The following is a 144,179-nucleotide window of genomic DNA, read 5'->3' as shown; positions in this document are numbered from 1 at the left end:
AGCAAGGCTTGATGGGATCTGCAGTCTGTTTGGACTCCCTTTGTTTGATTTTGGCGCCATTTTTGTGTTATCAGGCTTTGAGTGTTCCTACAGGCCTCAGTCAGGCTTTATGACTGTGTGTAGGCCTGCCTTTGTCTGGTGGTGCAGTGGACTAAAGCACTGAACTGGTAAGCAGAAGGTTGTTGGTTCAATCCCCACAGCCATACCACTGTGTCCTTGAGCAAGACACTTAACTCCAGGTTGCTCCAGAGGGATTGTCCCTGTAATAAGGGCACTATAAGTCGCTTTGGATAAAAGCACCTGCCAAATGCATAAAAGTAAAATGTAAATCTATCTGAGCACATGAGGCCCAACACAGGTGATGTCAAGGTAAACTCAAATTGGGAGATTAATCTGCCAGAAGTGCAGTGCCAGAACATGACTGATACAATGTATTCTTCTGCAAATTGCTTGCAATTTTAAGTTTCAACCACAGATGTCGCTAGAGAGCACAAAGTTACATAGTGCAGCTTTAAAGAAATAAAAGTTTGATTAGATTTACAGTGCTAAATTAAGGTGGAAATGCATCAACACTGTCTGTTAAAAGAGTCTCACAGCTACAGGTCACTAAACATAACTAGATAGACCTAGCATTGAATTTCCCTGGTGTGGTCCTATACACCAGAACTTACAAATTATATTTTTAAGGAAGAAGCAGAATTGTGGAGTTATGGGAAAACACAGTGTCTTGGCATTGGGCACACACATGAAGAAGACTGAAAGATCCAGCTGTTAGAGTTAAAGGATCATGAGAAAAGATTGTTCTTTCTACTTTTCATGTTAATGTCATTTTACAGATTCCAAATGTAAAGCCCCCATAAATTATGAATTTATAGCATCAGTTTCTGTTTCTTCAGTACAACTGGGACACATTTTAGTGATGGATTTATACAGTTTAAAGTCTCCTCATCTTTCAAAACAAATATTTATCTACCAAACTTGGGGTCACTTTACTTTGAGATGGTAACTATATAACATTCGCATCTCAACCGTGTTATGCAGCTCAAATAAACTAGTTGACTCTTGATAGAACACAATTACCATCCAAAGCAGATTTCTACTTCTCCTGAAGTTAGTAAACTTCACAATTTCCCTACTGTTCCACAGCATGAAAATAACTCCCTAACAGCCATATGTTTTCATTCTGCCTGCAGAGTACTCGAAAATGAGACTTTATGTTTCATACGCAGCGCATTTCAGTGGCTTCAATAATCCCACAAATGAAATCGATTCTCTCTCTCCCTCTCACCAATTCACATCCCAGCTGGGTTTCCCATATGTGGCCGTAATGAGGAACGGCAAAGTCAATCCCTTATATCGGCATACTTGCCAAAGCTCGGCCTCAGCACAACATCCAATCCTTCTGTAATTACTCATAATGCAAACAGACACCCTGTGTCAGCTTGATATTTTTTGAATAGCGATGAGTATTGTGTCTGTATTTCCATAAATATTGATGCATGGATTTAATGCAGTTCATTATATGGTTTTCAGATGTTTGCTGCAATAGGAAAATAAAAAATTTACTGAACACAAACAGTGTAGAAAGTGAAAAAAATAAACAGGTTTGTTGCTCATATGCTTAAATTGATTGTTTCATCTCAACTTTTTGAGTGTAAATCTCAAGATAAAGCTAATAATGATTTCTCAGACAGCCATCAACATTGCAAATTGTTAGTGGTGCATTGTTACTCTCTGAATTGGAGAAAGTGATTTTCTTCACAATTATCTGAGTTCTGGTGTGACGTAGATAAATATGAAAATGTCGTCTTCATGTTGTAGTGTAGACAGGGAAAACTGAGATATCTGAAAACTATGACATATTTGTTGTACATGTGATGCAGTCATGTGATCCATTCAACCCAAAGCAATCAAGATGGTGGCCCACATTGTAGGGCGTTATTGTGCCTGATATTCACTTTGATTGCATTGTTAAAGATAAATGTTACTTTGTACAACCTCCCCCCCACCCCCAATCATGCATCTGTCCTTGTTTATATATCTTTATCAACGCTGAAAATAATTTAGTATGAGATACCTTGCAATTGCATGGCTGTGAGTCTGTCATATTCAGACAAAAAACCGAAGTACCCCCTCTGTTGTACGAGTTGGTATTGCCCAACTAGACGGCGGTGTCATGTGGTACCTGTTACTTTTCTCAGAACTGACCAGAAGGCATGAACTCACAGTTGTTCATTCACAGGTATGAATCCTTGCAATTATCAGTTTTTATTAAAAATAACTATCCAGTGTAAAATGTCTCCAAATGGATATAAAGCATTCTTAGATTTAAATGTGGATACATGGTGGATTCGATGTTCAGAGCGTCAAGCTCCCCCTGCAGGAATAAAACTCACAAGACAGTCACTGGCTGACAACATGCAATTTCGGTCTGTAGGTCTGTTACCCACACAAAACTTTCCTATTAATTTAGAAAACATGAAATATATCACATGAGACAAATGTGAAGTCAGTGAAGATGTTAATGGTGTCCATAGAAATGATCTTTTTTTTTCCATGGTGAGGAAAGCAGACAGGCATTTCAGATGAACAGGTAAAAACTGTAATTTTCTAATGCTTTTTCTTGTTGAAAATGTTTAAGAGTATGCATTGAATATACTTTTTTATTTATCTTAAACTTAAAATAAACTAAATCCAGACCCACATTTGGTCCCCCTCAATGTTCAAACTAAATCTATGCCACTGCAACCTTTACATTGCATTCCATCAAAGGCGATGGGAAGTTTACTCGGAATTGCTGTCCAGCTGTGGAACACAAGGACAATAGCATTTCAGACCGTACTTGGAACGGTGATTTTTCGCATGCACAGTAAGGGGTTTTAACCATTTTCATACGTTCAGTGTAGGGATGTCCCGATACCGATACTGGTATCGGAATCTGGTCCAATACCACACTCATGTACTCGTGCTTGTAAAAATACTCCAATACCAAAAACGATACCATCTGACGAACGAATGTCATTACGTAAACAATCAGCGCACAAATTCTAATCACGTTATATCCTTGTGAGATTATTTAACCGCAAAAGCTGCAATTTAATGAGATAAATATATAGATTACTTTGCATGTGCAGCACGCTTAAAATGTGAGCAGAGCACTTGTGAATGTGTGGAGACAGTGTTGTGCCGACGCCGGCTCGGCTGCACGTACCTTTTAAAGCTCTTCCTTGGCTCATACTGGGAAAACACCATCATGAGCATCGAGCGCACTCTTTGTAGCAGATGACAGCGAACAGAGCACAAATTCCCTTTGTAGCGCGAGGCACATACAGAGTACATACTTATTGAATTAAATAGCAGGCTTTTGCAGTTTAATAATCACTTTGAGTCACGCAGCGCCCGGCTTTTCAGACTAAAAAGCTCCCGTTGTCACACAGAAACACTTCAAAATAAAAGCTCCCTCAAAATAAAAGCTCAATTTAGATTATAAAAAAGTATGACAGAAATATATCACTATTGTAAAGTTTTTTATAATGTATTTTTTTAAATGTATTACCACTACTACTACCACTAATAATAATAAATCAATGGTAATTGTAAGCAATATTTCACATATGTGATGCTCTTTTATGCAGCACTTTATCTGACAAAATAAAACTTCAGTGTTGTATTTTGGATTGTGCTGTGAGGTTCTGTATATAAGCACTTCATTTGATAAAAAAGAATACAATATTATGTTGAAAATTAATTGTTATATTTTCATTTGATTAAAGTTGTAATTAAATTATTTAAACACCATTTTGATGATAAAATTAAAATAATCTTTTGATATGAGTTAAAACAGCTATCAGACTCAGTATCGGCGAGTATTATTATTATTATTATTATTATTATTATTATTATTATTACTTTTTGGTACTGTCTCTGGATGGTTACACCTTATAGACATTTTTAAATTTTAAGCCCCAGAACAAAATATCAAAATGACTTTCATCTCAAAGTAGAGGTATAATCAAGTAATTGTTTTGTGTGAATTGCATTTTTTAATGCATTTTTGAATAATTGTATAGATCTGGACAAAAAATGCAATGCCACTGACCCAACACATTTCTCAATAGCATAAAATAAAATATACAAATACTGATTGACATAACAGAGTGGCATTGTAAAGATTCTGTACAAGCTTTTGCCAAATGACATACTGATTGAGACATTGACAAATTCCTGTTCATCTAGACAGAAAGATATTCATAAATAAAATATTTCAGCACAGAAAAGAGATAAATTATTAAAGAGAGGGCTAAATTGCCCCAAATTACATCACTGTCTTTCTCCATTAGTGATAATATTTCACCTCCCATGCAAAGGCTCATGTATGAAATCATTATATGTGGGTGGGGCCCCTAAGATGAATCCCCCCCTTCTTTCACAGGGTGAACGTCCCCTGTCCACTGAACCCCGCATCCTCCCAGCCAGCTGACAGTGAGGACGTGACAGCCCTAATGGAGGCTGATTACCGGGAGGCATCTATTAATTTGCTCCTAATCACAGCAAAAAGAGAGGCAGCACTTAACAGCTGTGAAATGGCAGGCGCTGTTCGGAAATGAAGCCTGGGGAAAGGCAGTGAACAGGGGGTTATTATTACCTGCTGCTATTGTGCTGATCATCAGGCGGGCTTAGCTGCTGGCAACTCAATAGGCCACATCAGCCATCCACTTTAGCTGCGAGCTTTCAGTAAGTGGGAATCAGTGCTGGTGAACGGTGGGAAAAACAATTACATAAAGGGGATTGGTTTGCACGCCGAGTGGTTGGAGAGATTGTGATCCAGGTGAGAAGCTGACAGTAACAGGTTTAAGCTCAGTTGCTTTATTTGTTGAGGAGGAGGGATTGTCGCTCTGACCCGATTGTGAGCGTTTGGCTTCCTATCAGTTGTGTTGAGAACAAAGCGTCCAGATGACCTTTGCTTGGAGACTGAAAAGAGGAAAAATACTGTTAAAAAGAACATGCCAAACTAAGCCTCCTCTTAACATGCTCCTTCTAGGAGTTTCAGAGAAGGACAAGACTATATGGAGACGGAGTTGTTTCATATTAACATACAAATGGAAAGAGATTCACAAATAGAAGGTTCACAAATAAATTGAATGAGATCCACAAATAAATGTAAGGAGTTTCACAAATAAAAATAATGAGATTTATAAATATATGTTAGAAGTTTCACAAAAATAAAGTGAATTCACAAATAAACAAAATGAGATTCAATTAAAAAAAATATTTACAAATATATTTTTTAACTCTGTCCTGCATTCATTTGTGAATTGCACTCATTTATGTGTGGATCACTTCCTGTGCATTTGCGGATCGCTACACGCATTTTTCGATTTTGAAACAAATCTAGCATCAAGACGTGCACACAAATCTACAAATAGGTGGACTCCACCCATCGTCTACTCAAGCCAATCAGGTAACGGCTACATTACTCGGACCAATCGAAGCACATTCTATCTTCAACCAATCATGCTTCGTTTTACTATCAGGGCGGGACCAGAGTCACACAGCTCTCATGAGCATGGAATCAAGCACATACAGATAAGCTCCAAGGCCACAAACTCTAAGAAACGGACGCCATCAGAGGAATACTGTGATTTAAGGTTTGTATCCTTTTCTCTCAGTTATAAACATGTGTAGTGTCTTGATAAATGTCGACAGCTGAAAATTACCCATTTGTAGAGTGTATGAGTTTGCTAGTTTAATTTTAGTCAAGTTCCTTGACTGAAATGTGTCGTCAAAACCTTTACTCTTAATGTTACATGACAGATCCAAACAGACACAATACCAGACACTACAAAAGATCAATAGTACAGATAGTGTCTTTATAAAACATGAATCATATTAGATGATTTTAGGAGCACAAACCATATATTAAAACCCTATATGACACAGTGTACAAGATCTGCTATGCCAATAATTTGGTTTCACATTATGTTAATGTATTTAATAAAAGCAGTTGTAAGGTAATATTTATTAGAATTTTGCATTTGAGCAATTTGTGTGAATGTTTTAGGAGATACTATTACGGGGTCCCTTTCTAAAATACAGCATCATGTTCTGACAGTGATAATTGACTCACTGGTTATTGCCATGTTTTTCAGATGTTCCCCTGTGTACTGCCCATCAACTTTGAGCACTTGACTCACTTGCTCCAAAACTCAGTGGTTCCAGCTCCAATACAGGACACCTTTTAAAATGTGTAATATGAGATTGTTTATTTTTCTGTTATGTCAGATTTCTTTTAAGTTACAATGTCATAGCTTGAAATGAAAGCGCATTACAAAATTTAAATAAACCGTAACATTGTCATAAGGTTGACTTACTTAAAAATGAAAATTCTGTAATTTACTCACCCTCATGTTTTTTTTAAACCTGTACTATTTTGTTTCTTTTGTGGAATATGAGAATACATTGTAAAATGTAGATGCTACTAATGAGGCTGAAATGAAAGCGAGGCTGTCAGTCCCTATCATTATTCCTGACATCTCCTTTTGAGTTCCTTCCACAGAAGAAAGTCAGTCGTTTGGGTTTGGAACAACATGAACATGAGTACAAATGACGACTCATCTCATTTGACAAAATATTTTTTGTCATTTAGTTGACAAATCTTTTATTTAGTTCAATCAAGTAATTTTAAGGTTAGTAGGTTTTTAAGAGTGTCTGTTTTTAACACTTTAAAGCATGTCTGCTGGCTAAAAGGTATGATTTGTTGGTTACAAATTACAGGTTGTCATGCATGTAACTACAAAAGACAATACATTTGTGTACATGTATTTACACACACAAACACTGGAAATGAACATTACAATTGGAGTGCTTGTATTTTGCTTGAGTTTGTTGTACATGAACATCCTCATTGACACGTGGTGTTGTATCAGTTGTCGGGGACGGATACTCCTAGTTAAGGTAAGAGCATTCTGCACAAATGATCGGAAAAAAATACCAGTTACACATTATAAACAAGTCCATTACTGTATGGAAAGAACATGTTACACAAACAAGATTGGGCCATGGAGCTTTGTGATTACCACCAGAAGGACAAAAGTCCCACAACTGTTTCCATCTTTTTATGATGTGGAGCAGAGAGCACCAGTTCTCCAGTATCCTCTTAACTCTTTTATTATTATTATTATTATTATTATTATTATTATTGTTGTTGTTGTTGTTGTCCTCCTGTATCTCACAGCACATATACTTCCTGAGTAAATAAGTGAAACACGCATTGTTTTACAGGGTTAACATAATTATTTCTTGTGAGTAACATTGGACTGGTCTGCCATAACACTAAGTGCTAAAAATATAAATCCTCTGAAATATTACTTCATTTAATTTTTTAAATACATTATCATAATGTGAAACCAAATTATTGGCATAGCAGATCTTGTACACTGTGTAATATAGGGTTTTAATTTATGGTTTGCTCTCCTAAGATCATCTAATATGATTCATGTTTTATAGACACTATCTGTACTATCTTTTGTAGTGTCTACAAAAGTCACAGTATTCCTCTGATGGCGTCCGTTTCTTAGAGTTTGCGGCCTTGGAGCTTATCTGTATGTGCTTGATTCCATGCTCATGAGAGCTGTGTGACTCTGCTCCCGCCCTGATAGTAAATCAAAGCATGACTGGTTGAAGATAGAATGTGCTACGATTGGTCCGAGTAATGTGGTCGTTATCTGATTGGCTTGAGTAGATGATGGGTGGAGTCCACCTATTTGTAGATTTGTGTGCACGTCTTGATGCTAGATTTGTTTCAAAATCGACAAATGCGTGTAGCGATCCGCAAATGCACAGGAAGCGATTCACAAATGAATGCTGGACAGAGTTGTGTTTGTGAGTTAAAAAATATTTATATTTGAATCTCATTTGATTTATTTGTGAATTCACTTTATTTTTGTGAAACTCCTAACATATGTTTATAAATCTCATTCTTTTTATTTGTGAATTAATTTCATATATTTGTGGATATCATTCAGTTTATTTGTGAACCAACTTTCTGTTTGTGAATCTCTTTCCATTTGTATGTCAATCTCCACAGGACTAGGTTGCAGTTCCACAACCTTGCCAAAAAAAAAAAAAAAAAAAACAGCTTTAAAGGAATAGTTCACCATAATTTTTTTATTCTGTCATAATTTACTCACCCTCATGGCACAAAGAGAAATTCTGAAGTATGTTCACGCTGCTCTTTTCACACAGTGAAAGACTACGGTCTGTCAAGCTTCAAAAAGGACAACAAAGCAAAATAAAAGTATCATCAATGAATAAGGATGGTGAATCTAATGAAAGGAATTTAATGATTATGGGTCCGATTCAGATTCCTCTAAACAATTCCGGTTTCATATTTGAAATAAGAAATGCAGTTCTTATTGGATTTACTGCCCTCATTTACTGCTCAAATTATGATTTCATATTTTCACGGAACAGATTTGAAAGATTTTTATTAATTCATTAAATGTTATAAAATACCACTCTTTATTTGTTGTCAGACATGACAAAATGAATGACTTGCTGGTTTTATTTCATTCACTAAAAAAGATCCGGCTGACAAGAGTCATTCATTCAGGAGGTAGTTTTATATTTTTACAGTGGAGATTCTAAAGAACCAACCCATAAGAGTAATTTATTTGAGGATCGGGCAACACTGGTCACGCTTTTTGTTTTGTGCTGTAGATTCAAAAGGACTGACTCATACGAATAATTCAGATCAGACTGGTGACGCTATATGTTTTTGATTCACTAAAAAGAACTGTCTCATAAGAGTCATTAGCTCTGGAATCGGACTACACTGGCCATGTTTATGTTTTACGCTGTAGATTCTAAAGAACTGACTCATAAAGAGTCATTCATTTGGGAACTGAACTACACTGGTAATGCTGTATGTTTTATGCTGTAGATTCTAAAGAACCAACTCATTAAAGATTCATTCGTTTGGGAATCGAATTACACTGGTAAAGTTGTATGTTTTTGATTCACTATAAAGAACCGGCTCATAAGAGTCATTTGTTTGGGAATCAGACTACACTGGTCGTGCTTTAGATTCTAAACAACCGACTCATAATAATCATTTGTTTGGTAATCGGACTACACTAGTCACACTGTATGTTTTATGCTGTAGATTCTAAAGAACTGACTCATAAGAGTCATTGGTTTGGTAATTGAACTACACTAGTTATGCTGTATGTTTTTGATTCACTAATAAAGAACTGGCTCATAAGAGTCATTTGTTTGGGAATCTAACTACTCTTGTAACACTGTACGTTTTTGATTCACTAAAAAGGGCCAGTGCATTAGAATCATTCATTTAGATTCTAAGGAGCCGACTCATAAGTGTCATTTGTTCGGGAATCGGACTACACTAGTCACGCTGTAATGCACCACATTTGTTTCTGACACAAAGCCATTCAATGGCTTATATGACATTTTGTTGCTTATTCTGGAGCTTAACGAACATGGAATGAACTGTAATTGTATGGAAAAGCTCATGAGCGAAGATTCTTCAGAAACTCTTTATGTGTGGCCTATGGAAAAATAACAACACACTGGTATAAAATGAAGTGAGCTTAAGTAATTATGACATAATTCTAATTTTTGATGAATTATTCCTTCAGATTCCAAGATGGACTGTTTTTAAATGGGAAATGCTGTTTTTTTACAGCCACAAACTGGTTAGTCTGGTTATTGTTGCATGCAATATCAGTGTAATCAGGATGGGGTTTGATTCAACTGTTGATCTACTATAGTAAGCTGGTCACCAGCCTAACCAGCTTAGCTGATCTAGACTGGTTTTCTCTGCAGGGAAGTCAATGGAATTACCAGCTTATTTATTGTTGAAGAACATCAAGCCAAGTTGGTTTACTGTTTGTTGTGCCAATGTCATGGCGTACTCCAGTCCCTCCCTAAAGGACATTCACACAAATAAAGATCGCAGGACATCTCTGTCCCTGTATCTGTAGTGTTCAGTAGAGTAGACACCGTTAAGTGCCTGACTAGAGATGCTAATGGGTTTTATGGGGCCTTTGGGAGTCCCCTTGTGTCGCTATTGTGGATGTCATGAAGTCTATGACCTTACAATTAAAAAAAAACACTAAACCAGCACAAGGCGGATTTCCCATTCTCCTAATTATCTTCCTATTGTGTGCCGCTTGGCCAAAGAGGAGCCCTGATACCATAAGATGGAAAAAAGAGCCAGCGAGGCTAGGAGAAGATTTGGCTTCTTGGCTCCAGCTTCGAGCCATAGCAGTTACCTTTTATTACAGTCAGGGGCATAGTTTCCAGGGGGGGGGGGGTTGGAATTACCCCAATAATCAAAACAAGCAAGTACAAACCCCCCCAATATTTATACCATGATCAATGGAAACATGTAGATGCTTCATGCTGCAACCCCCCCAATATTCAAGCCAAATCTACGCCCTTGATTACAGTCATAATTACAAACTCACGGTGCCAGCGTCGTGAAAAGAGGCTTTTGAAGTCATGTGCTCGCAGAGTGTCGGGTGGAACCAACCGGAGGCCCAGAAAGTGTTCAATAAATGGAGGGAGGCCGAGCTCTTAGCTGGGATAATATGACAAACAAGCCAGAACATTCCATTTGGCGTCATATGAATTAATCAGTCAAACAGTGGTGGACATGTTTGGCTTACAGACATTTGAATCATTCCTGGGGACTGATGAGGCCCCGTAATTTAATTAGGGAGCTCTTAGAAGCCATAACCAGGAGTTTTGAGATAGTTCAATACAGACTGACAGGCAAATACAAACCGGAGGGGCTCAGAACCCACTCAACATTGCTAATTACCTAATTACTGGTGAAAAATACAGCTGCATCTATTTGACCACACAGTGGTACACATAGAGGTGTTACACATGTGCTACAATGTGCAGTGTGCTCTTTTGGCATTTATTACGATTTGGGAATGACTTCATGCATTTAGGTAATACTCTTGGTTTGTTTAGTTAGGTGGTTCTCAAAGTGTGGCACAGACGACTGTCCATTCTCAAATCTCATTCCCTTTACACATTCATGTGGGGGCATGAACATTTTTCCTTGTTTCAAAGGGGGACATGAAAAAAATTGAGAACCACTGCTTTAGTTGAAGCTTCACAACAACAGAATTTACTAGGGCTGTTTCTGATCATATGGAGCCCTAAGCGAAATCCTGCTTGGACCAAATAGAAACCTGATTAAGGTTGTGTGACCGAAACGTCACTAATACATTTTTTGATTGTGTTTTGCAAGCTAAGGAAGTGTGCAGGACTTTTTCTTTTGTCTTACACTCTTAGCTCTTGTCTTACACACCTACCTTTGACATTTTAAGGTGTGTGAGGTTTATTGAGTATATTTAAAGATTAAATATATATATATATATATATATATATATATATATATATATATATATATATATATATAAAATACAAAAACAACCTTGCTTTGTGATGCCCCCTGGTGGCTCGGGGGCCCTAAGTGGCCTCTCATACCAATTATAGCTAGAAATGGCCCTGGATGTTACCCTTGCAAAAATTTACAAAGGTTATCTTAGTTTCTGCCAAAACACTATAATAGAGTGCAGCAGTGCCCACACAATTTTTCAGCCATCTTGGTTACGGAATTGTTTTTCCATTCATTTTATCCATAGGGATTTCATGAAATCCTTCATTTAAGAGTTCAAAGCCATTAACCAAACCAGCCAGCTCCGAGGTGAATCACAACATTACAAACTCTGATTTAAAGCAAAAAAGTATTTGAAAATCGTACAAAAAGACAAAGTACAAGACTGTGTACTTAACGTCTTTAATGAGGGAATGAACTACAATCACTTGAAGCATTGCGAATGATGCAATCGAATTAAAAATTATGGAAATATATAAAACAATTGATTTTACGTTGTTGGGTATAAGTAAAGAAACGTTATATTTTAATTTTATTGCAAAATATTCAAATACATACAAATAAATAAGTAGTTTGAGAGTGTAGGAAAACCGACTCGATTTTGTCATTCACAGTGCATCATGCGAGTGGGTGGTCGCTGCAGAGCTGTTTTGCTGTGCTTTGTTTTCCGCGACTCTCCTTCTTCCGCTATTAACCCTATAATGCCGTGTGTATCATATTTGATACATGATCCTCTGCAGCCTGTTGTATGCAATGTACTAGAAGTCTACTGCCTACTGGTGAAAGTGTCCGTCCACCTTCGTGTTGCGATGCTCAAGTCTTTTTGCTGTGAAATCTTTGCTGATTTTAATAAAGTAAAAGTAACAATAATGTTTGTATTGTTACTGATATTTCAAAATGAGTATTTGCTGAAATGAAGCAACTTGTGTTTATTTGATAGAAAAATCACGTTGAAATGAATGTATCAAATATGATACAATCTCTCGATCATCATTACATTCAGTTGCCTACCACAATAAAAAACACAGAACTTTGTAAATACTGACATATAATTTTTATTTAAATATACTTAAAAAGGGAATTGATATTTCTATGTATTTTTATATATGCAGCCTGCTTTGTCATTTTAAAGATCTCATTGTATACATTACAAGCTATTATTATGTCATCTTACTATAACCTCCCAAGACCCAGCTTTTTTAAAATGTAAATATACTGTAGTGTTTGGTGCATAAAAACATAATGTAATATTTGTTTATATATATTTTATTCATATTGTATTTGATGTGCTGAATTGTAATGCCATACATTTCCATAGACCAAGGAAAGGAAGTTGTCATGGCCAAACTCCTAAACAAGATTTAATACTGTGGCATGTATGGGCGTGTTTTTTTTAAAATTATTATTATTGGTTAAAAAAACAGCTCTATTAATTTTGTTTTTGTTTTTGTTTTGTTTTTTGGAATTTTCTGACTATTATAGTTTTAAAGTTAAAGTTTAAAATTAAAGTTTAAATAACATGGACTGAAGAATATACCATTGATTAATGACCTCGGAGCTCACTGTAAGTCTCTGTATTTAGTTATTGTTAATAATACACTGATGAGCCAAAACATTATGACCACCTGCCTAATATGCTGTTGGTCCTCCACGTGCCACCAAAACAGCACTGACCCGCCGAGGCATGGACTCTACAAGACCCCTGAAGATGTCCTGTGGTATCTGGCACCAAGACATTAGCAGCAGATCCTTCAAGTCCTGTAAGTTGCGAGGTGGAGCCACCATGGATCGGACTTGTTGGTCCAGCACATCTCACAGATGCTCAATCGGACTGAGATCTGGGGAATTTGGAGACCAGGGCAATACCTTGAACTCTTCATCATGTTCTTCAAACCATTCCTGAACAATGTGTGCAGTGTGGCAGGGCGCATTATCCTGCTGAAAGAGGCCACTGCCATCAGGGAATACCATTGCCATGAAGGGGTGTACCTGGTCTGCAAGAATGTTTAAGTAGGTGGCACATGTCAAATTGACGTCCACATGAATAGCTGGACCCAGGGTTTTCCAGCAGAACATTGCCCAGAGCATCACACTCCCTCCACTGGCTTGTCGTCTTCCTACAGTGCATCCTGGTGCCAACACTTCCCCAGGTAAATGACGCACACGTACATGGCCATCCACGTGATGTAAAAGAAAACGGGAATCATCGGACAAGGCGAACTTCCACTGCTCCAAGGTCCAGTTCCGACGCTCGCGTGCCCATTGTAGGTGCTTTTGACGGTGGAGGGGACATCATGGGCACTCTGACCGATCTGCGGCTACACAGCCCCATACGCAGCAGGGTGCGATGCACTGTGTGTTGTGACACATTCCTCCCGTAACCATCATTAAAATTTTCTGTGACTTGTGCCATAGTAGACTTTCTGTCAGTTCGGACCAAACAGGATAGCCTTCGTTGCCATTGCGCATCGATGAGCCTTGGGAACCCAACACTCTGTCTCCGGTTTATGGTTTGTCCCTCCTCGGACCACTGTTGGTAGGTACTCGCCACTGTTGACGGGGAGCACCCCACAAGTCTTGCCGTTTCAGAGATGCTCTGACCCAGTCATCTGGCCATAACAATTTGGCCCTTGTCAAAGTCACTCAGGTCTTTACTCCTGCCCATTTCTCCTGCATTCAACACGCTGACCACGAGAACTGATTTTTCGCTTACAATCTAATCACCTAGACCTTGACATGTAGCCTTGTTAGGAGATGATCAATGTTATTCAATTCACCTGTGAGTGGTCATAATGTTTTGGCTCATCTGTGTATATTCCCCCATGGAAAAAATGAATGGGACTTTTACTTCCAGGAAAAGACTTAAAATTGCTTTGAGTTGCTCACTATTAGTGGTCATTGCTACGTCAAGCGTCACTATTACTCTTGCTTATACTTAGGGTTGGGGGTTTATTCAAAACTCAGAACACCTTAGCAACCACAGAGAAATGCTCTGGAAACCACCCACAACACCCTAGTGGTGCCATATTTTCTTCAAAAAATATAAAAATTTAGTTACTGCAGTTAATGTTACTACAGTAAAACTGGCAAATTGGTATTAGCCACCACTGTCATCAAATATAATTAATATAGGCTATTATGGTTTTACAGTTTTAGCAATACTGAACTCTAGTAAATATGGTATTTTGGGGGAAACTATGGATACCATGACACATTTTTGTTAGAGTAGCCAATTTGTGCCTCTCGTACTTGACAAATAGCATAATTCTAATAAAAATATTCAGTCTCAGAGCAGGCACGGTTGTTTTTTGACCTTATCTGTGGAAATCCCTTGGGGATTTCTCACACTGAAAATCACTGACCCCGATGTAAGTGCAAGTAATATGTTTCATTACCCAACATAAATAAATGAGGAAAAGTGGTCTTGGTTTAAATATTAGCTCCTCTAGGTCCAAAAGCCAAGTTCATTATTCAGTTCATTTGCATTAATTATGTCTGTTTCATTCACCATTGGACTCAATTAGGATTCTAAACACCACTGATGTCATTTTGGAATAATCTTACATGACCGTTTCAATTTTTCTAACATCAAGGATCAATACTAACTAATTCTAAAAAATAAAAATTACAGTCCTTGAGAATACCTTAAGAATAAAAGTTAATTCTAAATTACTGTATATAATTAATGTATAAAAATCCCTTATATTGTGTTAAGATGATGGATGAGGCAAATCCAAAACTGTGAAAATAGATCAGACTGATTGAAGACTCAAGCACAGGGAAAATACTGGATAAACCATGAAGCAGGATGGTTATTTGAGGGCATCCGTCAGGAGTGTAGAAATCAGGACAGAATCCACAGCAATGCCACAAAGAGCAACGGGGAAGGTGAAGGATGAGATCAGAGATCGGGTGGTCTGGAGAGTGGAGATGGAAGGCTGTGGTTGAGGGCTGAGGGGAAACAGCTGACTGGGAACTGAGAACTGGTGACTGGGTCTGGGGAGAAATGCCAGCACACAAGAGGGAGTTATATAGAGGGAGAAATTAACTTCCATCAAGGAACAGGTGATGCTAATCAAGCCATGTGCTGGCACAAGACACATCCTCTGTGGGAAAACCCTGTGTTGTGACCAGCACATGGCAAACAAAACAGTGAACAAAAGGGAATGCTGGGAACACACAGAGATAGAACAGTCTCACCAAACAGATCATCCAGCAACCCTGACAGTATCCCTCACCAGGAGCGCCACCTGGCACTCCCAGGTGGTTAGACTCGACAATGATGGAAATCATCTATGAGAGACTGATCAAGAATGTCCCAGGTCGGGACCCAACATCTCTCCTCTGGTCCATAACCCTTCAAGTCAACCAGGTACTGGAAGCCGCGGCCACTCCTCCTGGCGTCCAGCAGCCTCCGCACCATGAAGGCGGAGAGCCCATCAACAAGCTGGGGAGGGGGTGGGGAGACAGGGTTAGAGGGGTTAAGAGGAGAGTATAAGACAGGTTTGATGTGGGAGACATGAAAGACAGGGTGAACCCTGCTGAGAGGAGGGGTAACTTGAGTTTAACGGATATGGTACTAACAACCTTAACAATGGGATAGAGACCAACAAAGCAGGGAGCCAGTTTGTGGGCAGAAAACTTAAGGGGAAGGTCCCTGGTAGAAAGCCAGACTTTCTGGCCCACCACATAATTAGGAGGGTGGACCGATGACTATTAGCCTGGATCTTAGTGTACTCTCCAGCTCAAACAAGGTACCCCCTAGCCCACCTCCAGGTTCATCAACAGCGTCTAATGAATGCCTGGACGGAGGGTACCGAGGCATCCAGCTCCTGTGAAGGAAAAAGAGGCGGTTGATAACCCAAACAACACTGGAAGAGGGACAGCCCTGTGGACGACACCGGGAGATAATTATAAGCATACTCAGCCCAGGATTGCTGCTGGCTCCAGGAGGCAGGATTCTGAGAAGCCAGACACCGGAGCATCTTACCCAAGTCCTGGTTTACCCGTTCGGTCTAACCATTAGTCTGGGGATGGAACCCAGAAGACAGGCTAACGGACGCACCCAGCTGCCGGCAAAACTTCTTCCAGAAATGGGAACTGTGGACCCCTGTCAGAGACCACATCAACCAGTAGGCCATGAATCCAGAAAACGTGGTCCATGACAGAGACTGCCATTTCCTGAGTAGAGGGCAATTTGGGGAGGGGAATATAGTGTGCTGCCTTAGAAAAATGATCTACTACAGTCAGAACAACTGTATTCCCTCTGGAGGGAGGGAGACCACAAACAAAATCAAGGCCAATATGGGACCAAGGGCGGAAGGGGATAGGCAGGGGTTGAAGGAGGCCAGCAGGAGGGTGAAGGGACGACTTGTTAATAGCATAGACCGAACAAGTCCCCACAAACTGGCGGACTTCCTTCACCAGGCCTGGGCACCAGAATCGCTGGCAAACAAGCGCTGCTGTCCTTCTGACTCCTGGATGACAGGCCACTATTGAGGCATGCCCCCATTGGAGGATAGCAGTCTGGACCAACTCGGGAACAAACAATAGACCCCCTGGACACCCCCCAGACACCCCCTTGGGACGGTAACCAACCTCTGCTCCCTCACGACCCGAGCCTTGATCGGCCATGCCACCATGGCCACCACCCTGTCCTGTGTCATAATAGTGTCTGGGGCGACTAGACACTGGCTGGCATTCAGGATCCAGAAACATACGTGAGAGTGTGTCAGGCTTACCATTTTTGGAGCCTGGTCGGTATGAGATGGTAAAATTGAACCATCCAAAGAAGAGTGCCAAGCGGGCATGCTGAGAGTTCAGCCTCTTGGCAGACCGAATGTATTCAAGGTTTTTATGGTCTGTCCAGACCACAAAGGCTCCTTGGCACCTTCCAACCAGTGGCACCACTCCTCCAGGGCCATCTTTACTGCCAGCAGCTCCATTCCTGATGTCTTTGTTCCGTTCTGCCTGTGACAAATGATGGTAATAATAGGTACTAGGGTGAGTCTTTCCATCCTTAGGGGAACGCTGTGAAAGAACCGCCCCCACCCCTACCTCTGATGCATCAACCTCCAGCACAAAAGGCAATACCAGATCTGGGATAGTCAGAATCGGTGCCGTGGCAAACAGGGACTTCAATTTTTCAAAGGCTGCTTGAGCTAGCGGCAACCAAATAAACAGAACCTTGGTGGAAGTAAGTTGGCAAACCCCAGAACTCTTTGCATGGCCTTGCGAGAGTCTGGGGTTGGCCAACCTGAAATGGCCCTTACCTTGGATGGATCCACACAGATTCCCCCAGAGGAAATGGTAAACCCAAGGAATGGAACAGATTGTGCATTGAATTTACACTTCTCCGCCTTGAAAAATAGCTGGTTCTCCAGCAGCCTCTGCAGGACTTGGTGGATGTTCTGGATGTGCACCTGGAGAGACTGGGAGAAGATCAGTATATCATCCAGATACACAAACCGATTGACCATATCGTGCAGCATTTCATTGACCACAGTCTAGAAGACAGCAGGGGCATTAGTGAGCCCAAAGAGCATTACCCTATACTCCAAATGCCCTGTGGGTGTGTTGAAAGCCGTCTTCCACTCATCCCCCTCTCTAATACGAACCAAATGGTAAGAGTTGCGGAGGTCAAAATTTGTAAAGATGGTCACCCCCTGCAACAACTCAAAAGCAGACGACATCAAAGGTAACGAGTACCTGTTTTTAACAGTGATGTTGTTCAGCCCTCCAATAATCGATGCAACCTTCTTCTTCACAAAGAATCCCTCACCCTCCAGAGAAGAGGGGCGATTGAGGCTGGCTGCCAGTGATTAAGTAAGGTACTTCTCCATGGCCTCATGCTCGGGAGCAGACAGGGAAAACAGTTGGCCCCCGTGGTGGAGAAGCACCAGGTAGGAGGTCAATCACAAAGTCATAAGGGCATTGCGGAGGCAAAGATGCAGCCCGAGACCTACTGAACACCCTCTTCAGGTCATGGTAAACCTCAGGGAGGATGATCAATCGGCTCATCCTAAAAAACAGAAACAGAGACAGAGGCAGGGGACAGAGCCAATCACAGACATTTCTTGTGGCAAAAATATTTCCAAGATAGTATGGATCCATTAACCCAGTTAATGTGTGGATTGTGCTTTACTAACCAGGGGTGCCCAGCACTAGGGGTGCTCCGGGGGACCTTATTAAATAAAGCACAATCTCCTCCTCATGATTGCCCTAAATCAACAGACTCACTGAGACTGTGTTTTTGGACACTTTCTCCAGGGGCTTGCCGCTGATATCCTTGGCAGCGAGAGGAACCTCCAGATCGGTGATTAGAACTCCCCATTGGATGGCCAAGGATGAGTCAATTAAGTTCCCCTCAGACTCCAAATCCACAAAAACTGAACAGAGCTGGGATGAGTTTCCCCACCGCAGCAAGGGCAGAAGGAGAATATGCAGTGCAGGATGCCAGTATGCCCCTTACTGGTGAGCTGCAGATTTTAACGGACAGGAATGGGTGCGATGTCCAGCCTTGACGCAGTTGAGGCATAACAACCGCACCAAACAACGATGTCTCTCCTCTGGAGTAAGACAAGTCCGACCAACCTGCATGAGCTCTGCCTCAGGAACAGGGTCCAGGGAGGTATTATCAACAGGGGAACATGGAAAGTTGCCCCCCACCCCACGGTGGCCAACTCAATAAGTTCATCCAACCGGGGAGGCAAATCCAGTACATAGATTTCATCTTGAATACGATCTGAGAGCCCATGCAGGAACCGGTTCCAGAGTGCCCCCTCATTCCAATCATAAGTGGCTGCAACAGTCTGGAATTCAATGACATAATCAGAAATTGACATTTCTCCTTGGCGGAGATCTGAAAACTGTTGGCCTGCCTCTTTGCCATGAAAGGAATGGTTGAAGACCCTCTTCATTTCAGCAGAGATTTCACCAAACGAAGCGCAGGATGCTTGTTATCCCACACAGATGTTCCTCACTTCTGGGCCCATCCTGGGAGAAGCGTAATGACATAGGCAATTCTGGCATCCTCAGATGGGAAAGCAGAGGGCTGAAGAGCAAACACAAGGGAACATTGTGAGAGAAACAACCAACATGATTTGGGCACACCATCATTGGGCGCAGGAGGGTTCAGACGAGGCTCAGAGACTGGATGGGTAACGGAATCAGGACAGAATCCACAGCAATACCACAAAGAGTAATGGGAAACGTGAAGGATGAGATCAGAGATTGGGTGGTATGGAGAGTGGACTGTGGTTGAGGGCTGAGGGGAAACAACTGGACCCACGTCGGGGAAAAGGACCTAGAAGTCTCTAAGAGGACAGTCTGGCAGGCTGATATTCGAAGATGACGGCAACCACTAACTCACCGGTGGACAGTGACAGAAGTTTCCAAGCTGATGGAAAAGGGTAAGTATAACACGGAGCGGAACATGGTGAGAATTGGTGACTGGGTCTGGGTAGGAATGCCTGGGATGGCAGAAAACAGACAACACCAACAAGAAAGCAAACAAACAATTGAACCGAGTGACAGGAATAGGCACAACTGCTTTTGCTGAAGGCACAAGACAATCTGGCACAAGACAGCACACAAGAGCGAATTATATAGAAGGAGAAATTAACTTCCAACAAGGAAAAGGTGATGCTAATCAAGCCATCTCTGTGTCGTGACCAGCACATGGCAAACAAAACAATGAACAAAAGGGAATGCTAGGAACATGCAGAGACAGAACAGACTCACCAAACAGATCATCCAGCAACCCTGACATATTGTCATAAGAAAGTGACTAAATCTAATATATGGTACTTAACATCAAGGATCAATACTAACAAAAAATTTTGAAAGTAATGCAAAATGTAATTATAGTTCTTGATAATACCTTAGATAGATAGATAGATAGATAGATAGACAGATAGACATATAGATAGATAGATAGATAGACAGACAGACAGACAGACAGACAGACAGACAGACAGACAGACAATTAGAGTAGATAGTGTATAACAGTTCCAGTATAACATCATAATTGGTGAATTAAACTTTTGTCATCGTAAACCTTGTTTAAACAATCTGTATACAATGCCATTTTCTGATACTCTTGCAGATCTTATTGTTGTTTCTTAGACACACACACATTTGCCATCTAGAATTGAACTCTGGCACATTTAAATAATAATTATGTGATGTTTTTGCAAGTTGAAAGCCTTTTGCAGCCTGTTCGCTGGCATCGACTCAACACACACACAAACACACACACACACACACACACACACACAGATGGTGATTTACCTTTGCATGATGCTCTGAGCTCACTTGAGCGACCAATAAGCCACTTAAGCTTGGTTTCCATGGCAACCTCACACAGGCTTTTAACAGGCTGTTGCTTCACCAGCCGTGTCTACTGTATTAATGAGATAATTACATGAGCATACATCCCAACTGCTGTTTAGAACACTGGATAACGATTCCTATTTACATAAGTTAATTATGACAAAAGGAGAAGTCAATGCCTCAGTTTGTTTGTGCTTTTGTAAACTGCTTGACTTGAGTGAAGCCGAGTATGTTGAATATCGAACAGTTCCTGTGTTTAATACAGCTGTGATGAATAAGTATTAAGCATCTCAATGACACATTTACCCTTTTAAATGGTCTTTTAAATGTAGTTTTATTCAGAATTATTAAACGGATAACTTCTCCTGATATTAATAGTACCAACCCCCTCACAACCACCCAGAACACCCCAGCAACCGCATAACAATGCAATAAAAACCACTCAAAACCCCATAGCAATGCACCCTAGCATTGTGGCAGCATGTTTGTTTTTTTACTATGGTTAAGAGGGCTTTTGGCACTGCTTTGTGTTAAAGTACCCATAACCGTAGTAAAATCACTATTAAAAAATAAAATTTACATTTTTTTAAAATAAAATGGCCAACTTCTAATTGGCTAATTTGGCTAAGATGGCTAATTTCATATCTAACATGTTATGTATCGTAAATACAATTAAACTCAATTACATAATTTTTTTTCACACTTTACACATAATTTTGCAAAATTACATCTTGATTAACACCCACTAAATATATTCTGCTCACAAGTGCCATTTCACTTGATTTTTCTTTCTTTTCTTCTAACATCACTTTCATCTCATATTTCATCTCAAGCATGCTCTTCACTGACACTTTTGTCCACTTGGATAACAAGTACACTAACTTTTTGAAAAAAAAAATATATATATATATATATATATATATATATATATATATACACTATATTGCCAAAAGTATTCGCTCACCCATCCAAATAATTGAATTCAGGTGTTCCAATCACTTCCATGGCCACAGGTGTATAAAATGAAGCACGTAGGCATGCAGACCTGCTTCTACAAACATTTGTGAAAGAATGGGCCGCTCTCAGGAGCTCAGTGAATTCCAGCGTGGTACTGTGATAGGATGCCACCTGTGCAACAAGTCCAGTCGTGAAATTTCCTCGCACTAAATATTCCACAGTCAACTGTCAGTGGTATTATAACAAAGTGGAAGCGATTGGGAATGACAGCAACTCAGCCACGAAGTGGTAGGCCACATAAAATGACAGAGCGGGGTCAGCGGATGCTGAGGCGCATAGTGCGCAGAGGTCGCCAACTTTCTGCAGAGTCAGTCGCTACAGACCTCCAAAGTTCATGTGGCCTTCAGATTAGCTCAAGAACAGTGCATAGAGAGCTTCATGGAATGGGTTTCCATGGCCGAGCAGCTGCATCCAAGCCATACATCACCAAGTGCAATGCAAAGCGTCGGATGCAGTGGTGTAAAGCACGCCGCCACTGGACTCTAGAGCAGTGGAGACGCGTTCTCTGGAGTGACGAATCACGCTTCTCCATCTGGCAATCTGATGGACGAGTCTGGATTTGGCGGTTGCCAGGAGAACGGTACTTGTTTGACTGCATTGTGCCAACTGTGAAGTTTGGTGGAGGGGGGATTATGGTGTGGGGTTGTTTTTCAGGAGCTGGGCTTGGCCCCTTAGTTCCAGTGAAAGGAACTCTGAATGCTTCAGCATACCAAGAGATTTTGGACAATTCCATGCTCCCAACTTTGTGGGAACAGTTTGGGGATGGCCCCTTTCTGTTCCAACATGACTGCGCACCAGTGCACAAAGCAAGGTCCATAAAGACATGGATGAGCGAGTTTGGTGTGGAAGAACTTGACTGGCCTGCACAGAGTCCTGACCTCAACCCGATAGAGCACCTTTGGAATGAATTAGAGCGAAGACTGCGAGCCAGGCCTTCTCGTCCAACATCAGTGTCTGACCTCACAAATACGCTTCTGGAAGAATGGTCAAAAATTCCCATAAACACACTCCTAAACCTTGTGGAAAGCCTTCCCAGAAGAGTTGAAGCTGTTATAGCTGCAAAGGGTGGGCCGACGTCATATTAAACCCTATGGATTAAGAATGGGATGTCACTTAAGTTCATATGCGTCTAAAGGCAGATGAGCGAATACTTTTGGCAATATAGTGTATATAAATAAGCGGCAAAATTATTCGGTGTGGTGAAAATGATGCCACATTTCTTTTTTTTTTTTTAATTGATAGAAATAATTTTCACACATTAAACTTTTAAGCTCAGATGGGCCCACCAAGAAATCAAAATATTAATAACTACAGTCTTGATCAATAAAAAATAGTTATCTTTTGAATGCTTAGAAGCTGTACTTTACAATGCATGCAGGCATTATGACCAAAACTGAACAAGTGCTTTGACATTTTCAGACAAATCAGAAGTGTTCTGTTTTGATAACTGATAAAAAAAATGCACTGTACATATAATCTGTAAAAACATCAAACTGAGCAAATAGCCATGTGTCATATGTTGTAGGCTCTCAAAGAGAAGAATACAACCCACCGATTTGTTTTACTCACAGACAAAAATATAGCGAGTAATAGCTAAGTATATGTCTTTGACAATTATATTGGTGTTGCTTATATGCCACTTTTTTGCTAATAACTTCACAAAAAAATAAACAGAACATAACATCACATACCATTACTTAGAGGAGGTGATTATCTTTCAAACGAGCCCATACACAAGGTAATCAGATGCATAGATCATTAGATTATCCTCACGAAGCACGATGTTACATATGGCCACCAGGAGATGGCGCCAAGTAAATGACACAAACTCGATGCAGACTCATTGAGTCAAATTAAACTCATTCTGTGAAATCTCATTGCTAAAATCATGTCTGCATGCTATGCATACATTTAGTCATTGTTGTGTTTGCATCTGTGATTAGTTCTTATGTACAATTGTTATATTTTATTTGTTTGGAGAGGCTTTTGGACACGTGGAGACGTTTTTGGACACTATGATAAATTATTTTTGTAATGCTATAACTTTTGATTGCTTTGTAGTATCAACATAAAATTTTACTCATTTACAGTTGACATGATTGGGAACAAAACAAAAGCAGTTTTTTGGAGCCACCTTATTTGCATCTAGAGATATATAATGACAAATAAAATTAAATAAAAAGTAAATTTTTTGGCTCAATGTTTTGTGTGAATTTTCAGCAGTTTCTTAGGCTGAGATTCTCAGAAATTATCATAATCTATATCAATTTGAAAAGTTTTCTTTACAATGAAACCAAACACTTGACCCTCCTTGTTTTTTCTTTGTCGAGTTATAAGCCTTTAATTTTGGGTATGCCACTGAAATAGGAAATCTTTTAAAACACCTTCAGAGCTTAAAGGGTTAAATATTTAAATTATGTATGTTTATTTCACTCTGTGTTTAGATTATCATAGTTTTAAACATGTAATACTTTGTATTTTTCAAATGGATTTTCATAGTTTAATATTGAAAGTCTGGGTCTGGGACAATGCTAAAACAGTAAAATCTATACATAAAAGTCATTTGAAAAGTACCAAAAATAAACGATGAAGGCCTCGTAAAAAGTTTCCAATTGAGTTTTATTGAGACCTTCATTTAACAAACAAACAAATAAATAAATAAATACATTTGAAAACTTTTTTATATATATTTATAAATCACCCCTGAGACACGAAAGTGTCTCAAGCTGAAGAAACACCCACTTCTGAACTATTATTAGTTGGTGAAAGAACTGTTAATTCCGATTAATATTGTTTTGTTTTTTTCATCTTATTGAAGCTGCCTCTGTTAAGAGGGTTTTAGACACTCTGCATTACCTAAATTGCCAAAATTACTGTAACACATTATCTCTAATGGTTTAATGCTTTATTTTAATTTCCTACAAACATGAATTTCCCTCCGATGTGTGTTAATCTTTGTGTGTTTGTGTGTGGGGACCAGCCAATGGACAATGGCTTAACAAACATACTAAGTAATGTCTTAATGAAAATCTAAATGTTGGTTTGGTTTGTGTGAGGGGTTAGGTTTAGGGGTTAGGGTTAGGTGATACAAAATATAATTAGCTCAGTAAAAAAACAAACAAAAAAACAATAGAATTCAATGGAAAGTCCCCACCATGACAGAAAAACAAATGTGTATATATGGTATGTGTGTATTTGTTGGACAAGAATGGCACCTATACAGTAGATACACATGAGAAACACACACCCCATTGTCAGGGGTTGGCCAGGGATTGGAGGAACCATTCTGTGAGCCCTCATGCTGGGCACCATAGCATCACATCTACGGCAGTGAGAGAAACGCTTGCGCTGCTCCCCTGCTATGTTTGCAAAGACCAATTTTCAGCTAATATGGAGGTCGTGACAGCGGGCATAAAGGGCCTGTTAGGACATTTTAGCAGTAGAATTGTAAATATTGGTTAGAGACAGACACAAATGGAGGGGCAGGCGGTGGGAAATTTCCATACAGCGCTCTGTGGCACCACTGGTGGCCCACCGCAGCGGAATAGATTGTCCATTCAAGTGTGTCACATTAGATTTTCGGAGGTGCTGGCTGGCAGGTACATATCATTAGTAACACTTTAGCGTGGTAATGAACCCTATTTATTTACCCTCCACTCTGCTCATGAATACATAAGGAGTCTCTTGGTCGCTGCAACCCCCCCCTTCAGATAGAGGAAAAGGGAGAGAGAAAACTTATGGCCTTTTGAATGGCTTTTTATGGTGACCGGGAAACAGGGGCCACTAGATACTAGAGAAAGACTATTGGGAACAACAGAAAATACACAATTTTCATACTATATACTAGAGACAATACTATAAACACAGGTGCATAAATGCATGGGCTTGCAAGGGCTGAAGCCCAGTGGCCCCACAACTCTCAAGGCGGAGCGCATGGAAACACATTCAGTGGGAGATGGTGAAATAAAGACAGAGATGTTGTGCAACAGCAGAAGCCGCCACTGTAGCACATGTTCAAAGAATAACAACCCCCCCCCCCCAACTTCTTTTTTAATGCGCCCCCGGTCCTAATGTCCAAGTGTATAAACAGGATATTAGATTTAAAGTTTTATTCTTTATCTCTCCTGTATGGAAGTCAGATCCCGCCACAACCGTGACTATACAGTATCTCTCCCAATTGCAAGATATAAACTCGCAATTACAACTTTTTATCTCGATATTTCAACTTAATTTCTCGAAATTTTGACTTTATATTTTATAATTGTGACTTAGGAGGCTGTCACACTGGCAGTTTAGTTCGAAACAGAGCATGGTTCGCATTAAAAATAGGTAATATGAAAGCTGTTTTGTGGACCGGGGAGCGGCCCATGGTACCAAACTATCTGTAGGAGGTAGTCTGAGCTTGGTTGCAATGGAACTATGGCATGGTTTGCATGAGTGAGAAAGCAACCTTACTCGGGTCCACACTTGTTCAGGAAGTAAAATAACTTCAGATGCTTTTTTGCCAATTTGTGCATCATCCGTTGCACAAAAACACACACATGTGCATCATGAGTTGTAGGGGAACATAAGCAGTGCTGAAAACACATTGCTTGCAACCAGCTGTCTCCTCAAAAAAGACTGTTTGCGAGGATCAGTGTGGAGATGGGGGCATGGTTGAGTGACGTTCTGTGTAGAGCGAGGCCGGGAGAGGAAGATCGGTAAGGACTGACACCTGTGGGAAATTATCTCTAACAGCTGTTTTGTCTTGCAGTGAGAGCAGGAGAGAGATATAAGGGCAATCCAGACTGCCGAAAGTGGAAGATACCGACCTGAGAGTGTGTGCCCTGCTGAAAAACCAACCTCATGTGTTAAACAAGTGAATAAAACCTTACATGGATTGTTTATCCGGCTTCCGCTTCCTCCTTCCTACCTGAACAAGTGACTTGTCACAATCAGATATTGTCACCTTCTCCCAAACATGCACATCTGCTGAATTATGGTATGTGAAACACAAAGGCACAAGTGTAGTTCACTCTGGTGTGCATAATGACACCAAATTATTACAAAACACACAAATATAGCGAACGTTTGTGATGATGCAAGTTGATGACAGAAAAGCATTGGGGTTCGACAGAATCTGAAAAAGAGTCTGAAACCAGACCAACGCTGCGGCGGCACTGGGAACAACCGCACTTGGATTCAGACTGCAGAAAATTTGCTCAGAATGAAATCCTCCTTAAATATATATAAATGTGCAATTGTGTGAATTAAACTCACAATTGATTGACAAATCAAATTGTGACAATATCTCACAATTTCGACTTTATTTCTCACAATTGCAGCTTTCTCACAATTTCAACTTTTTTTGCAATTGTGAGTTTATATCTTGCAATTTTTACTTAATTTCTCACAATTGCAATTTTTTTATCTTGCAATTTTGACTATATATTACAATTTCGACTTTATTTCTAGCAACTGTGACTTTCTTGCAATTTCTACTTTACATCTCACAATTTCGACTTTTTTTCTTACTATTGCAAGTTTATATCTTGCAAGTTTCATGCAATTGTGTCTTTACTGTTTATCTCACAATTTCGACTTTATTTCTCACAGTTGCTAGTTTTTATCTTGCAATTTCAACTATATCTCACAGTTTTGGATTTATTTCTTGCAATTGCAACTATTTCTCACAATTTCGAGTTTATATCTTGCAATTTTGACTATTTCTTGCAATTTCTTTCAACTTAAATAAAGCTGTAATTGCAAGATAGGCAGGCCCAATTAAAAAATTTAATCTCACAATTGCGACTTTATTTCTTGCCATTGCGAGTTTTATATCATGCAATTGTAACTTTATATCTTGGAATTGTGAAGTACAATGTCACAATTTCGAAAAATAAAGTTGGAATTGTGAGATAAAAAGTTAGAATTGCCTTTTTTATTTTAAATTCCCTAGCAGGATCAAGGCACCATACTCCAGAACCAAACAGCCCAAAGGAAAATTATATAGCGATAGTATTTATTATTTAAAAAGCATAATTCTAAAAAAAAAAAAAAAAAAAAAAAAACAGAAAATAAAATTCAGCTTGTAGATATGTAGTTTACTTGCTAATAAGTGCCTCAAACAAAACTTTGAATATCTTTAAAAATGTGATCCAAAGTTCCCTATCTGTCACTCACTCGACATTGTGTCGATGTAGTGACACTAGGGGTCACTCTTGGGAGCCCGAGACACCTCTGGTCTTTGATAAAAGGCCAATGAAAATTGGCGAGTGGTATTTGCATGCCACTCCCCCCGGACATACGGGTATAAAAGGAGCTGGTATGCAACCACTCATTCAGATTTTCTCTTCGGAGCTGAGCGGTCATGCTCATTGAGCTGAATTCCCCCCCGATGTGGCAGTCTCCACGGGTTACGAGGACAGGCCTCTTCCTCCCCCATCCCAGGCTGTTCCGGGGGTGGTCACAAGGAGCCAGGTAAGTGCTTTGATGTCCCTAGACTCAGCACGCCCACGACGTGGTGTGGCACCTCGAGCTCTGCCCCGCCGCGAGGCCCCACCTGCCGGTATGTCCAACGACGTTGTCCCTTTGGTCCCCCTTGCGCGGAACTTGGACGCGTGGCTTGCGCTTTCCAATCCGTCGCGATGGCTGATCCTGACCGTCCGACTCGGCTACGTGACTCAGTTCGCCAGGCGCCTGCCCAGGTTCAGTGGTATTCACTTCACCTTGGTCAAGAGCGAAAACGCTGCTACCTTGCACGCGGAGATCGCTACCCTCCTACGGAAGGACGCGATAGAACCTGTCCCTCCAGCCGAGATGAAGAAGGGGTTTTACAGCCCCTACTTCATCGTACCGAATAAAGGCGGTGGGTTGCGGCCAATCTTGGACCTGCGAGTACTGAACCGGGCCTTACACAGACTCCCGTTCAAGATGCTGACGCAAAAACGCATTCTGGCGAGCGTCCGACATCAAGATTGGTTCGCGGCGGTAGACCTGAAGGATGCGTACTTCCACGTATCGATCCTTCCTCGACACAGACCCTTCCTGCGGTTTGCATTCGAGGGTCAGGTGTATCAGTACAAAGTCCTCCCTTTCGGCCTGTCCCTGTCTCCTCGCGTCTTCATGAAGGTCTCAGAGGCTGCCCTTGCCCCGTTAAGGGAGGTGGGCATTCGCATTCTCAACTATCTTGACGACTGGCTAATCCTAGCTTACTCTCGAGACATGTTGTGCGCACACAGGGACCTGGTGGTCTCACACCTCAGCCAACTAGGGCTTCGGGTCAACCGGGAAAAGAGCAAGCTCCACCCAGTTCAGAGCATCTCTTTTCTCGGTTTGGAGTTGGACTGAAGGCGTTCAAACAGAAAACAGCAGTTCCTGGGGCATATGGCATCCTCGGCGGTGGCCACCCTGCTCGGGTTGATGCATATGTGGCCGCTTCAGCACTGGCTCCAGACTCGAGTCCCGAGATGGGCATGGCGCCATGGGACACATTGCGTGGTCATCACGCCGGTCTGTCACCGTCTTTTCAGCCCTTGGACCGACCTCTCGTTTCTACGGGCAGGTGTTCCTCTAGAACTGGTCTCCAGGCATGTCGTGGTCATGACAGATGCCTCCAAAATGGGCTGGGGTGCTGATTGCAATGGGCACGCAGTCACTGGCCTATGAACGGGTCCGCAACTGCATTGGCACATCAACTGCCTCGAGTTGTTGGCAATTCTGCTCGCCCTGCGGAGGTTCCGGCCATTGATCCAGGGCAAGCACGTGTTAGTTCGGACAGACAATACGGCAATGGTAGCATATGTCAACCGCCAAATCGGTCTGCACTCTCGTTGTATGTTACAACTCGCCTGCCGTCTCCTCCTCTGGAGTCAGCAGCACTTCAAGTCGCTGCGAGTCACTCACATCCCGGGCAACCTCAACACTACAGCGGATGCACTGTCATGGCAGGTTACCCTCAGGGGAGAGTGGAGACTCCACCCTCAGGTGGTCCAGCTGATTTGGAGTTGATTCGGATGGGCACAGGTGGACCTGTTCGCCTCCCAAGAATCCTCCCACTGCCCGCTCTGGTACGCCCTCAACGAGGCTCCCCTCAGTATAGATGTGCTGGCACACAGCTGGCCCCCTGGCCTATGCAAATATGTGTTTCCCCCAGTGAGCCTACTTGCACAGACCCAGTGCAAGGTCAGGGAGGACGAGGAGCAGGTCATCCTGGTAGCACCCTACTGGCCCACCCAGATGTGGTTCTCGGACCTCACGCTCCTCGCGACAGCTCCCCCCTGGCGAATTCCCCTGAGGAAGGACCTTCTTTCTCAGGGATGGGGCACACTCTGGCACCCGTGACCAGACCTCTGGAATCTCCATGTCTGGCTCCTGCGGTGGTAGACACAATCACTCAGGCTAGGGCCCCCTCTACGAGGTGCCTATATGCCTTTAAGTGGCATCTGTTCGCTAAGTGGTGTTCTTCCCGACGGGAAGACCCCCAGTGATGCGCAGTCGAATCAGTGCTTTCCTTCCTGCAGGAGAGGTTGGAAGGGAGGCTGTCCCCTTCCACCTTGAAGGTGTACGTTGCCGCCATAGCAGCACACCACGACGCAGTTGACGGTAAGTCCTTAGGGAAGCACGACCTGATCATCAGGTTCCTAAGAGGTGCCAGGAGGCTGAATCCCTCCAGACCGCACCTCGTTCCCTCATGGAACCTCTCTGTAGTTCTTCAGGGTCTACAGAGAGCCCCCTTTGAGCCTTTTCTGTCAGCCGAGCTTAAGGCACTCTCCTTGAAGACTGCCCTCCTGACTGCACTCACTTCCATCAAGAGGGTAGGAGACCTGCAAGCGTTCTCTGTCAGCGAAACGTGCCTGGAGTTCGGTCCGGGCTATTCTTACGTGATCCTGAGACTCCAGCCGAGCTATGTGTCCAAGGTTCCCACCACCCCTTTTAGGGACCAGGTGGTGAACCTGCAAGCACTGCCTCAGGAGGAGGCAGACCCAGCCCTGTCATTGCTGTGTCCAGTGCGCGCTTTACGCATCTATTTGGATTGCACGCAGAGCTTTAGAATCTCTGAGCAGCTCTTTGTCTGCTTTGGTGCACAGCGGAAAGGAAGCGCTGTCTCCAAGCAGCGGATCACCCACTGACTCATTGACGCCATAACTATGGCATATCACCGCCCAGGACATGCTGCTTCCGGTAGGGCTACGAGCCCATTCTGCCAGGGGTGTAGCGCCTTCCTGGGCCCTGGCCAGGGGTGCCTCTCTAACAGACATTTGCAGAGCAGCGGGCTGGGCAACACCCAACACCTTTGCAAGGTTCTACAACCGCCAGGTGAATCGGTTTCATCCCAGGTAATGGCACGCAACACAAGCGGATAAGCCCGGGTTAGACGGCCGGGTTTATCGCTTGCACATAGTGCCTTCCACCTCCTTTTGAGCTGAAGACGTGCGCCATTAATTCCCAGTAGTGTTCACAAGTTGTTCCCTGGTTGACTTCCTCCGAGACCTGTGGCAGTCGAGTTTTCGGAGAGATTCACTGCCGGCCCAGTACACGTGCTAACTAAGAGTATTGTTCTAGGGTAGGTGCTCCGCATGTGGCGGTTTCCTGTAAGGCTAACCCCATGCAATATATATCTTCCCCTAATTCATTTCCCTGTTGGCAAACTGCATCTTCCTTGGGCAGAGCCCCTCTGCCCCAGTCTCCATGTTTGTAGTAACTCCTCCCCCATTGGGCAGGATCTACCTTGAAGACTCCACATGGTTGGAAAGACCATGTGACGTATCCTTCCACTTAAATATCCCCCCCTCTCTTTGGGTGAGGTGTGGTCTCCGCTGTGTCTTTCCCTAGGGAGGGACACCCCCCGACTAGACCTGGCGGCCCAGTCGGATAATCCCCCTTCTTTTTTAGGGAGTGGAAAAAAGAGAAGGGGAAAAGAGGCCACGACTGGGTTAAGCCTGTCTCTATCTCTTGGGTAGTCGACTTGTCCCCAAAAAGGGCCTTTCGACACTCATAACTATGTTGGGGGGAGGTTATGTGTCGACCTGGTGTGCTGGCTATGAGGCACACAGTAGTCTGCCCACCACACACTGCCAGTTCACTTAACACAGTTCAGCCAATTGTGGCTTTTCGTATAGTGATCCCTAGTGTCATTACATCGACACAATGTCGAATGAGTGACAGATAGGGAACGTCATGGTTACTTGTGTAACCTCCATTCCCTGATGGAGGGAACGAGATGTTGTGTCCCTCCTGCCACAATGCTGAACTACCCGCTGAAATGGCCAGACCTTATATCAGCTCCTCAGCATAAAATCTGAATGTGTGGTTGCATACCAGCTCCTTTTATACCCGTATGTCCGGAGTAGTGGCATGCAAATACCACTCGCCAATTTTCATTGGCCTTTTATCAAAGACCAGAGGTGACTCGGGCTCCCAAGAGTGACCCCTAGTGTCACTACATCGACACAACGTCTCATTCCCTCCATCAGGGAATGGAGGTTACACGTCATTAACCATGACGCTTTAACCACAAAGATACCAAAACACACACACAAAAAATCTATTTAAACAGGCATTCTGCTTTGGATATAAACCTCCTTCAAATTTTCATAGTGGAACAACATTTTGTTTACAAACAAACCTGATATGTCACTAGTCAACTGGGGAAAACATGTTTTAAAGGGATAATACACTCAAATAAAAAAATTCTGTCATCATTTACTCACACTCATATCATTCCAAACCTGTTTAACTAGGGTTGAGTACAAAGAACCAGTACTTGTTAAAAACAATACCAGAACTGTATGACTTTCATGACTTTCGGTTCCATTAACGGTCCTTGTATGTGCAGTTTTCTGCTGAGGCAGACCGATCACTGTAATAAAACACTCTATGTTTCCTGCAGTGCAATTCAGCGGCAGTGCTGCCCTCTACTGAATCTATAGCATGAAACACACAGCGCTGCCAGTGTTTTTTGATTCCCTAAGGAATGACTCTTATGAGCCAGTCTTTTGTCTATACAGCGCAAAACATAAATTATTTAGAAATAAGAGATACAATTCTTATTGCAGTTACTGCCCTCTGTTGCCAAATGATGAGAATATTTTTAGTTCACTGTAAAAAATGTCTGTAATTTTAACAGTAAAAGTGCGTAAAAAAGAGTAAAAAAACATAAATTGGGAGTAGTTACCATAAAATATACGATAAAAAAGTTGAATATATTTAAAAAGACAATACCTGTAGTTTTACGGTAAAATGTTGTAAAAATTACATATTTTAGATGTAAAAAGAATGATTTTCCAGTATAATTAACGGTTAAAATTTATTGATGTACATGTACTTTTTACGGTAAATTATTGTTAAAATGATGGTAAAAAACAATAATCGGGCGTTCCCAGAATTCCCTGTGTGACCAATTACATTTCATTATATTTTGTGGGAATAGTTATGTTTCTTCTTATTTTTAATATCAGTTATGTACTTTGGGATGGTCTGTGTTATATTTGATGTAGTTGAGTTCATGTTTATTGCATTATTTTAATTTCACATGTGTTACCCTGATGGTGTTTAGTGTTTGTGTGAGTGACACTGAGCACTGTCTGTACAAGTTTATTGATTATTGCTCCTGGAAGGGCCACTAGTGATGAACGTCATGTCATCATGTGCCTTTCTGTAATTACTACGGTGAGTAACAATACATTATAAAGTGAAAAGCAGATTTTTACAGTTTCAGAAGGTTAATATATTAAATTCATCATTCAATAATATAAGCCATGGTACTGTACCGTAAATATACAGTAAAAACAACAGTTTTAAACTGTAAAATGTACAGGTTGTTCTGTAAAGTTGTTTAAATTTTTACTGTATTTTGTACATAATTATTCTGGCAACCACAGCTGCCAGTTTCTTTTTTTTTTTTTTTGTAAAAACAATGGAATTTATTTATTTATTTATTTGTTTTTTTTACAGTGTTTCTACAGCGCACATATATTAAGTAAGAAACACATTTGAAATAATTATTGTAAAAGGTGTGTTTGCAGACTTTTTAGAGGCATAAAACTATAATTTAAATAAAACAAATTACACAAATAAGAAATGTGATAACACAAAGGGGGTCATCAGCCCTCCTGAATGCTGTCAGGAAACATTTAGCCAGTCATTTGTCCACAACAATGACTTCAGTTGATAGCTTGTGGCCAGGTTGTTTGGGGTATTTTTGACTTTGCAGTGGCCTGGAAATACCAGTTTGTGAAATTGATGCTATGGTTGTTCATGAAGCTACTGCCGCATCCCACAAATACGGTACACTTTAGTGTCCCTTTATGTTTTTTTTTAGAAGCATATATCCCATATTTGCTGTTATAAGAATGATTGGATGAGCTCAGAAATATGTAGAAAACGTATTAATGATCAAATCTGCAATATGCATAGCAGGATGTAAATATAGAGCTAAGTTAGGCATTGCTCATTGAGTGAAATAGCATTAGCTTACATGAGGGTGTCAACTTGAAGTTATTTTGGAAGTTAACATTTTGACATTTCGATTTTCATACTGTAAGTTTATCTAACATAATTGAATGTTTTAGAATGACACAAAGCAACTAATACAACAAAACATCACAGAATTGGTCAAATCCATTGCTAACACTTTCTGGTGATTATGCAGTTGTTTTCCCCTTTAAAATGATGCAGTCACTTCCTGGAGGATGATGTCATCAAGGAACTGGCATTTGTTGAAGGGATATTACAAAATACTAACATGATGGTAAGTGAATTTGAGGACAAAGAAAATACCTATAAATTGATCAACAATTAAAACAATATTACTACTATTACTAATATTAAAAACATGTTTTATTTGAAACATTTTGATTAGACAAAGAAAAATGAAGAAACACCTGGAGTCTTTTTTTTAAATTACAGTTTTTTATTTTATGAAAGTCAATGCATAGCTCTCAGGGAGATTACAAAAATGGCACCATGCGTTCAAACCGTATTACGAGACTGTGGTAAAGTTTTTTGTAAAATTATATGACACCACTTTCTGGTTGTTAATATATCCAATTCAGCAGTACGTGTTTTTCTCAATGTTTTGGTGCTTGTTATCCTGCTTTCAATGATGGCCGAACCTCTGTCCTGTCCATGTTAGCATCATGGACAACCCTCCCACCCCATCCCAGCTCTGAGTGCACTGGAGCAAGTCGGGCTGCACTCCTTTGCTCGGTCAGGGCCTCTTGGTCACCCCCATGTCCTGCCTGTTCATTTCCCTTTAATCTTCAGTGTGAAATTGTTGCCGGTGCGGTGCTGACCCCAGGCATTAAAAGGTCAGCTATTGAAATCTGATGTGTACCTCTGAATGGCAGAATCTCCTTCAGGAGGAGAAGAGAAGAGAGGAGGGAGAAGATCAGGGTTTAATGGGCCCTGTGTCCACATCACTGTCAGAGCTTTGGTCCATTCTGTCCAGCCATGTGATAAGGAGGAGGGAGAGATGTGATTCGATCCACCATCTCAACAATGGATAAGAATGCAATCTGTTTTAACTGTTTATTACAACTTGAGTTTTTTTTTGTTTCTTTTTTGCAGAATTGTATCCACCTTATTTTTCAGCAATACTAGGGCACCGCCATTATCAACCTTGAATGTGGACCACTTCCGGTATAAGCCATTTCCAGCTATTTTAGCAATACAAACATGCTACATTATGCTGCTTCATATTACAGGCTGGTAATATATGTCGACATATTATTATCATTAATTACGATTTTCATAAACTCATTGGTTTTGAGCGCATATAGTTTTACAGTTTATCGCATTTTGCCATCGTTTTTTTACACTGTGGTCAATGCCAGCAGGATTTTGTCACATTCACCAGAAATGCAGCCACTGCTTACAAGCGTTGCAAAATAAGGTGGATAGTAACGATGTAAAATTCTTACTGTTACTGTAATTAAGTTATTATTTTAAGTAAGGATGTCGATTTAACACGTTAATTCAATGCGATTAATTATATAAAAATTAATGCATTTAAAAAATTTACTAAATTAATCATGTCCCCGGACTCTAATAAGGAATATTCCTGAGCAATTCAAGCTTGAAGTACCATCTGTTTTCTCCAGAAGACAGTAACGGAACTTCAGCTGTATAGGAAATGCGCAGCTTATACAGAGAACAAACCAACCCTTCAGCAGACAGCACAACACGAGAATGAGTTCTTGCATTCAAAACAGGTTTATGGAGCGCTAATTTTAATATTTGTAATTTCCTCAAGTGTTAATATTTCTTCTGATGACTTTCACTTTTACTTCACTACATTTTGAAAAGAAAATTAATACATTTACTTCTATACATTTCTCCAGACCCTTTCATTACTTTTGCGAAAAAAGCACAAAAATAAACAGCTGTAAATGCAAACTGCATACAGCTTGGTTATAGTGATGTCCGTTTCACGAACTAAAAGTCTGAGTTGAATCTTTTGACCTAGTCGATTCTTTGAATGGGTAAAAACAGTTCAAAAAGTGGTCTGAACGATTCATTTCACGAATCAGTTTGCAAATCTTAATCAAAGTCACTTGGAATCCCAGACAGGGTGTGTTGCGTCTCCACTCGGGATCTAAAGAGAAGAGACCCCGCACAAATGATGGCCAAGACTTGACCGATGATTTTAAGAGTATTTATTGATGCCAAAAGATCCTTTAAATGTCCTTTTATGTTTGTAAAACCACTTCAAACTCCTTCAAATCACCCTTTAACCTCAGCAAATCACCATAAGAGATGAATGAGAAAACAAAAATACACAACTATATGTTAAACTTTTTTCCATTAAACTCTATGGCTGTGTTGCATTTCAATGTTATTATCATCAACATTGTAAAGAAAAACCACACATTTTCCATGTTAATTGCATGAAACATCACAAAATCTGATATTTTTAATGTAATTATGAATTATTTAGGCTAGTTTTTAATCTTAAAGCTGCATTATGTAAGATTTGTTTGGTTACAATAAACAAAAAGTATTATTGAGTGATTACATAAAAAAAAAAAAAAAAAAAAATCCAAGTTCAAAACCATGTCCTTATCTTACCTCGATTCACTTCAGTAAGCCTACAATAATAATTTTTATTTTGAGAAAATTTGAGCTGTCATGTCAGATTTGGCGCTAAATAGCAGGCATATGTCATTCGTCCTTGCATGTTTACATCATATCCATAAGCTGAGAAAGAAGCTCCGGCTGTGTCGCAAAAAGCGGAAAGCGAGTTCGACAGCTGTTCAGTCGCTGTTTCAGGAGTCAAGACAGCAGCGGAGTGAAAACACTCTTCTATATCTCTTTTATATTTGTCTTATTGTTTGCAGTGCATATACCTACTATTGTAGTATGTTGGTTCACTTGCATTGGACACTGAGGCTGTAGATTCTTATATAAAAATAGTGTCTTCAATTGGACTCATATCAGCCATTTCACAAGTTTCACATCTTAATATGATATGTACTATTTTACAGTACAAACATTGTGTATTGTGCAATGGATAAAACACTTTAATAATCATATTATTAATAATCAATTTAATAATCATATTAAAGAATTAAGAGTGTTGTTTATCTTCCTCAAAGTAAGTAATATATCAGTTATACATTTTTAAATGAATAACATAATATCAACATGAAAATAGCTTGTCATGACTCCGCTCTGCAGGTAATCTCCCATTCCTCAAACCATGAGATTAATTCCCCAGAAGAGTAGTGACTAATCACAACTGACATAAAGTGTTCCTCCAAGTAATTTGCAGTTTTATGCTTCAACAGGTAGAGGGCCAAAAGTTACATAGTGTAGCGTTTACTGAGACAAGTGAATCTTGTTCATCATATGAAATTCACTGTAAACATCAAGTGCAACATTATATAAAATAAAACCTACTGATTTTAACTAACAGTTGTTTTAAATGTACCAACCTTATGCCTTTTCGGTTGGTGCTTATAAAACTCTTAAACTCTTTTAAGCTTTGTGGTGCATATGCTCTTCGTTTCACTAATGAATTCACCAACATAGCTCCTCACATAATGTCGGGGATTCGCTTAAAAATAAAAGTCCCGCTTTAGCAGTTGAAATACTGCAGGGAAAAAAGGACCATAAACACTCAAAAATATATAAAGAAATTTGGGAATTAATTACAACCATTGGGTCTTCTACACTGTTCATGTAGGTTTTAATCTGTGTTTTTGTCTACAAATTACTTGTACTGATACATTTTTGTGCTTAAACATTAAGAACATTTTAAAATATTGATAAAGTTTAACATTTGTTCAAGTCTCCTGCCTTTTTTGGAGAACTGTTCATATGTGTAATATTTAGCAGTTACATTTACATTTAACCAAGATACCATGTGTATGAATATGAATGGAGTGGTGGTGGCGTAGTGGGCTAAAGCCCATACCTGGTAATCAGAAGATTGCTGGTTCAATCCCCACAGCCATCACTATTGTGTCCTTGAGCAAGGCACTTAACTCCAGGTTGCTCCAGGGGGATTGTCCCTGTAATAAGTGCACTGTAAGTCGCTTTGGATAAAAGTGTCTGCTAAATGCAAGTCAACAATGACCTTCATGTTATTATTTAAGCCACTTGCTTGTACTATTGATAGTTAAAGGTGCTGTAAGCAGTCTTAGATGTTCTAGAATTTCAAGCTGAGGGTTGGATTAGCCACGTCCCCTCTTTCCAAAACTCCATCATAGAGATAATTTGGGGGGCCTAAGCCCACCCCAGCACCCCCATAGATCTGGCCCAGCTTTACATTTACTTAAGTATGAGGTATGAATTGGGTACAACACTTTTTTTATTGTAAAATAAATTCAATATAACTAAAAACACTAAACTCACAAATAAGATAGAACTGAAAGGAATAGATCTGCCATTATTGCACACCTGTATTCTGTCCTTTTTTTCCCCAGTGGAATACAAAACTTAAGATAAGTTAAGTCAAGCTTTATTATAAGCCCAAGGAGCAATTTTTGGTGCAGCATTAAACATTCATTACAAAAAATTACACTAACATCAAAACAACATTCAAATACCTTTTAAGTTTAAAAGCCTTACAGCAATGGGGATAAATTAATTCCTATACAGATTACTTTAAAGTCTAGGCATACTGTAACAAATACCAGAAGGAAGCACCATGAATTCATGAAACAGTGGGTGGTTAGGATCGCCAAGAATGGATCTGGCTTTCTGTAAAACAACCGTTCAAACATATTTGATAATCCAGTCTGCTTAATGCCTATGATCTTACCACATTGATTGACAATACCATTCAGTGTGTTCCGATGTTTAAAATTTAAATTACCATACCAACAGCACACAGAAAAACAAAGTACAGATTTGATGTTAGATTTATAATACATGCTCATAAGAGTCCTACTGATATTAAAGAAGAGAGCCTCCATGGGGGCCTGGGTAGCTCAGTGAGTATTGATGCTAACTACCACCCCTGGAGTCATGGGTTCGAATCCAGGATGTGCTGAGTGACTCCAGCCAGGTGTCCTAAGCAACCAAATTGGCCTGGTCCCTAGGGAGGGTAGAGTCACATGGGGTAACCTCCTTGTGGTTGCGATTAGTGGTTCTTGCTTTCAATGGGGCACGTGGTAAGTTGTGTGTGGATCGTGGATAATAGCATGAGCCTGCACATGCTGTGAGTCTCTGCAGTGTCATGCACAGTGAGCCATGAGATAAGATGCATGGATTGACTGTCTCAGAAGTGGAGGAAACTGAGACTTGTCCTCTGCCACCCAGATTGAGGTGAGTAACTGCACCGCCATGAGGACCTAGTAAGTAGTGGGAATTGGGCATGCCATATTGGGGAGAAAAGGGGACAAAAAAAATAAATAAAAGAAGAGAGCCTCCATAGACAATGTAGCTGCTGCTGGCCTTTCTTGCATAGTGCCTCAGAATGTGCATCAAAACACAACTTGTTGTTGATGATAGCTCCAAGGTACTTGTAACTACTAGCCCATTCCATCATTTGACCTTTTATGTATTGTATGTTGGTTGTGGGACAATAGGGCTAGATCTAAAATCAATTACCATGTCTTTAGTTTTTTGTACATTTACTTGCAAAAAGGCATTGTCACACCATCTCATAAAATCATTCACCGCTGGACCATGACATGTCTCATCCTTATTTAACAAACTAACTGCAACAGTGTCATCTGCAAATTTTTAAATAAACCTATCTTAATATTTGCTCACACAGTCATTAGTATACAATGTAGAGCAAGTGTGAAAGAACACATCCTTGAGGTGAACCCGTGGACGTTGTAAGAATGTCTGAAAAAGTGTTGTTTACCCTGACTCTCTGCGTTCTATAAGTTAAAAAGTCTAATAGCCATTCCACTATCTTAAACTGCAGTTTAAAATTTGAAATCAGTTTCTTTGCTAAAACATGTGGCTGAATAGTATTATAAGCAGAAGAAAAATCTACAGTAAACTATCTACCATGGGTTTTGCTTCCCTCTAGATGTTTCACAATCATATTTAACAAGGTAGTCGAGGCATCCTCAACTACCAAACTGCAAGGGATCTAAAAGACTTTGTGTTTCCAGCAGAAGTTCATCCCTGATCAATTTCTCAAAACATTTAATCACCAAGGATGTAAGAGCGACAGGTCTGAAATAATTTAAAACTTTAGGATAGCTTGTCTTTCCTACAGGCACAACGATGGCCTCTTTCCACAATTGAGGTAGTTTCTGAAGATTAAGCGACTTCTGGAAGATATTATAGAAAACAGGACACAGCTCAGCACATGTCTTAAGTGGACGTCCCCCAATCATATCTGGGCCATAAGATTTTGTCACTTTGCTCTTTTTAAAAACTCATATAACATCCAGCTGATTAAAAAAGTTACACTCCTTATTACACATTGCCACATTCCTTAGTGCATTCACTTCGTTGCTAAAATCCTCCACATCAAATCTAGTATAAAATATATTCAATTCCTGTGCCAATTGTTTGTCGGATTGATAACCAACCAGTTTTACTGGGGCATTACTCTAACTCTTAGATCCAGTTATAATATGCATACTCTCCCAGGTGGAGCCAAGTCTATTCTTCGAAGATCCCCCTCCACTTTCTCCTTATAACTATTTTTGGCCCTCCTAATTTCATACTTTATTTCACTTTGAAAATCACGCTTCCTATTTAAGTCACCTACATGAAATGCCCTATTTCTCTCAATCATAAGAAACTTTATAGATTTGGTTATCCACTGCTTTGTATTAGCAAATGTTCGTATAGTTCTTTAAGGGATAAGCATATCCTCACAAAAATTAATATAGCAACTTATGCCATCTGTAAGTTCATCATTGTCAGAACATGAATTTTCAAAAACCTCCCAGTTCGTACAATCAAAACATCCTTGCAGAGCTAAAGATGAGTCTGCAGACCATTTCCTGATGGATTTGTTTTCAGCCTTATACTTTTATAACAGATTTATACACAGAAATTCTAAACACAGTATTATGGTCAGACATTCCCAAAGATGGAATACTAATGGACTTATATGCACCTCTGATGGATCCGTAACATAAGTCCAGAGTCTTGATGTGCCGTGTTGCACAAGTAACATACGGTTGAAAATATCGCAAAGTTTGTTTAAAAAGAACAATGGTTAAAATCCCCCATAATAAAATTAGGTGCATCAGGATAAACACTTTGCAACTTATAAACAATACATTCAACAGTCTCCTTCGCCTTTGCCTCATTTGCTTTTGGGTGAATATACACCACCATGACAAAAATTTGAGGGAATTCATGAGGCAAGTAGGATGGCCGTAATGATACGGAAAGCAGTTCAATATCTGGGGTGCACAAAGTTTCCCTTACAATAACTGCTGAGTTGCACCACGTTTTATTAATATAGAGACAGATACCACCACCTTGGCATTTACCTGTAATCACTGAATCTCAATCGGCTCGCAGGGGAGCCCCAAAGCCATCAATGTTTAACGCAGAGTCATTATCCCAATCTTTCAGCCATGTCTCTGTGAAGGCCAAAATGCAGGCGCCTCTGAATGCATGGTGGAAGTGTAGAGTGACTTGCAGTTCATCAATCTTATTCCGCAAAGATTGAACATTCACCATTACAATTACAGGTCTTCTGAACCCATACAATAGCTATACATATACAGTGCACATGTCATATGGACTATTTTTATGATATTATAATAGTGCTTTTTGGAGCTCAATCAACATGATCACATGTTAAGCGCGATTCAAAGTTTGCCTTTTTGATCTAAAATAACATTTTTAGTTCACTGACGGTTAGGTTTAGGGTTTGGATCAGGGAGTAGAGTTAATCACATATGCATTCCTGTTAAATGTATTACATCATTTACAACTAAAAATAGAACTTGCATTTGGCGCTACTCTGTGGACATTTCACCTGGAAACTGGAGTACACATGTGCCCATATATTCAACAACACTTCCAGCTTCAGCCACTGTGAGCAGTGATTCCAATTTCGGTAACAACAGACAGATTTAAGCAGCAGAACTTTCGACCTACTGTCGCCGAATTCACAGTGAGATCAGTCTGGTCCCGCACAGTTTACAGTACTTTTTGATAAAATTATTAACTTAAGAGATGATAAGACATACTGTAATAAAGAATTAACACAAAGCACACACAAATAAATAAAAGATGAAGGAAAAAGAAAGGCAGAAAAAAAGATGTTGGGTTTTGGCCTGCAGTACTCTACAGATCTGCATCCAGCATGCGTTCCCAACTAAAGACACTTATCGTCTGGAATCTAAAAGAACCCCTAAAGTTGAAAATCCAGGGAAACTCTCCAGCACAATTATTTATTTTCCAAAGGCTGTCCCTAATCACAAATAAATAAGTGCTCAGACGGATACATTGAGGGAGGAGGAGGTGTCTATCATATAAGCAGATAACTGTTAGATATGATTGCCTTGATAAGAAAGCATAATTTGGCTTTTAGAGATAGCCACAGGGGTTGCACAGCCCGGCTACACCATTTCTCTCTTTCACACATTTTATCTTCCCGTTGAAGAGCTTTTTATCTCTGATGATTTTCTCTCCTTTATGTTTTTCCCCTCCGCCAGAAGGTAAGATCACATACCCACAGAAGCCAAGAGTGGCATGTTTTAAAGCGATGGACAACATACAAATATTTGAAAATGTATTTCATGGCAATTATGTCAAGTTTCATGGCTCTGTCTCTGCATTGAGCCACAGACTGGATGCCTTAATTTGTATAGAAATTGTAATCAGTTGTTCATTTCAAGGTGAAAATTGCATTTTTTAATTTAAATCGTATCCTGTGTGATAGGCTATTATCTAGAAAAATTGTATCTGTGTATTGCACTCTGTGCCCAGGCGTTACATCTGTTAACGGCCCTCTTACGTTCACAAGAGTCTTATGTAAGTCTCGTGAACAAAACGGTGGTTTGTTCTTGCGTTAGAGCCTCCTCTGTCTGAGATCATTTGCATATTAGTTATTAATATTAATCAGTCTGCGAGCTGAAAGCAGATTTTTATATGTAAATCAAAACCTGGCTTCACAGTGCCATTATCTCAGCAAACCATCTCTTAGATTCTCAACTTCAGTGGTCCTTTTTTCTTTCTAACCGCTTATCTACTGAAGCGAGAGAAGAGATGGGTGTGTTTGTGTGAAGTGAGGGGATGGAATTCATATAAAGAACAGAATGGAAAAAATAAACAATTCCGAAGCATAAACACTGGAACCAAAAAAGTATGTGGACACTTAAGTTACACTTAAAATTAAGGAATTTAATTGCATTAGATACCAAAATATCAAATCAGGTGGCCTCTGCACTCAAATGCTGCATCTTTGAGTTCAAATGCTGTACAGTCGCATTCCTAAAAATGAGAGCTTTCATTTGATATACGATTTGTCTATTTAAGTACTATTTGAAAAACTTTTATATTCATATTAGCATTTCTACCACATGACCTCTAGGTGGCACTGACGCGAATGTTTTCAGGCCTTATTTTATTTTATGTAACATAAAGGCAGAAGTGATAGTTATCTATGGAAAGTTCTGATTCTAAGCTTTCAAACGATACCACATATGCATGACTTATGCATTCAGAGACTTGAACATTTTAAGCGTAATTGTTTTCACGACATAGTGCCCCCTTTTGGACCCACTGGCGGGTACACAGAGTTGAGGAGGCTTTAAGAGCTCCAGGAAAGAAAAAAAGGTCATTCAGTTTTGAAACAACATGAGAGTGAGTAAATTACAAAAACAAATAAATAAATAATAATAATTTTTGCATGAACTATCCCTGTGTCATAATACTTTTTGGGATGTCTGTGCATGTGAAACTTTCCGCATTGAACTTTATGTAAAATGTGCTCTCAAGAAGATGTATTTTGCATTCAGTTCTCAAGAAAAATACTTAAATGACGCGACAAAATAAGACAGCACCTCGTCTCCAAAGACTCATCCGAATCCAGCCCCAGATGACAATGACACATTCAAAACGAATTGACTTTAAATATCTTAATTCGACCTGCTTTAGCAAATGTAAGGCCTTATGTATAAAAAGACGATATTGGAATATGTTCTTTATGAGATCTTCCGCTGCCAAAGATGAGACTGAAATCCCAGCTTACAGAGGCCTCTGTCTGCGCAAAGCCGGAGTCAAAGTAGGACGTCAGACAGGCTGCAGCGCAGGTACATTATGTATCGTGGAATAATTACGGGATTTAGGGAATTACGGGCCTCTGTAAGTGCTTTGACTGTGACAGCCATGAGAGTTGGAAACAGCGCGGGTCTCTTAAGACACATAAGCCTTAGAGAAGAACACCTCAAGTGTAATCTGCCGGGATCAGGCCTTCTCTGTCTCTTTAAACCATCATTTTCTTACATACTGTATACATGTGGATATAAGACTAGACACATGGGCAAGACTGCATTCAAATGAAAGCATTCTGATTTGTGTTTTTGTTTGTGCCCTTTAGGAAATACATTTCACAAAGGAGATCTCTTTAATATCTCAATTGCTTCTTCTAGACAGCAGTTGGATGAAATTGAGAGCAAATGGAAACTTTTGCTTAGGAAAAAAGCCCCCAGTAATCTCCTTTTCAGTTTCAGAAGAAAATCTTTACATTGTCTTGAACTGTGTCAAATTTGCCAGGATAGCAAATTCTGCTATCAAAAGATTTAAATATGCACTCAAACATTTCTCATGAAATTTTTCCAAAACCAATTTATCTTTTATATATAAATTATGCAAATTAGTTATCCACATTCACTTTATGGCTCTATAGTCTCACTGTATGTCCAACCTGGTCTCATAGAATTGCGTTAGTATACCTACAATTTTGCAAAATTATTTTTACGTGGCTCGTTGTACGTTTCGCAGCAGTTTATTGATGCAATGAACACTAGAGGTACTACAACAACAATTACTTTTATTTTCTTTCATACAGATCTCCAGTAAAACGGCAGATTATCCATTCATAAACAGTTAATTTTCACCCTGTTCCTTACACAATGCTATCTTATGACATCAGAACACTTTTGCTATAACGCATGACTTGTTAGGCGATACTTTTTAACGTTTGATTTACATAACCAACTACATTTACAAGCTTTTTCCAAGTGTAAATAAATTGCATGGTAGCTCATCTGATAGAGCGTTACGATGCAAAGGACTCGGGTACGAGTTCTGAAGAGCGCGGGATTCAACAGGTGAGCCGAAAGTGTCATAGAAGCACCACAAAATGACGTTCTTACATTTGCTTTTTCTAACACTATCGGTTAGGTTTAGGTTAAAGGTTTTGGGTAGGGAGGTAGGTTTTGTTGATTTAAAACTCAATAGAGCATTAACTTTAAAGTGGTCATGTCACGAGGAATCAAATTTTCCTTTTCCTTGATATTTTGACATATAAGAGGTCTTTCTACTATATAAACATACTGTAAATTTCAGAACTCAAAACTTAATCCTCAATGCAATAAAAGCATTTATTGAAACCAAGCTGCAAAAATGCCTGGTTCTCTACTTCTGCAACTACCCTAAGTCACTAGGGGTACAACAATTAATGACTGCTTCTACGCGGTGTCAAGTTACAACTTTGAAGAGGAGAAGCAATTTGGTTTCGTTCAGCTGCCTCTTGTTGTTTTGAGCACAAACACGTCATTGACGCATTCTTTTGCCTATCTGCGTTATTTTTAATTGTTGGTATGTGAAAACATGCACTAGATGGACGTCTTTGACTGTTTTGATATATTTCCGGCGATGTGATACTCTATGTGTGTGTGTCTAGTTCACACCATGCTTTGGACTATGTGAGTGCGTCATGTGGATGTGTCTCCATCGTATTTTAGCGTGGATTGTATGTTTTTCCAGCTCATATCAGTGTGGATTGCTTGTTAACCAGGCATAATATGATTCAAGCTTTGCAAAGCAACTATTATTGAAGTTAAAAACAATTGGACCCAATGCAAAACAGTAAGTAAACAGTTCCATTCATAAATATTTCAAATGTCATGACTGTTTGATAGTTTATGGTGCTGAGTATTAACAGTTGTGCTTGAGATGAACAGTTTAATATATTTGTATGCAATGTGTTGGACGTGCATTATATGTAAACCCTGAAATTTAGTTTTATAATATTGTGGGGTTGTTCATTCTCTTCTGATTAAGTTTCAATATGGCTGATTTCGAGGGGCTGCACGCTGTTAGCCAGTCATAACAGTGGGTGTTTACGTTGAGGTTTTAAGGCGCTTAGACCAAAACCGAGCATTTCAGACAGAGGGCAGGAGACAGGGTGGAAAATGTTTTGGTGCAAAAAAAAACTGAATAACATTAGCAAGTGACCTCAGGAAAGATAATAAAACTATATATAAAAAAGAGCATTTCATGACCTCTTTAAAAACCTCATCTGTTTAGGAGAAAACTGAACTCGCTTTTGGCACCACACAGTGGACATCTCATCTCAGAACTGCCACGATGCGTGTAATGAACCACGTAATTAAAAAATTGTTTTGCCACAGTCACATAATTTTCATGAGGTCAGGCTGGTATGTCAGTAATTGTCTCATTTGTGTACATTTTTATTTATTCAGAGTAGTTGGCGAAACAGACAGAGAAAGTTGACACTTAATTAAACATATTTAAGAACCCAAGAAAGTCACCCAACTATAAAAAGAGCTGTCAGAATTAATGTGTTAACACATGCGATTAATTAAAAAAGTTTAACGCATTAATTTTTCTTAATCACAGTAACGCATTTACCATTAATACGGCAGCATAAACACTGGTTTGAAGGGCAGAACCTTTGTAAAGTGTACACCCGGAGTCATTACAGTGATGCACACTTCACAACATACACACACACATACACACACCCTTCTACCAAGGGGAGCCTACAAAATTAGCATTAAAAAAGCGTATATCATTGATATATCATGATGGCGCCGCGGATGGCCGCCTCGGTGTGGAGCGCTCCTATTGTTTTGTTGTTTTTTTTTTTTTTTGTCCTCTGTTTAGTAATCTTTTTCCGGTCAGTTCAATCATTATTCCTGTCCCAAAGAAACCAAAAATCACAGGACTTAATGATTACAGACCTGTTGCCCTGACGTCTGTGGTCATGAAATCGTTTGAGAGACTGGTGTTGGCCCACCTGAAGAACATCACTGGACCCTTTCTAGATCTCCTTCAATTTGATTATCGAGCAAACAGGTCTGTGGATGATGCAGTCAACATGGGATTGCATCATATCCTGCAACATCTGGATAGACCAGGGTCATATGCAAGGATCCATTTTGTGGATTTCAGTTTCAGGCTTTCAACACCATCATCCCAGCTATACTCCAGAATAAATTACACCAACTCTCTGTTCCCATGTCTATCTGTCAGTGGATTACCAGCTTTCTGACGGACAGGCAGCAGCTTGTGAGACAGAGGAAACTCACTTCCAGCACCTGTACAATCAGCACTGGTGCCCCCCAGGGATGTGTGCTCTCCCCACTCCTCTTCTCCCTCTACACCAATGACTGCATTGCCAAGGACCCCTCTGTCAAGCTCCTGAAGTTTGCAGACGACACCACTCTCATCGGCCTCATCCGAGATGACGATGAGTCTGCATACAGAAGGGACGTTGAACAGCTGGCTGTCTGGTGCAGTCAAAACAACCTTGAGCTGAACACGCTCAAAACAGTGGAGATGATTGTGGACTTTAGGAGAAACACCTCAACACTGTCCCCCTTCACCATTCTAAACAGCACTGTGGCAGCAGTGGAGTCATTCAGGTTCCTGGGCACTACCATCTCACATGACCTGAAGTGGGAGACACACATTGACTCCATTGTGAAAAAGGCCCAGCAGAGGTTGTACTTCCTTCACCAGCTGAGGAAGTTCAACCTGCCACAGGCGCTGCTGATACAGTTCTACTCAGCGGTCACTGAGTCTGTCCTCTGCACTTCAATAACTGTCTGGTTTGGTTCAGCTACAAAATCAGACATCAGAAGACTACAAAGGACAATTCGGACTGCTGAGAGGATTATTGGTTGCCCCCTGCCCCCCCCCCCCTTCAAGAACTATACACTTCCAGAGTGAGGAAAAAGGCTGGAAAAATCACCCTGGACCCCACTCACCCTGCCCACTACCTTTTTGAACTGTTGCCTTCTGGCCGACGCTTCAGAGCTCTGAGCACCAGAACCGTCAGGCACAGGAACAGTTTTTTCCCTCAGGCTATCCATCTCATGAACAGTTAAATTGCCCCATTGAGCAATAACTATGTGCAATACACAGTTTAGTCTTTTTTATATTTATCCAACACATCATTCATTCCTCTGGAAAAAAAACATTTGCACTGTACATAACAGATTGTATTAGATCTGCACTACCTATGTGTATGTGTGTAATGTATGTATGTGTATAATAATTTTTTTATTTTTTATTTTTTATTATTATCTGTCTTGCTGCTGTTTTTGTATTGTTGTACACTGGAAGCTCCTGTCACCAAGACAAATTCTTTGTATGTGTAAGCATACTTGGCAATAAAGCTCATTCTGATTCTGATAAAGCTACGGTCCCATTGACATTCTATGGTAACACACTAGTTGACCATTACACTCTCTCCTATGATAGGGTCGTGATGGTTGTTGTCTCAGTCAATAAAAGAATCTCTGCACACACACACAATAGCATTTCCATGATAAACTAATGAAGAAATATGCGTGTAATGCTATTTGATGTACAAAACAAGCCCAGATGAGACTTGCGATAGAAATCAAGCATTTTTTAATTACCACAGAAGCACATAAAATCTTAACTATCACCAAAACTTAGAATGAGACGTTTTTGTTTGCAAAACAAAACGCCGCTGGTGTTGCCGCCCAGACACAAATCATAAACGCAGCTTCATGATTGCTGTAACAAAGCAGATAGTCACAGTATACGGGCAGATTAATGTTGTGTGGAGGATGAGAGTTTAAGAGATTTAATTCCCATAGCAATGAATATCCAACCTATGTGGGGACTAGTTTTTTAAATTAGTCAATCTCCCAGTTAGACTTTGGGAAACATTTAATGTTACTTGAATTAGTGCTATTTTAGTGCAATTCTATCTTTGTACTGTGGAAGGCTTTGTTTGGAAATGTTAAATAAGCATTATATTGTTACATATTTTTTTGTTTTCTTTCTCAAGATGAATAAATGCATTTTGACAGGAAAAGAAGTATATAGAGTCAAATTTCAGCACTTTCAAAATCTGTGATTAATCATGATTAACTACAAAAAATATGCAATTAATCGACTGACAGCACTAATAAAAAGCAATCTTTGAACCATGACAGATTGATAAGTCAGAGATCTCAATATGAACTCAAACATTCTTATCAAATTCTTCAAAGACCAAATTATCTGAGCTATGCTATCCTCATTCATTTCATACAGTAGGTATTTACTCATTTTGTATGTAATCAAGTGTCTCATTTGAGGTTTTAGGAGAAACATTTAAGACAAACCTGATACAGTACTTAAATTAATAATTAAAAATCCCATAAAGTCTTCAAAGCTAGAAAAGAGCAGTATGCAATCAAATGTCAAATATTTCAATATGAACTCAAATATTTGTCATCAAATTTCGTCCAAGACCAAATAATCTGAGCTATGTTATCCAAATAAAAGGAATATTCCAGGTTCAATACAAGTTATGCTCAACTGACAGCATTTGTGGCATTATCTTGATTAGCTCAAAAAATAATTTCGACGACTCCATCCTTTTCTTAAAAAAAAAAAAAAAAAAAAGAGGAACTTACAATGAAAGAGAATGGAGCAAATATTTGGAGAGTTTAAAAGGCAGAAATGGGAAGCTTCTTATTTTATGAAAGCACTAACATTCTTCTGTTAAAACTTGTGTATTTTTTGAGCTGTAAAGTTGTTTTAATTTTAGGGTTTAAAATGTTAAGTGATCAAGGCAAAAAAGTTGAAAAATATGATCTCAATATACACAAAAAAGGTTAGTATGCGATTTTATCACCCTAAAATCATGTTAAGAAAACATCTTGTGCCTATCCTTCTGAAACAGTGAGTATTTTAACGTTAACGGATTGGCCCCATTCACACTTTTTTTTAAAGAAAAGGGGGAATAAGTCAAAATACATTTTCAAAGTAATCAAGATAATGCCACAAATGCTGTCGATTGAGCTTAACTTGTATTGAACCCGGAATGTTCATATACCATTATAGCTCTATACTCTTACTGCTTGTCAACAATTGTCTCATTTGTGCTATTTAATTCTTCCCTAGGATTTTTAGGAGAAACATCCGAGTCAAAGTTGATACTTAAATGAGAAATCCTGGCCTTTGAAAGACCAACCACCAAAAAAAATTTCTCCTGGGTTTTGCTGTTGTTGGTTATATTTCGAGTGGTCTACAATGCTGATCTTTTCTCTTTTGAGTGGCTGTGTTGGACCTCTGAAAGTGGGGCAATAATGGCTTCATTAAACTGTCCTTCACTCTGTTTCGTGGCTCTTAGCTCATCCAGGTACATCAGCCACCTTATTCTCCATGCCTGTCAATTCCTGCTACCTCACGACTAGCTTTCCTAAACCCTCTCTCTCTCTCTCTCTTAAATGAGATCCACATCTCTCACCCCTCCTCTCCCTTTCCCAGCTCAAGTCTATGCAGATGCCTCTCGTCTGCCTCCTGGGAGATACGGGTCCATCGGCATCCTCCTCCTCCGAGGCTCAAGACTTCCATTTCCATTCCTCTGATCTAAACAAGCCCATTATGGGCAGGACACAAGCGTCAGCCCCAGGAGAAAGCTTGGGGCTAAGCCACCGTAACTCATAGCCACCTTCAATGGCCATCCATCTAGTGTAGGGAGCACATACTGTATATGGCGGTGCACTTTATCAGAACCTCGCCAGAGAAGCAAGGGGAATTGGCTCTTGTGGGTGCCGTTGATTCCTCTTCCTGTAGTCAATCAATTACGGGATCAAAAAGGGAGAGAGGAGATGGTAACAAAGAAGAGGACACACGGTTGACTGGTTGACTGCCTCGTTGAGGGAAAGAGTTGAAGAAAGGTGAGAGACGAAGGTCTGGACAGCCAGCACATGTGCTTGGCCTTAATCCAGACAAACCAGAACACACGGTTGAAGATACTGTGAAGCATCTAAATGTACAGTATACGTACATGCAGAGGTCTACGCACATATATCCCTGCACAGATGCGCACAAATGCTTGCGTGCATGCACTTAAAGCGACAACAAAAACTCATTGGAAGAGATAAACTTGTCTTTGAACCACATCTAAGACCTCTGAACATTTTATGTGGCTGTCAAGAGGATAAAAATCCAAATCACCCTATAAATTTATGGTCTATCCAAAAAATTTTTAAGAAAGGAAACATCTGTGAACAAATTTGGCTACTCATTCCATATTTACTTATGCAACAGACATAACTGATGTGTCAAAAACCTTTATTATGCTTCCCTAGTCTCGTTACAAACCTCGATGTTTTCTTTCTTCCTTGCTACACAACAGTGATTTTCCTATTAAAATCATAGATTAGGTTTAGGGTTTGTGCAAGGGGTTAGACTTTATGGTTAGGTTAGGTTTAGGTTTGGGTTAGAGGTTAAACTTAGGAAAAATCCTAATAACATAATTTGTTGGTTTGTTTATTTTTCTCGATGGGAGTAAAAGTTGTTCGTTTTTGTACGAGCCATCTCGTACCATTTCTTATGATTTCGCCATCTCTTACTATTATGACAACTTGTCATATGACTGGGTTGGGTATTCCAAACAGTAGACAGTAAAATCATGCTGCTTTCTAAGAGACTTCGTTTTGACCAAATTCTATCAAGTTTAGTTTTCTTACCTAATTGGCAAATTATTATTTATTTTTTTAAGCACAAACTTCACTTAATTTGGTTTGATTTCTCTGAAAACAAGGTTTAAACAAGATCTTACCTCTCAAATAAATGTATCTTGTTTTAAGTATGTTTAGACAAGAGGCATAGCCAGAAATGAGGCACTGGGTGTGCCAAGGGAAAACGGTGACAATAAAGTGACATGTACCGTTGAACCATTGCGTAAATGTTTTTTTTTTTTTTAACTCTAGGTTAATTTTTAGCCATACTTAACAAATTAATGCCACTTTTACCAATGGGTAGGCCTGTTAATGTATCCAAATATTAGGCTTCAAATATAGTGATCAAATCTGAAATTTGGTCGTGATTCGATTTGATTATTTTAGAACGAATCATGATTATTAAAACATAATTGAAATATGTCATGAATACAGGCAGATAAATTTCATCTTTAAATCAAGCAGGGTCACAACTTAATGGCGCATGCTTGTAACATGTAAAGAACAAATAATAATCACGAGCAAAGGCGTGCAGTACCTTTACAAGTGTGTTCTCCAAATATTCCAAAAATATGCATACTTTAGTGGTGCAGAAAAGAACAGCGAATCACTTATATTGCTAAAATGTACACACACAGTTATATCAAATGGCACAGGAAGCTGAACTAAGTAGCAAAAACTTTTTTAATTTGAAGCGCACACTTTCTTCTGACTCACGTGCCAGAGTGCACATGTAGTTTGAGACAGCCTCTGCATACACTGAGTATTATTGCAGATATTATAATTGATTATAAAATGTAGTAATTTATGTGTGGAATTTTCCTCTTCACATTAATGCACCTCTGCTAATAGCGTCAATTAAAGAAAAAAAAAATTGGGGACAAAAATACTGATTAAGAAAATTACCTTTTGCAGTGCAATACTATACATTTAACACATTCATTAAGAGTCTTGTCTCAGACTCTGCCTCTTCTGGTCTTGGTCTTGACTCGGACTTGATCCTCGCTGGTCTCAGTCTTGATTCAGACTTGGATGAGCTGGTCTTGACTCCAACACTGCTTTTGGGTCCTTTTTAAAGCTTTAAAGTGAGCCTCTATTAACTGCCATTGTATTGAAACTGAAGTTTTCTTTTAAAAAGAACCAAGGGTTGCATCGATTTATTATGACATAATCAACTGAAATCACCTACCACATGTGAAGACTGTCTAGCTTTGGGCTTCTACAGTTTGGAAGTTTGATTCGTGCCATTAGCTTACAAGTAGAGTTCCTATGTGACCGTGGTCTGTCTCCAGCAGTCATTATTCGGAACCCAACACAAGGTCAAACCAGACAGACTGTACACTGGAGAGGAATTTCAGACTATATAGCAGAATGTATGACTTCCCACGGCGGTGCAAATTGTTACACTAAGAGTCGATATTTACTGAGAATCTTTAATTAAATTTCCTTATTGAAAGTTCAAATGAACAGCATATAAGGTTATTTCGTTAGCTTTGGGCCATTTTATGTCCCAGGGGTTGATTTTTATAAAAACAAACAGATTTCATTTTTTTTTTTCTATTTGTTGTATGAGGGTCTTTTTAAAACCGACTTTATCAGACCTTCATGTTTAGTTTTGTTTTCTTGACAAAAACTTAATTCTCCTGTGATTCATATACATTCACTGTTGGACATTGTTATCAGATAAATCAATAAAATAGTAAGTGTGAGGTTTTTTCTTTTTTCTTTATTTTTTTACTTTACTTTCTAGAAATCCACAGCACTAAAAGTGCTCATAGTTAAAGAAACACCCATATACTCTCTGAACCTATCTGAAATGCGTTGATTTCTGTTGGATTTGAAAGTTGTTTATTTTTGATAGATTTTGTTAGACTCATTTGATTAAGGTTGTGTCTACATGACAATTGCTAAACTAATATTATGCTTAGTAATCATTTATAGGTCTCAAATATTTTATAAACCTTTGTAAGCACCAGAAAAACTCTCAGCCTGTCAGTCATGTTGCACATTTAGGTTGGCTGACATCCGAGACTAGCCCGAGACAGAGCACTTGTATTAAAATGAATGGGAGAAACTGGCACACCCAATTTGGCGGATGTATAAAAGGAAATCCCTCCTTAGAGGTAAAAGAGCCAATCCCCTTTTAGATACAGACATCGCCTGTCAGTCAACTCGAGAACATGCATGCGCATTAGCTGGACAAGCCTGAAAAATAGTGCTTTTTAGCGATAGAACTAAAGAAGCAAAATGTATGACACCATTGTTGTCCGAATTTAGTACATATTTTTAAATATGTTCTTTAAATGTAATCTTGACCAACCGTTTTCATTTTGGAGATTTCTGTCTTTCCCCATTCAAGCAGATGAGAGCTGTACTTTTTTCCTGCTTGTATATCCATTGAAAATAGCTGCCCGGAAGCATTCCCAAGATGGCCAGCGAGTGGACTGACTTGCTTTGAAAGAGACTTTGCTAACATCTTTTTGGAGGATGGGATTTTGAAGAGAGGACACTTGGATGAAGCTAGCATTGGCTGAAATTAAAGGTACACTACGGAATTCTGGGCTCGCTCAACAACATTTTTTTAATTAAAGTTACTTGCTCAGAAATATTGTTTTGTTCTTCGGCATTGCCCTTTTGCGTAAATAGATCTGATATTTTGAGGTATTCTCATGATTACCTTTGATCACTATTTCAGAGCGAATATGAGGAGTTTCACTTATAGCAAGAATAAAGTCATAAAAGACATTTGTAAGAGTTATCATAGTCATAGTCTAATTCTTCTAAAAACATAATCTTGGCATTATACGGTTTCAACGGCCAATATTTAGCACATCTTCCATAATCCTAACTTTTCACATATTTGAATTATTCTAAATTCCAAATACAAAAAATACTTTTGACACATGTAGTGAAAATACACAGAAAAAAGCCATATGTCAGTTTTAGATCTTTAATTGATAACATTTACGCCAGTGATACAGTAAAGACACCAACAGGCTGAAGGTAGTAAATACCAAATACAAGGTTCCCACTAAAGCTACAACTTCATACAGCAGAATAAATTATACCATGGCAACATACACACATGCTGAAAGGAAATGGAGTAAAGCATAAACACAAATGCTAACGAAATCAGGTGCCCATTTTGATGTCCCAGAAAGGCATGATGGGTAACATACTTTTGATTTCCAAATGTTGATTAACAAAGGTGTTAGCCATGGGTGTTCTATACTAGAAGCAGTTTAAATTTCATTCCTCATTTGTGGTGGTTTTATAAGATTATAGACAGTTGAAAGGGAAGGAGGCGGGGTTTGGGTCACGTGGTTCCTTTAAGAGTTCTCTTCGTCATACACACATCCAAGAACACACCAATAAGACGTCCATTTCAAGATGCATTCTGAGGAATTCTTTGAGTTAGAAGCAGTCATTTAGCACCAAAAACTGCGGTGTATTCACACAGTCTGTTATATTATCCATCTGTCACATACATTGCAAAGTCTCTGTTTCTTAAAGGTTCGAATGTCAATATTAAGTGTTATTGACAATTATCTTAATTGTGGATCCACATATGTGCTCTTCCTTAAGCACATATCCCAAATTATCACCTGACATCAGCAAATTTGAAGTTAGTGGGAATCATAAACAATATGATTCACCTTCCATACAATTTTACATATGTAATTTGTATCGAGAGGTTTTTACATACACTTTGAATCCTAAGAAAAATTATACATAATAACTATTAAAAAGTTAAGAAATGAAAGCAGTATATATAAACACAAAATTACAATATTAGACTTACACATATCCCCTGTGTCATCTACCACACAACACCTTTTTTGTTTTAGTATAAAACATATTCTTTATAAACAAACAATAAACTATCTGCTTTATCTACTGTACAATTCCATGTTTGTGTCAAAATGTCACCCGTGAGTGCTACACAAATGTCGAAAATTCACTACTTATTTTGCACATTCCTTTGAATGCATGAATTCTTAAATTACTGGAGCCCTGATAATCTACACTATATGGCCAAAAGTTTGTGGACACCATATGTGCTTGATGAACATTTGATTTCAAAACCTTAGTCATCAATTTCCCCCTTTGCTGTAATAACAGCTTCCACTCTTTTGGGAAGGCTTTCCACTATACTGTATGTAATAACATGACTGCAGGGATTTGCTCTCATTCAGACACAAGGCTATCAGTGAGGTCAGGAACAGATGTTGGTCAATGGGGCCTGACTTACAGTTGTTGTTCCAGTTCACCCCAAAAGTGATCAGTGGGGTTCAGGTCTGGGCTTTGTGCAGGCCAGTCAATTTCTTCCATGCCAGACACAGTAAACCATTTCTTTATGGACATCACTTTGTTCACAGGGGCATTGTCATGCTGGAACAGAAAAGGGCTCTCCCCAAACAGTTGCCACAAATTTGGAAGCCCACAAAGCCCAAGCCATTACATAAAGAAACATTAAGATTTTTCTTTACTGGATTTAATGGAGTAACCAAATTCATTAATTAGAAGGGGGTGTCCACAAACATTTGGCCATATAGTGTATGTTTTTGTATTCTTTTGTTACAAAAACGGAGAGAGAAATTGAAAAACAGAGAAAGAGAATGCATGAATGAGTTTGAGGTGCCCTTTACTTCCTGAAATGATTATTTGATTGCTCAGTGTGCATATGAATATACAGCTTGTAATCCATTCATGAGCTGAACTGTAAGGAATGTTGAAATGTATACTTGGTCTAAAAAACACTTATTTAATCAAAGATGTATAGTCTATGAGGAATGTTTAACATCAGCCAAAAATAATTTTCCAACTCAGTATTTTTGTCTTCCAAGACAACATACATAAAACAAGATTTAATTTACTTACAAAATGGCATAAGACAAAATGCATTGTTTTAAAAGAAATCTAACGAAATTTGGTGAAATGTATGCTTTAAACAAGAAAAACATATTTGCCAATTGGGTAAGGAAAAAAAAAACTTTTTTTAAAGGGGAAACCCCATTGGAAAATAGTTTTTCTTGCCTTAAGCATAACCTTCAAAATATTTTTTTAGATTTCTCTGAAAACAAGACTTAGTATCCTAAGCCATCTAGCTTCTAAGGATGTTGAGATATGTTTACTGGAAAACAAGACAAAATACTGATAAAGTATTGTGGCTTCATTTTTTTTTTTTTTTTTTTTTTTTCCATCTAGATTGGGCACAATGTCTTGCTCCTCCCTTAAAATAAAAATAAAATAACATTAACAGCTTTTGTCCAAATCCTGTTTTCCAAACAATGGCGATTTCTTCCCCCAAGAAGATCACTAAGGATAGAGCGTAATTTGAGGAAAAAGGGGAAAACAAAATTTCCTCCAAAAAGCACTACTAATTCCCAACAGAATACCCAAAGCTAGACTTCCCACAGAGTGGCAATGTTCGTATGGAATGTCAAGTGAAATATGATGACAGTGAAGGTCAAATCGCTCAGGAACATTATGGCTCTAGAGGTATAGAAAGTGGAAAACCAGCAGTCACACTTTCAACACACACACACACACAAACCCCATCTTCGCCCATGGCGAGCATTTCAGAAAGACTTAGGATTCAAATGAGAAAAAATGCTACGTGTGGATTCCAAAACAATGAAACGAAACAATAGTTACAATAATAATAATTACAACAACTGTGAGGGCAATCGTAATAACAATATCAACAGAAAACCAGCGAGATTTTCCATTTTAATGACACTGAGGTTCAAACACAACTATGCACAGTAAGGTGAAAGTGCATTTCGGAAATGGCTCGGAATGCATCATTAGTGTACGCAGTGTCCGTTGACATGCCGTTGGTCCTTTTATGCAAATTTGAATCCGAAGCAAAACCAGCCCAAAATTACGTAAAGACAGTCGGTCACATCCACTGGAATGGCAAGAGTTTTTTTTTCTCGAAAATCTTAGAGTAATGGCTCTCTGGACTACACACACGTTGAAACGCAGTTGAGTACGTTGCGTTAAAAATCTCCTTCAGGTTCAAGGAGGTGGTTAGATGGGACATCAGGTGTCCAAGCATTCGGGCGGATTTAGTAAGCTTGTCCTGTCTCCACTTGAAGAAGTCCCAGCACCGCAGAATGATCGCCCAACTTCATCCTTCGCTGAGTCGACAGACTCACGTTCTTGGCCAGATAGTCAACAGCAGCTGAAGAGAAAAAACACAAACACAGACAATCTCATGAGCATAGTTAAATATAAAACTAACCACAAAACCAGCCAGTTTACACACTACAGTTGGGAAATCCAATTTCAATGAGTCAAATCGATTCATTTTGAGTCATCACTCAAAATAGTTCCAAAAAGTCCATAAACATACTTTTTTCTGGTCCTGGATGCTGACTGGTCAATACAACTTTCCAGCTGTGCTAAAATACACAATGCAGTCAAATTTTGCCCAACTTAGAGTTCTGCTCCCAAAATTCTCCTTAAAGGCAAACACTTTGTGAATCAGTTCAAACGAATCCTTTTAAAGTAGTGGCTCATATGAACAATTCATTTAGGCACTGGACATCACTATACACCATTGACACAATTCACAAAACAGGTAAAAACGCATTACACATTTAATACAGTCAACAGGCACTTTGTTGAACTTTTGAAGTGTGTTCAATAAAAAATAAATGAATCTAGATTAATGAAATATAATGTGAGTGAAATGGTGGTTTAGTTAAGAGAGAGACAGACAGGGAGAGTCGTGTGTCATTCATTCAGGTCTGTGCGTGTGTGTATGTGCCAGTCTTTATTATACTGAGCGTTTGAGATTTCATGCTTCATATTCAGCTCAATCTCCCTCCAATTTGAGCAGCTCTCTTCTCTCTCTCATTAAACACATCACTCCTCTCATCTGACACATAATTAACCTGACATTCGCTCGTCAGATCTCTTCAATCAACACTTCCTCACCTTTTGATAGACCTGACAATACTTTACACACACATACATACAAAACTCACATTCACACAAGTAAATGCATTTAACACCACACATACAGTATACTAAGTCTGTGCCAGTACAATCATGTATCAATATATTGTGATCTAGTGCAAACATTTTCAAAGTGTTGTATTGTCTCAAAAGGAATACCAAAGCTTGCTTTACTATATGTAAGCTTTCTGCGTATTTCAGTTGACTGAAGTGACGTTCAGTCACATGCAATGTGTTGACGCTAGCTTTAGCACGATATCCAAATTCAGTCCAACACCTATGTCTCAAATAAAGTACATATTCACAACAGATGTCATAAAATATCGATATATAGATCACGTGATTTTATATATTTTTATTTTGAGGCATTGATATATTAAAATTAGCCGACATTTAAATAAGAAGTCTAATTTGAGTGCTTTCTAATTTACTCAGTTGGCCTCTATTTAAAAATCTGCCGTAATAGCGTTGGGAGACCACAAGAGGGTGATATAACATTTACTGAAGCCGGTCGAGGTATCACACACACACAGGGCAAGCAGATGAAGAGCAGTAGATGGCAGTCCAAGTTATGAAGGTTTTTTTACTTCTTCAAGAATGAACAAAGTGACGTTGATGAGTTTGCAGGTTAGTGTATGAAACTGGTATAACTGTGCAAACTGAATGATTAGAAATGGCGATGTTTATTATGCAATATCTCTGTTTGTAGCAATTACTCAAATTACTCTTCTTTTTTTTTTTTTTTTTTGTATTTCCAGTAAGAAATACTCTCACACTACTTACTGTACGCTATGAAATGGCATAGATTAAGTGCTGAAGTATGTGATTTGGAACGGTACTATAGTAACCATTGTTTACCCCAAAATACCATAGTTGCTTCAGTTGTTACTACAATAATTTGTACTTACAATTGGTCAATTTGAAGACTCATTCCTAAAACAAACATTTGCACCAACGAATCATTCACAACATAACCAGGAACGATTTATTGTTGACTTCAACACACATGCACATTTATGGTAGTAGATAGAAGCCAGTTGCTTCTGTGACAACATCCGCCTCTGATTATGCTAATTTAATCAATCAATTATTTCCTGTGTGTGAATGTGTGTTTGTAAGAGGTAACTAAAAGGGCACAAGGACCCTAGGGGTGTCAAAGTGGGCTTTGAAGTGCCCGTTTCCCAGTCGAGAGACAAAAACTGTGACGAACAGAGGAGCCCAGGGCCAAAGCTGAGGTCTTTATCAGGAGCATATGTCTACCCTGCTCTGATGGGTCAGGGAGTCTTGAGTTGGTCAGAATTGGGCACGATCACCCTCAGCAGCAAATAGGAAATGAATTGTAACCAATTATGGCCTAATTCCAATGACAGTTGGGTAAACTATCCCTTTAAAACTTACGACGAAGACATATACAGAGTATATAATGGAGGTATGGTACATACTCTGGCCATATTGGCTGTACTGGTAGCCAGCAGCGACGGGGTCCATGCTGTAGCTGGTGGCACTGTACGTTGGGGGGCAGTAAGACTGGGAGGAGGCTAGACTGTCCACACTCTTGATGGGGTCTGAACGCTGACTGCAGCTTGCAGAGATGGGGTTAGATGCCTCCAGGCTGCCGTGGAGAGGAGAGATGGAGAAATCATGCTGAGGCTGGGAGGGGACCGCACTGGGATTACTCAAAATACTCATCACCTGGAGAGAGACAGAGAGAGATAGGTGTATAAAAATTGGTTAGTAGCCAAACTTTGTCTGTCAGTATAAAGTCAAGTCTACATGGCAGGTTATTCCGAATAAGAACCGCCCACTCAAGGCTAGGGTATAAGGCTAGTTTTTCCACATGCCATTCTGTGTCACGCACGGTCAGGTGCTTAGATTTTCAAAGTTTACTCTTTTGACTGCAAGCCCATACGGACACGTTCAACGCTGTCTGTGTGTCTAGAAAAACTAGGCTGCACGTGTACAGCCCATGCGGACTGTGCTGATGACGAAATTTGCATCACGTGCACTGTGTGCGATGTAGCTTTTTTTTGTGTAGATTTGCTTTTTATTAATGGATGTTTAAGGGACGAAATCAAGTATAACTCTGAGAACAAAGCAGAATTTAAAGGCCGAAACATACTCTATGTAAGTTCATGAATACAGATGCAAGCACTTGGTCACCGCATTGCCAACACGCAGTCCGATTCAACGTGCTTAAAGTGCGTTCTTGCATTACCATGGCGGGAACAAATGTCAGTAATCAAGGGGTGATAGAGTTACCTTAAACATCTGTGCCATTAAACTGGATGTGTTATTATTCAGGTAAGTTGTTGCAAATATATTGACTTTAACTTACTTGCTCAGCAATATTCTCTTCCAACTGTTGCTCTGCCATGACAGTATTTGAGTTGAAATAGAAAACTCACCGTAGAAGTGGACAGTTCACACTAATTTTGCTATAGCACCTCTTGCAGCAACGTTGAGAATGCAATGCGTAGTTGGGTTAAGTTATTAATTGCGGTCTGACACATTTTAGAATGTAACGACACATGAAATCGAGCTTGCGTTGCAAGATGCGTCTGTGTTCACGTACTTTTGTAGAGTATGTTTCGGCCCTAAAATATGGGACAATAGGCATCCGTGATGGGACATGGAAAACGGTGATGTTAGGAAACTGAAAATAGAGTTTTCAAACGAAAACGATAATACTTGGCCTCGGTGTCTTCTCCATCTCAAAGAGAGAAAACTCAACATTTTTGAATAGATTTAAAAGATTCGATGCCATGAACGAATTTTAACATTGAAAAATGACACGCATCAGATTTAACAACTTTAAATTATGAGTAGCTTCTAACTTGGGAAGCAACAGTTTCAAAGTATCTTCCTTAACACTGAAGGCAGGCCATTTTCAGTTTTTCAAAGTCTTCTCAATCTCAAAGAGAGAGAGAGTGAAAGCATGCCAAACATAGAGCTCAGCCAGAGTCCCAGAGTGATTAACAGTGTCCAGGCAGTGCCAGTGAACAGACAGAGTGATACAGCAAAAGAAAGAGATGGGGGAGCGAGGCCAGACCCATCAGACCCCAGTGGCAGTGCCAGATAGACCCCTGTCCTGAGGCCTCCAACACAACAAGCACAGAGGGAGCTGATAATCCCACCCCCAGGCCTCAGAAACACCCCCACGCTCATGAATAATAATGAGCTGAGGCCTGAACAGAGACAGGGACATGATCCTCCTTCCCGAAAAAACAGGCCTAGCCTTTTAAGCTACTATTAATGTGTGTACATGCTGTTTATTTATCTGTTTGTGTACTGAGAAACAATATCTGGTTTAAAGGCTGTTGTTGTCTACTTACTGCTTGTATTTACATAAAATTGTTAATTAGCTGTTTGAAATAGCATTCTACCATACTACACATACAGTTGCAGAATTACGTATTTATAGTATGCACAATCTGCAAATATTCTGTATGCATGCAATACCTTAATTGTTCCTAGTACATTTGCCAAAAGCTAGACTAAAAGTGTGTTTATAGTTGCATTAACTCCTATACATCAGTTAATAAACACTCAATATGCTTGTCCTCATGTAAATTTGCAGATTAATCTGATTGGTCCATTGTTTTAACTGACATTGACCTGCTGCATGTCAAAAGTTGAAATGTAAAGACATACAGATAGAAAGAAAGAGAGAAAGTGGGGAAATATGATCTTCTGGGCTGAAGAAAAGGAAACCAGGAAGCCTCACACATGGTCTCCCCTCTCAGGCGACAGAAAGCATCCTTCCCGCATCAGGTTCACGTTGTGTCTCGACACGCTACGCTGCCCTTTGACTCTGTTTGGCTGCTAAACCAATTATACCATCATGGAGTTGGTTAAACACACACCCAGACCTTAAACACACTCCCACACTGAGTTTAAACACAGTTCACCACAGCGACACAGGATCAGCAACCAAATAAGTCTCGAGAGTTGACTTCCAAGTCGCCTTTGTGCTTGTTGCACGAATGCAGAGAGTGAAATTAAATCACATTATAATTGATATTCCCAAAATGTCTCGCAGGAAATATGGAACACTTGAGACACATCAGACACATATCGCTGGTTAGAGGTTTCCTCGTGCTAATTCTATCAGTATGGAGCGCCGTTCCGCGCACATGTGACACGGATCACATAAGTGGGAGATTTATGACCGTGTCTTTATAAGAGACATATGTGATGTGGCCATGTGGCTGGGAGATTCATACATTTCCTGATTATAGCAGATTAGTGGATGGAAAGCACAAGTAGCCCTTGTTGGTGGCCACATGAGGGCCCTTACAAAAAATCTAAACTAGCCACAAACTTGCTGCAAATTTGCTGCTTGTTATTTTCACATGCAAATGAGCTCGTGATCCACCACAAATGTTTGCCAGAAGTTTGCAGCTCTTCATCGGTAGTGGTGAACCTCCGGCAAACCTTTGGTAACAATGGACAAAAAATCTAAATTGAATGTGAAAATTGTCTATGGCGAATTTGTGGCAAGTTTGTGGCACTTGCAGTTTAAGGGGGTCGGCAATCGGTTAATTGATGCTTGATTACACTGCTTCCGTTTTTATATGCACATTAAATTAAAGTGTCAGACAATCAGGACTGACTCTTCTATCAGCGCTTCTAATTATAAAGCACAAGATTCCACCAGCGGCTACTCAACAGAGCCTGATTGAGAGTTAATACAGAGAAATCGTTGGACATTTGTTGGAAATACAGAGCTGTCATTTTCATAGACAGATTTGCTAATGTTTCACTACTGGTTCCATTTCTAGAGGACAAAACATCGCCACTTCCACTTAGCTGAACAACAACATAAATAACTACATTGCTACATAACCTTACCACAAACAAACATAGCACATTGCGGTCTTTGTTTAAGAGTCAAGCTCCTAGTTTTGAGAATAGAATTTAACATTCAGAGATATTTTATTGAGCTTCTTTATTATATCAAGAGCTGGTTTGCTGTAAAGCTCAGAAGTTATTTGAATATTAAAAAAATAATAATAATGATCATTTCAGTGCAAATAACCGTAAACTGATCCTGACTAATGACATATTTGCTGTGTTGATCCTGACCGATATAGAATGCAACAGTGCCCGTCCACTTTTTCAGCTGCCTTGGTTCAGGAAATTGAAGCGTAAGCGGTAGTTCTATCAGGAAGAATCTGGATCTTTATGTCATTCATTCGATTCAGGCATCTCATCCAATCATAACCAGCCTCTGCTTTATGAGCCCCGCAAAGCTGTCTGTCAGTGCTCATTATACCTCCCTTTGTTTTCACCCCCTCCACCCCATCACCACCAGTTTAGGTCCCGTCCAACCATTGAGATATGTTCCTCTCCCCTGCCATCTTCGCCTTCCGGCAGGATCTGCCGGTTCGAGAAAGTATCTGAGCGCTGTACAATAGGATGGGGTTTACGCTAAAGGAAACAAATTTTTCACTGTATTCTGGATTAATTCTCATTTATTCTGAGTCTTTCTGGTAGGAGTATTTTTCTCACTCATTTCTTCCATAGGGATTTAATAAAATCCTTCATAAATGAATTCAAAGTCATGAAACAAACCAACCAGCTCCGAGGTGAATCACAACATTACAAACTTTGATTTGAAGCAAAAAAGTATTTGAAAGGTACTTAATGTCTTTAATGAAGGAATGAACTACTTTCCCATGAAGCATTGCAAATGACATAATCGAATGAAAAACAATGGAAAAATGTATTTACTATTGATTTAAAATCGTTGATTAAAAGCTTATAAATAATATATTTTATTTAAAAAAATATTCCAATATATACAAATATCTTGATTACGTCATTGACAGTGCATCATGGGAGCTCTTTTGCCGCACATTGTTTGCTGCGATTTTCTGATTGGTGGAGCGTTTCTCGTTAGGATCATGGGTAGTGTAGTTCTTCACCAGAAATTCCACTATTAAACAAATGTTTTTTTAAATAAGTTGAAATAACATGGACTGGTGGCTTCAACAGAAGCATATACCGTTGATTAACAACCTCAGAGCTCTCTGGATGTCTGTCTTTAGGTCTTTAAAATTGTATACATGATCATTAATAATCAATTCCCCTGCGGAAAAAACGAATGGGATTTTAACGTACTACCGGAACCAGACTGTTGCGCTCTATTCTGCACAAATAAACAGAAACTGATCCTGACAATGACATTTTGGCTGTGTTGATTGATACCAATAACATGATGGTTGTGTTCATCCTGACCAAAGACATTTCAGCTATGTTCCTCTGTGTTCTGTGTTTTACTTTCTATTCTAGTTAAACATTGTTTTTGGGAATTTTGACCTTGATGCACCTTGACCAAAAGAGGCGTAACCGCTGAACTTCACTGCAGGGGAAAGATTAAGCTCGGCTGAGATTGTATTACAAATCTACCCACCCAGAACATTAACGCAGCTAAATAAACAAAAATCAATATCATTCAGACTATTCATCTGATACGGCCACAGAGTGCAGTGTGTGACATATCTGCACTTAGATTCGATGGCAAAACAAGCACCTCAGGCCATCACTGGCAATAATAGCTGATAATACAGTTCAGTGTAGTTCACCGACTAAATAAACCCTAATTTCAACAGCCATTCCACATAGTTAAATTCTTTTTTTCCCCTCAAGTAGGCTATACAGTTTTTCTTTGTCTTTCTTTTTCTCTATCTCTATCCAACTCTATCTTCATCAGTGATTTTCTCGTTTGTTGTGCGTTGTGGGTGCTGTAGATAATGGAAGTCAGGACTCCAATGTTTAAAGGACACAGCCCAGAGGCATCGCCTTTCTCTCTCCAAACAGATTACTCCATAAATAATAATAAAAAACGAATTAATTCTCCAACTTCTGAGACCCTCCAGCCTGAGGCGGTGCAAACCCAGAATTGTAAACTGATACAATGTGCATCCTTTCAGATAAACAAATAGTGCATTTGCGACACACTAAAAGGGAATCTTTCATACCACTCTAATTTTCTTATAGTCAAATTATATTATTTTTTTGTCTGCTTAAATGTACGACGAGTTCTTTCGTGTTTAGTCAAGCTCGGATAAAACAGCTTGACAACTGCACAGCTAAAACTAATCTGTAAGGTGCAGATGACAATGTTTAAAGAGGCAATTTTGCCAAAAGCCAAACACTATGTTCGCGCTACAATTTCACATGCAGACAATTTTATATGTTCATCAAAAGAAGAAAATAAATGGTAAAACGAAATGGTATTGGAAACGAAATGGTATTGGAAAATCAGAATGGCAAACAACTCTTAATTCCAGAGCATATATTCAGTATTAAAAAATAATCTTAAAGCTATTTTTAAAAATCTTTTATTTATTTATTTTACCTCTAATTGTTGCGATTCTGTAACAAATAGTGAAAAATCTCAATGATAACCGGTGAATTTCCATGACTTTTCCAGTCATTCGTAATTACTGGATAAGGATTTATACAGGGAATTCACTCACAAAGAGTGATTTTAGCCAATGAAATAGTTTAGATTTGACCATATATATATATATAGAGAGAGAGAGAGAGACTTTCCATGACTTTTCCACAGCTTTATAAAATTGTATTAATTTCCATGACTTTCCAGACCTGGAAAACACAATTTTAAAAATCTCCGCCACAGCCTTGGCTTTGACTCTTTTGACGCATATTTAGAACTTGACAAGGACAATGTCATATTAAAAAAATAAATAAATCTGAAATTTGCTTACTTTCCAATACATTTAAGCTTTCCTAACAATTGTCTTTATGACTTACATTAAAGAGCACCTATTATGGTTTTTAAACATGTCTAATTTTGTTTCAAAGGTCTCATACAATAGATTTACATGCATCCAAGGACAAAAAACACTTTAATTTGCTCATAATTTAAATTGCAGCATTACCTTTTTTCCCCAGTGTCAAAAACGACTCGTTTAATGATCCGTTCAAAAGGATTCATTCTAAACTCCTCCTTTCAGAGCGCATACTCTGCTCTGATTGGTCAGATGTCGCAGTCTGTTGTGATTGGTCTACCGCTTAGTGTAGTGTTTGAGGGCGGGTCAAAGCTGTTCACGAGCAGCCAATGAAGACCAGAGGCGGGTTTTTTGTTACCAAATTATGTAGGTTAGTGCAGGAAGTAAGTCTGGAATTACTAACGACTCGTTTCAAGTGTTCAGAATCGGTTCTTTCTTTTGGGAGTCAATAACTCCATTTGTCGTGCACTTTGATTTTTGAAACTTTGCAGACTTTTTTACATTCACAAACAGCTATATAACACACTACATGAAAGGTCATATTTGAAAAACCATAATAGGTGCTCTTTAATTCTGACTCTTGTACATAAAATTGAAACCACAATTATACTCAAAAGAGACCACAATTATACCTGTAGTCCAAATGATTCACAAAATGGAACCATTTTATTTTTGATATGTCAATTTCTGGTGCAAACCAACATAAATGTGGTGTCTACTCTCACAAAAGTAAATAATGAGCGCGAATACAGCACAAAAAAATAAAAATAAATAAAAAGGCAAGATATCCTAAAGATAAATAAAGTGGTACAGTATATCCAAATAGAGAGGGAGATGCATGGACGACAGACAGATCAAGAGGATTTGAGAAGGGGGTTTAGTTGCCGAAAAAGAGGCAGGGGGCTTTTAAAAGTGCAAAGACTCCAGTAGGACTGAGTTTGCCTAAGGGCCAGCCTGCCACTAGAGCAGATAGCACAGGCCTTTGCACCCTCACCAGGCTCTCGGCCACACACACACACACACACACACACACACACACACACACACACACACACTACTCTTAATCTAGCCCAGAGTGGATTAGAGAGTTCCTCTCACCACTAACTCCTCCCTATCTGACCCTACCCCATGCCCTCCAGAGGTACCTTCAAGTTTAGTGCAGGTCATGAGGGCAAACGGAGGGGAATGAGTCCTCTCAGTGTGTGTAAATTATCTGAGACAAACAGAATATCATCTCTTCTCTTCACAGATCTGTGGAGCAGATAGTCGCCTGCACTGGAAATTGCGAGCGGTTCTTTGCACTCATGCTGTCAGTTGTTTGTCTGAGTTTCAAAAGACAGTCCTAGGGCGATGATTATGGCAAATAACCATTTCTGTTATTTATCAACCCCTTCGACTTACACCCATTTGGGATTATTGCAGAGTAAGGTACAATAAGGAATGTTCCAATTACAATAAAGTTAAGGGAATTCAATGATTTACTGTAGTAATGTTAGGAAAAATATTTCAAACAATGTAAATATTATTTTAGTAATATTCTAGGGATGCACCAATGCATCGGCTGTCGATATTGATCAGCAAATTATTGACTAAATTAAAACCATCGGCATATCGGTTGTAAGGATGAAAACGTTGATATGAACGTTTATTTAGAATTGATTAGTAACACATTTTGTAAATCTGTGAATTCAAATATACAATCCAGAAATAATAATAGCCACAATATGTAGAAGGATTGGCACTCTTGGAACATGTAATATTTAATTTTATTCTTTCTAGTTCTCATGTTAATGTGGACAAAACGGCATAAACGGATTTGACAGTTGTGAAAGCGGCACTTACCTATAGGCCACGTGATGAGGAAAACCATCCAAAACCGTTTGAAACCAGCAGACTTTGACTTCTGAGATATCGAAAATTATATAAATTGGAAATTAAACATATTGGACATTATTTATTGTTAGAATAGTAAAAAAGTTTTTATATTTCTATAAATGTTTTATGCATTCCTAAGTAAAACAGGGATCATATGAAAAAATTGTTGGCAAAATATCGGTATTGATATCAAAAATGTTCATATTGGTGCATCCCTATAATATTCAATTAGCAATATTAATTAAGCATTCCAGTTGTTTTATACATATTGTGATAGCTCAGTACATAACATATATAAGACAGAATGATATATCGATAGGCCAATTAACTGACCGATATTTGGCCATTTCGATATATCGGAAATTTTAGTAGACATACATTTATGGGGAAAAAACATGTTCATTTCATTTCAGATATTATGAATATATCTCATTTGCTAAAGTTAAATTGGATTATACCATAATACCGATAAAAAGACATTTTATAAAGACCGATAGCTGTTTATAAATGTAAAAATGGCCAATGCAATATATCTGCATATAATATCAGCATATGCTGATATATTGTATCGGCCATTTTTCAATATGTACATATATACAGTATAAGCTATCGATCACCTTGTGTTCTAGATACTGCATTGGCCACAAAATCCATATCAGTTAACCTCTAATCATGATTCATTTAAAGCTATATGTCCGCTAAAAACTTTCTAGTAATCCACACTGATTCGCTGGTAATCAGATGTTTAAGACAAGTCTGTGGCTTCCCACATCTCCCACACTTCCCATAGTGGTGCTCATCAGAGGCAAAATGACTATTTAAAATAACAGTGGTTGCATGAATTCAATTAGTGGCTTTTGGTCACGGTGGAAGGGGAGCGTGGGGGCAATTAACCAGCCTGGGAGCCCACAGCCTGCCTGACTGGTGACAGAGAACAGATGATGGGGGCCGCTCGCTGTGTCGCAGCCGTAATTGGCCAAAGCACATTAATCAAAAGTGAAAAGAGGCTTCCGAAAGGGAGAGAGATGAGGAAAAGAAGAGGGTGACAAAAATGGGGGGAGGGGAATTCTGAGAGAGACAGAAAGATAGACAGAGAGAAGATGTTGAGAAAATGAAGGAGTGGAATACAGAAAGACCTCTTGTGTTTACACTGCAAGTGAGTGACACGACAAAACTAGAATGCTTACGTTAAAAAATGTCGTTATATATACTGCTTATTATAGGCAGCATTCTATTTTTCTCACTTCACAATGTGCGCTTACACAGTAGCTCAAAAACCAAGTGCTGTCTTTGGCCTAAATAGTTAGCTGTCTTCTAAGGTGACAGATTTGGAATGCTCTACATAGACACTCACAGCTGATTGAATAAAATAGATTTTGATGTTGGCATGTTGCTACGCTAAATTACGGACACTCTCATAGGCATTAAAATACAAAAATTGGCTAAATTAGCCCATCTTACAAGCCTAACTTTTGGAACAGCCTTGCGTGGCTAGTGTGCCTTTGATGCATTAAAATGCTGTCTAGGTAGGCAGCTGACTAGGTTTTGGAACAGTGCTAGTTTCAGTTTTAGGTGCTCTGAAGAAAAAGTGTGGGTGTGATAATCAAGCTCAATTAGTCTGTGATTGGCACTGACAGAATTTGGGCACTGACATACTGAACACAGGCGAAAGCCATTATCAGACACTGAAACAAGCTGTCACTCCTCAGAGGATGTTTACTGTACTAAATAGAGTGCAAATGGCCTCTGCCTCTTTCTTCTGGTCAGTCACACCTCTTGTCAGCAAATTCACTGACAGCAAAGACCAAAATTTCGATATCAGTGTGACCCTGATCTAAAGTGTGTTAAGTCAGTGTTTTTTATATAAATGTGTGGTTTTGATCAGAACATTAATAGAAAGAATGTCGGAATGGGGCAATTATATATTCCAAAGTTCTCTTTGTGGGTTGGTGATCCTTCTTTATTCCCACAGATCTTGGCTGCAGTCTGCCAGCTAAGCAGAAGTTAATATGCCTTCTATTTGCTTGCAATTGAAGAACGTGTGCAGGCACAATCGTCTATTCTTTCCCAGTGATATGCTTGAGTGAGTATGGGACAGATTCAGCCACCAGGAACACACATACACACACTTGAACAGCTCCTCTCACTTTGTCCTGCTGCCTCGACTAAATTAAATGGCAGATTTTATGATTCCACTAGAGTGGTTTTAGTGAGACTGAGGAAGTGAGAGAGAGAGAGAGAGAGAGAGAGAGAGAGAGAGAGAGAGAGAGAGAGAGCAGGTCGGTTTGTTTGCTAAAATCAGCAGGGGATCCACGTAGTGAAAAATGTCAGGTCAAATTGTTCTTGACAGAGTTAATATCTGCACCTCATAGCAATAATTACATGTAAATAAATAGTGAAATAGCGCTCAGCTGGAGACTAAGAGGAAAGAACTGCTTCAGTGAGACAGCCAGCTGGGACCGGCTCGTTTTAGAGAAAGTGAAGAAAAGCAGGGAACTAAAATTTGCAGAATAATTCAAAACCTCGATTCTGAAGAAGATTACAAGGGCCACATTTCACTTTTCAACATACATTAAGTTGGCATTTTAAGCAGACATGTTCATATCAAAACTAATGTACGGTATACTAATTACAGGGATAATTCCCTAGGAGTAACCTAAGGTCAAGTCTCTTGTTCAAAGGTCATCCCTTGTTTGAACCTACAACCTTTTGGTTACCATATGAGAGCTTTTGCTTAAATATACACATAATGAGCTCTTTATTAGGAACACCTGTACATCTGCTTATTCATAAAATCTTGCAGATATGGGTTAGGAGATTCAGTTAATGTTCACATCATCCATCAGAATGGGGGAAAAATGTGATCTCAGTGATTTGGACTGTGGCATAATTGTTGGTGCCAGATGGGCTGGTTTGAGTATTTCTGTAACTGCTGATCTCCTGGGATTTTCACAGTCTCTAGAATTTACTCAGAATGGTGCTAAAAACACAAAATGCCTTGTTGATGACAGAGGTCAGTGGAGATGGCCAGACTGGTTCGAGCTGACAGAAAGGCTATGGTAACTCAGATAACCACTCTGTAAATTGTAGTGAGCAGAATAGCATCTCAGAATGCACAACATGTAGAACCTTGAGGCGGATGGGCTACAACAGCAAAAGACCACATCGGGCACTTCATTAGGACCATAGTGTTCCTAATAAAGTTCTCAGTGAGTGTAGTGGCTTGAGTCAATGAAAATAAACTTTTTTTTTGCTCGTTTTATCATCATCCAGCCAAACAACATCAGTCTAAGATCGCCTCAATAAAGTAATAGTACACTTCTCCTCAACAAGCCATATGATGTTTGGTAGCACAGACAATGCAGAATGAATAACACACCAAAGTTTAATACATAAGCTTAATTAATAAAGTGGAAGAAGCCAAAATTTTGTCCACTGAACAAACTTAAATCACACCTAGAGTACAATTATTTTTAACAAATCTTCAACAATCTTTGACTAGTAGAGTTCTAGGTCAGGTATTTCAGGAATGTGTGTCAACAGGAGAAATACCACCAAATGAACACCTTAGCAACAACAAAAATATTTTTAAATCCCTAACCGTAAAGTATGAGCAATAGTACTGATGCTTGCCTTACAAGGTCTCTCGTGGCTTCTTGTGTAATTAAACTATTGTACCTCTGCACTGAATACGACATAGGACCTACACAGCCTTGGTTAAAAATTCTTATTCTGAGACTGGAATATTTGTCCGAGTAGCATCGCTCAGTGTAGTGACATGAAACAGAGAAGACAGCTGGACAGTGATGATGTTGTTATATCGTTCAGCCCAGCGAGGGTCGGTCCAGAGGTAACCCAAGACATCAGACTGTAGTTTGCCAATGTTTGGCTTTGGTGTAGATGTGTGTGGTGGGGTGGATAGGGGTTTGGTTTTGGTAAAGCTAGAGCAGTACAGCTCATTGGAGTATTAATCACTTCTGTGCACCTGTCAGAGTGGCATGTGGAACTAACAGGAAGCACATTTTATGAAGACGACACCCAGAGTGTTATCGATGTCTGTTCAACCTTATGGTTACCCTGCAAACCCTGAACCTGTTGAACTCATGATGTTGAGGGCACATCATGGACAAAGGTTACCTAAAATGCTGCCTTCACCTGCTAATAAGTGTTAAAAATCCACTTATACGACAGTGGCCAATAAATTGCAGCGGCAATAACTAATGAAACCGAACTTGCCTCTGAACATGATGCAGCAAATCATGATATTTTGAAAACACTGCTTTACCTGCATTATAGATACAATGGCCCTAAAATTTATTTGGACACTTGAGCCATATTTTCTGAAAAATGTCTGAATGTCTTTGCATTAGATATAAAAAAAAATAATAAATAAATAAAATTTATATATATATATATATATATATATATATATATATATATATATATATATATATATATATATATATATATAATTATCTTAAGTGTCCGAATCCTTTTTCTTTTCATTATGAACATTATATCTATTGTTTCAAATGTAATTTTGTGAAATATTTCTCTTGAAACATGTGCTTGAGCTAACTTTCTTTAGAATAAATGCAATTTGGTTTGATATTTTAATATCTAATGCAATGACATTCATACATCTGTAAGTATGGCTTAAGTCTTCAAATATTTTTTGGAGCCACTGCATGAAAAAAAGCCAAGAGGTCAATTATATTAGACAAGTCCAACTCCTGTATATAAAACCCAATACAATTACCCTACAGAAAAACAATACATCTGACTTCTCCCGCATATTCTGGTCTCTATATAATTGGTATATGAGATTAGATCAATGAGCATATTTGTGTGCGCGTGCATAAATATGGCTATATACTCTCCATTCTACATACTATATGCATTTCCAGTTGCGTGGGACACACAGCATAGGAATTGGTCTTAGTGGTTTCCTCCTTTAAATCCCTATCTTCTAGGATTTGCCGAAATTTATATTGGCTGCCTCTGCAAGATAAATGTAAATCGCATTCCCTTATATTTGCTATTTATCAGGATGCAGCAGCTCACTTTCGGTAGGGGGAAAATATCTCCGCATACAAACAGCCTTGCATTTAAATAGCATTTTTATTGTCCGCTGTTGCCTTTCATCTGAACGACTTGGAAAAAAGCATCTCTTCCTCTCCAGGGGAAGGAAAGAGAGAGAGAGAGAGAGAGAGAGAGAAAAGAGGGTGAGTCTTGAGCAGTCTTAAAGGAAGAGGTTGGAGTAGGTAAAGAATGGCTAAAAAAAAAAAAAAAACACCGGAACTCACCCTGTGCCAAAGATGGAGGTTAAAGATTGACCAACTCTGTATTACTTTTATTATTATAAATATTATTATGTTAAACCTATATTTAGTCATTTAGCAGACTAAATATAGGTTCAACATAATAATAAATAATAATAATAATTAATAATTAATTGTAAAGTAATTGTTCTATTTTCATTTAATTAGACAACATTCTGATGATGAAACTGAATTAAACTTTAAAATATGGAATTCAGAAAAAAATAAAACATGGAATTTGGAAAAAAATAAATAAAACAGAATTAAAAAAATATATACAACTATTTCATAGGGTCCAACTTAAAAAACTTGAAGCAATGTTTGCTTAATTGAATAACACTCGAAGGAAACATGCTATTGTTTTAATTTATTATTTTTATTGAAATTTAAAAATGTATTAGGCTAACGGAGTGTCTTCAATAGCATATTACTTATTTTTTCTGTGGTATCAAAATTGGTATCGAGAATCGTGAAATTTGACTGGTATTGGTACCGACAACTGAAATGTTGGTATTGTGACATTACTAGTTCTAGATCCTTCATATAGTGCTCTAGGTGGTTTCTAGAGTGTTCTAGGTGGTTGCTTGAGTTTTCTAGGTGGTTGCTAGAGTGTTCTAAGTGGTTGCTAGAGTGTTCTAGGTGGTTGCTTGAGTTTTCTAGGTGGTTGCTAGAGTGTTCTAAGTTGTTTCTAGAGTGTTCTAAGTGGTTGCTAGAGTGTTCTAGGTGGTTTCTTGAGTTTTCTATGTGGTTGCTAGAGTGTTCTGGGTGGTTGCTAGAGTATTCTAAGTGGTTGCTAGAGTGTTCTAGATGGTTTCTAGAGTGTTGTAGGTGGTTGCTAGAGTGTTCTAGATGGTTGCTAGAGTGTTCTAAATGGTTGTTAGGGTGTTCTAGGTGGTTGTTAGGGTGTTCTAGGTGGTTGCTAGAGTTTTCTGGGTGGTTGCAAGAGTGTACTGGGTGGTTGCTAAAGTGTTCTAGGTGGTTGCTAGAGTATTCTAATTGGTTGCTAGAGTGTTCTAGATGGTTGCTAGAGTTTTCTGGGTGGTTGCAAGAGTGTACTGGGTGGTTGCTAAAGTGTTCTAGGTGGTTGTTAGAGTATTCTAATTGGTTGCTAGAGTATTCTAAGTGGTTGCTAGAGTGTTCTAGAGTGTTCTAGGTGGTTGCAAGAGGTTATGCATTATTTTGAGCACAATACAAGCTCATGTCAGGTCTTGTGACCTGGTGTCTGTAAATTGTAGCAGTTCATCACTTTCCATTGTCATTGTGCCTAAGACTGCACTTACATCCAGACTAAACCAAGCACCAATGTCTTCAGAGACACCCAAACCATAAGCCTAACACCAAAACTACAGTTTCTTTGCCTGTGGCGATGATTTCGGCGTCTGATGTTCTTGACATCTGCCAAACAGGTCTTGTTTTTGGAAAGCCTCTTATAGGTCTTTTTCATTACTGCCAAATATAAACAGTATCTGTTTTAATATGGCTTCTAATTATTAAATATCAATTCCCCCCTCTCGCGGCGGGAGTGCACAGGGTACAGATGAATGCAGTGCGCTCATCCTCTTTGATTCGTTTGTCGTGAGAGCATGCCAGCTGACACCGTGCCCAGTCTGTGGCTTAATGCACAAGTTTTTTAATAATGTGTGGGACTACATGCGTCTCCGCAGCTCATTGATATTCACGTGCCTAATGTCTTGTCAAAACTGTGAGGCGAGGGAAGCGAGCACTTTACATTTTGTGAGCTAGGTTTCTTCCTTTTTAGTTGACGCCAGCACAGGGCTCTTAAACGTAATTCATCCCCTTTTTTCAAGAGGGGCTAATGGAAGAGGAAGAGGTTTGGAGCTTCTCTGCGCTTATCTCTTTTTGTCAGTTGCAAGCAACGGTTGGCGAGGGTTGGTGTGAGTGTGCGATGCTGTGTGGTACGGTGCAGGCGAGCAGGCCCGGGGACAGAGATCAAAGGGAGTCGCGGGTGAACGGCAGTTTTCTCTCTGATCCCTCCGGTAGCGAGACCCAACCCCACTCACTTGTGTGCTGCTGCACACACTCATCCCTCCATCCATCCCTCCATCAATCCCTGAAAGGAGCTTCATTCCACAGCACAAATACGCTCCAAGTCTTATGTTTTTCGGTAACACTTTACAATAAGGTTCCATTAGTTAACATTAGTTAACAACATTAATTAACATGAACTAACAATGAACAATACTTTTACAGCATTTATTAATTTTGGTTAATATTTATTTATTTAAACACATAGTATACAATTTTCAGAATCAAAAGTTGTATTTGTTAACATTAGTTAATGCATGAACTAACAATGATCAATTGTATTTTTATTTACTAACAAAGATTTATAATTGCTGTAAAAAATATATTGTTCATTGTAAGCTCATGATACCTAATGCATTAAAGGAATAGTTCACCCAAAAATGAAAATTCTCTCATCACTTACTCATGCCATCCCAGATGTCTATAACTTTCTTTCTTCTGCTAAACATAGATTTATAAAATATTTGAGCTCTGTAGGCCCATACAATGCAAGTGAATGGTGGCCAGAGATTTGAAGGTCCAAAAAGCATATAAAGGCAGCATAAAAGTAATCCATATGCCCCCAGTGGTTAAATCTATATCGTCAAATCTGATATGATTGGTGTGGGTGAGAAACAGATCAATATTCCGTTACCGTGGAGACATAGCGCGTGTGGAGGCTTCACACTATTCTCCGCGGCATCCACGCACAACTCACCACGTGTCCCACCGAGAGCGAGAACCACATTATAGCGACCACGAGGAGGTTACCCCACGTGACTCTACCCTCCCTAGCAACCGGGCCAATTTGATTGCTTAGGAGACCTGGCTGGAGTCACTCAGCACACCCTGGATTCAAACTCGCAACTCCAGGGGTGGTAGTCAGCGTCAATACTCGCTGAGCTACCCAGGCCCACATTTAAGTCCTTTTTTACTATAAATCTCCATTTTTACTGCCACATTCTACTTCTTATGTTTTTAGCAATTCGCATTCATTGTGCATATCGCCACCTACTGGGCAGGGAAGAGAATTTGTAGTCAAATTATCTGTTTCTCTCCCACACCTATCATATCGCTTCTGAACATATGGATTTAACTACTGGAGCCTTATGGATTACTTTTTTGCTGCCTTTATATGCTTCAAAGTGTTCAAAGTGTTAGTCACCATTCACTTGCGTTGTATGGGCCTACAGAGTTGAGATATTCTTCTAAAAATCTTCGTATGTGTTCAGCAGAAGAAAGAAAGTCATACACATCTGGGATGGCATGAGGTTGAGTAAATAATGGGAGAATTTTCATTTTTGGGTGAACTATACCTTTAACTAATGTAAAAAATTGATAACTCTTACTGTAAATTTTACAGTTTTTTTCTTACAAATTAAATTATCAGAATAACAACCAAATGATCCATGTTATCCCAGCATGATTTGAAAATGTTCCAAAGAGCATCTTGTGTGCTTCATTGGGAGCAAAAGAATCTGACCTTTCAAAGAGCTCATGACTTTACCCGTTGTCGACTTATTAAGCATAATTAGGGGAAGATTATGCACGTAAACGCGCACAAAGTCATCAAACAATATATTAAACAAAATTACAAAAATATTCTAAAAAATTCAGTTGGGAAACAGAACTAATAAATGTAATTAAGATTTTACAGTGGTAAAAATAAATGTTGCAGCTATGGTACAGTATTTTGGTGGAAAATATGCTTTGCATGGTAATTGTTTCTTTTCTTAGGCCAACAATGAAACTAAAACAGACAAACAAATACAATTATTAACAACTCTTAAATACACATTTTCTAAAATGTGTTCTGCATTCCTCTGCAGTGCTGTTTCACTGAGCTGTTGTTTTCCTCTCTCTCCCAGCAGGTGTCCCTGTCAGGCAAAGCAGCCTACTCCACCTCAAACACCTTTGCCAAAGAACACAATTCCCAGGACCGCTTTTAAAAACCCATTTCGAGTCATAATGACAATCATAAGCTTTACATTCCCTGACAGCACGTACAGTCTGGTAAAACAGCGCAAGGTTGCTCTGTTTATTCCCATCTGCACAGAAACCGGAAACTTGTGCCTATTTTCTCTAGATAACATCAATTATAGATTTTCTGCTTGGTTACAGGACATCTCGGCATACTATCTTTATCAGTATGGATATTTAGAGGGTCATCAGGATAAAAATATATAATTATATTACTTGTTTGGAAAATAAACACTACTGGAGATGTTTGTCTATTGGAAAAAAGAAACTTGCTCATCTGGTGGCCTCAAAAAACATATTTAGACAATTAAATCACACTTACAAATGTCTGAATGTCACTGCATTAGAAACATCAACCCAAGTGGTATCTGCAAACAAATTCTGTCTGAGCTTTTCTCAGAAATAACTTCACTTTTCTGAGCCATTTTTGCTCAATGACTTTTAACTAGCTGGTTTCAAGGTGATTTTTAGTGGATGTATGACGTCAGTTCCCCTCAACTTCACACAGGTGTCTTAGCAGAGTAACCGCAGGTGGAGTTCAGCACATTAAATACGGACATGTTCCACTAACAGTTGACAACTACAAAGTGTCCAAATAGTTTTGTCTTAACTTTGAAAATTGTTTTATAATTTAAATCCTAACAAACTTGTGATATATTTCTTTAAAATAAATGTCCATATTTAACATTGTTAAATAATGGAAAGACATTCCGACATTATTAAGTGTACAGTTTCATAAGTGTCTAAATCCTTTTTGGGGCAACTTTATTTCCCCCCAATGAAAAAGCATTCTATCCTCAGGAAGGAAGCTAGGGGAGAAGAAGTTTTCCTTGTCATCTCTCAGAATTCGTGTCCTTATCCAGCACCTGCTGTGCAACAAAATGAAAAAGGTTGATTCGGCTCACCTCTCCCCGAAAAAATAACCCATACCTGCAGCCCGGCCAAGCAATGCTTAATAGATCTGACATTGCATCACTCCCAGACCAGCCCTAACTTATAATCAAGGACTACAACAACAACAACCGGTGGATGGCTTTTCTACTGGTCTGTAATGCGAAAATGTGTGCTGTCTGGATGGGTTACACTAACACCTGTGCTGAGATCAGCAGGGGTCCATTACCGCCTGTCACTCGGCCACCACAATCCATTTACAGCCAATCACAAAATTTTGGTCAGTCTTTACCAGCAAATGGTAGCCCATCAAAAGCAGACGTTGGGAGAAATAGGTCTTTCGTCCAGCTGTTTTCTGCAAAGTTCTAAAATAAGGGAGTTATCTTTCATTGGAAAGAAGGAAAAACATCTTTTTGAATTGAGTTTTTTTTTTTTTTTTTTTTTTGCTGGTGTCACAGACAGCAAGGTGACATCTGATGGTTTGGGAAAGGTAAAGTTAGCCGGCAGTATTACAGTTGTCAAGCAAAGTTGCAGCTTAGCGCATTAATATGGAATGTGCAATCACATGTGTGTTTATCAGCGTTTTACAATGGCTTCGAGTATCTCTAATCCAATCAGAATTTAGAATTGGAAGTTTTTGTTTTATATTGTGGTAACACTTTGCAATAAGGTTGTATTCATTAGCATTGGTTTACATGAACTAACAATGAACAATACTTTTACAGTACTTGGTTAAAGGAATATTCCAGATTCAATACAAATTAAACTTAATTGACAGCATGTGTGGCATAATATTGATTATCACAAAAAATATTTTTACTTGCCCCTCCTTTTCTTTAAAAAAAGCACAAATCTGGTTAACACTGAGTCACTTACAATGGAAGTGAATGGGGCCAATCTGTAAACATTAAAATACTCACTGTTTCTAAAGTATAGACACAAGACATAAACAATATGTGTGTTAACAAGATTTTAGTGTGATAAAATCACACTAATACAATACAACTTTGTTGCCATGACGATGTAATGTCAACAAACCCTAAAACCCTAAAATGACTGTAAAAATGACAATTTACAGAAGAATTAATGTAAGTGCTTTTATAAAATTAAAAGCTTCACATTTCTGCCTTTAAACCATCCAGAAATTGGCCCCATTCACTTCCATTGTAAGTGCCTCAATGTAACATGCTTTTTGCTTTTTTTAAAGAAAAGGACGGATGAGTCTAAATTATTGTTTGTGGTAATCAACATATGCAACAATGCTGTCAACTGAGGTTAACATGTTTTGAACATGGAATATTCCTTTAATGTTAATTTCAACATAAACATACATTTTAAAACTAAAAGTTGTATATGTTAACATTAGTTCATGCAATATGAACTAACGTGAGCTAACAGTAAACAGTTTTTTTTTTCATAAATTAAGATTAATCAATGCTGTAAAATATATTGTTCATTGTCAGTTCAAGATAGATAATGCATGAACTAATTTGAACAAACAAAACCTTACTAAAGTGTTACCTATAATGCTTCTTTTAAAGTTGATTTGCTTAATTTTCTAATGTTAAAATACTTTCTCCTATCCTAGTTGATTCGTAGGTTGATTCCCCCGAAACGTAAAAACACTATTGCTTTGTGGTGCTATCATTACTTTGCTCTGTTTGTTTAAGAATCCTGACCAGCCTGACACAGCAACATTGGCTCGACCAGTGGTGTGAGTTTGGGGCGGTGCTGTCTGTTTTTTGACCAATGAAAGACAGGGGGAATGTGCTGGGAAATCTTGAAAAGACCTTTTGTGTCATTCTTTTTGCAATTTCGTTTGGTGACACTAGTGGTGCAGAAATGACACATTTTACCTTTAACACGTAGCGTTACTGTTATTCATTGATGAAGAATATGATGTGTAAGTGTACAGTAAAGTACATTGTCAGCATGAACTTTTATTGAAACTTTCATCAAAGTTAGGTCAGGTTAGGTGATGTTTCACATGAGCACAGCAGATGCTCTTCGTCGTGTGTGGTATGGAGAAATGTGGAGTTTTCGTGTGAAGGTTTTGCTACGACTGCAAAGACTATTTGAAATGCGACTGAACTCTGGCTCTCCTGTCAGAAACTGCATTTATCTCCTCGCAATGATAGTGATGATTCTTCCATGTGGAAGAGAGAAATGGAGGACTTTAATCATCAAAAATAAGCAATTTATAGTGATTGACTCAGGCTTCCCATCTTCTCAATTCTGTTTGTATTCCCTAATAAACTAATAAAAATTAATACAAATTAATAAGCATGTACAAACTATTGACATCCTCAAAATATTTTAATATTTTAATATACACCACCAGTCAAACGTTTGGACACACAAATGCAAATAAAATATGAAATAAACACAAATGGAAGTATAGGAACTATGTAGTGACCAAAAAAATAAAATTAATCAAAACAATTCTTTAAAGTACCCAACTTCATGAGATGCATCCTGAGATGCTTTTTAAATAGTATTGAAGGAGTTTCTCTATATAGGAATTTCTTGTCCTTCATAATACGGTCCAGTTCATCAATTAAAAATAAATGGTAACACTACAGTAAGGTTCCATTTGTTAACATAAGTTAACAACATTAGTTATCGTTAACTAACAGTAAACAACACTTTTACAGCATTTATTAATCTTGGTTAATGCTAATTTCAACATATAGTAATGCATTTTTTAAATCAAAAGTTGAATATGTTAACATTAGTTAATGCACAATGTACTAACAAGAACTAATAATGAACAATTTTATTTTATCAACTAACAAAAATGTACTAATGCTGTAAAAACAATATATATATATTGTTCATTGTTAGTTCATGAGAACTAATGCATTAACTAATGTTAACAAATGGAACCTTATTGAAAAGTGTTACCAAATAATTAAATAAATAATAATTATTATTTTTATTATTATTACTAAAACTTCCCCTTAAGTGTAAATGTGACATAAAATAACCAACTACAGTGTGTAAGCATCATTAGCCAATTTTCCTCAGTCCATCTGAAATTGATTGTTTCATTTCCTTTTGATGTTGACCAATAATGTTTTTCAGAAAGAAAAAAAAAAAAAAAACATGACCACTGTTGAAAAGTTAATTAGCTTTCATAGAAAACATAAAAATGCTTAAAAGAAAACCCAAAATAGAATACTGCAATCAATGATCCCCTTTAAAGCCTGTAAAACTGATCCACAGCATTTTCCAGGAAACATTTACTATTTATTAAGTAAAAGTATTTAAGCATGGCTGAAAAGGAAGCGAGACAGAGCATCCCTGTAACCAGTATTAAATACTCCCATTAATAGAAAAAAAAGACCTCCATGTCTGCTGGTATTTACGGAGGTTTGGAGCAAAGGCATTAACGCTCAAAGCCCCTGTGCCACGATTAACAATCTCGCTCACTGTAAGACGCCCATGTTATCCTTCCGACGTTCTAGTTACGAGGGGAAAAGCTCTTTTTTGTCACCAAATCCTTAATTCTTTCTTCTCCCAGAAAAAAAAAGCGGGTAATATGGAGAATGTTTCCCAATCTGCTTTGAGAGAGCAAGGGAGAGAAAAGGAAAGCCCCAATAAAACGTGTGTGAACGAAAGGGTAATTGTGGACAAATGCAGCATTGAAATTCATTTTCAACTCTTTACACACCATTTCAATCTTATTTTATGCTTGTTAGCCACATCTCGTTGGTGATGGTCGGCAAGACTGCCCAGTTTTGATGGATAATTGTGTATAATTCACTCCTTACATGCGATTTGCATCAATATGTATTATTTTTCATTGCTGGGCCCAAAGAAAGTCATCCTAAATACTCATTATTGTGGACCAAAGTGGGAAACTGGGAAAATTAGCATATTTTTGCAAATACACAACCACAACTACACAACATCCTACACAACAAAGGATCCAACACAACACACAGGAAGGAGAAGAAACTACCAATAAAATAGCACCCATTGGCTCATACAACAATTGTTTTACCCTGCACAGGAAGAACAGCAAAGTAAAGTTTACTCTGACACCCTTCTAATTTACATTTAAATATATACACAGTCAATCTGGATTTTGGTCTGGCCGTTTTCAAATAATTTCCAAAAGTTTTTCATCCACAATAAAATGTCTGAAAATGCTTAAATCTCCATACTTCGCATGCGTGGCCCTGCGTCATTTCCATATACAGTCTGAAACGCAATTGTCCTCGTGTTCCACCACCGGACAGCACATCCAAGTAAACTTCTAGTCACCTTAACGGTCAACATTTATCTTTAACAACGCTATCAAAGTAGCAGGCACAACAACGCTGCTACAACATGGGCCGCCATCTTGATTGTTTTGGGTTGAATGGATCCCATGACTGTGTCACATGACAACAATACATCCTTGTTTTCGAAAATCTCTGTTTTCCCTGTCCACACTACAGCGCGAAGATGCCGTTTTCAAATGTATCCACTTGGGAAAGCATTTTTGCTGAACAAAAATGGTGTCTCAGTTTGGACAAAAGGCCAAAATGTAGCTAAATTAATGCGTTTTCAAACTAAAACATATTAGTGTGGATGAGTCAACATAAAACCCCATTCGCAACCCACTTTACTTGTGTGATGTATTTTAGAGTGAAACAGGATATTCAATAAGAAAAAAAGGGTGTGATTTCATTTTATCTACAGTCTCATTAATGCATTGGATGGTGAAAAGTGGTCTTTATAAAACAGGTGGTTGGAAGGGAGTGGCTGAAAAATAAGAGGTTGGTGATGTCAGCCAAAACAGAAAGTCGTTTCAGAGACAGAGAAAGTTATTACATTTTGATGAAAGATCATGGAGACCAACATTTTTAGTTTAGTTTTGTTTGGAATAACGTATACAGATGTATATTTTACTATAAGAACGGGAATGTGTATAGGGTTCATTTTGATTTCATGTTGACTTTTAAGACCTAGAAATTATATATGAATATACATTTAATAAATAAAGATTTGGAAAGGGTTCTTGCCTCAACTTAAGTTCTCTTTTTAAAAACTGAGCATGTTTTCATGTTAACACAGTTACATTTAAGGTTAAAGAGACTTTGGAAAGCTAGCTAAAGTTAACTAGATCTGTGCTTAGAGTAAAATATTTTCTTCTCTCTATGTCAGTGCAAAAATTTATTCAACCAAGAAGCTAATGCTGGCTTAAAATTCTAGCATGTTCTTGATCTCTGAACCATGTCGACGTTCATTCGACGTTTCTTTCATGTTATTCTCTCCACTAACCTGTGGCGAGAGGCCGTTGCTTACGGGGTTCATGTGGTTGCCTGAAGCTGACGGGCTCATGAAAGTTTCTGAATAGCTGGAGAAGGTGTGGCGATTGGACGAGAGGCCGTAGGCAGAGCTACTGTCGGCCGAGAGCCCACCCTGATGCATGGAGGAAGGTGGGAGAGGTTGCGGCCGGTGTAACGTACCACTGCCATCTGAAAGACAAACACAGAGGCAATGAGAATGAGACTAATACTTATTTACAATCTACCTTAACAAAAATATTAATAGCAGTACCATGTTATTTTGGATATGTACCATACCATGCTAGTATCATGTTATTTTGGACATGTACCATAGTAATACCATGTTTTTGGATATGTACCATGGTACTACCATGTTTTTTGGTCATGTAACACAGCAATACCATGTTTTTAGGACATGTACCATGGTACTGTCATGTTTTTTGGACATTTACCATAGTAATACCATGTTTTTTGGACATGTAACATTGCTATACTATGTTTTTTGGACATGCACCTTGGTACTTGCATGTTTTTTGAACATGTGCAATATCAATACCATGTTTTTGGACATGTAGCCCAGTACTACCATGTTTATGGACATATACCATAGCAATACCGTGTTTTTTGGACATGTACCATGGTACTACCATGTTTTTTTGGACATGCAACATTGCAATACCATGTTTTTGGACATATACCATGGTACTACCATGTTTTTTGGACATGTAACATTGCAATGCCGTGTTGTTTGGGCATGAACCATAGTAATACCATGATTTGTAGGACATGTACCATGGTATTACCATGTTTTTGGACATGTACATGGTACTACAATGTTTGTTGGACATGTACCATGATACTACCATGTTTTTTAGACATGTAATATAGCAATACCATGTTATTTTGGAGATTTACTATAGTAATACCATGTTTCTGGAAATGTACATGGTACTACCATGTTTTTGGATATGTACCATAGTATTACCATGCTTATTGGATATATACCATAGTATTACCATGTTTATTGGATATGTACCATTGTATTACCATGTTTTAGGACATGTAGCATGGTACTACCAAGTTTTTGGACATGTACCATGGTACTACCATGTTTTTTGGATATATACAATAGCAGTACCATGATTTTAGGACATGTACCATGGTACTACCATGTTTTTGGACATGTACCATTGCAGTACCATGTTTTTTGGGTATGTAACATGGTACTATCATGTTTTTTTTTTAACATGTACCATGGCAGTCCCATGTTTTTTGACATGTTCCATGCTACAACCATGCTTTTGGACAAGTACCATAGCAATACCATGTTATTTTGTATATATGTACCATGGCACTACCATGGTATTGTTTGAAGTATTTTTGATACCATGTTATTACCATGGTAACATCATGTTTTTGAACATGTACCATTGTACTATTATTTTATTTTACATGTACCATGGTACAACCATGATATTCTTTAAAATAGTTTGAAGTGCCATGTAAATACCATACTACATGAATATAGTAAACATTCATTTCCATGCTATTACCATCTGATACCATGGTTTAGTACTTTTTGTAAATATATTGTTATTTAAGCATGTGTATGTCAACAGAGGGTTATGGATTTTAGTATATTAACCTTGTGAGAGAGTAGTGCTGGGATACGTCGATTCTGGAAGCTGATAAGTGGATAAGGTTGGCATTCCAGTTGGCGGGAATCCTCCAGGCAACAAGTGGTTGAATGCTGCGAGCTGATTGGCTCCTGCTTGTTTGCGCCACCTGGCTCTTCGGTTGCTAAACCACACCTGGCAAAAGAAGAGGGAAATTAACATGAAGCAGAGTTCACAACACATTTAACTTTGGTAAAGTGATGTATTTTCAATGAAAACAAGATATTTAACAAGAAAAACAAAAAGGGCGAGGCTTTATTGTATTGAGAACGGATTGGATAGATAAAAGTGGTCTTTGTTACAAGTGGTTGGAGGGAGGGGTAAAAAAATAAGAGGCGGAAGCAAGTTCATTTAGATGATTATGGAACAAAATGTGACAATTAATCATTCACAATATGACAGCACAGTATTAAGAAAATAAATAGGGTAGATTTTGATTTCAGTTTGACTTTTAAAAGGAGATAGATAGTTAACATTCAGTTGAATGGAATCACCAGTATTATAGGCACAGGTTCATGGGTATGTGTGTGGCAGAGAGCGCGTCTCTATGGGAAACTGCCTCTTAGCACATGGCAAGGTCCCTGTTGTTCTAGTTAAGTGGCTAAAGCTGTGATCTGTATAAACAGGCCTCTCTGAACTGCCATCAGAGACGAGAGGTCGCAAGCAGATCAGAGGTAGCCCACACATCACCTCCACAGACATCTTGAGTATGTTTATCTACCTGACGGACACTTTAAAGACAGTCTAGATCACTTTTACTACAGTGGTGTTGTTGGAAGCACAATCTGGAAACGTACACACACTTCATTTACATGTTATATACTGCTTAATATCAATATTTATTACATATATGGTTGAAATGTGTACCTTTACTGATAACAAAACACAATTAATTAATTCTAGTAAATAATAAATATGGGTTTGGAACAACATAAGGGTGAATAAATGATGACGTGTTTTCACTTTTATGTGAATTATCCCTTTAAGTCACAACACCAACCAAAATAAGTTTCCATTTAAAACAGACTGACTTCAGACAGTTGTCTTTAAAAAAAGGATAATTTGCACATTTTCAGCTTCTCCACCAAAACATGAATATAATTAGCCTCACTCAAAGGCTGTGCAGACAGCAGCCTGCTCTAATTCACAGGAAAAAGACTAGAGCCATGCATAAGCGAAAGGTTGAAGGACATTGATCTGTGCAATTCATCCACGTTTAATACACTGTCAGTGCAGTTCATCTATCGTTGTTTTTAAAACGGGCTGGTCCATTGTGCATCCAGATGAAAGGTGGGGACAAAGGCCTCTCAATACACCGGGCTGAAAAGTGTCCACAAAGAGTGGGCGTCCCTTTTTAAACACGCCTTTAAGAGCTCCACTTTCATGGTATGCACACAAGGACACACTCTATTCTGATGCAACGACTCCATAGACACACTCTACAAAACACACACTCGCTGGCCATTTCGTACAAAGCGTTGCTTACATTGTCCATGTGCAAAACTGTCAGCCCCGCTTACAGCTAGCATCTCATTCAAATGACTTCAATAGATCGCCAGCGTTTGATGCGACTAAAGATGACTCTTACCCATCTGTCATGTGTTGGATTCAAATCTTTCTTTCTTGCACTCAAAAAGTAAAACCCCCACTCTGGCTATCATCCTCTCAAAGGGTTTAGGAGAAAGCGTTAACCTCCTCAGTCTATCTCAAACTTAAACCTGGTGTTCCAGACAGATAAAGGACCTAGAACAGTAGTTTTACAACAAATCTTTCTTAAGGACCCAGATTTTACATTGTACATCAAGTGGTGACACAACACTGAACCAAAAGTTTATCGTACAAAATTCACTGTGCAAAAAAAAAAAAAAAAAAAAAAAATGGTTTCTTGTTAAAAGTGAATTAATTCACCTGTGTTTACTGTATTCTGGATCATATTTTCTTTCTCCTTAATAAATTAAAATACATATTCGCAAAATATCTTGGAGTTTGATTGGAAACAGCCTTTGATGACAACAGCAAAAGACATGGGAAGCGGTTTTCTTCTCCATTTTAAAAGATAGGCATATTTATTTTGTTATCCGAACTATGCATGATTATGTTTAGTTGCATTATATTATTTTCATTTAGCATTATTTTTCTAAAGAAAAATCTCACCAGCAATGAGGGTGTATTTGGTGTGTATAAAGGATTTTTTGGTGTGTATAAAATCACAATTTTGTGATATAAACTTGCAATTGAGAAATAAAGTTGCAGTTGTGAGATTTAAACTCGCAATTACAAGAAATTGTCACAGCTGCAAGAACTGAGATATAAAGCTGAAATTTTGAGAAATAACATCGCAGTTGCGAGAACTAAAGTTGCAATTGCAAGATTTAAACTCACAATTCTGAGATATAAACTCAATTACGAGAAATACATTACAAGAAATAGTTGCAGTTGCAATAGTCACAAATATGATATAAAGCTGAAATTGCTAGAAACAACATCGCAGTTGCGAGAACTAAAGTTGCAATTGGGAGATATAAACTCGCAATTACATGAAATAGTTGCATTTGCAATAGTCACCATTGTGATATGAAGCTGACATTGCGAGAAATAACATTGCAGTTATGAGAAATAAAGTTGCAGTTGCAAGCTATAAACGTAACATTTTAAGATATAAACTTGCAATTACAAGAAATTGTTGCAGTTGCAATAGTCACCATTGTGATATGAAGCTGACATTGCAAGAAAATCATTGCAGTTGTGAGAATTAAAGTCACAATTTTGAGATAAAAACTCGCAATTATGAGAAATAAAGTCACAATTTTGAGATATAAACTTGCAATTACGAGAAATAGTTGCAGTTGCAGATATAAAGCAGAAATTGCTAGAAATAACGCTGCAGTTGCGAGAAATATAGTTGAAATAGCTAGAAATAACGTCACAATTGCGAGAAATTTAGTTGCAATTGCAAGATATAAACGTACAATTTTGAGGTATAAACTCGCAATTACAAGAAATAGTTGCAGTCGCAATAGTCGCAATTTTGATATAAAGCTGCAATTGTGAGAAAAAACGTTGCAGTTACAAGAAATAAAGTTGCAATTGGGAGATATAAACTCACAATTACAAGAAATAGTTGCATTTGTAATATTCACAATTGTGATATGAAGTTGACATTGAGAGAAATAAAGTTGCGATTGGAGATATAAACTGGCAGTTTTGGGAAATAGTCACAATTGCGAGCTATAAACTCACAATTTTTAGATATAAACTCGCAATTACGAGAAATAAAGTCGCAATTATGAAATTTATACTCGCAATTACAAGAAAAAGTCACAGATGCAATAGCCACAACAGATATAAAGCCGAAATTGTGAGAAATAACATTGCAGTTGTGTGAATTGTAGAGAAATTAAGTTGCAATTGTGAGATATAAATTCACAAATTTGAGGAATAAACTCTCAATTACGAGAAATAAAGTCACAATTTGGAGATGTGAAAAATAGTTAAAGGTGGACTCAGTAACTTTTGTCTTTGTCATCTTGGACTTCCACTGACATTTAGCGGCATTTATTCAGCGTCATTCAAACGCAGTACTTTTCAGTTACTGATGTCATTGTAGAAATTCTCTATTCACAGCCAGCCAGGATTAATTAAATCCCTGAGTGAAAGTGTCCAATAACAGGACAGTTACTAAGATTAAGCGAGTAGTATTCAGCTGGTCATGTGATTCTAACATGGCAGCCCCCATGAGGAGACCCTCTCCATATGGAATAAAACAGCTTTTATAAAGTTTCTGATATGACTGGAGTCTTCATCTCATGTGAGTGCTCATGATTTTAGATTAATTTCTTAGATAAAAAGTAAAACTTTTAAAATGAGGAAAATACTGATTGCACCTTTAAAAATAAAGTCACAATTGCAAGATATAAACTTGCAATTTACAATATATAGTCACAATTGTGAAATAAAAAGTCAGAATGACCTTTTATTCTTTATTTTCCCATGGCAGGATCCAGCTTCCATATTTATCCCTATGAGAACAGATCATTTTTGGGTTGAAACCAGTTTAGTAAAAACCCTAGAGTCTTGTGTCCTATAGAAGCTCTGTAAATGTATGCGGTTGGATTTGGACTAATATCCTACTGGGATTGGACAAACAGTTTGCCTGAGCCTGGAGTTGGGAAATGGTAGAATGTTTTATCCTTCCCCCACAACCCCAAAAGTGTCGCGCTCTGCTGTGCCTCTTGACCCCTGACCCCTGCACCCCATTCTCCACCCTTCTACCCTTTCATCTTGATGATCTCTACCTTCTTTCTTCTGCTGTATAGAGCAGATATTGTCCTGCGTGACATCACCAAGGAAAATTTTATCGTTCAGAGGTAGCTCTTTCACAGTTTAGAAGACTCAAGGTAATGTTTTCATTTGGGGGGGGGGGGAAGCACATTTTCTAGAAGCAAAAATCCTAAACTAAAGTCTTAATTTGCTCTCCTTTTAATCTCATTGCGGTTTAAGAGAATTTAGATGTATTTATTTATTTATATTTTCAGAACACAATCTGGTTTTTAGTATTATTATTTTTTCTATAGGAAGATGCAACCGTTTATCTCCTTAAACGGTGGCTTGTATCTTCCCTGACTTTTATGTTTGATCTTTTCCCTCCACATTCATCCTATCAAACGCACATACACACATAAACTAATCTCTGCACAAATGTAAGACCACACAATCTATAATATGCATAACGCTATGACAATTCTTAAGGAGATTTTGGATTCATCTCTCTCTCTCTCTCTCATTCTCTCTCTCTCTCTCGTGCTCTCTGTTTCATGCGCTGCTAAAACGAAGGCGATCTTGTGGCTTTAACATGTACTCCATGAAGTCTTGTGTCTGCCTTAATCACACCCGGAGCCTGTGAAGCATATCTGAATTAATTTGCAGTATGCCTTTTAAACAAACGTGGTGTACACAAGTTAACTTAAATGCTAGCGGCCCGTGTCTCTGTCAAGATAAAGTTGGCAAGCACTGAGCCCAATGTGCCCAAATCAATACAGTCCTGTTTTGAGCAGGGAGAGTTGCGTCAGCACAGGCCCGTGGTGCCTTGCAGTGTGTTTGTGTGTGTGTAGGCATGTTCTAGTCGTACCCTCTAAGCTGGACTTGGAACCCAATCACAAAGTCACCTTGAACAGCCCCAGATTCCCAGTCTTGCTCGCTGCAATCCAGCCTAATTCCTCCAGAGACAGTTCTCGTCCTAGCCGCACCAAAACCACTTGAGAAGGAACTTCAGCACTGTCCATTGGAACTCTTGGCTTTTAATGTGGGAGATGGTGAAACAATGGGGCAGATATTGCAATGATATTATGTAATGAAAGGAATGTTTCACCCAAAAATGAAAGCAATATTTAGAATCTGTTGTCAATGCTGTCGCTGTGTCCACACAAGTCTGGGGAGATTTGTGTTTACTGCAAACACCTGTCATGGATAAGTCTGTGTGCACATGCACGTTTCTTATTTCCATCTTTTATGCAATGTTTCTCGTCTGGAAAAAAGATGCAATGAAAGTGAATGAGGCTGACAGTCACTAATTTTCTGCCTAACATCTACTTTTGTGGTCCACGGAAGAAAGAAAGTCAAATGGGTTGGAGCATGAGAGTTAGTAAATGATGACAGAATTGCCATTTTAGGTGAACTATGTGCCATATTTTCTTTTAAAAAGTCTGTGAACATGAATAATGAATAGCAGGGCATAACTAAAATGTTTTGGGTGAACTAGCCCTTTAAGACCAAGTCACTGGCAGCAACACCCATAAATCTAACAGGGTGTTGGATCATGTCTCCACACCCCTCGTATTCAACAATAGTCTCCACTGATACCTGTTTCTTCTTTAGGAAAATGTTGTGAAGGGATGGTTTTAAAATGGCAGGGCCATTCACCTAGTGTTTGAAAGGAATAAACATTAAACAAGGGCGACATCCGTTTTTTATACCAACAAATACAATTTAAACCAACTTTGGTCTAACAAGCAATGTGATGACTACATCAAACAACCATTTTTCTCTTTCTTCGGTGGCCTGTTTGAATTCTCTCTCTCTCTTTCTCTCTCTCTCTCTCTCTCTCTCTTTCTCTCTCTCTCTCTCTCTCTCCCTTTCTCTCTTCCAGACTGGCACTATGCTAATTACCATTGCTGAGAATGAGAATTGCAAAAAAGGAAAGTGGGATTACTAAGATAAGAATCAACAAATACAAAGCAGCTAAAAGAAAGTCCTTTAAATTCTAATAAAACAAAACTGTCAGAACATTCACACTGAATACTCACAACAATTTTGTTCAATACAGTGTTCATAAATCCTATTTATTCTATAATGGTACACAAGCTAAGACTCACAGGAACTGAGCTGGGTGGGATTTTGTCACAAGCGTTCTCCTGGTCTTGGAATGAAAGAAAATGCTGGAATTTTCTGAATATCTAATGGAAGATTCATCACCATTAGAAACTTAACAAACACTTATAAGAATACTTAAGTTGTACACTAAGTTATTGTAACACTTGTAATGTTATTAAATGTTAGATACAATTACCTTAAAATTGAGCCTTAGACATTGCATGCGATGACCTCATGGATCAGGAACATTTTGCTACATTTATACACATATAGATATATGTATATCTATGATAAAGACTGCTACAAACTATAGAGACAAATGGATTTGTTACATAACATCATTAAAACATGTTAGCGTCTTCACAGTGTATAGAAAAAAGAAAAACCAAATCTGTCTTACCCCATTAATCTACTTATTTTTGATTAATGCTTTATATGGATTTAACATGCTAAATATATTCAGCCATACCATGACCAACACCTCAACAAACTACACAAAACAGCCTCCTCTAGCAGCTTGCTATCATTAGCACAAGTCTTAGTAAGAGAGCAGCTAACTTCTTGCCAAACTGATTTCTATGCTTTATAAAAAGGAAATACACCCCATTAGATTCATCTAACTATAATAGCTACATGCAAAATGCTTGTGAAAGGGGCAGCGCGGCTCTCATATGATCGCTAACTGAAGTGGAGCTCTTAGAAACTTCAGCCTGATTAAGAATCTAATGTAATTTACTTCATAGTTGTTTTATGTTGATTTATGGCCCTCACTAGCCTCTCTGGCTCTAGCCCCCTTTGTTTAATTTCTGTTTTTAATAGATGGTTGAAGGTTCTCCCCTTGTTTCATTGCTAATTCTTCAAAGAAATGGAAACAAACGATTCTCCTTCTGCTAACAGTCAGAGGGGTTGCTTGACTTCCTTGAATGTCAGAAGACATTTATGTGATTCTTGTTCAAACTCATGGAAGGCAAAACAGCAGGACTATGAGGCCAAAGGGAGAAAGACTCTGCTAGGCTATATAATTCTGTCACAACCTCTTAGAATCCTCATGGCCATCACACCAAACTGAAAGTGATTCGGGTGAGATATGGTTCGGATTCCGTGATTTGTCAAACAGGGTGATAAAACCACAGTGGGTCCAAGGAAAGCTAGGGTAATTGGGCATTAGAGACGTGCTAAGGTCTTGATAAATATGGATAGCATGGAGATCTTCAAAGGGCAGATCTGACCAAAGGTCGTGTACTGCTGGAGATCAAGTTTGGAAAAGCAAACAGCTCTCCAAGGTTATTGGGGCAGATATTGCTCCTATCTGTTTATCTTTATTCAACTGTACACCTTCAGTGGCTATGAAATTCTGATGCAGATACTGTTGGTTTGAGAAATGGGTGTTATCCCTTTAAATTAATGACTAATTGAGAAGTCACTTCACCTTAGTAAGTAAACACTAACTTATAAAAGGTAAACACAAGTTTCTCAAAACCATGGGTTTGTGAGGCCTAGTGGTTAAAGATTTGGGCTTACAAACAAATGATTGTAGTATCATATCCTGCAAGGGTTGATCCATGAGGTACCACCATTGTGCCCTTGAGTAAGGCACTTTACTCCTAGGTTACTGCAGTGGGCTTATTTGTGTATGTGTATCAGTGACTCCAAGACTGGAGAAGGAAGGCTGTCTAACATGCTTAAAGTCTGGAGTGGGTGATTCAGGGGTGGAGAGGCCTCTCTCTTGGCCCCTGTCTCACCCCAGTGTCCTCTACTCCACTCCCCACTGCTGGATGGGTCTGCACAGCTGTAGTGGAGCAGGTCGCCAGCCGGGCCAAAGGTCTGAACTCACTCTAGCCTCTGAGGAATCTCTATACAGAAACCTGCCGGCATACCCAAAGCCAAAGCAGTGGGAACTTCTGTAAAATGCCTCTTCGGTTGCTGCACGACTTGCATTCTGGTCTTGCATTTTTGCCATGAAACAGCATGCCATATTTTATTAGAACACGTTGCTAATGCAGCTGCCAGAAATTGGCATGTACAAGCCATGGAATGCCTTGTCGGGGTTCATGCCAAACTGTTTTTGGTGGGTTAAATGCATCACCAATGCACATATATGTTGGTTCAATGGGAGGTCAAAGAGTGATCTACAATGAACTGCACTATTACAAGTGAATGTCCCATATTGAGTATTCCAGCAGACTGACTTCTTTAACTGCGCCGAAGCAAGTCAATGACAAAAGCACACATGAAATCCCTATTTGGAGGGGGGTTCCTAAGGGGAGGGGAAGAACTTTCACAATAGACTATACATAAAATGGCCCCGTTCCCCCTCCACACTGGACCGAGCAGCGAACAACATTGAAGACCTATGGCCATTATTTAGTTTGCCTAACCAGAGTCACTTTCTGAGGGTGACCTTTTCGGAAGATGCAGTTTGAGTTGACCTTCTGGAGCTTTTCAAAGTGTTTCAGAATTAGATTATAAGAAAATTTGCATTAACAAATTATATCCATGACTCAAATACCTCAGCTTTTCACATGATATCCCTTTAACTCTATTACATGAGAGGATGTAGGGAGACATGTCCTTTGAGTTCATTCAGCCTTGTTTGAGTTTATCTCTTGTCATTTACATCAGTTACAATAAATACGCCAAGCACACTACAGGGGATTCTTGCATGGCCAAGAATTGTACCACTGACCTACAAATATGGCTCATTGGTTGCCATAACATGCTGGAACAGAAGATGCATGTGTTCGACAGCCATGTGGCTTTCCATTGACCACTTAGAGGCACTTTTTTCACACCCTCAATCCAATGACCATTATAATCACTGTTAAGGCTGATAGAGTACAATCTGAAATTTGAACCTGCACCAAAATAGAAATGGGATTGTTACCGATGAGACAGGACCCTACTTAGCACATTTTTTTACTTAGTACTTTCCCTGTCCATCCTTAAGATTCCTCAACTTTTGCTGTTTAAGTAATAATTAATGCCTTTTAATGCTCTAGAGGTTATAGCAGATATCTTAAATAAGCCTACAGTCAATGCAAATCGGTCCCCTGAACACATCAAGTGTGAAATATTGCAAGAGCACAGGCATAGAATAAATCTTTCAGCATTCTCCCGTGATTGTGGAAGCAACCATTTAGGCACATATGTCTTCTTCCCTGAGTGCTCTGAGACAGACAAAGACATATGTTGAATCAGTTACCCTGCAGAAGTATACGTTCCGACAGGGAACCTAAACATAGGTAGCCGGGATCCACGGAGTCCCAGGAAAACATATAGGACAAGACTTTGGAGAAACCTACACCCCAACCCCCAACTTCTCCATTCTTTTACAAGTGCTTAATTGATTAATGTTGTTGTCAGGCCACAGAGTCTCCAGAGAGCCCAAGAGGGATCCTTTCTGATATGTAGAGGGATTTACAAGTAGCGGCCAGCTTTCAAGTGCTGGGAAGCGATCAGCGGCCAAGGGTAAGAGATGAGGAATCCATCAGGAATGCATTTTGTCTGTCCTTCTTTCTTCCCTTCTCTTTTTCCCCCATCCCTCTTTTCGTCTCCCACTAGCTCCGAGTGCAGCTGCTGCTATAATTCTACTGTATTTGCTTTTGGATGTTACATAAAACTACAGGCTTCACAAGCTATCAGAAAGAGTCCCAAAGACTTTGTGGGGAAAGTAATTGGGCAGGAATCCAACTGACATCTGACCAAAAGTGATGTATTCCCAGAGGGGATGGAAAGTCAAACAATTAGTCTGCTGAATAATTAAATATGAAAAAAAACTATTACAAAATAAATAAATAAATAAAAAAGATCCATATGCCAATCAGATGCAACGATTGACACATTTTAAGGTCAATTGCAAATTATTTCATTGCAGAACTGTCCAGGGGATAGAAACATATCACTGAAAGTATATTATTGTCTACTGGAGGCATTTTGGATTACAAATGCTAAACGAACAGTTCAACGTTTAGGAATTTCTGTACCAAGAGTCAAATTCTTGTGATGAATCCTTTACCTATTGCATAGATTATCTAATATTTCTCACATACCTTAATTTGCAGTTCCCCAAGTTATTATCATTGTCTTAACTAATTGCTATAAGACACTAAATGAGTGTTTGCATTTGATGGTGTGTGAGTAAGTGTATCTCACCTGTACACGAGCCTCGGTCAGTTTGGTCCTCTGTGCCAGCTCTTCTCTGGTGTAGATGTCGGGATAGTGTGTTCTCTCGAAGGCCTTCTCTAGTTCCTCCAACTGTTCGGCAGTGAAGGTGGTACGGCTTCGTCTCTGTTTCCTCTTTAAGGGTAGGTCTGGCTCTGACTCAATGTCTGAACCTTCATCTGTGCGATTACCTGCATTAGTCAGAAAACACATTTTGGAAATAAGTCCTTGTGAGCTTTTGGGCATCAGTACAGTTTTTAAATCCTGCCCACCTATTCATTCTTCATATTTAAGGGCTTTTTTAAAAGGAAATATGGCATATTATGTATATAAATTTAACATACAGCTACTGAAAATTTTAGCTATCATCATTAAGTGTTAGCACAGCAAGCATGTGAGCAGCACAACACAAATGTTTTAAGAAAAAAGCCATCCTAAAAGCTGAAACAAGCTATCATGCCGATATTAATGCCCCTGTTATCTCTACATGTCAACAGAGCACTAGATGTAATTTTATTGGGTCTTATTCATATGTGAGAAGTCTTCAGACACATAATCCTGCCACTGAGCCCTGGAGAGGCCTGAGGGACGTAACTGTGAGGGTTAGGGTAATCTACAGCAGACACCTTGCTCAAGCACGTCCGCTTTATTCTCTCTGTAGCGGCCTAAGGCTAGCTCCTAAAAGCAAGTGTTTGAAATAAGAATGTATGAAACTTCTGGCCCATTGAATCCCGCTTTTTGTGTTTCAAGCTAGTGTACAAAATATATTGCAACATATTTTACATTACTTTTTCAAGCATGCAGTCAAAGACAAGTGCAGATCGCAGTTGGCAGTTTGCATTTTAGCCAGAGGAGTATTTCCACAGTACAAAGCCGAGCAGTTCGACGTTTGAGCCAAGAGAAGCGCTTGTAAGGAGAGATACAGAGTGCGTTAAGATATATTACTGAAATACATTACCATGATAATTGACTCTAAAATTGCATCATACTTTATTTGTTAGCCACCTCTGCATATCTATTCACAGCAGCAGAAAGCTTGTGAAAGGTCCTGTCACAAAAAAAAAAAAAAAATCACACTTCAACATTTGCTTTCTTAAAATGCATGAGTGCAAACAAGCAGCGTGGCATGTGATTCTTGCTCCGGGCCCTTTGGTCTTGCATCATACATGGGGGAAAGACAGAAAGAAGGGCTCCAAACACCTTCCCCCGCAACGCCACAGCTGCCACAGCGGAGACAAATCTCTTTTGAGCCTTCGTGTGCGCTCTCTGCCCACTGCTGATCAGCAGGTTCCTGCACCCTGGACCACTTCACATGAGTTTTACTGTGTCTCTGTTCCCTTTTGCCCACCAATCCCAAGCCTGATCATCTCTCTCAAACCCCCATTTGCCAGGGACTCTTCTGGGGCTGATAGACTGCCAGGAAAAGAGGCTACAAAAAGGCCTGTGGGAGTGCGCAAGTGTGTGTCTATTAGTATGTGTACAGGCGTGAAAGTATGTTTGTGCATACTTGCATATCCATACATCTATTCGTATTGGTGCATGTGCCAGTATTTAGTGCAGTGAAATGGACAATTGCACAAAAACAGCCACTTTCGCAAGGCAACTGTTTTAATAAAAAGCCAAACCAAAAAGTGCTGACGTGCAAGTAAATTTGTGCATGCTTGCATATCCATGCTTCCATACGTCTTTGTGTGTGTGCAAGTATTATGTGCACAGAAATCGAAAAAAAGAAGAAAAACACCCTATCCCACAAGTCAACTGTACAACTGTATGAATTAAAAGATTAACTAAACTGTAGGCGTGCAAGTAAATTTGTCCATGCTTGTGTATCCACACACATCCATTCTTTTTGGTGCACGTGCAAGTATTTAGTGCATTGAAATCGACAACTGAAGAAAAACAGTCACTTCCGCAAGGCAGCTGAATGAATAAAAAAGACAAACCAAACTGCGAACCAAGATGTGCAAGTAAACTGGTGCATGCTTGCATGTCCACAAATGCATTCTTCTTGGCGCATGTGCAAGTTTTTTTAGTAACTAAATAGAAAATAGAGGAAAAACAGCTCCTTCCACAAGGCAAATACATCAATTTAAAAACGAACCGTTTGTGCTTGCTAGTGTATTAACTAATACATTATTCTTTAGTGCAGGTGCAAGTATTTGGTAGGACTAAATCGACAATAGAAGAGAAACTCCCCATTCAACAAGGCAACTGTTCAATGGTTATGAATGAAAAGATGAACCAGACTGTAGTGGTGTAATTAAGTATTAGCATGCTTGCTTAAACAAGCATGCATTCTTTCTGGTCCATTTGCAAGTACTTGATGCACTAATTCGACAATAAATTAAAAACTCCTCCTTCCACAAATGCAAGTGTATCAATAAAAAGACGAACCAGACTGCGGATATGCAAGTAAGTTTGTGCATGCTTGCGTATCCATGTGTCCATTTTTCTGGGTACATGTGCAAGTATTTGGTGCAACTAAATTAACAACAGAAGAAAAGCACTCCTTTCACAAGGCAACTGTATCAATAAAAATACAAACCAAACTGCGGATATGCAAGTAATTAGGTGCATGCTTGCATATCCACAAATGCATTTTTCTTGTTGCATGTGCAAATATTTGGTGCAACTAAATTGACAATAGAAGCAAAACACCCCCTTCTGCAAGACAACTGCATCAACACAAAACCAAACTGCTGCAGTCTCCAGACAGGCTCAAGAGTTTAATTAAACAAGGAATTAGGGGATTATGTGGAGACTATCATTACAGACCACTCGAGCAGTCTTCACAGAATGTCTTTTTGTCTCCCCGAGCTCTAGCTCAATGATTCTCAATGGATTACATGCGACCGCAGGACATGAGTCCGCATTCATTAAATCAATTCCTCCGTCTTCTCCCTTTTAATTAAGATTGATTTTTGCAACACTGACCAGCACTCCAGCACCCACCCCCCAAAAAAAGTTGAATATACATCGTTGAATATGTACATATCCTGGTTAGCCCTTTGTTGGTTTTCATGAGGATACGTCAGAACGATTTGTTGCTAACACACCATGACAACACTCGAGACTGGCACAGTAGTCTACGGATCACTTTCCAAAGTCACCTCGCCGTCCTGAGGGGGAGGGAAAGACGTGCCGCTGTGATTTTTGCACAGTTTCGCCACATGATTCATGAGGCGAGATTCTGCCAGCGTACCCTGCCCTCGCAGCCATTTGTTTTCTTTTGACAATTTTTTATGTCCCCACGAGGCATCAAAGCCTTCTCACTTTTAATTACAAATGTACTGTAACTGCATCAAATCAAACCACATGTCTTTTTCCTGAAATATTTTTGCAAAACACACATAATCTGCAAAAATCTTATAAACAACAAAACTCAGGTTGCCACATCACAAGCTCTACCCCGTCCGTACTGCAAGTCCAAGACTGAAGGTCAACAGGCCTCCTGACAGCAGCAAAAGGATTATGGTAATGAAACAGATGCAGGCAGAGATAGAGCAGTGAGTGGGGCATGATACAGGGCTCATCTCTGTCCCAAAGAGATCCACTGATAGGGATGCTATTTTTTATCAAGGGAACGAGAGCCCCAAATGAGTTCAGATGGGTTATGGCAGACATGTAATGTGCTACAAACATATGGTCCCTGCTAGCTGCTAAAGTGAGCGCGGAATGACTTGGCTGTCTGTTAAAGTGTAAAAAAAAAAAAAAAAAAAATGGCAAGGACAAAATAATCAGTGGTCAATCAGACAAAATAGAGGCAGTTCATTTGCACCAGTTCATTGAATGCAATGAAATCCAAGAATGTAAATATGAGGTCAATCCTCAAGAACTCTTCTCTGTTTTAAAACAATAACGTACACCCTAGCTAATCCGCCACACAATAACAGAGCTGTAATTCTATTTGAGGGTTCCGGGGATATTGATAAAGTCTGCTGCTTACTTATCAGGCAATTAAAGCCTAATTAAGTTCCATTCATTCGGTGCTACAGCCTGAATGTGTTTTCCTTCAGAGCCCGATGTGATCTTTAACGAAATGTTGACTTTGTGCTAAGTATTTAATTTGCAACAAATCAGGTGCATACCAAATGCTCTGAGGAATTCTAGATCATATTTCATTTAGAAACCCTCATACAGCTTTGAGGGTTAGAAACAGATAAACTGGTTATATTTTAATTGGCAGCTCGTATTCGTTACAAATAGGTTCTGTGTTTCTTGGATGCCGAATCACTAAAACAAAATCTCTTCCAATACAGGCCATTATCTGCAATAGTTAAGCCAACATACACATTTAGTCGTTTTAGTAGTAAACCAAACATTTAGCTAGCTTGTAAAAACAGCACTGTTGTCAAAATTGCAGTCGCTATTTTTAGTTCACTCATTAGCCCTATGTGTATTGATATTTTTTTCCCTGTCTGAGGGTTTACAGAAACATCCATGCTAACTGTAGAGTGATTGCAGTGTTAGCTAAACAGCCATGTTAAAAGACTGAGTATGCTAAATCACATCAGTAACACTATGTTTCTTTGCATTTCTTTGATCTTAATGATGCACACTGGATTATAGGTTTACATTTTAATTGCACAATGTTTATCTCAGCCACTGAGGTCTCTTAGCATGTTAGCGAAAAAGCTAGTCATCAGTCCAGGGCCTGAAATTTTGCTCGAACTTCAGACATAGACAGGTTGAATATAATCCTTCAAAACTCCTCCTCCATGAAACCCATCCCCACTTGTCTTTTTGCACTCTGTTGAAGTTCCATCTCTTCTCTAGGGGCCTTTTAAGAAGTAATCTGTGAGGTAATACTGCCTTGATGAACTCCAGCAAATAGTTGGGCCAGTTTCCTTTCCTTACCTGTTTTAACAAAAAGTACCACCGTATTGCAATGTTTTTGAAATATTCTTTGAAGTACATTGGAGTACCAGAACCATGGTGTATTTAAGAATACCATGGTATTGCCTTCTGATATCACCACAGTATCAATACTCCATCATAGTGCTTTTTGAAAGGGGAACACACACATGTAATGTTTGATAACTTCCTGCCTAACATCTCAGCTAAAATGGTCTCTTTGTCCTTCTGAGATCTATCTTAATCATTTTAATTATATCAGCCAATAGCATCAAAAGTGATTTGTACAGCTCCTCTGAAAATAGACTTCGATCTATCATTACCAAACCTAAGAACCAAAAAGGATGTCAAAGATCTTTTTTTAAAAGACAATTGAAAAGCATGATTGAGCTGGAATTCAAAGTGCAGCTTTTGACATCATCAGAATCCTGCGAATTAGTCAGGGATAGCAGATAATAAAAAGCCTCCATGACATGGAGAGAAGGAGGTAGAGGCGTCTCCAACCTCATCTGCTAAGATTGCCTTTGAATCAGTATTAGCTCGACATTACGGCAAAATTCTATGCAGCCGTTTTTTTTAATACCGTAACCAATGGCCTCAATATCAGCTGTACCTTGCAAACTACCCAAGACAGACGGACAAAAACAGACAGGGCTTTTTGCAGTGCAGCATTAGCTCATAATGGCTCATTTTGAAAAGCGTATTAGTTCCAGCATAATTACAATCAAGTCTTACACTTGCTATTTTACAGGCATTCAATAGGACCAGCCTCAGAGCAGCAAATGACACCAGTTGAGTGTAACTGACAACATATCTTTCTTCCATATCCCTCCACACATTCCCACAGGACAAAAATAACAGCGTCCTTGCTTAATTTTTGTTTACATGTTTATTTTGTACACGCCTTTGTCAGAGTCATTGGAGCAATTATACTTTTTGTCACTCACAAGGGAGCACACGAGGAGGAGGAGAAGGCGAATCATAACCAAACAGCCCGTAATGAGTGCAGTTTTCGTTGTGCGATCTGATTTGATATCTCTGACATCCATCTGCCTCTCTCCGCAATCTCTCTGGCTCGCGGCCTGAATATAAAACTCTGCGTGTTTCCTCAGGTCTGTTTAGGGATTGAACCTTTGATACTGGTGTAACTTCAGAGGGAGAGGGGGGTGAGGAGTTTGCAGCGAGATAAAAAAAAAAAAACTGACAGAGAAATTTGCATTGTTGACGACGGAGCTCCAACACACTTTTATTGCCCCCAGAGGGTTAAACCAATCTGACGAAATGTTCAAACAACAAAATGTCAAAAACGTTTATGAAAAGGCTTGGATTAACAATTTCACATCCTTATATATATCCTATGATGCAAGATTGTGTGCTAACAATGAGAAAGACAACATTTTATTGCTCAAAGAATCAGGGGACTTAATGTGGTTCTCAATTGTATCTTAAAAATACACACAAATGAGAACATTGATGGGATTCAGAAAGAGTACTGAGCTAAAAAAAAAAAAAAAAATTATGTGGATAGAATGTAGTATTGATTTCATTTTGAAAAACTCATTTTGAATTTTGATTGTACGCTTTGGTATCTTGGATAATCTGAGCACAGTGTGAGAATCTCACTGTACTCTAAGAGAAACAAGTGAGATATTAAAGAGATTGGAAAGGAAAAGGACTGGGCGCTAACGCACAGAAACACATCTCTGCAATGCTTGAGTTTACATTCAAACTCTCCATTGAAGATCGACAGACATTTTCAACCTGGTCTCATAGAAACACGTTACTTTACCTTAATTTTTGCTAAATAATTTTTACATGGCTAGTTGTACATATCACAGCAGTAGCCTGGTGAAATGAATTCTAGAAGTGTTACAACAATGTCTTTTATTCACTTTCACACAAATCACGAGTAAAACGGCATATTATCAGTTTGTAAACATTAACTTTTCACCCTGTTCCTCACACAATGCTATCTTATGACATCTAAACACTTTTACTCTCGTTCATGGCTTGTAAAGCAATACATTTTAACATTTGCCAACTACATTTACAAGCATGTTTGTGTGTGATCAAATTGCACAGTAGCTCAACTGATAGAGCAATGCACTTGCGATGTGAAGGACCAGAGTACGAGTCCTGAAGAGCACGCGAGTTGACACTTGATCCGAAAGTGTTGGAAGAACCGCAAAACGACGTGGTTGCTTCAGAGATTGCGTTTTTCATTTTACATTTGCTTTTCATTTGTTTGACAGAAAATTTTACTCACTTTTAGTGCCAATCAGTGGACATTTCATCTCAGAACTGCCGTGATACGCAAACAACGTAATATAGCTAACCGTAATTTTGCCAAAATTTTGCCACAGTCATGCAATTTTCAGGCTCAACATTTTAATGGAACACACAGCCCTGTAACAAGCACTAAAGGGAATTCTTACTTCTAAATTCAAACAACTTTAAACTGAATTAAAAGCTAATATGTTTGCAAGGTAACCTTTTGAAGTAAACTATTGAGCTTTAGTTTTCTGTCCTTTTCACCAAATCAAACTATCTCCGCTATTTCACTGCCATTGTCAAAAACAGTCTCTCAGGAACATTCTTTTAGTGCGTTCCTTTTCACAACATCCAGGATAAAAATCACATCCTTCAGAAATGACAAGAGCGACGAAGAGAAAGATGAGCCCAGGGAAAATAGACGAAAGTAAAAGAACAAAAGGAGGGGAGGGTCTATAATCTTGAGGCTCCCACAACAAACAATTAGACCATTTTTTTCTTTCACAGAGGTTGAAAAAAGAAGTTTAAGAGAGGGGCAGAAGAAGCAGCTAAGGCGTTGCTCTTTTATAGCTCTTGTCATGTGCTTGAAAGCGCGAGGCGGCAGTAGGAACACACGCCTGAGGTCCAACAGCAGGCGGGGCCTGGGGCCTCTTTGCGCTTTCAGCCTGCATAGACGCTGCACCTCAGGGGGCCATTAGGTTGCTGAAAAGGCCCCTGACAACACTGTGTAGCTCAGTGGGGTATCGATAAATGCTGACATATTGACTCTCTATGCCCCAGCACCAGGGGACAGGCGTGCCGAAATATGAGAGCATGAAGGACTTGAAGGGTGGGATTTTATACATAAACACTGATACAAAAAAGCCTAGTAAAGAAACATTTTTCATTTTTCAAAAAGTTTAATTGAAATATTTCAATGAATCTCAGTGTCTTAAGATCTGTTATTTCCTGATTGTTTTTTGTTGTTGTTGTTGTTGTTTTTTTGCAAACTCTGATGATTTGAGCAACCCTGCAGAAGCGGCTGGTCTATATGGGCAGGTGGGGCAGAGCCCTGCCTAAATATTCATTCACTTGAAAACATAAATCCATATGATAAACTGCCAATAATGTAATTTGTTTGCCCGTAAATGTGTTCAAAATGCTGGCTTATGTATTTAAAAGCAGGCCCAGTATAAGTTTTTATCCTATTTTTAAGTTGTAAAGTAGCTGAAAGCTCTGTTACACAGTGTTTAATATAGATTTACAAGCAAGTTGGGCAGAATGTCTTCTGCCATCCCGAACTCCACAGCGCCCCTCAGTTTTACAATGAAAATCTGTGGTCAAATATGGTAATGCAACGAGCCCTCATTTAGACCCATTGGGGCAGAAACAAATCTGCCCATACATAGCACCTAACCAAAGGTAACATTAGTATTAGTGCGCGCCAGCAGTGTGACAGATCGCGAATATGGCGAGCATTGTCGATAAACGTGTTTGTAACAGCGTGTCATTTCTATTGAAAATTCAAGACAAGCTGACCATCAAACATCTTGGTCCTGAATAGCCAGACATTGAAAATAGTTTGGCAATCAAAAGATAAGGGTAGGTGATAAGACACTGTATGTTTTGTATGATGACAAATTGTATGTCAAAAAGCCTTGGGTCTTGAAACTTTCTGTTTTAAAATTACTGTGATTTAAAACATTATTATCTTTATAAAGCATTTAGTTTTTTAGTACTGTGGAGACGTGTACATGGCATGTAGATAGATCTGTTTTTCCCCTCTCCTCCCTGGGGTACTTCAACAACAATTAACGTTATAAAATAACATTTGATTTTGATTTTGATCGACAACGAGTCAACATTTTAAGATAAAGTGGTCTTATTTCAAATATTAGAATCAACATTAGTATGTACGCGTGCCGTCTTGTGGTGGAATAATGCAGGGACACCACATATTGTATCAGTGCGTTTGTGTGTGAATAATGAGTTGAAAGAGTTGAATAATGTAAAAAATAAAAAATCTGTCCCACCTACATCTGTGGTCACGATCCGCTATTGCAACCTTGCATCATAGAATCACATTAATATACCTGCATTTTTTCAAAATGTGCACAAAAGTGGCTCGATGTACGTATCACAGCAGTTTCCTGGTGAAATGAACACTAGAGGTGCTACACCAATGACTTTTATTCACTTTTACACAAATCACAAGTAAAACGGCACATTACCAGTTCATAAACACTTCTTTTTTGCCATGTTCCTCACATAATGCTATATCGAGTCTGAATAGCGAGTCGACACGTGAAAAGTGTCATATAAGCAGCGCAAAATGAAGTGGTTGCTTCAGCAATTGTATTTCATCTAACATTTGCTTTTTATGACACTATCGGTTAGATTGAGGTTTAAGGTTTAGGGTAGGGAGGTAGGTTTTGTTGATTTGTGATCTGTTTGGGAGAACATTTAAACTTGCATTTAGTGCCACACAGTGGACATTTCACCTTGGAACTGCTGCGATATGCATAACAAATTATGTGATGTCATTTTGCAAAAATGACACCATAGTCAGCATCTTGTGTGCATAAATGCAAGCAAGGGAATTTGATTTTTCTGTACAAAGGAGTTAAAAGTTTGCAAATTTGCTCACATTTGATAAGTGCTCTATAAATTGTCATGATCTTTCTCTGTCTGCCCTTCTGTCTTTGTCGGTTGTTTGTCTGTGTGAGTTTGTGTTAGGTATGAGCACAAGGCTTAGTCTAGTGTTTATGTCTGCCATGTGCTCTCCCAACTCCGCCCCCTCGTTCCCTCTGGCCTCACCCCTAGTTTAGTCCTCATTATGTTGATTGACTTCACCTGTTTCCTCTTGTGCCTTGCCTGTATATATTGTGCTCCCTTTCCTCTTGTGTCTGTCCGATCGTTTTTTTCCCATGTCTGTTGACCAGTGTTCATGTGTTACGCCTCTGTTTGGTTAGTTATCTTGTTTATCAGTTATTCAGTTTGTTTTCTTACAAGTTTTCTCCCATGTGAGAGTTTTGTGTTTCATGTTTGTTTAATAAAATCATTTGTTTCACTCATTTCTGCATTTTGGTCCTCCTTCATGCTTGTGTACCGTGACAAGAAATAATCATATCTTTCTTTCTTTAAAGATTTTCAAAATCTGTGTTCATCATTTTTTGTTTCTTGTGTTTTTTTTTTTTTTTTTTCTAGTTTAAAAGGGGGAGGGGAAACTTTAATGTGGTCTTAGACTTTTGAACTTCACTGTATCAATGTATGACAAACCAGAGAAAAAATACTTGCAAATGTTGCCTCAGTATGCACGTTATTTTAGCGGTTGACATCGTGATTACAGTTTCATTCACCAATGCTGTAGGGTAACCTTTTAATATAAAAAAAAAAAATGATGCTATTTAGCATTTTATACACTTGAAGCTACCAAGAAAGAATATTTTTACAGTGTTCTTTTTAATTCCTTTTTCCACAGGGAGTGAGTTAAATGAGAAATGGAAGTCACCTCCCTGAGCCATTTTCTTTAGGGTCACCCTACCCTGCCTCTGTTCCGTGGAGGCTTAGTTTTCAACACCAGGTCGCCATCCTCCATTTTTGCCAAAATGGGATTTCATTTCCTGGGGTTGGGTCCCTGCTAATTAAGGTCACAGCTAAAGTAATGAAATTAAGAAGGACCACAAAGCACAAAGGGAACCCAAGGGGTCTGTGCCAATAGTGCAGAAGCCCCTACAAAGGCTCTGCAAGAACAGGCAATGCAAAGGAATTCAAATACCAACACTGAGCTTTGAGAAACGGCTGCGTTTTTATCCTGAATGTAAAGGGATGGAGTTTACTGTAGGTAAAGCAGACAGAATGCACTCAAGGATTGAGAAATGTGCCTGAAGGATGACTCTGGAGTCAAAGCAAACAATTCTTTCATGAAAAAGTGGTTATATAGTACAGACAAAACTCAGTACCAGTGTGCATTCTCACTAGAGAGGGATATTGCGGGACTTTAAGAAAAAACCCAAGGGCAGTGATGTTGTCTTCCGGAAAAATCAAAATGTCTAAAACAAACTGTTGAGTTACTGTCCTTATGGACAGAGTAGCATGCTCTTCTCAGCTTTTCAGAGCACCTGACTGTCTTTTCCTTTTTAGTAGACAAACGTTCCTATGAATCCAAAGACTTGTAATGGCAAAACTTGCATTGGTATCTTGGCAAATCTGAGCACAGTCTGAGACATTGTAGAGATCTATTCTTAAACTCTAATGAAGACAAAAGCCTCCATTTAATCCCATGTTGAAATATTAAAAAGATGTCATTTGTGATTTTTTCTTTCCCATGTGAGGATATACTCAGATACTAGAGCACAATGATGTGAAAAGACTGGTAAATCAACTTAAAAACATCAGTCCTTAATGTTGCAATTATACGTATGCCTTCATCGCTTTTGATTCAGGTGAATCATACACATGAAATTCACAAGACATTCTTCAGGACATAGGAAGGTCTTTAATATTTCCTGTTTTTTTTTAGTTTACATCAGTGAGCAGTCACAGCAGCTGATGGTAAAGTCAGAGATCAGTGCTCTATATTGTGGCTTTGGATCGTAAGGGCATTTTAAAATGAGACTGCATGTTTCCTTAGGGTGAGACCGACAGGAGACACCTAAATAAACCCATTAGTTAAAAATGGAACGCTTGCCTTTTTGATGTTACAGGGCTTGCTGTCTCGCTAAGCACACCGGTCAGCGCCTGTGTATTTTTTAACTTGGTGGAAAGAAGAAACACATTTATGATTTGTAACACTCCATAACACGTTTATTGTCTTTTTGAGCAGCCTTAAAAATGAGCGGCTACACGTTAAATGAAAATAATGAAGATTCCATTTGCAAAGCAGATCAGAGGCATAAAATGGGCAATGTTATGACCGTAAGTAGCATGGGCTAATGGTGATTTTAAAGCAGTCGTGCATGGTGTGAATGGCTCTAATTCATCAGCTCTCCGACTGGGCACAGGGCTCTAAACTTAATTAGTGTTGCACATTATGTGGGGCATTTTCTCCATTGTAATAAAATTAGGGCGAATGCTAACTGTACTTTCTAATGTGCCTTGGTGTAACGAGGGGGGATGACAATAATTTGGCTGTCAAAAACTTGACAGGTGGGAAGAAATGCAGGAGGCAAATTTGGAAATAATTTTTAGACATTTAGCATTGTTATGACCCTGTCAATTCCTTTGACATTTCTGAAAAAAGAGGGTTTCTCTTTAAACAATTTAAACAATGAATATAGATATGTTTTTACCCACAATATTACATCTGTTCCACTAGCTACACATAGCATGCATGATCAGACATGATTTGCGAGATCAGTCGAGAGAGCTTAAAATCAAAACGTGCTGAATATTTTCCTAAGTAGTGGTTAAATATAAATATACTAGAAATATGATAGACCACACAAATTTTGGGAGAAACCAGATGTAATCAAAACAAAGCTAAACAACAAGCAAAATAAAGAATATTTCTAATATGCCGGTTTGTTTATAGAAGTATAAATGATCTAATGAAAATGTGGTAACACTTTACACTAAGGTTCCATTTGTTAACAACATTAGTTGACATGAACTAACAATTAGTTCACACTTTTACAGCATTTATTGGTTACACTTTATTTTAAAGTGTCCTTGTTACAGTGTAATATACAAGTAATTACTAATTACTACAAATTTTTTTTTTAGGGTTAGTTGCTTGTAATTATGCATAATTGACTGTTATTACTATTGTCGATATGTGTAATATGTGTAACAAAAACACTATAATAAAGTGCTACCCATTTATTAATCTTGGTTAATGTTAATTTCAACATATAGAAATACATTTTTAGTTATATTTGTTAATATTAGTTAATGCACAATGAACTAACATGAACTAACAATGAACAATTGTGCTTTTATTAACTAACATTAAAAAAGATTAATAAATGCTGTAAAAAAATGTAGCGTTCATTGTTAGTTCATGATACCTAATGAATTAACTAAAGTTAGCAAACAGAACCTTATTGTAAAGTGTTACCAAAAATGAAAATAGATGGAGGACAAGAAAATTTTCTTTAGAAAATTCTATTTGATTTTGTGCATGATAGAACAAAGAAAGTGATTTTCTCTATTTAAAAAACTGCAGCAAATTGAAGGACTTAATTTAGTGCATTGAAACTTAATGAAAATAACTTTACCAAATGATAAACATATTACACTAATTAACAGAGACGTTAAAATTAATGTTTGAAAATTAAATAACACTTGCAGAAACAAAGAAGAGTCGATCATGTAACAAAGAAATAATGTCACTTTTTTGTATTCTTGTGAAAACAAAGACCAAATGTGAATGGGTTTTATATGATGACCATTGTATTATATGCTGTAACTGTGTTGTAATGAATATTTCAAGTTTTCACTCAATATCATAGAGGTGCTGCAAATGACGCATTTTTTTTTCAAGCCAGACAATTCATTTAAAATCCTCACTTTGGAAGATGTTCTTCAAACAAAACCTTGGAGAAAACAAGAGACACTTTTCCTTTCTATTTCTTTTCTGAGAGGTGTCTTGAGTGAGTGAAAGAAAAGCAACCAATTATACCAAAATTGCATTCTCTCTAACAAAAACATTGAGTCAAAACCCCATGGGAACTACTATAGAATGCTGAGCACTCTCATCCTCTTCTAGATCTATCTAGATAGAACGATAGATAAATGACTTTTGGAAACCTTGTCATTCTTGCCAAGACAAGCACTTACATGAGAATGCAACCTTGATGTCAACTCATTCCTTTACCAATATCTCCTCTTGCCTTTGAGTAATATCTTTGTCTAATGAAAGACGAGACCTATAGTACCAAGTGCACACTGACTCGACACCTACCGATACCAACATGCCCCCTATGATTTCAGATTTTGTCCAGTCCCAAAGTTTAAGAAATATGTGCCTAAAAACATACAGGTAGTAGGGTGAAAGAGCAATCACAAATTGTTTCTCCAAGACAGCAACAATGAGATTGAGAGCAACTGGAGACTATCTTATAAATCTCCAGCTTCTCATATTTTTCAGTTTAAGAAGAGATCTCAACAATATCTCAAACTGTACTCAGATTTGCTAAAACACCAAAATCTGCACGCAAATTCTGAACATTACCATTTTCCTGAGTGCCCTAAAGTACACTCACTGAGCACTTTATTAGGAACACCTGTACACCTACCTATTAGCCAATTGTTTGGCAGCAGTGCAATGCATAAAATCACACAGATACGGGTCAGGAGCTTCAGTTAATCCTTGTTGATGAGAGAGGTCAATGGAGAATGGCCAGACTGGTTCGAGCTGACAGAAAGGCTATGGTAACTCAGATAACCACTCTGTACGATTGTTGTGAGCAGAATAGCATCTCAGAATGCACAACATGATGAACCTACAGGCGGATGGGCTACAACAGCAGAAGTCCACGTCGGGCACTTTTTTATGACCCTAGTGTTCTTAATAAAGTGCTCTGTGTGTGTAGATCTCTATAAAACAACATTCAACACAGAGTGCATTCAAACCATCAGCCAAATTTTAAAAAATGCCTCTTATGATTTAAGTCTAAATTGGATTGCTGATACCTACGATATCAAGAAAGACATCTTTTATGAGAAAGAAAGTATAATAAAATAGGTGCTTGAGATACATCATGGCTTAGCTTAGTAAACTAACACATTATTGATCTTTGCCTGGGTGTTTCTTCACCATTTATTTAGAGAAGCCTCATCCCAACTAATAGCTGTCTCAATGCATAATCTCCCTCCTCCCCTCCAAGACCTCTTCACTGTGCTCTTTTCATTACATCTCACACAGTTAAAGTTAGCAGTCTCTCTGGGGTGAGTCTCCGAGGGCCAATTGTGTTGCTAATGTTGACACCTGCCAGTGCAGAGGCGAGCGAGCTGTTTGTGCCCACTATGGACTGATACAGATCACTTCAAAATAGGGCTCACTCTGATGTTTGAAGAGAGACAAACCAATAGAGAAAGTAAGGAAAGAAAGAATGAGAAATACAGATGAGTTTGGATGTTGGTGGGCAACTTTTTTTAAAGGCTGTTTTGGTTTTGTGAATCATATTGCTTTTTGCAAACATGAATAATTTTCAGCTACAGCAAAAGCTTCTAAATAAATATAATTAAAAGTTATTTTAACATCAATAAAGAGTGGGGTCCAAAAATCTGAGACCACACACTGTAAACCCTAATGTTGCCATTACTGGAAAAATCAAGTTGGCATTATTTAAAATGTCAAGTTTTGGGCCCATACCTCAAATATTCTTGAACTTATTTTTCTTAAAAATCCATAGACTTAAGAATTTAAGTGTAAATAATTCAAACTATTTAGTACAAAACTGAGGCTATAGGGAATACCCATAATGCCTTGTGCTTGAATTATTTAACTTGGTCAAAGGGAACATATGTGGGCATTTAAATGGCTGTTATTAAGAATTCTTTTGTAGTATTATTTATGTTGTTTTTTTTTGTTTTTTTTTTTTGCAAATAGTTGATTCGTGTAATGTCACCATTAGTGTGACCTGTGTCGCATTTGGTCAAGTTGGACCCTACTGCCACGATCTCAGTTCTCCTTGTTCTCCTTGTTCTCCTTGTTGATGTGCAACTGAAGTACAGGTGTCTATGCATTTCTGTGGAGAAATACATTTATTTAATGACTGACCTAAAATCAGTTATAATCTTCTTTTTTTTAAATGTGTAATTGAATGAACGAAATCTGAGTCCATTCGATAAAATTATTAAGTAGAAACAAATCTGAGTTAAATCTACTTGCATCTAGTTACCTTAACTTAAATAGTTAAGTTCATTCTATATCATCACCAAGTTTAGTGAACTTAATTACACAAGTGTTGGAGACGCCTTTACTCAATTCAATTGAGGGAACGAGTTTACTCAATTAATTGAGTAAAGTCAACTTCTTAGGGTTTTCAGTGCATCAGAATTATAGGATTTTTTCCCCAAAGAAACAGACAGAAAGTTTTTGAAAGGATTTTGAATTTATAATTATGCAAAATAATGAAGTAATATTTAATATTGCAAACTATTCCTAGGTCACAAATCAAACGTATAAGTAAATTTGTGACACTGACCATCTAAAAGGTTTTCTGGCTTCTTTTGAAGCACACAAAATGCTCTTTTCTCATAATACATGGATCATGAGGTACCAAGTAAATTGTTTTTTTCAATTCGGTTACACTTTATTTGACAGTGTCCTTGTTACAGCGTAATAACACACGTAAGTACTGAGTAATATTAATTAACAACATATAGGTTTAGGGTTAGTTGCTTGTAATTATGCATAATTTACTGTTATTACTATAGTCATTACATGTAAAAATATATAACAAGGAAACTGTAAAATAAAGTGTTACCTTCAATTCAACTCCAACTATTAAGCTGATACTATATATTGATTTTTTAATTTTTTTATTAGTCAACATAGAAGTCTCAGACTTTTGGACCCCATGGTAACTTTTTTCTAATGTCATCATTACAGTAATGGTCTTTAGTAGACCATTTAGTTAGCATATATGCCATAAATATGAAGCATAAGAATCTTTTTTTGTAATCAACCCCCTTTATTTCTAGATTTACATCAAACAACCAATTAAGCCAGCATATGACATGTAAGATAGCTGACTGAACGCTGTTAAGCACAATGACTTTGTTCACTTAAATGAACTTCAAGGTAGCACAGCAAAAATTCCCAAAGGCACGGAAGGAAAAACAACTTGCTATTCTGAATGTGGTGCTTATATCTCTGTGGAGTGGGGATTCACCCCTGGTCTCTACAGATGTACATTAATGCAGACAACATACTGAGCTCGTCTCCTCCATAAGCGCTCTTCACTAAACAGGCTGCTGTCCAGCCCCATCATGTCAGTTTGAAGCCCTCATTCAAAAGTATTCATGCATCTGCCTTCGAGGCACAATGGCTCCTAGTTTATAAACTGTCTGCCCGCAAGCCCAAAGGCTTTAGTCCACATTGTTTTCATACCCTTAATAAACTTTTTGAAGGAGTTCATCAACTGGCCTGAATAGCCTGTGCACTGAATCTAAAGACAGAAAATAACAGTTCTTTTTTTTCTCCTACTCCTTTCTTTCTTGTCCCCCCCCTTTTTAGGAGCAGTTTCTCTCTGACAATGGAGAGAGGAGGCTGTTAGACTTCAGAGGAGTCTTAGGCCCAGCACAAGAAAAAAGGCAGCATTCAATTAAGGAACAAAATGCTTTCCATAAAGGGGAAGAAGACAATTGCTTTTTCCTCCACTGAAAAGTGAGAGGATGATCCAAGCATCACTTCATATCTTATTCAAAAAGAGAAAAACACACATTCAGACGCACACACAAAGTGAGAGAATGCAAAGAGCGAGTAAATATGTTCTCAATGCACAAAGAAGATCATTTCAAACCAATCTACAATATAAGATAGAGATCATTTCAGACTCGTTTCATTATAAAAATATAAAGCTTGCATAAACCATCACTTGCTTCAGTTCCTTCATGGCTAGATGCCCTTATATAAAGCCTGTGGGATCTGTGTTTATTTGTTAATTTTTCTAAGTGCTTCGCTTGTGACACCCGTTAGACAAGCAGGACACATTTCAAAGAGGCAATACATTTCAGTATTGGCTATAAGCCATTAATCCAGTCTCATACATTTAAAATGGGTGGAAAACTTAAAGGTCTTAAATTGATGTCTTCTCTAATTAATTTCATCCCCAATTAGAACGGATCGCCATAGTCCAATCTGCGTCTCGCCTTTGGGTCCGGAACCACTCCAAAAAATGTGACAAACTTGCTAAATTAACATGGCGCTCAGCCATGAAATATATAAAGAGCCGCGCAAAAATTATGACGCTTTCGTGCTCTGATAGTAAAATAAATATATATAATATATAAATATTTATGAAATATTAAAAATGATAAAACATTATATTTTAAAATATACATTCTGAATATAAAAAATTATGTTATTATAAATTATAAATAAATATAAATATTTATAAAAATATATATAATAGGCCATAAAATATATTATACTTTAATACAGTAGGCTAATATTAATTTAATATACTATTCCAACACAAATAATAGGTAATACAAGACAACTGTTAGAAAGAGATCTTAGAATACATCATCTTTGCTTTGTGTTTCTGAATGACGAGTTTGTGCGTTTTAAGGCTCTAATTAGATTTGACAAGTTCAACGCATTCGTTTCGGTTAATGAAACCCTGTTCAAGTTTTGAGTTCCGAGTCAAACACACCAGCAGACCCCTGGATCTATCAGTGTCAGCACAAAAAAATAAAAAAAATAAAATAAAAAAATAAAAATAAAATATATATATATATATATATATATATATATATATATATATATATATATATATATATATATATATATATTAAGAGTTAAATATTTAATTTTCTTAACAAATTTCAATCAAATTTAATTGTGTAATCTTTAACAAAATTAAATTAATAAAACTTAAAATATTTACGTTTTTTTAATTGTATTTTGTTAAAGAATACTCAATTCAATTTAATGGGAATTAGTCATGACATTTAACGTAAATCTTAAAAATATTTTTGAGTGAACTTGTTTATCCACATAAAAATACATAATAATAATAATAATAATTATTATTATTATTATTATCATCATCATCATCATCATCATCATCATCATCATCATCATCATATTGTTTTAAATTTTATTTCGATTTTATTTTATATTTATTATTCCATTTTATATATTGTTGTTACTTCATTTAAATTTAGTAAATAATTATTAACAACTAGTGTTAGGCTAATTATTTCCATTTTCGAAAATAACTGGTTGATTAAAGTTTAGGTTGTAGAATATAAATTCCTCCCAGCCTATCACTTGTTGCTCAGAGATGCTTCTAAACTCTATAAGCTGTGCTTACTGATGCGAGATGACCTGCCAGAGTGTGAGAGAGGTTACCGGTCACTGCGATTTTACAGCATCCCGAGATCCTCCATCGTTCCCTAAAAGCCACTTGAACGGATCGCTAAAATACCGGGCAACGGGACTGAAACGGTTATTAATTAAATCCACACGCCTGCGCTGGGATGCGTAATGATTACCAAGGTGACAAACGCACAGCGCAGTGATACATGCATGAAATTAAACGGAATAAATTAGAGTAACGAACGGATAGCAAATTCAATTCTACAATAAAGACAGTCCAGACTATAAATAGACTAATCATTAAACAATAGGAAAAATTATATCAAAAGTCGAATACGCATGGGCATGTAATTCCTAAGTTATAACTTTATCAGTCTTCTAACACACCATTTGGCATGAAGAATTTTCTAACACGTAACTTCATAATGCACATAATAATGTTGCGATCTGGTAATGGAACGAACAATTATTGTGTGGTTTGTGACATCAGCCGTCATTCATTTTTTATATTTGTTTCTGTTTATTTTACTGCATAAAATTACATCCATAGAACAAAATAATAGACCTAGCTGTATGAATAAATACATTTAAAAAAACACTTGTCATGCATGTATCACAAAAAGCGCAAAATAATAGTCTTGGATGAATTTTTAGCGTTTATGTGCGTAAAAGTCTCCATGCATGTCTTCTGTGCTCTCTAGAATTTCCCGTTAATTGCCGGGGAGTGAAGACTGCACCATTACAAAATTTCTCTCAGATATAAGAGAGTGATATTCTCCATAACATCTGCGCAGGGATTTACACTGTGTCCCAGATGGCAAAACTGATTTTTAATGAACACTCAAGCAGACCGTGGCTGGGTTTCCAGATAACGTCACTTTAAGCCTTTAAGATCATCTTAACTAACTTCGCTCGTTATTTTACTATGGAGTAACGCCTGTTTCCCAAACCAGTACGTAAATCGCTCGTTATAAAGTAGAACTTAAATGCTTCCTTACGGGAGCTGTCCGGTCCAAAGGTGCTGATCACTTTGGCCAGTATGTCCAGGTGTTTGTCTTCTCAAAATGAAAATAAGGTGGAAATACTGACAAACATGGAAGTTGCTTGTAACCCTGTCGAGGCGCTGAAATGTATTACCTAACTATTACAGAATTTAATTTAAAAAAATAAAAATAATTATGGTTTTAGTAAGACAGAGTTTCAGATGAATTGATGCTCAGTCATAGAGATAAGTGACGCAATAAATGCATGTAGCGTGAATATACGCAATGTAAAAAATAGAAAATCTGGTTATTTGAAGGTACTGTGAAGCCTTACCGCCATTATGCATCATGCAATTTGTTACTGCCTTGTAAAAAGACTAAAGGCGAGCCGATTTGAACCAACCATTGGAGGAAGAAAGAGGAGGAGGAGGATGAAGAGAGAGAGAGAGAGATAGAGAGAGAGAGATAGAGAGAGAATCTCTCATTGCACACTCTCACTCTAATCTCCTCTGTTAACCATATTTTAATTATTTATTAAGGCATATTTATTTAAGTTTTTATCTGCGTGGTCACATTACTCACATATGTCTTCTTAAATAATCTGTTTAATAAGAACATGTTGTCTTTTTATTGCCATTACAATTATGCTTATCAAAGAAGGCTAATAACCTTACTGTATTACATGTCTTGTAAATTTAGACCTATTACGCATGCGCAGACTGTGGATGCTGCCTATTGATTTCATAGCGATTTTTTCTACACATTTTTTTTCCCTCTGAAATAGTTTACAATGGCTTTCCAATGCATATATGTAAATAAAATTTATTCAGTGTCCCATTGTCTTTGGGAAAGATGCCAGAAAGATACGTTTAAGATGCACTTGGATTTAAGAGTGGTTCAAAGCTCTCGTTAAATTACGAACGTTTTTACGAACTACTTAGATAACCATGCTTTTGAGAAACGCCTTAGAGATTAAGTACTACTTAAGTGCTACTAACGTCCTACTTAGTGCTTCGGGAAACCCAGCCCTTGATAAGTAACAGGCATCCACAGATCAAAGATCATAAGCTTCGCAATTTCCTCAAACTGACTGAGCCTTCATTCTCATAATCTTCATGTCATCGCTTATTTTTAAACATCTCTGAAACGCACATCAAAATCTACATCTTGACAAATTCAGGATCTGCCTCTGGTTCACATATCATCCGTAGTCTAAACATGACTTGTGCATTAGTCTGTAATCCCTGAACGGGACTAATTACGATTTCCGACATTTACAGCGGAGTCAATAAAACCTTTGGACCATAATTAACCATTTAATAAGAGTAACAAGTGTTAAATACTGCTCACTTTCTCACCTATAATCTTTATAGTCTTGCAATGGAGTTATATACAGTCAATGTCAATTGTTAAAAGGGTTTGTAAACCGTGACCCGTCCAAAATATTATTCAATCAAGCAACCAAAAGCTTCAAGACGATGATTTACAACTAGGAACAATTATTTTGGGAGCCGTGACAAACAATAAATAAATAAAAACACAAATAAACAAACAAAACATATTAGGAAATTTGTTAAACAATAAAAAAGCACTTTGACCAACGATATATATATATAATTTTCTTATTTATTAAATAAATAACTAAATATCGGACACGTGCTAAACAATTAACAATTGTTCAAAAATGATTAATTTAGTAAGTTGTTTCGGCTTTGAAAACAATATATAGCCTATGATTTTCACCATTACAAATGCTTGAATCCACACCATGGTCAGTTGCATCTGGTTCGGTTTATTAGATTGGTTCCAAGAATTACAAGTGCCTTTATCGGGATTTTAAGTAATGAGGACTGTAATGGTGAAATGGACGCATGCGTCTAATCAGCAGCTGCAGTGTAATGTTATTATGAGCTTATATCTGTTCAGCTTATTATCCTTTTCAACAAAAAATGTTATTACCAGAGTACAGGAAGAATTAACCACTGTCCGTGGTATGTTCATTACAGCTGCTATTATTTATACTATGCTATACTATTCTATATACTATGCTATACTATTCTATATACTATGCTATACTATTCTATATACTATGCTATACTATTCTATATACTATGCTATAATGTAGCCTACTCTATAAATAGCCTATGTAACATTTGATATTGTAAAATATTATATATATATATATATATATATATATATATATATATATATATATACAGTATATCCCACTCCAATCAAATTCTAGCGCTGTGTTGAGATGGGAAAGAAGAGGTTAATCCGTGTTTAATAAAGGGATGGTCCACACTCTGATGGTTATGTTATCTCTGCCCAACATTTGGGTCTCCCACAATTTCAGCCCAGCCAAAATAAATGCAAGAAAGTGCAGATGGGAGTGACTCTCGACGCCCGAGGAGAGAAAAAATATTAATAGCTAAATAACTTCCCCTTACTTTCACTTAATCTTCTTCTCTCTCCTTCTGTGTCCCTGTAACATATTCTATTCCCGATGAATTTGTTTAAAATGTCTCCCTGCGCTTCTCTTTCACTGCGGCTTTAGACTCCAAAGTATTTATTTTCATATAAATGTGGTCCAACGGAGAAAATGCATCACTGGTGCGCGTCTAGTAAGAAATGCACCAAAACCGAAAATTTCAGAAACTTTTAAGACATTCTTTTTAAATAGAATAAATATAATATAATAAATTAAATAGAATAAAGCGTCTTGGTATTTTTATTTATTATTATTATTATTATTACTATTATTATTATGGCTTTTCATCCAATTATAAAAACAGTAGGCTATTTACTCTTTTTGTTCTGAGTTTTTAACAGTATAGACGACAATAGACCGAGCCCCCACATTGCGAAACACACACACACATCACGCATCCAGGTTTTTTAATTACTTTTATCCCACAACAACACTCGTAAACCCCTGACTGAACTCTGTTTGATTAGTCTGGAAACCTCAGGTAATCCACAGATTTGCTGAAGTGTCCACTGCCACTCTCACAAATGGACGCGTGGACACGTTTAACTGATGCTTCAGCAGACAAAAAGAGCACCAGGTGAGCTGTCAGGCGCGCGGCTGTAACCCATTAAAGACTAATGAAGTTTGGCAGGTCTGCTGTCGCTCATCATATTTTTTTATTTATTTATTTATTTATTTATTTTTTTATTTCCATAACGACGATGGCAGTTGCACAAGTTTACTATTATTGTAATGGCCACTAAACCAAACGTGGAAGTCATAGTTAAGGCTGTTAAGGCTGGATATCTACAGTAAGCAGTGTGTCGTCAATAATAAACAATATTTATACAATTTGTTTGTTTGTTTGTTTTCATAGGAAAAACACTTTGTCCATCAATATAACGTAATCAAATGCGAAATAAATAAATAAGCTATATCAAATACATTGCAAATCTCATGAATTTACGCCCTGGGCGAGTCAATGTGAGCCGCAGATGAAAGTGAAAAGAAATAAAGGGGCTCAGTTTAATCGCGGCTTAAAACCTCTTCTACATTACGTTTGCTCTCAAACCCCGGCGAGTGAGCGCTGGTTGCGGATAAATGTGTTTCTTACCGATGCCTGCGAGCTATTACACTCCTCAGCAACACAGACGCCCATTCAGCACACACTAACTCTAATAAGTCTTAACATTATTAAATGTTATCCGGATGGTAAACTTAAAGAATCCCTTCAAAGAATTTAACAGTGAATTTAGTGTTGCGCCGAAAATGAGAGGCTATAAATGACAGATTTACGGAATAATTAACAGGTTATAACGCATTCCCCAACAAATAAACACCCACACACGTGCGCTTCTGTTATATATCCGTCGTGGAACAACCAATGGGCAGCATTTTTCCTCCTTCCATTTATTTAATAACACATTTTTGAAAAAGTTTTGGCCTGTGTATTAATGCATTTAAAATAATGTGTTAATAAGTAATATAAGCGTATAACTTTTGAGCCATAGAGTTGGAGAAAACAGAATCAACATAGATTTTGCATTGTCTTAGTCGCAAACCAGCAGTGCAGTTACGCACAGCTATCACCGCACAAAAGATGCCGTTTTGCACCATGAAATGTTTAGCTTACAATTGTAAACGCTTCTTCATATTACAAAACTATCTGCCAGCGGGGAGCACTGAATAATTTATCTGCCTTTCTTTTTCTATTTAGCCTTTGCACAAAGTTTCCCCCCTCTTTTCTGAGATCTTTGAATAGGGGGTCACCGGTCCAGTTACTCTTTTCGCTGCCATGTCCCTGAGCATTTGCTCTTTTGTATCTCAGTCTAAAGGTTATAAAGGCTTAAAACGAGATCGTTCATAACCAAGGTTAAAAAGAGGCAAAAACTGTTAAAACCTATCGTGACCCATGTCAATCTAAAAATAATTTTCTAGCCAGCGTTATTGAAGAAAAAAATATTTTAATGACATTTATTATATTTATAAACATTTATAAAACTATAAAAGTTGACTTATGTTTAATTTGTTTAATATAATTCATTTAAATATAAATATATTAAATATAGGATCTAAACATAAATAATATTAAATACATTTAAATATTGGTTATGAATTCTATATATTAAAGTTGCTATAGCTGTGCAATTCAATTTAAATACACAATATCATTAACACCATATAATAATAATAATAATAATAATAATATCTAACTATAAAACTTGACTTATGTTTAATTTGTTTAATATAATTAATTTAAATATAAATATATTAAATATATATAGGGTCTTAACATAAATCGTATTAAATATATAGAAATATTGGTTGTGAATTCTATATTTGAAAGTTGCTATAGCTGTGCAATTCAATTTAAATAGTTTCCAATTATTATTTTCAAATCACAATATCATAAGCACCATATAATAATAATAATAATAATAATAATAATAATAATAATAATAATACATTGTGCTAATGAGAAATGCCGACAATTCATGTCACCTCCACGGGGTCCACATGTCTCGTAGGCCAATAATGCAGTTGCTTATACTGACATCGATTCTCAAAAGGGTCAAACTGTCAGTTGTCGTTTAGGGGGGTGGTTAAAACGAGCAGGGAATGTGCCACACAAATTAATTTACCAGACTAAATACCTGACGTCAGGGCTCACATAAATAATTGAGTAAGTACTGGGTAGCTAGCAGCATGAATAATGAGAGCTATCTGTGCCATTTTTCCAAGAGGGCGCACAGATTCCCCCTGGCGAGAATGAAGGACTGCAGCATCTGTCTCTTTCATATATCTAATGAAATATCAATTGCAACAAAAACACCAATTATGTCACCAGCCCATCACGAACTGATCTGTCAGTTCAACTGAGTTACACTACGGTAATCTAAAACTTTTGCACCGCGGTTCCTCGCATGTGTTGGCACACAGTGAGAAATTTAAAAGGCCTCTGACCTTTATCTCCGAGAATCCCGTCGATGCTGTGCTTGGTTTTCTTTTCTCCATCTTCATCCTTTTTATCACAGTCTTCATCGTCATCTTTCTTGCCAAAACGAGCCCTCAAAACCCGACTAATTGAACTTACTATAAAGAGAGATAAAACTCACTTTAACACCCAAAATAAAAACCACAATTAAGATTTTTAGACAACAACATTTTCTTCTAAAGCTCTGGACATATAGTGTAATTCAAGAAAGTACGCTATGAACTTAATACCAAATGTGTTGGATTTTTTTGACTCTAATTATACAGGCTTTTTATGTAGATGCCATAAAAGGAGAAACGTCCTCTATCTTCTACATCTTAATAATAAGGAAATTGTGCTTACCGGAAGAGGCCTCACCTGAAGGAACCGTGCCTCTGTCACACACCCCGTCCTTCAGCAACTTGTCCCGGATTTCCCAACTGAACATCCCTGGATTCTCGCGTTTGTATTCCTCAATCCTCTTTTCGACGTCGGGTGTTGCAACTTGCTTTAGTGTCGAAGCAAAATTGGGGAGGGGAAAAAATTGGTAGAATAAATAAAGCATTCTTTTTATTTGATCAAACATTTTAAAAATCATTTTTAAACTCACCATTTGTGGGTTAAATGCCATTTAGTTTTACATTTCAATAGTCAATCGAGCCTGAAATCATTCACTTACCTTGGGTTTACTTCCACCTATAGCTCCAGGGCGAATGGAACCGGTCTCCTGGTACCGACAGAGGATTTTGGACACACAGCCGTGTGAAACCCTCAGCTGCCTTGAGATCACACAGGGTCGGATGCCGTGATGGGCCATTTCCACTATTTTGTGTCGAATATGATTTGGCAGTGGCCTTCCATTGATGAAAACTCCACCAAGCTGGTTCACTCGACCTTGACCCAGAGGCGTTGAGACTGAAAATAAGAACATAATCCAGCCCAAAAAAATGGAGAGTGAGACTTTACAACTGGCCATACTGATATGGAAAAAAAATAGCAATTAATATGTCGATATAATGCTTGAAAATCTTGTAATTGTGAATTGTAAGTCCGATATTAATGCTTACGATAGATACTAAAATTTAAAGTGCTGCCAAAAAGAATAGCGCCTAAATTATATTGCACTTGTGGATTATTTTATGTCACTTGATCCCAGAGTTTTCAGGGGTAAATTCTGAGCGCAATTCCTCCAGGCTTTGTACAGGATTTATCCGAAAACATCTGTATGCTGTCATTCTGATTAACCATATCATACTGCACTTATTATATACAATCATCTCATTTATCATGTGCTATGTAGATATTTTGAAACTATTCATGCTGATGGTCTCATGTTTATTTGAATATGAGAATAATGATTAGGCAAAGCCTCAAGAATTAATCGAAATCTCATCCACACACATTCTCTTTCTTGAAACAATCCTTCTGCATCAGTCTATCTTTGTTTTGGCAGGATATAATACTTGAGGACACTAATTGCCATTCAAGAGGCACTAAAGATCTGCCACTTTAAACCTCGATTATTCCCAGTCATGCAACACAAATATTGGTGTGATGCTTTGAGCCAGCTCTTAGCTGTATGTTTTATGTCTCTTCACTGCTGCGAGATACTTCAGTAAATCCTACAGATTGCAGGATTTGTGGGCTGGAACGCTTTCGTCATACTGCTCTTAAGCACGAATTCACTTAATATGGGAAAGAGTTTCGCATTCAATGCACGAGCACCGCATGCAAATAACATGCCTACATTTTACCTATCAATTATCAAATAATTGTTTTCATAAGTGATCCTTCTGAAATAATTTGCTTAATGTTAAAGTTTTAATTGTTGTCGCAAACATTTGGTCATGTAGCTAAATATAAAGTTAGCAATTCAATTCAAACAAAGGCGAGCATTTCGTACTTTTTTTTTTTTTTTTTAACCATAAATAGTGTGCAAAATTGTCTTTGACATATTGCTACCTTCATCAAAAGTATTGAAAAGCGGCATTCGGCATTTTAAAACGACTATGTTTTGAGAAAAGTGCACAAGTTTTCATACCTTCTAAGGGGAATCCAGTTCGAGGGTAGTTCTGGCCTGGTGCTGGTCGCATCATTCGAGGAATTGTTCCTGGTAAAGTAGCCATTGCAGCTACTTTCAATCAATTTAAACTTTCAATAATAAATTAAAGAAGCAAAGCACACAGAAAGGTCCAGAGTTTGCACCGTGGCAACTGTAGCAGGTCCAATCTTTTAAAAATTGATAGGTAAATCACAAAAGAAATCCAAACACACCAGAGGACAGTGCCCAGAAGAAAAAGTCAGATTTGTTCTTGCAGTTGATGCCTAGCCCTGGATGAGCAATCTAAAGCAAGAAGCGTGCTCTGAAGCAATTGGAAGTAAATATTTTTGATTGCCTTGAATAAATGAGAGGTTCTAGTTGTGATTACAGCTCCTGTTTGCTGCCTGGGAGTAGTTTAAGTGGACAACTTTGGCGCACATAGTGGGAGGAGGAAGCGAGCGTGGCGATATGCTCTCATGCACTCTTTTATTCATCATGGAGAGAAAGGGTAAAGCCTAATAAGACCTGGCGTCCAATCGGGAGGAACGCTGCAAAAAACACAGACACTACCCTCCCACTTTCTCTCTAAGTCAACACAGGAAATGTTACAAGGAGTTTTCATTCATCTAGCATTTCAACTAAAACGTTAGTCTAATTGTGCTTTGGTCTCTCTCTCTCTCTCTCTCTCTCTCTCTCTCTCTCTCTCTCTCTCTCTCTCTCTCTCTCTCTCTCTCTCTCTCTCTCTATGTATAAATAAGCGACACTTGTTCAATCATATTACGCATGGGGGAAATCCGTGTTACCTGTCGCTCCAAAAAAGCACACTCCAAATCTTTTTGCCTATTTTTAAGATTTACACATTTCAATTTCATAACAAAACTGAATCAAATTTCTTGTTTAACTAAATTAAATTAATAAAACGTATTATTATTATTATTTTAATAAATATTAAAATGTTATTAAATCTTTAAATTATATTTTTGAGTGCAATGTGTTTTAACTTGACCTTGGCCTCTATCCCATAATTTGCTATTCTTATTAATCGATTCAAGATGTGTGAATTTGACCATCATCATATTTTTTTACTTTTATAACCAGATCATGAGAAAAATTACAAATGTTGTCCATCAAGCGATTGAGTTCAAAATTAAATTTGCAAGTATCCGATTTGGTCCAGGAGAATTTATTTTATTTATTATTATTATTATTATTATTATTATTTTATGCGATTCTTATGAAAAGAAGGAACATTTATAACAAAAGAGTTGCAAAAATGTGAACACAGTAGTTTCATGGTAAGTATGGGATGATGTACAAGAACTGATTAATATGAATTAAAAGAGATCTTAGCTGAAACATTTGAAATTATAAATAATGTTGACATCATTCAATCAGCATCATGGAAAAAAAGAGAATAAAATAGCAGTTACTAATAGTACCTAATACTAATAATAATACTACAACTAATAATAATAATAATAATAATAATAATAATAATAATAATAATAATAATATTTAACCTGATCTATACTCTTAATATATATATATATATATATATATATATATATATATATATATATATATATATATATATATATATATATATATGTGTGTGTGTGTGTGTGTGTGTGTTTATATGGTTGTTTAGAGATGAAAATTTTCTTGATGTTACTTTATACAGGTGGGTTCTTCAGATCAGTATATAGGTTCTTTAAAGCACCCGTATACATGGTTTTTTAATAAAAACTACTTTGTGTAACTTAAAAAGACTCTCCAATAGCATACAGTAAACCGCTTCTATTGGTACTAATTGGAAGCTTTGTTTTCAAGAATACAAGTCACTTCATCAGGTTTCTTTCTATGCGATTTTTCTAATTTTTTCTTTCTTATTACAGCATATCATGAGAAAAAAAAAATACTCCAGATCCTTTAGGTTGAATGGCTGTGATGCGTGTGTTCAGCTCTGTGGGACCGCCGAGCACAGAGATTGTGTGGAAATTGCCGTGGCGAACACTCCTGGTGGAAAGCAATTTCACAAATAATTTTTACAACAATTAGGGAGTGTGGCGGGGTGAAATGGCGATTTCACATGCAGATGCACCGGTAGAGAAGGACCTGGCGCCCGACAGCGGAGCGGTGACCCTCACTGGCCCGGTTTGGTGAGCTGCGCACCGGTCAGAGACACAGAGAGCCGCACTATTGATAAGGTGCAATCTATGGATGAATATTAAATATAATAAAACAATATTTAGTAAGGGAAAGGTAACCTTCACAGATTTATTACAAAACTCTCCACTCCCTCCCTCCCTCCCTCTCTTTCTCTCTCTCTCTCTCTCTCTCTTTCTCTCTCTCTCTCTCTCTTTAAATTATTTTGCTATAAAGGTAGGCTAATAATTTATTTGTATAAAATGTATAAAAGTCGAATGATGGCGAAAGATTATCAAGAAATTATGATATTGTTGTCTACTCATATATAGTATTAATTATCGGGTTTGATTATTGGTTTATTCACATTCACATTATAATTAATTCTTTAGGTTGTTATCAACCTATTGAAATCTTGCCAGTTATTTTTTGATTGGCAGCTAGAAAAAGTAAACGCAATTATATGCTGTTAAAACTTCTCAAATTTCTTTCTATAGACACTCAAATGTGCTGTCATGGATAATGTTATGAAAACATGAAACTTTAAAGTTAATATCCGGTTGACTGGAGCGTGGATAATTTATAGGTAACCCGTAAGTTTATTATTGAGAGAATATGTCTCAGCTTTATCGTTCATATCTGCTTTGTATTTAAACAATTATCTAACTACAATCCTGGAAAATTGTTTAAAATCGTTGTTTACATCTTGTAAGTTTACGAAGCAATTAAAATAGCAAGAAAAATAAGGATTTGTTTGGCGAAGTCTATTGCGCAGTATCCAATATCAGTATCCAAGGCTTATTAAACGCAAATAAGAAAGCCCACAGAATCTATAAGACCAATGCTGATGAAAAGGGAGTATATGACATATATGTAAAAATATTTTTACTATTCGGCGTCATATTTTATTAAAAATCGAATGTATAGCATGAACATATCATTAAAACAACACAAATAAAGCTTTAAAACAACTGAAGAAAACAAATGAAAACAACATGTTACATAAAAATGCTGAAATAAAGCGTGAAAACACATCCACAATGCGTTCTTCTCACTGCCTTTAACATATGTGATTGGAGGAATTCACTCCACAATGCGTAAATTAATGTATGTGCCACTAGCAGGCGATATAGGTTAACTAAGATACGAAAGATGTGGTAAATTGATTTTTAACATCCTGCTTGCAATGGAAACACCCTATAAGAAAAACACATTTAGATGTATGTGTTATAGGCCTACTTACTTGCATTTGAATAAGCAACTTTCTTAAAGAGAAAAGCATTTCTTAAAACAGGAACGCTTCCCTTCTTTCTGATATTTAGTATTTTTGTATCTTTGAGTGCTGAAATCAAAGAACAGACTCATTATTATGGATTTATTCTAATAATATTCAAAACATTATTCCCCCCCCCCCCCCCCCCCCCCCCCCGTCTAAACAGTATTTTGTACTATTTTCTACAAAAGTAAATGGACAACTCCAGGAATTTGGTTGTTGTTGTTGTTATTTATACTTTACTGATTTCTATGAGGACAAAGAAAAGCAAGCATAATGCAGACAGTATTCAAAATATAAAACAACAAATAATACTATGATAGTAAAGTTCACATGAAGTTCATTGACCAAGTCATATGTCTCATTCCTCAGAGCAAAAGGGAATAAAGGGGCCCCATCTCTTAAAAAAGATTTTGTAATCATCGTTAATCTTATACATTAGCTCCTCAAATGAAAATAAATAAATAAATAAATCGTATCAATTCGCCCAACTATAGCAATCTTTAGTTTTAGGGTAACCCTGTGCTAGGTCTGTTCTGTGTATATAGACCCTGGATTGACTCCAGATTTTTGCTGCCAGGTTTGAGACATGCTGGGGAGCCCAGTACACAACCGCAGACCTCTTCCTTTCTTGCTTCACTCTGTCCACACTCTCTATGGACTCTTGTTAACTTGCTAAGGCATGCTCACATCTGCTGAGAATTATCGCAGTGTGTTATTGCTTCTGATAAAATGATCAGATGAAGAAAGTGAAAGTGTGTTAAGTGTTGTATGTGTAGACAAGGCTGGTGCTTGTTTAACTTCACAGTTTCTCTCTCTATGAGACATATAACACACAGAGTTCACAAGGTAATATTGGAGTCTTACAGGAGCAAGATATCTTAATTCTGTATCAAAAACCTCTGATATTTTTTTTTTGGCCACTCCAGTTCAAACACAGCTATTTGCATTCTTTGATACTGTTTATTTAAAGAGAGTAGCAATGTTAAATAATTTCAAAAGTATTACATTTTAATTTTATTTAGCATTTTTACCACTTTTATTAAAGAGAAGCTCATGGAGGACAGGAATTAATGAAGAGTTAGAAAGGGAACAGGATTGGAAATGTCACAAGTTGGATTTGAACTCTAGTCATCTGCAGCTCAAAGTCAGAGCATGTGCCGGAACCACAAGGCCACAGTTCTGACTAAATAAGAAAATGAATACAATTACACCGTGTAACAAATGTTTTTTTTTTTTTTTTGGTTCCTTGGTAGTAAGTATTATTTCCTAATTGCTTATGCCTCAAAAGTATAGAAAATGGCTACTATTCCCCACAAACTTTGCTTTTGTGACCAGGACAGTGATATTTTGAAATTTACCTATTTTCCAGAACATTCCAGATAGATTCAGTGCTGAGTAAACTTGGAGTAACTTCTAGAACTTTCCAGTAATATAAATAGTAGTATAAATACAGGGGCCTTAAGCCCACCAGTTCAGTTTAGTTCCAGCTGCCTAAATGGATACATATCAAGACCTTGCTGGATGCCTTGAAGTATGATGAGTACGGCTGGGAGGTCATAGGAGACTTCAAAATGGTGGCATTCCTGATGGGTCTCCAAGGTGGTTTTACCAAGTTTCCCTGCTATCTTTGCCTTTGGGACAGCAGGGACACAAAGGCGCACTACCACAGGCGGGACTGGCCACAGCGGACCAAGTTCTCTGTGGGGAGGAACAACGTCAAATGGGAGCCACCGGTGGACCCCCGGAAGGTGCTGATGCCACCACTGCACATCAAATTGGGCCTTATGAAACAATTTGTCAGACCTCTAGATAAGGAGTCGGCAGCCTTCAAGTACCTTCAAGACTTCTTCCCTATGCTGTCTGAGGTAAAGGTCAAAGCAGGTGTCTTCGTCGGACCACAGATAAAGAAGATCCTGGAGTGCAATGAATTCCCCAAGAAGCTCACTAGTAGCGGCTTGGAACAGCTTTGTCGCAGTGGTTCGGGGCTTCCTGGGCAATCACAAAGCCAAAAACTATGTGGAGCTGGTTGAGACTCTGGTGAAGAACTATGGCACAATGGGCTGTAGGATGTCCCTCAGAGTCCATATCCTTGATAAATTCAAGGAGAACATGAGAGCGTACTTGGAGGAGCAAGGCAAGCGCTTCCACCAGGATATACTGGACTTTGAATGCTGCTACCAAGGACAGTATAACGAGAACATGATGGGAGACTACATTTGGGGGCTGATTCGATAAAGTGATTTACAGTATAATCGTAAATCTCAAAAAACTGCTCACTTCTAAATCTTTTGCATCATTTTTGTATTACTTTAGTATAAATACATTTTAATTTGGATTCATATGTTGTTTTTTTCTGATTTTATGTGAACAAAAAGACACATATTCACCCGTTTTCTCATTGGAAATAGGAACATTTCAAAATATCACTGTCCTGGTCACAAAAGCAAAGTTTGTGGGGAATAACAGCCATTTTCTATACTTCTGAGGCATTAGCACTTAGGAAATAACACTTACTACCCAGGAACAAAAATTGTGTTACATAATGTTATAATATTAGCCCTTAAATTGGCTTAACCAAAAAATAAATAAATAAAAATACAACAGTGGTGCTCACCCATTAAAAACTAACCACCATGATGATAGGGTGTTTTGGGTGGTTGCCAGGTTATTGCTTGGTGGTTGCTAGGGTGTTCTGGGTGGTTACTAGGTCGTTGCAGACTGGCCCAGGTCAAAAGAGCCCAAGTTTCCGTAGATATGGCTTGGGTCCCTTGTTCTATTGGATTTCTCCACCCATATCATGGTCTTCTCTTAATGCTAGGAAAAGGCAACGTGATCACACAGGATATCAACATGTTGAATCCGAAAGTTCATGTCTCCTGAAATCAACCCTATTTTGCTGAATTACCGACAAGCGCCACCCCCCCATTAGACATTCTGCATTAATTCAAGCTTGAACACATTTCCCTCTAGAGGTATTGATAGAGTCACAGGTTCTGGTCCCGTGGTAAACATTGCGTTCACATAAACAATGGTGACTGTGATTTGGAGGTTGTATTTTCACTCTAAAATGTCATTTTTACACCACTGAAGGTTAGGTTTAGGGTTGTAGTTAGGGGCTATGGCAGGGCTAATCAACTGGTGGCTCGTGGGCAACATACAGTTACTTCGATCTGGCCCTCCAACTGAATTTTATAAAATCGCACTGCAGTCTGAAACATCCGAGCACACTTTGCACTAAACTTAGCGGTGAATTTAACAACACTCCACGGCACGTTCAACAGCATCAGCGACAGCGTTCATCATAAGTGATCAGTGGTCAAGTTCCTGAACCACTGTGCATGTGTTTAGGCTTGTCTGGGCATAGTTCAAATACACTGCTCTCCAAAACATGGATCAGCCCTATGAGCAGATTTTGTTGCATCTTATTCAATCAAATGTATTTCAGTCATGATGACTCTTAGAGGGATTTGGCATGTTGATGTGGGTATGGCATATTGATAGGATACTGGTCTTGGTGAACTAGATCAGCAACACTGTACGGAGTACGGAGACTTGCTACTGCTAGAATATACACAGACATTCTGCATCAAGCACGTATGACATGCTGCAGCACATTTAGACATAAATACATTCTCCCAACAAAGCAGGGCAGCTGCACAAACGTATAACACAAAACACAACCCTCAAACAAGCAGATCTACCACCAAGAATTGTGTATTGCTGCAGCTCCGAAGAGCCATGTGCACCAAATGTATGCAAGCTAGGTTTGCCTTGGCCTGCTTGGCAGAATGGCATAACGCTAATGAACTAAATCTCTATATGTGCCTGAGCCTGCTTGGCCAAATGGCTTAAATTGCTAGTGATCTGACTCATACTGGCCACGTACACACTGTAGCTAAATTTGGTCATCAGTAGAGGTCCACCGATAGTGGATTTTACCAATAACTAAGTTGGGCAGTACCTGCCGATAACCGATTAATAAATAACCATTTTTAAAATTGATACTGAATGAAAAAATAACACTCAAAGTAAAATAGTGCTGAACTTTATTACAAAAATAAACAGTACTGACTGAACCATGAAAATGTATTGTACGTTTTAAAATGAAATAAATATATAAATATTAATATATGTGAACTAATATTCGAATTTTAAAGTCAGCTGATTTTTAAATTGATGTTGTTTCCTAAGTCCACAAGAGGGCGCATTAAATACATAAACCATTCGGCACCATTATATTATTGCATAGAACATTCCTATCCTGGCTGTTAATAAAGAGCATTTCATTTTCAACTAATGTGCATAAAATAAATAAATAAAAAAGTTTTAGTCGGTCCATATTCTCAGATGTTAAGCCAAAAGTAAAGGGGGGGGGGTACGCTTCAATAGACAGTTCACGTGGTGTTACACTTGCACTGATTCCTACTACTCCAGACTCCAGACTGTACAGTTGTATGTAGAGTAGTAATATTCCCAGATAGCAGTGGTATTCGGCTGAACTCGGCGGTGAAGCGGCTCAGACTATAAGCACAGGCCAGGGGCTGTTCAAACAGACGAACACAACAGACTGGAACCGAATGCGAGTATCTCGAGTCACACATTTCCAAGTTGAACATCTTTCCTGACAAAGCATTTAAACAACTCATTGCTTAATCTGAGAAACGCTTATAAGAGAGCAAGACGCAACGGCCAAAGACCTCCACCAATTCTAAGGGGCTGTTCACACCGAACGCTTTTGCAACCATCCATTTGTTTTTCTATGTAAATGTGCGCTAGACGAATGTCTTTGTTTCCCTTTGTTTTTTTTTTTTTATTCAGAGTCTCGTGCAGGAGCGCTGTTTTTTTAGTTGATGTGTCTAAATAAAAATAACTTTAAAAGCATATTGAGACACCTGCTTTCTGTTAAACTGTATTTGTTGCACTGTGTCTAGCCTTTTTTAGCACAAGAATGTGATCGATCTGAAGTCATCGTATTACAGTGCAGATACAATTTTAACTGAACTCAGATGCGTTTCTGATTTGTTTATACGTTTCTCTCGGCTGCATGAAGATATCAATTGCTTTCTCGCATCACTAGCTTTACATATGCAACTTAGCTGGCTAACAAATGCATAAATGTGAGCAGCTAGATATAATCTAATGGAAATAGATGGTAATAGATGGTAACAACTGTGACATTTAAACATTTGGGTAGGTTGCGTGTATTTTTGTCACATTTTTCTAACCGCTTGAGGTTAGCTTTAATGTTAGCATCCTTTCAGCCTTGTCGGCAAACATACTTCTGTTTTCTACTAATGCAGCATCTAGTCAACAAATTAATTACTTTATAATGATATGACAACGTGTACTGTAGTGTACTGTATACATACCTTTTCATTGTTGATGTTTTAAATCCACATCTGCAGTGTTCCGCTCTATGCAGAGTGTAGTCTCACGTGCCAGAACAAACACCACAAGGCATCAGTGAAGTGATCATTTTATTTAGCCTCTAAAGTCCGCTCTCATTCTGTATAACGACAGCGGACCATTCCCAGCCGCTCCAGCACCGGACGCAACAGGGAAAACTATCGGTGTGTATATTTGCCAATAACCGATAATTCCAGAAATCTGTTATTGGTGCCGATTAATCGGCAAAACCGATATATCGGTCGACCTCTAGTCATCAGTTCACCTTTTAGTGCTTAATGCTGTTCTGTACACCCACAGTTCGATAAAATCCGGGAGTGACAACTGCATTTGCAAAAATTCCACGCAGTGTTTACGGAACCGAATCGAACAACTAGTTGTTAATGACATGATTAATTGTGCATGTGAGATGTGTCCATCTTCTCTTGTTGCAAATCACATAAACAGAGGTACGTGTTTTCATTCATTTATATAATCCATATGAGGAGTCTCTCTCCTCGTGAACACAAAATGGGTTAAACTGGTCGCATTCATGTTTCACAGGTGCGAGACCCTGCAGCATTGCTATGCTTATCACTTGTCAATCATCTTAATTGCGTGTGTCAGTCCTGTACCGTACACACATGGAATAAAAATTTAGGGGATTCACTCCCGCATTTAAATGCGGTTGTCACTCACAAAACTTTGTAGAGTATATGTGGCCAATGTGTACCTGGACCTGGAAAGTCCAGAGCTAATTAGTGACTTAGCCAAACTATGTGTGGATTTATGACCTAAGAAAGCAATGTGTGCCAGTGCCTGATTTGGCTATGGCTTACCTTGATAAAGACGCGCTTCTATATGTCATGGCCAAAAGCAGAACTTACCGTGCAAGCTGATAGAAGAAAAAGCCCCAGCAACCACCTGAGCAAATAGAAAACTCATGCTGCGCACTGCAATGAAACCAACATACTGATCAAATGAGTCTGCAAGTTGGTTGGCTACCCAATTACACAAAGGACCTTTCAGTCTGCACCATGTGAGCTGATTGGCTTGACATATCACATGTGAGCGAGCTGATTGGCTAACAGATAACAAGTTCAAAGAACATATCAGCTCATGCCATTCAGAGCTGCATGCCTGAACTTAGTCATTATTACATATGCAAATTGCTAAACTGCTGAGTGCAGTCAAATCTAAATATGTAAAAATATACACCACAACAGTTGATATAAAAGTGATATCAGCTCATATGCACAACCTTTTTTCAACACAAGAAAAATCGATGGTGAAAACCGAACCTTCAAAGAAAATGCAGAGTAAAGTTTGCTTTTAAATGTGTTAAATACACATGTCTCATCAGTTCAGCGTCAGTTGTCCTTTTTAAAAGTGATAACGTGAAGCGCCACTGAACCTGCATACATGCATATATCCTGACTCTGTTTGGTTCTATACAGATGTGTTTCAGAGTTCTCAATCCTGAATATCATCAAATCAGCTCCGTTTACCAATTATTAACTGCACAAATATCTGCTTCCTACACTATTTCACAATATGTGCAGGACAATGAAAGGCTAAGTAAAGGTTAATCAAATCCTATTTGTTAGTTTAGGGTGTGAGGTCATGTTTATTCTTCAGCCAGATCTTTAGAAGGAACTTATTATCGGTGTTTAGTTTTGATCCTGACATATTAGTTACAATAATAGTGTTAGCACAAATAAATACAGAAAATTACTGGCCCCTATCCAGTTTTCATCTTGATAATCTGCCCCCCAAAGAAAGTAGTTGGGGAGCCCTGGTGTATGGTTTGTAAAATATGCATTCCTGTGGACTGTATTCATTGTTGACTGTATTGGCATTTACAACAAAAAATACAATTCACTTTTGTGGACATTTCACCTGCAAATGGAGCATTCAACAACATTTCCAGGTTTGGCCACTGGGGACAGTGGTTTGAATTTCAGTAAACACAGACCGCTAAAGAACATTCCTCCCACTGTCACCGAATTCACAGTGAAATCAGTCAAATAAAGATGCTTGCCTTAGCAAATACCACAAAGAAATCTTCATAAAAGAAAAATTACGCTAAAAGTGGGGGAAACAAGCAGGACATTTGTTTTGCAACACATATTTTTCTGTGTGCACTTTTGAGAAGTAGATGTTTAAATTCCCAAACAGGACCAAACAGAGTTTATATGGAAAAGCGTATGTACTGTATGTACTTCTGTGCCTGGAAGCGCATTCACCTATGCAGCTAGTGCGAGACTCCCCCTCTGACAGGCTTTAAAGGAGGCGCAGTAGGAGGCCTGCTTTACTGCAGAGATGGATCGGAAAAGAGGAACAGAACCCCTCGTCTTTCAGGGGCTCCTAAAGGAGAACAGGAATGTGGGGGCCGATCAAGGCATGCTGCAGATGCTTTTATACATTTATTGGTAAACAGCAATTGAAGAAGAAAGTACTGTACATTGCCAAAAAGCTTATCACCAAAAAGCAGAAATGTCACCTGTCATTTAAATACAAGGATATTTCAAACAAATCTTGTTTTAATGTGTATAAATCTATATGGAATGTCAGCTGCCTTTTGGACCATGATTAGAGTGAGCCATGATAATATAAAATAGGTTTGTTGCACGTATTTTGCCATAGAACATCTCTATCTTCGAGTCAGAAAGTCAATGACCTGCATTAATAATCCTCAAAATGTGCATAGACATGAACAGGTGTTGACCTATTGGCCCACTGCAACATTAAACACTATCAAAGCAAGTTCCATGACCAGGAGTGCCTACGGAAAAGCACTTCTTTGTCAAGCTTTGTTTGATTACAGTTCAATTTAACATCCTTCATTTTGTTTTATATCCATAATAATATTTTATTAAACTAGAATCGTTTATTAAAATAATATTTACACTGACTAAAGTGACCCAAGATCAGTTTCTATTGTGACACGCTCATGAAAATGTGTACAACAGAATTCATAATTGCCACTTCATTTGCAAGTGCCAAAGACGATCTTACGTAATATGATTAATATGATAGTTCTAAAAATCACCACTGCAAAATTGTACTGATTAAACTATAAACTAATCATAAACAAAAAAATACATTAAAAAAATATAGCTGTGATAAATGTACAGTTTTTAAATACAGCAATCTAAAAAAATCTATCCAAATCTGGTCTTTGGGGTGATGCCACCCAACTTTATTCTATGGAGCAATTTGTCAGTAAAGAATGCATTACTCTGGCCAGAACAGCATGAAAATTAAAGTGATATCAAGATTTATTGACCCGAATTAAGATCCTGCTGGGATCCCGATTACCTCTTTTGGCATCCTTGTGGTGGAATAAAATTGCCATTTACTTTACAAATTTAACCATTTAGGTTTAAATGGATGAGAACAGTTATATAAGACAAAACATATACTGTATATAAAACATAAAGCCTATTGCATACTGGTTTAGTTGCATTTTCCAGCTTTGTATCATGGTGGTTAATATGTAATTTAAATTTGAAGAATGCCTCAGATGTATTCCACTCCACTCTAGATTTATGTGAGTTTTTGAAGAATAGGACCTTGGTTTTCTACAAAACTGTCTTTGTGTCATCTCACGGAAAAAGAGTCACGCAACTTCAGACGATCAAACAAGCTCAGGCCGTATCCTCTTGCGTCCTGCAAACAGAAGTCTGACCTCTAGAACTTGTCTGCTCAAACAGCGCCTGGACACTCCATGGTGTGATCAGGTCACGACCCAGCAGGGAGGTCACAGTGAGTTAAGTATCCTTCATAAATGTAGGGGTGAGAGCTCTTATCTTTAATGAAGTGTGACTATCCTATGCTGCCACTGTCTGGCCTGACTGCCCTCTCAGCTAAAGGCACATTATGAAGAGGAGCGGAGAGCTCATCTAATCTGCCCAACTCAGAAAAAGGCTTTTACATCCATAAAGCCTTTTAAATTGAATGAGAATTAATTGTTTTCATTCTCCTCCAGGACATATCTATGTATATAAGGCCACTTAAACTGATCGGATTGTGGTTTCTTTGGAATCTTAAAAAAAAATAACTGTATAATTTACTGATGTCGCATATGCATGCAAATTGTACAGATCAAATTATGATTAAGATTATTAAGAAAAACACAGATAAATAATTGGAATTTTTTATGTTAAAAACCTAAAGCTTTGCTAAGGATGTTGACATTATGTCAGTGCCCAGAAAAGAGATCAGCTTACTCAAAAAATCCGATAACGAAAGAAACCTGTGTTTACATGTGATTTGAAATCATCTGAACATTCACTGATTTTGCAGGCATGCGCACAACACTGGCACACACTGGACAAGCCAGCAAGAATGCCGGTAAAGGTATAAACATGCAACACAAAATCAGGTTATATGCAAAAATCTACATGTGCCGATCGCTTTTTGCTCAATCCGTTTATGAATTTACCTCGATAAATGAATGCCGTTTAAAGGGATAGTTCACCCAAAAATGAAAATTCTCTCATCATTTACTCACTCTCATGCCATCCCAGATGTGTATGACTTTCTTTCTTCTGCAGAACACAAATGAAGATTTTTAGAAGTATATCTCAGCTCTGTAGGTCCATACAATGCAAGTGAATGGTGACCAAAACTTTGAAGCTCTAAAAAGCACATAAAGGCAGCATAAAAGTAATCCATAAGACTCCAATGTTTTAAATCTATGTCTTTTGAAGCAATCCAATCGGTTTTGGTTGAGAACAGACCAAAATATAACTACTTTTTCACTTTAAATCTTGACATCAGCTTGATCTCCTTGGCGATCATGATTTGAAGCTCGATTACACTTCCTAGCCCATCTAGCGCTTTGTGCATGCGTCAAGCACTTGGAAGTGTATTCGAGCCAAATCAATTAGATATCTGAAGAAGACATGGATTAAAACACTGTAGTCACACAGATTACGTTTATGCTGCCTTTATGGGCTTTTTAGAGTTTCAAAGTTTTCCTCACCATTCAATTGCACTGTAAGGACCTACAGAGTTGAGATATTCTTCTAAAAATCTTTGTGCAGAAGTAAGAAAGTCATACACTTCTGGGATGGCATGAGGGTGAGTAAATAATGAGAGAGTTTTCATTTTTGGGTGAACTATTCTGAGATCCGAGCATGACTGCTGTGTGCATTTTCCATTCCCCTTTTTGATTTGTAACTACTACTAGTTAAGTAGTCCCCTAAGAAACATGAAACATTTTTAGACGAAATAGTTTCCCTAAAAATTGATGTCCACATATGTGGACAGCTGGACTAATTTGTGAAATTTAAGATAAAACCAAGCTATAGAAATCAATTTGATCAAATTGTTTATTATGTTTCCAGGAATGTTGGTAATTTATATTTTTGAGACGTTACAGACATTACATCAGAAATTAGCATAATTAATTCTGATTCAAAGTAATGTCCAGCATCATCCAATCACTGCCAACCATGTTAAAATAAAATTATACATTATAAATTCTGAATCTATGTACTGATTATCATTGTCCCATGTCTGACAAACATGAGTGGTAAAAACTGCATTTACATGAGATTTGAAATCATCATATTATTCTGATTTTGACCTCAAAACATAAAAAAAAAGAGTCATCATAGTAATGGGCAAAAATCTACATCTGCTGATCGGTTTATGCTTGAACCGTTTATGATCTTACCCCGATTAAGAAAAACAGTTTCAGATGTTTACATGACTTTAACACGTTGTCGGCTTACTTAGCATAACTGGTGTAAGATCTTGCATGTAAACACACTCACTGTTTATAAACAGTTTATAAACAGTTTACAACTCCTTACTCATAATGTTTGTAATGGATGCAAATTAAAACAACTTTGCACAAGAATGCAGGCAATAAAGTTAAAAATGAGTTATTCTCAACACAGTTTAGTTTAGTTAGAGAATGGCTTTGCTTGTTTACATGCTGCCCGAATATAAATCTCTACTAACCTAAAATATAATGAATTTATATGTATTTATTCTACCTGCACATACTCATTATATATAAAATCTCTTTGTACAAATGCTGTTTATATTCATATTACTACCAAGTAACTGTTACCAAACAAATTCCTTGTGCGTGTGATCACTTTGCCAATAAAACACTTATGATTCTGAACAATGCGGTATAACCTGTGTTTTCTTCTCTGACATAAAAGTGCAGACCAAGCTGTGATGCCTATGAAATTCAAAAGGTTACAAATACAAGTATGCTATAATGTTGCTCCCACATCAAACAGTCATATGAGAAGAGCTCTAACGTCATGTGATAAACATGCTGGTATGTCTTTTAATCCATTAAGACATCCTACTTTTCAACAGAATGAAGGAAACTCTCTGTTTGCCAATGATGAAAGTGGCACTATCCATTTTGCATGCAGTCCCCATTAGTTTCAGTAAAAAACAAGCCCATGATGGCGGATAAAACAGATCATTTGATCCCTGACATGTGTCTTCACCCTTAATAAGATAGTGTTCAGCCAGATAACATCACTTAAAACAGTCCAGTCTATCAATCAGACAGGTAACCAAGCAAATGTGAACAAAGTAGCTATCGCATCAATATGGAAATTCTTGTTCCACAAATGAAATTCTGCCTAGAAAATGCAGAGATTTACAGGAAACCTCAGAAAAATAGGTAAATAAACTGTAAATATGATACTGTGTGTATTCCACCACACATGCAGTTGTAAAAAAAAATTAAAAAATAAATAAATAATAATAATAATAATAATAATAAGCTAAATAACTAACAGCTGACCAGTTATCACTAATATTCCCTCTGCCTATTATAAAAAATAAAAATACAATAAAAAAAACAATGCACAATGCACCCATATGCACCACATACAATGTGGCCAGTGCTGGGATTTATGGAAATATGAAATGTACAAACACAAATGTTTGAAAACCTCTTGAACTGATGGACCGGAGCAAGGAATTCTGGGCCCCGTGAATATATATTGCTCTGGGCCCCTTATCTATTAAAATAATACAGTTTCGAATTTGTTGTGGTCCCCCCTGGACCTTTGGGCCCCTAGAATCTTTACCACCTTTCACCCCACTAGATACGGTCCTTTGATGGCATACAATCCAAAATGAATATGATTTAAATGCTTATATTATTAATGGGCATTGATTGGTTTCGGTCAAGATATTAATAGTTTTGCACATTAAATGGTTATTTTGCACAGAAATAGAGGATTTAACATGCTAATCAAAGATTCAAATTGTGTCTAAAAAGCTTGTCTTCATACAACAATATGTCAGCAGTATTCTTTTAATGTGACTTTTTTTTTCTTAATTTGAATAAGTATTACCTCAAATTGTTACTCAAAAAAGCATCTTGCTGTCTCAAAAGTATTTGCCTAAATTGACAAATTTTGCCTTATAGCTATTGTCTCTATATTTACATGATATCACTACAACCCCCTGGTGCAGGGGTAAAGGGCTCCCTTGATACTAGGGACACTAAGTAGCTTTGATTATGGTGCGCATTTGTCGTGGCATTGTTTCGACATCCTTATGCAACATCACAACATTTATTTCCATCCAGAGTTGCATAAATTTTTGGTCAAGATCTTGTATTGATGACGGGAGAGTCGAACCGCTCCGTAAAGTCTTCTCCAGCACATCCCAAAGACTTTCAATGGGGTTAAGGTTAGGACTCTGTGGTGCCAATTCATGTGTGAAAATGATTCATCATGCTCCCTGAACCACTCTTTCACAATTTGAGCCTGATGAATCTTGGCATTGTCATCCTGGAATATGCCCGTGCCATCAGGGAAGAAAAAATCCATTGATGGGATAACCTGGTCATTCAGTACATTCCGGTAGTCAGCTGACTTCATTTTATGGCCGCATAACGTTGCTGAGCCTCGACCTGACTAACTGAAACAACCTCAGATCATAACACTGCCTCCAGAGGCTTGTACAGTGAGCACTATGCATGATGGGTGCATCGTTTCATGTGCTTCCCTTCTTACCCTGGCGCACCCATCACTTTGGAATAGGGTAAATCTGGACTCATCAGACCACATGACCTTTTTCCATTGCTCCACAGTCCAATCTTTATGCTCCCTAGCAAATTGAAGTCATTTTATTATGATTAGCCTCACTAACAAGTGGCTTTCTTGAGGCCACACAGCTGTTTAGTCCAAATCCTGTAAGTTCTCATCACATTGTGCGTGTGGAAATGCTCTTACTTTCACTATTAAACATAGCTGTGAGTTCTACTGTCGATTTTTTACGATATGAATTCACTAAGCGTTATAGTGATCTCCAATCACGATCATTCAAGATTTCTTCCAGGAATCTGACGGTTCACCACTATCATTCCAGGTTTTAATGCGTCGGACAGTTCTTAACCCAATTCCAGTGATTTCCGCAATCTCCTTAGTTGTTTTCTTTGCTTGATGCAGGACAATAATTCTGAAACACAAACATCTTTTCCATGACCACGGGATACGTCTTCCGACATGCTTGTTTACGAAATGTGAAGCTGCACACTGCATCAGTTAGGGTTAAATGAATTGTTGCCAGCTGAAACATATTAAATCACTGTAATAATGATCCAATCATAGACTCTTAAGTATCTGCTTATGTCAATTCAAACGGCGACCTTTTTTTTTTTTTTTTTTGGCGAGGTATGTTGCTACATCAATATTCAATACAAATAATTTTTTCTAATTTGATGCACTTTTTGACCAGAAAAAAGCACATCCTTTTGCCCCATTGTACCCTACTAGTATGTGGCTGTTTACTCTTATCTGCTTGGGTTTAAGATTATCATAATGAAATGAAATTATCCTTAATTACAATCCCTGAAGGATGGTATAAAGAGAAAACCAAGGTCTTGTGCTTGTCTTTTGAACAGACCTTGTGCTTAAGTGAGGAATTTTCTTTCTCCGGTGTGTTATCTGGTCATCTGAACATGCCCAACAGTACAGTCATGGATGATTATGATTGTAAAAGCTTGTCTTATGGTGCAGAGGAGCATGAGATCTTCACAAGAGCATCAGCCACAAGTGAAATCAATCGGAGTTTTCAGCTCAACTTTCTCTGCTGATTCACCATATAAGATGCATTTGGTTTGCTCTGCAAACACTGTTAAGTGTCTGTTCATTCACTATTTTTATTTATTTACTTTACTTTTAACCCTTTATAAAAAGACAGTGATGATATCAAATGGTAGGGTACAACGGGCAAAAGGCACACCTTGAGGAAAATGTGCTTTTTTTCTGGTCACAAAGTGTATCAAGATTGAAAAAATACATTTCTTTTGTTGAAAATTGATGGAGCAACATCATTTGTGTGAAATAGAAATAATAACAGAAGTTTGTTTTGATTAAAATTATCTTCTTTTACACCACTCTTGGTAATATTGATATCATGTTAATATAGGGGGGATAGTTATAGGGCAAAATTGGTCAAATACTTTTGAGACAGCAAGATGCTTTTTTGAGTAACAATTTAAGATAATGCTTATTCAAAATAACCACTTCAGAAAAGGGTAAACCATTTCCTGTTAATTTCAATCACATTTGACATTTCATAACATCTCAAGTATTCTATAAACAAATTAATCTCCATTGTGATTTGATCAGTCAATCTGAGCTCACTTTAAAAAAATGTCATAACAAATCTATTTGTCCCACTTAACCTCTTGAGACTCGAGCGTGACTGCTGCATGCATTTTCCATTTCACTTTTTGGCTTGTAACTAGTATCACCTAATAAAGATGCAAAAAATAAATAAAAATAAATTCTAGAGCAAATAGTTTTCCTAAAAATATATGTCCACATATGTGGACAGTGAGACTAAGTTGTGAAGTTTTAAATAATACCAAGCTATAGAAAGTCAGATTTTTTGATTTATCAAATTGTTTATTATGTTTCCAGGAGTGTTGCTTATTCATGTTTTTGAGATGTTACAGACATTACAGCTGATTTTATGTAGAGCTGCTTTGGAACAATATGCATTGTAAAAAAGCACAAATAAAAAATTCAACAAATTAAAATTATTTGACTTGATTTGACTTTTATGTTGCAATGTTTTTTTTTTGGTTTTATTTTTTTTCACTTTAGCAACAAAATCTCAATGTTCTCTCTTTGTCAAACAAACAAGTGATAGCCAGTGCTGAAGCATTTTACCAATCAGAAATTAGCATAATTAATTCTGATTCAAAGTATAGGCCAGCACCGTCCAATCACAGCCAACCATGTTAAAATAAAATTATACATTATAAATTCTGAATCCATGTACTGATTATCATTGTCCCATGTCTGCCAATGTTGAGTGATCCAAACATCATCTGCAGCCTGAAACTGAACTTTTGACCAGAAGTTTGTATTGAATGCACTTGGCTTCATAGAGAGCTATAGGATGCTCCCTTGCTCCCTATTTAGTGAAATCCTCCAGTGTGCTGTTTGTCTGCACTGGTCTCAGAATGGTTTGAAATGCACCTTATTTTCATCCTAACTCCATATAAAACCTCTGAAAGCAAAAATATTTTCTAAATATGAAAATGCACAGTAAATTTAGGATTTCTAATGAAATCCTTGTGCTATTGTACACATTAGTGGTCATTGTGTTTAGCAGCCTGGCATTTCACGCTCAGTCATTCAAATTTTTAAAATGGTCTATCGGATGAAACTAGAGACTCTAATCATTTGACTCAAACAGGTTTCGATGTAAAAACGTAATTAGGTTTCTTACCAGATGTAGTTTTGTTGCCGTTTCTCCAAAGACAAACTCCGCTGTGATCGGCGCCATGTTGTTTTGTCACATGACTCAGTGCATCAAAGGTTTAACCCTTTAATGAAAGTCCAGAGTCTCCTGAATTAAGATCAGTCAGTTTAAATGAAATGAAATTATGCGTTGCGTATAGTGAAGCCAAAATACAACTTCCATGCATGTGTTCGCGGGGGCGCACAAGGTTAAAGGAATATTCTGGGTTCAATAGAAGTTAAGCACAATCAATAGCATTTGTGGTATAATACTGATTACCATAAAAAATTATTTTGACTTGCCCCTCCTTTTCTTTAAAAAAAGCAAAAATCTTGGTTCCAGTGAGGCACTTACAATGGAAGTGAATGGGGCCAATCTGTAAACGTTAAAATACATACTGTTTCAATATTACAGCCACAAGACATAAACAATATGCATGTTTGCATTATTTTAGTGTGATAAAATCACTTACTAACCTTTTCTGTGTAAAATTATAGCCAATTTTACAACTTTGTTGCCATGACGATGTAATGTCAACAAAACCTTAAACCTTAAAATGACAATATAAACAAATTTACAGCTCACATAATACATGAGTTTTAACAGAAGAATGAATTTAAGTTATTTTATAAAATTAT

The 144,179-nt window shown here is 38.1% G+C and overlaps 1 protein-coding gene across 2 annotated transcripts; it reads right to left on the bottom strand.

The window, feature by feature from the left end:
- Window positions 1-55,049: 55,049 nt before the first annotated feature.
- Window positions 55,050-124,389, bottom strand: LOC127426031 (paired box protein Pax-7). Of its 2 annotated transcripts, none has more exons than XM_051672479.1 (9): window positions 123,981-124,389; window positions 122,619-122,854; window positions 122,303-122,447; window positions 121,930-122,058; window positions 96,405-96,604; window positions 85,853-86,018; window positions 84,200-84,396; window positions 60,519-60,768; window positions 55,050-58,297 (listed from the first exon to the last, which is right to left on the bottom strand). In XM_051672479.1, exons 1-9 carry the CDS (start codon window positions 124,063-124,065, stop codon window positions 58,182-58,184), a joined length of 1,524 nt encoding a protein of 507 aa, XP_051528439.1. In that variant the 5' UTR covers window positions 124,066-124,389; the 3' UTR covers window positions 55,050-58,181. The 2 variants fall into 2 exon arrangements, with proteins under 2 accessions (XP_051528439.1, XP_051528440.1); XM_051672480.1 differs by having other exon boundaries at window positions 122,318-122,447.
- Between the last annotated feature and the right edge of the window lie 19,790 nt (window positions 124,390-144,179).

This window comes from Myxocyprinus asiaticus, chromosome 35, assembly GCF_019703515.2.
Source record: "Myxocyprinus asiaticus isolate MX2 ecotype Aquarium Trade chromosome 35, UBuf_Myxa_2, whole genome shotgun sequence".
NCBI lineage: Eukaryota > Metazoa > Chordata > Actinopteri > Cypriniformes > Catostomidae > Myxocyprinus > Myxocyprinus asiaticus.
This window is presented reverse-complemented; position numbering and strand designations above follow the sequence as displayed.

Coding starts and splice junctions, on each gene's coding strand:
- LOC127426031 (XM_051672479.1), bottom strand. CDS start 124,065: ATGGCTACTTTACCAGGAACAATTCCTCGAATGATGCGACCAGCACCA. Junction 122,855..123,980: donor AACTGGATTCCCCTTAGAAG/GTATGAAAACTT, acceptor TCTTATTTTCAG/TCTCAACGCCTCTGGGTCAA. Junction 122,059..122,302: donor TTCAGGTGAGGCCTCTTCCG/GTAAGCACAATT, acceptor CTCTCTTTATAG/TAAGTTCAATTAGTCGGGTT.